This window comes from Nuphar pumila, chromosome 5, assembly GCF_984573655.1.
Source record: "Nuphar pumila chromosome 5, dmNupPumi1.hap1.1, whole genome shotgun sequence".
NCBI classification, from domain to species: Eukaryota; Viridiplantae; Streptophyta; class Magnoliopsida; order Nymphaeales; family Nymphaeaceae; genus Nuphar; species Nuphar pumila.
Window position 1 is genome coordinate 115,013,436 of NC_143253.1, and position 144,179 is coordinate 115,157,614.

The window sequence follows — 144,179 nt, forward strand, 5'->3', positions numbered from 1 at the left end:
AGTTGTTGGACCCAACGATCACTGAGTGCTTCATGATGTAGTCCCTACAAGTACAACGACCAAAATACAAGAAAGAAATAAAGCAAGAGAGAGACCAAATGAAATATTCAAAACCCTAGAGCCCCTCTCAGAAATACGCTTACTTAAACATCCCAGCTTGTAATTTTATTACATATGTACGCATGGGAGCGTAAAGTAAACCAGCTGGACATACAATACAATAATACCATCCACAAATCCAAAATGACCATTATATCTTTCCATCAAAACAGGTCATTCTTAGAAAAATGTTCTAAAACACTTATTAAAAAAAAGAAAGAAATGTTCTAAAAAACGTTTTGCTTTTAACATTACCATCACACCCACGTCCCACCCCTGAAAACCTATAAAAAAAAAAACATCAAGAAATCTCCAAATGACCGAACGACCTAACATAAGCATCACGTCATTTTGAAATAGATTGTAAAGGACCAAATTTTGTCCCACGACTGCCCTCCGTCTTTTCTTAAGAAGTATAGGGATATATTCTCCTTGTTATATCCGGAGAAAAAAATGGTTGCTGGTGTTTTTTGTGTAATTTGTAGATGTGTTGGCTATTGTTTACTTACTAAGTTATATATTTTGGATCAAATTAAATTACCAAAAAAAAAAAAAATCTTTTTGTTGTTAAGTTTTAGCACAATATCATTTTCGCTCTTCTGATTGTTAACTATTGAGTAAACGGTGATAAATGCATTTAGTAGTTCGGATCAAGCAAAAATCACCTACAACTATCGCTACAAATGGATTGGATATAGTCCATATCCAATCCAAGTTCAACAAGTTTATTTCCGGATATGAATCCTTTAAGTAAAATCAGAATGCACATTCGGATCAGACCCGGATGTATTCAATCAGATTACTTTTGGATTTGGGTTGGATCCAAATAAGCATTTTATGGCAGATCTAGAATTGATCCGAATAAAAAAATGACCCAATTGCATTTTTTACATGTAAATGACTTGTTTTTGTTACATTTTTTTCGATCAAGTATTACCACATATATTTCAGATTCCAATTCAATCTTACCTTCTCATATCTGATTTGGATCCAGATCCAAATCCATTATTTAAATTTTAGATTTAGATTGGGATCTAACAAGATTCAATAACATGAACTTGATCAGTTTGCACCCCTACCTACAGGGCTACAACCTATGTCACAGGGCTAAGGGTGAAGGTACAGCAAGTTAAAAAATTGTGGGTATGGGATCACGGCTATATATACCAAACGTATATTTTAAATGTAAAAAAAGAAAAGAAAAATATAAAATTTTAAATCATAAAAATGTGTAAAAGAGGAAAAAAAGCCTAGCATGAAAATTTTAAAACATAAAACAGTTTTTTCTTTTATTATAAAAAAGGTGTTCTTTGTAACCCATTCCCACCGCCTCTTTCTATATGTATATATATACATATATATTCTCTCTCCCTGTGTGAATACTAAGTAGAAGACGAAGAAAGAAGGAGGAGGTAGGTTCTCTCGTTTCCCGCCCCCTCTCTCTCTCCTTTCCCCTCTGTATGCCCCCTCTCTCGCTCTCTCATTTTCCCACTCTTCTGGTTTGGAGACCAAAATGGTCCCACGGTCTCCGTGTGACATAGGCTAAAACCATGGTTTTTGCAGGGCTCACTAGCGACCTAACGAAACCTCATTGGTCGTCACCCCAAATCCCCTTTCTTTTAATAGAAGGAGAGAAGGGCCGGTGACTCGCCATCCTTTTCTTTATTTTAAAAGAAAAACACTTTATACAAAATAATACATGATTATAATTATAGACATCCTTAAGATGATTAAATGGGATTTTCAACTCATTAGTATCTTACTAGTTCGTAATAGCAAATTTTCCAAGAAAGTTTTTTAATTGCATTGAATTGGTTATTTATGAGTTAATTGGGAACTGCAAAACAATGATAACCAATATGGTTGAGTAAAATTCAAGTGCAATTCTCGTTATCTTTTCTTCTAACTTCATAGTGGTTTTTATGTAGGACTGTCACTTGCTAAAATATTGAATTTAATGTCATCTTTATATTTTAAATTGATGTTCATTAGTTTTCTCCTTTTCTCTTTTCCTTCTAGACAGTGGTAAAGGAAGGATATGTCAAAAACATTGGTCCAGCCAATTGGCCAGAAAAGATTAACAAACATTGCAGTTGTTCGTCTAAAGAAGCGTGGGATCCGTTTTGAAATTGCTTGTTACAAGAATAAAGTCCTCTCTTGGCGCTCTGGAGTGTATGCTATCCTTTTCCTTTTCTTCTTGTGATGCACCATCATCTATATTGAATTAGTTTTATTGACTGTAAAACTTGTCAATGATCTGTGCTTTTGTTAGGAATGTTGAACCCGTGGTTCCCTATATTGGCATTTTTTGATGTTTATCCTTTTTCTTTTGTCGACATTTTTTTTAATCTGCATAGTCCACTTTTTTCTGTTTTATGAATATTCTGTAACCAATTTGCTATTCTGTCTTCATGTGAGTTGTTTTTTCTCCTATTTCGGCATTCTATGTTGCCTATTGATGCTTATTGTCCTTTTAGTCCTTTTGTTCCTTTCCTATCCTGTTAAGTTTGTTGCATTGTGTTTTTCAATCAACATATTCTCAACATGTTAATAAGATGCTTAGTAAGCTGTTCATAGAAAAATCATTGTTTCTCTTAAAGGATATTGTGGATGGGAAAGGCTAATTCATAACATGTCCCTTTCTTGGGTGGATGCCTTTGTGTGTGTGTGTGTGTGTGTGTGTGTGTGTGTGTGTGTGTGTGTGTGTGTGTGAAGTATTCTTGCATGCAGTATTGATCTTTCCTAATCTTAAGCTTGACTAAATATTCCATCCAATAAACAAAATTAAGGTTGTGTTAGCCCATTAATTGATTTATTCCATCATCATATTCTCAACCAGTCAATAAGAGTAGTTAATGTCTGTTGTATGTTTAATAGGAATAAGTTGGATGTGTGTGGTGTCATAGATTTCTAATACTGACTACCGAGTGGGTCTAATTGTCCATTCCATGAATGTTTTCAGGTTGTCTTGTCTCATAATTCATGCAAGCATCATATTCTCAATCTTTCTTATGGGTGCACAAATAGTTTCATTAACAATTTGCCAATAACCCCTTCCATGGAAGGATTGATAAGATTAGTTTTTTGCAGTCACAATTCCAATGGGAGCAACTCTAAATAGGCTAATTTACTTTGTTTAAGGCATGCACACCTTTGTCCATGCATGCATGCATGCATGTGCTTCTGAAGCAAAGGAGCATATGAAAATGGATAAAAGTGGGAAGAGTGCTTTTATTTGCAGTCAACATCCTAATTGGACAATGATCTTTGCCTGAAGGCCATGAATCCAGCGTGAGAAAGCTGTGGAATTTCCAAATTGGAGGATGAAACAGTGAACCTCTTCAAAATTTCTAAAGAACCTACTTCATGTGCTTTGCATTCATGGCTATAAGATGGAGAAGTAGATGGTGCCCTAATGTGGTTGAAAAGGCATTTGGATGATTCCCACATGCCCAGAAAATGACCAAAAGCTCTGATAGTAGACCCACTATACTGGAAGAAAAGGATTAAGAAAAAAAGAAAGGCTCTGACACATTGCAAATCATGGATCAGAAAGTCAGTGCAGCATTCTCACTTCTCAAGTATTAAAAGGAAACTAGTCAGACTCTTTTATGTGGAAGGAAATAGAACCCCATACGGAACTTCAAAAAGCTCACAAAAGATCTTTCTCAATGAACACAAAGGTTCATTCAACACACTCACAAGAACCGAAATATTCAAAAGAGTGCACACACCAAGAGAGAAAAAATATATCTCATTAAAGTGGGATAAACCCACACAAAAAGTAGTTATAAACAAGAAATAAAAGCCCATATTTATAGGGCTGAAAAGGAGCTTAGAGAGGGGGAGTCGTTGGGCTCCCAACGTCTCTAATTAGAGCCGTTGGGAGTCCAACAACTCCAATCAATGCTTTATGCTTTATTGACTGAAAAGTCGATAAAGGCATAAGCCTATTTGAATGTCCTAAAACAAACAATGCTTTATGCTTTATTGACTGAAAAGTCAATAAAGGCATAAGCCTATTTCAGTGTCCTAAAACAAAAAAATAAAAGTTATTCTAACTAGCCTAATTCTAACTAAACTAAGAAGCTAAACTAAAGGATAAGATTACATATGATAGAGTTAATCTCACATATGCGATTAACTATGAGATTACAATTTTAACATTATGCAATTCAGGTGACACCTGACTCTTGATTCATAAAAAATGTGACATTGTCCTTTTTTGTTTCGCTTTTCTCGAGTATATTCATCACTGCTGGGAAAGATGACATTAGCATCTGTGACTATTGCTAATCTTAGCAATTCTATGCATCATGTCTAGATATCAAATGTACCTTGGTTCTACCACAAAAGTCTTCAGACAAAACTATTGATACAAAACCCAAGCAGTTTGGCTCTTTATTTTTTTGGGATAATGGAAGAGCTGCCTTGCCCACCAAGTTCATTGGTATAATAGGTCCCCCCTTGCTCACCGGGGAGTACACCCAAGCTTCAGCCTCACGGTAAAGCATTGCAACCATGGGTTTGAAACTCGTGAAGTCTTGTCTGCTTGGTGAAGTTCACGAGTCACACCTACCAGATGAGCGAAGACTTCATGGGCTCTTAATGCCACACACGTTTGCACTGGAAGTTTCTTCCCTTGCCGTGTACGGTGGGTGTATCCCCTATGGCCATGCATTATTAATAGACAAGCGCTACCGACGTCGGCTCCATACTTTGTCAATGAAATTGTGGGGTTTTCATTTTTCATTTCATGAGGAAAAAGGTAACAATCCGAATAGGCTGGTCGGACCAGAGTCCTATGGATTGTAGGAATTGGTACTTTCCAATTGGGTTGAGTCAAGGTGGATGTGGGTAGCTCGATCGATCACATGGCTTCGATTGGTTTCAGAGTGAATAATGTATCATGATAAGGACAAACTCTTGAGAATCCCTGCTGACTTTTGGTAGAGTGGTGAGGATTACTTGGTAAGATCGGACGGAGTATGGGAGCTATCAAGTAATTTAAACTATCTATGTGAAAATGAGAAATGTCATCACCTTGCTAGAGTATGTAAATGTTAAATTATGTATCAATATTTGTAATCTCATATATATTTATATTCATATATATCTATATAATCTCATATATATATATATATATATATATATATATATATATATTCTTATTCACCCAAAAGGGTATTTCTGTAAATTCCTGTTTTACGCATATTCCATTTTGGAATATGCTTGTAACTTTGCTTTTTCCTTTTCTTTTTTTCTTTTTTCTTTTTTTCCTTTTTCTTTTTGCTTTTTTGTTTTTTTGTGCCACATAGGGAGGCTCCCCAAAGAGTCGTTGGGGAGCCTCCAACGGTCACATATGTGACCGTTGGGGGCTCCCAACGACTCTCTTGGGAGCCCCCTATGTTGCTCCTTTGCTTCCTTATAAATAGGGGCTTCCCCCTCTTGTATTTCTTATGGCTTTGAGTCAAAGTCCAAGTGCTCAATAAAGTGATTCCAATATTTTTTATGCCTTTGTGCATTTGTGAGTTGTGCTTTTGTGCACAAGTGTTCTAAAGTGTTCTTATTGTGCATGTGTGCCGGGTTTATTATCAAGAATATTAAGGTCTTGATCTTAGTATCTTGTTTGGCGATACTTTTACATGGTATCAAAGCCTTGTTGAAGAAGGAGGATCGTGCATCTCTTCATTTTTGAAGTGCCTCGAAAAACGTGCCTTCAAGTTATTGAAGTTTTAAAGTGGATCATCTCCTTCGGGCAATATTTTAGAAGCATCTTTTGTCAAGAAAGATTTGAAAATCATTTGAGGTACGCGTTATTTTCTATCTTCTTCCCTCTCTAATGGTTGAAAAAGACTCCCACTTCTCCCTTGGTTTTAAACTTAGTGGTTCGAACTATCATGTTTGGGCCGGCAATATGGAAGCCTATATCAAAGGGAAAGGTCTTTGGGGGTACGTTCAAGGTTCAATATCGGAACCCGAACCCAAACTTACAATCATAGAAAAATGGGATATTAAGATTCTTGAAGGTGAAGATAGACAAAAAGCCCTAGAAGATTATTCCAAAAGGCATGATGAGTGGGAGATGAAGAACTTCAAAATCTTGTCTTGGATTTTTTCATCCGTAGAAACCAAGATCAACGCCAACATCATTAAGTTTAAAAAGGCCTCTGAAGCTTGGTTGTACCTTGAAAAAATGTATACTTCAAGGGACTTATCTCACAAATATTACCTCCAAAAGAAGGCATTGACCCTTCAACAAAACGATTTGTCTATTCGGGAATATTTTGCCGAACTATCATCTATTCTCCAAATTTCGGCCCCAAAAAGCCAAATTCTTCTCAAAAAAATCTAACACAAACTGTCGGAAAATCACGTTGGTGTCAACCAGAGCGATCTTGTACAACTGGAGCAACTCATGGTTGGAAGGTTCTAGAAGGACGTTCCTCCACTCCCTGACTACTTTGTCGCTGCAGCACGCCCCGCTGCCCTTCCTCACGAAAGCCCAAACCTTGAGCGCCGATCCCTCCACTGCGAAGCCCAACACGTCGATGTCGACCGTCAGGCAGTCACTGGCCTTCCCCCACCACTTGATCTGGCCGCTAGCCGAGAGAGTGACCGTGGATGGCCTGCCGTCCACCATAGCTTCCTCGCCGATCAACGAAGCACCGTCCGCCATCACTCGGAGGCTGCTCCGGTTTTCTTCCGGAGCACGCTAGCTCCCGTCCAACGAGTCACAGGGAGAGAACGTCGGGCAAGAGAGGCGCACCCATTAGGCACAAAAAGAATTGTAGAAGTCCTTAATTGATGCTTCATCTTGTTTGGTACCCTAAAGGGTATGTTTGATGCGTCGTTCCCAGCGTGATTTGGACGGAAATCTCGCTAGGAATGACAATTTCTAACAAATGTTGGATGAGGCGGACAGCATTCCGCGCGTGCGCCGCATCCTTATACATGTGATCTTTTCGTTCCACCCTCCCCCCTGTTACAAAAGTAATAGGGATGAGGTGAACAACTAATGCATGGCGACATGCAATTGTACTTGACTCTTTGATTTCCAATTTGAAATATGATATGACTTTATGATGATTAAAACATAAATCAGATGTTCTTGGTGTGTCCAAAATTTCAAGTCCTACATGGAAAGCCAATTTGGTATATGTATCAAGGATTTTAAAAGTGATGGAGGTGAACATGCCTTCTTTGCCTTCCAAATTTTTTCTTAGTGAAATCAAGCAACGGATTTTCTACCCATATGCACCTCATTAGAGTGGTATGTCCAAAAGGAAACACAGACATATTGTGTTGACAACCTTGCTTTTCTTTATCCTAGTGAGTCAAGCAAAGATCTATTGTTATAAGCCTTTCATACAACTGTATTTATAATAATCCCATGCCATAAAAAACTGTATCATGTTAAGAACATGGTTTGATTATACTCTGTTGCTTAAATAATCCAAACTATAGTATAAATTCAAGATCAATAACCAAACAAGCTGAACTTGAGTTAGCAAGTGGGCTTGTTGAAAGTGCAATTCAGTTCATTAAGATGGTAGATGGTAGATATACAAGGTTTTTTGTCCATTTTTTATTAAAAAATGCATTGTTGTCTAGAGGAGTTAATAGCACTAGTTTTGAAGAGGCAGCTCATGGATTCAAGTGCTGCCTTCCATTGGGCTTTTGTGTTTTTAATGACCAAATTAAAGGTCTGATCTCCACCTTGTGATTTTTTTTCATGATTGTGTCTAGTATCCTTGCCATGATTGTGTACCATAGTCAATCTCCATGGATATGATGCAGAAAAAGTAAATTCATCAAGCTGATTCTTATCCATACATGGCAATCTACAACCATCCCTACCATCTTGTTGATGGCATTTTTTAAGCAAGAACTTGCTACATTGCTGTACAGCTATGTCACATGGGTGCGTGTGCGGGTGCGGGGATTCGGCACTTCCAAAAAACCCGGGTGCAGCAGGGGCAAAACTGTAATATATATATATATATATATATATATATATATATATATATATATATATATATATAAGGGGGGTCCGGGGGTTCCCCCGGCGCGGGTCCAGGTATGGTGATAAATAATAAGATCAGATTAAGACCCGGGTCCGGACCTGAAGGCCCGATTAATACATTGCCCCATGTATAGTTTGTGAAATTTTATACCAGACCCGAGTTCTAATTAAGACCCACAAATTTTCAATCTAAAAATTATAAAAGATATGGTTTTACTGGGTATATAGTCCGGTTCTGATTCATGTAGTTCTTATCAGGTTCAAGTATGATTTTTCTTATAATGGACCTGATTAGACCCGGGTCTGGACCCGATACCATACCCAAAAAGCAGTTCCAAGTCTAGTACAACCAAGGTTCGGACCAAACCCGACCCGTTGACACCCCTAATGGTAAAATCATAATCGAAAAGTATTATGTAAATTATCAGGTCATTTTGTCCGTCTAAAACTGTTAGGGCTGTCAATGGATTGAGTTTGACCCGGACCCAACCCGTAAAAGACCCCATTGGGTTTGGGTTTGGGTTTGGTAATAAAGAAAGAAGTCCAACTAAAATCTGGGTCAGACCAAAGAGTCCGATTAGTATATGACACCAGGTATGGTTTGCAACATTTCTTACCAGACACAAGTCTGACTCGAGCTCCAATTAAAACTCGTGGTTTTTTCAATGCAAAAAAGATTAAAAAATATTATTTTATCGAGTATGGACCGAGTCTGGTTCACATAATTCTTATAAGACACATGCATGGTTTTCCTTGTAACAAACCTGTTCGGACCCAATATTAGTACCTCAAAGTCAAGTATGGGTTTGGACCGACCTGGGTCCGAACCAGGTTCCAAATGGTTGACACTCCTAAAAACGACAGATAATTTTCATGAAAGTTTCAACAATATCGTGATAATTTTCACACTGTCTAATAATAAACAATTTAAAATCCTGAAAATTGGGACATTACTCCAAAGTTCCAAACATGTATCGATGGGAATCTTTTGACAAAATGTTCGAAACTTAAAAACGGCCATATGGCGCGATTTTTTGAAATAGCGTAATAAAAGCGTCTATATCATTATATCGCGATATTTCCCTTTAATGAGAAACGTTGCAAAAAATGCATGCAGCTAACCGTTTTTCGGAATCAGAATTAATTAGTAAAGATCCATTAAATATCACACATCTTTCTAGGCGAATTAATTGTTGCTTTAGGATGATTGGTTTGTTGCTTTAGGAAAAAGTGTTCCAAAAATGAAGCTTTGGAAAGTGGAACTTAATTAATTTTAATTAGAGTTTTGAACTAAAACCTTTAATGATATTTACTTATTTTTTCAAATTCTCCTTTTATATTTAAAAATTTGACTTAATTAATGTTAGCCAAAATTTTCCCGAAAAAAATGCAACAATAATAAAACTCTATAAAATCTCACGAAAAAAATATTTGCGATATTTTCCCGTTTTAAACATGTCAATACGGTCGAAAACTGGAAATCTCTCTCTCTCTCTCTCTCTCTCTCTCTCTCTCTCCGTGTGTGTGTGTCGCTGAGAACAATGGGCTGCAGCGAGGAATCAGAAGCAAGACCAACCAGAGAGCTTCCCCACGAGATCATCGTGGACATCTTGAGGAGGTTGCCCGCCAAATCACTGATGAGTTTGAGGTGCATCTTCAAGCAATGGAACGCCCTCACCCGCGACCCTTCCTTCATCGATTCCCACCTTCAGTTCGCCCTCCTCTGACGGCCCCCTGATCTCATGGTCACCCCCAAGTTTTTTTTTAAATTCTGCAGCCCATTTCATAGGGCAATTTTTTTTTTAAAAAAAGGACCAAAATGACCCTGGGTGCGGTCAACACACCCAGGGTCGGGTTGACCGCACCCGGTGCCGCACCCGCACCCGCGTCGAGTCGCGTCGACGCGGGTGCGACACCCTTTTAGCCGAATCCCTGTGACATAACTGTACAGGCAACGTTTTAGCAATTTATCATACTTTTATTTGTTTCTTTTTCTCTTGCTCATGCAGTGAGAAAGACTTGGATGAAGTATTGCAGTCTCAGACGGTTTATTCTAATGTTTCCAAAGGGATTTTGGCAAAATCAAAGGATTTGGTAATGGCATTTGGAGCTGATGATCAATCAAAAATATGCTTGGAGGTGAGTTTGTAGTCAACTTTAATATATTGAATTGCAGATTTATTTATTTATTCAGTGTTACTGTCGCAGAATTCATTAACATCCTATTAGAGGTCATATTTTGTCTGCATTTAGTCCAAAATGCTGTCATCGTGGCAGTGGTATATGGTGCAATGACTGACAACCAATAATTTTGTTACAAATGATTTACATAATTATAATTTATGATGATTTATATGTTAATTGACTTGCTCAGGTATGTTGAATGCAATGACTTAGCCACTTGATAATGGCAAATATTGTGTTTGCCAGATTCTGTGCTTCATGTACATGTACAATTTCTCTCTCTCTCTCTCTCTCTTTATATATAGGGAAAATATAAGATGGTTTTGTACCGTGATACAGTGGTACACTATATATATAAGGAAAATATAAAGATGGTTCTGTACATTGATACCATATAGTGGTACACACTCTTGTTTGTATGGATTCTAAGTGTACATAGTTTATTTACCATGTTATAAGGTTTTATCATGTCTAATACATCATAATATCCTATTTTTGAGACTGAAAATCAATGACTGCCAATTCATAAAAATAAGGGTGGTCTAGAAATGGTATAAAACATCATATTTCAGTCAACTTTAACACATGAAAATAGTAAATATAACATGTTAAACATGATCCAAAGGTTAGATTTTGCATTTGGAGCTTAGATCTATGTAAATCAAGTGTGCCGCTATGTAATCGGGTCTCGCCGAATTGGTCGGCGTACCCGTGTCGACATACATTGACATGGGGGCGGGTACCGGATGCGGTGCGGGTATGTCATGGTCTGGTCCCGCACTGCGCCGAGTCGGGTCCAACGCAGACCCGTGCCCTCTCCCTCTCGAAACCCTTTCCTCTTCTCTCTCTCTAGTCTCGCTCTCTTCCCCTTCTCTCTATCTAGGTTCGACTTCCCCCACTCTCTCTCTTGCTCTCGTCTTTCTCCCCTCTCTCGATTCCCCTCTTCCCCCTTTCTATGGTTTGGGAAAACTCGAGAGAGAGGAGAAGAGAGAGAGAGAGAGAGAGAGAGAGAGAGAGAGAGAGAGAGAGAGAGAGAGAGAGAGAGAGATCCCTCCCCTCCACCACCCACTTCCCCACCCAAACCATGCCTCTCCTGCTCCTCTTTCACTGGCAGCGACAACCTTGTATACCCAGGTGGGCCGGGCCAGGACAGATCTCTCTCTCTCATGTTTTTTACCTTTTTCTTTTTTCTAATGTCTTTCATAAGTGTTATGATAAGGCCTGAGTCAGAATCAGGTCTGAATGATCCAAGTCTTATTCAGACTTGGGCTAGACCAAATCTGGATCTGTTTCAACCATAGTCACAGATATCGACGATATTTTGAAAATATCATGATATTATGGAAAAACGATATTAAAGGTAAAATATCACACTATTTTCATAATATCAGAAATTTATATATATCGTGATGTTATCGCGATATTATCAATTAGTTTTACTTTTTATTTATTTTTTTACATTCTAAATATGTTTTTCTTCTTTCTTTTGCATATTTTACTATTACTTATTTCTTTTATTATTTATGTACTTTTTTGTCTAGACATAAAAATTTCTTACTTATTTTTTTTATTTTTAAGTCCCGATATTTTCTCAAGATTTATCACCAAACCGATAATATCGCGAGAAATAGCCTCGCCCAGATAAGATATAGCCGATACCGATATTTGTGACTATGGTTTCAACCTAGGTCTGAATCAGACCTGTGTCAAAGCTGAGCCAGATCAGAACTGGACCTGTGTCAAAGTCCTAACCCAAGTCTTATTCATACATGGGTCAAACCAGATCCGGATCTGTTTCAACCTAGGTCTGAATCAGACCTGTGTCAAAGCTGACCCAGATCGGAACTAGACCTGTGTCAAAGTCCAAACAATATATATATATATATATATATATATAGAGAGAGAGAGAGAGAGAGAGAGAGAGAGAGTAATGAGTAGGTGCTAAATGATAAGTTCTAAATGGGTTTTTCAAAATTTTTAGTTTTATTTTAAAATTCTGACCATGTACTTGATTTTATAGGGATCAACTCTTGAAGTGTTTGATTCTGACACATGGGTGAGTTTTTATAAGGTTCAAAAAATCAACGGTCCAAAATCTCTATAAATTTTCGAGGCTCCAAATATCATTTTTTTCATCAAAAACACATAATCCAGGCGTGGATTCCTCATAAATCGACCATGCCCAACACATTTATGGGGTTTGAACTGCGAAAATAGAAAAACCCATTTGGCACATATCATTTAGCATCTACTCATTACTATATATATACATATTTGTGTTTTTGTACCCACATGTTTTGGGATTACCGTATCATACCCTCCGGAGCCGTACCCAGGTGACATAGGTGGTGGTGGTTACCCATATATATCAATGTTGTGAAAAGCATTAAGGCATAGCGAAGCGATTCACAAAAAATGAAGCGAGGCATAATGTAACGATCCCAACTCATACCCCTAAAAAATGCGGTTTTTTTTTAAAACCATTGTGAAAATATTCCAAGAGACCCGGGCCCTTTACAGTTTCACTCCCAATTGGATAAAACAACCAACCACAAGAGACCTTACATTTATCATCCATACCAAACCAAAGCAAACCAAACTTTTATTGAATAATTAATGATAGTTTCGAGACAATCGCATAAGGAAATTCAGAGTGCAATAACAATTAAAAGTAAATGAAAAGTAAAGAAAAGCAGAGCCATGCTGTCCTTCTGTGAAGTTGTCTAGCAAACGTGTAGCACTCGTAGCTTTTTCAGAAGCGAGACGCTTTACTGATCCTCTGCGGCTGCGAAAAACCACAAAAGTAGGGTGTCAGAAATCCAAGGAATTCTGCGTACGAATCATTCTAATGAAATAAATGAGCATAAAGAATACAAATAAGAATTCGTGCAATAACTTACAGGAATGCAATTATGATATAACAAATATATAATTCAATTTAACATTCATGCAATAGAGAATAATTATTAAGCATGAGGGAACATTTAATAAATAACAGGGAGCACCATCTACGCAATACAACCATTTAACATGTATTAGAGAACAAGATCATGCATCCACCAACACGTAACAATTAAGGGAACATGTAAATATGTATGATCTAATGCATAACAGAAATATGCATTACTTCAGTGCAATGCATGAGTAAATTATTATCTTTCATTATAGTTTTTCTTTCATATGCATGTCCCTATTAAATGTACACAATTTAAGTTCATCTTTTTAATTACCGTTGCCCGCAGATACATCAAACGGGTAAATTTTTTCGAGGTTAAGCAGGGTTCCCAAGGTAACTTAGCACACAGGTTGTATTTTATTACTGGGTTCCAAACTTAGCCCTCGACCAAATTACCTTCGAAACATTAGACCTCCACATCTAATGTCGGGACACCAATGACCTTCAGATCTAATAGTTTCCTTTTTTGGTATACCAAAACAATAGCTGTGTCTACACGCCACTCCCATTTAAAGTGGCAGACTCTCTGTAAAATCGTGGTTAGGAGAAAAAACCTCAATATCGGGTTCAGGGTAATAAATAAAGCACACGAAATTTTTGTATCCTCGTGGTTCCCTAAAATCGAAACTCTAAGATTTTCATTTTTTCGATGGGAGATCTCATAACGTATATTACACTATTCTTTTATTCTTATTTAATTATTATTATCTCATTTCTTTAATTTACAATTCAACATGCAAACAAGGGCAAAAACTCGCATATTCCCTTGCGAGAACCATCATGGGACCACCGCTCGCAGAAAAGCATAGAACAATGCAATACAGTGCAAAATATTAATGTGATTTTTTGTGATGCATTTAAAATAGATAAAGAGGGAGCAAACCATAGCTCGAGGCCCACAATGATTCATTTTGATCATCGATGCACCGTATGCAAAGACCATAACAACATGTCATGTATGAAATAAATCATATGCTTTCTAAATGCGCATTCATATATGCAAATTTCAACTATGCGCATGAAACACAAGTATTAATAAGCATGCTTTCTTTATGTGTGCATATTCATGTTGACACATGTTTTCACTTATTAGTCACACATGCAAACATCCTTGCAGCTACATACATAGGTACCCATATCCATTTAAGTTGGTACCTGCACATAAGACAGCTATGCAACAATTCATAACTGCACGTGCCTTAAATATATACACAAACTGTAGCTCATGTGAATACCCAACCAACCTTATTTACGTGAAAATCTTAACTTTTTGAATATACCCGTCCCATACAATTCAAACGCAACACCTGGAATTTTTTAAACTGTGTAGGTAACCCATATGTGGAAACCCCTCTTTTTTTATAAGACACTATACCCAGCTGGGCCTGGCAACAGGCTGCCGATCCCAGCTGGCCAAACCAGCCCTACCAGACCCAGTTGGCTGAGACTCCAACATATCACATATTTTTTTTCTCTGAAAACACTCAACCCAGCCAACAGCAGATCAGCTGTTTTTTTTTTAAAGGTTTATACCCAGCCGACTAGGTCGGCTGGGGTCCCAAACAGGCTCAGTCGACCAAGATCGTCTGGGTCTGGTCCGGGTAGACCTTGGCCGGACCTGGCAGTGGACTGCCAGGCCTATCCCAGCCCGGCCCAAGGGCTGGACTGTGTCTGGCCAGTCCCTGCCAGCCCGGGTTAGCCGAGCCAGCCTAGCCGAACCCATCGGCTGGGCCTGACAGCTCATGCACAGGCGCAGCCCGGGCCTGTGCTAACCCACCAACACAAAAATAAATAAATAAATATATTTAAAACAAACCAGCCCACTAGCATAATCTGGATTTTTTTTTTCAAAAACAAACTATACATGTATCATGCAAGGTTCCATAATGAAACACACTGTAAACATTCCCAAGATTGCACATACATGTGTTTACATATTTAAGGCTCAAATATGCACAGCTAAACATGGTTACATTCACATATGACTGTAAACAAATCAAATCATATTCACATTCATTAGTCTAACAGGAACATTAAGCCACTTGTGTATGCTTATTCAACAATGCATATGTATCCAATGTTTTCAACAAGCACATCATTACACACATTTTTCTAAAAAAATTTATGCATACAACATGATTCTAGCATATATTTTCATGCATATAAACTACCCATATCAAGATCCATCCATGGGAATCAACACCCATCAAAGCGGTTTCTAAAAGAACCACTCCTACGTCAAAACATAATTTTTTTAATGAAAAAATAAAAAAAAACAAGAAATTCAGCTATGGAGGAGGACCCATAGATCATCCTCCATGCGTTTTTGAGAAATCAGCCATATAAACGATTTTTCATGGATTTCCATCCAAGATAATGCCTAAAATCGAACTGACATTCGATTTTTGACTTTAATCCAAAAGAGGAGACCCGTCTTTGCAAAAATTGAAGAAAATATGAGAAACGATGGTGGAAAAGGGGCTGGATGGCTGAAGAAGAAGAGCCTTCTTTTTCCTTCTTCCTCTCTCTCTCTCTCTCTCTGCTCTTTCCCTCTTTCTTTCTCTTCCCCTTTTTTCCTCTTTTTTTTTTTTGTTTTTAATAAAGAGAGTGAGAGGGGGCGACGTCCCCCCCTTCTCCAGCCCTCTCTAAGAGAGTTTCCAAAAAAGATGGAATTCTCTCTCCATCTTGTTTCCAATTTTTTTTGAAACTCTTTAAAAAGTTGACTTTTCCATATTTGGTATTTTTTTTAACTTTCCAATTCTTTTAAAACTCTCTCTTAAGTAAGAATAAGGACTCTTTTAAGGAGTCCTATTTAGCCCTAAAATAAAATTTGGAATTAACATAATTTAATTAATTAATTATTAAATATTAATTAATTAAAAATCATCTAAAGACTCCCAAAAATAATCAAATTAACCCAAAAGGCTGCTTAACCTTATTAAACTCTAGATTAAAGCATTTTATTGAATTAAAAGCTAGAAAAATGTTGGCTTGGATTTGGATCGGGATCCAAAATCCAAACCCATACCCAAAACGAAAATGGATCAAGATCTGGATTAAATTCAGATTTAAGTAGGTCTTAAATAAGATCCAAATCCATAATAATTCAGATCATATGCATTGGATCCAATCCGATCGAGTTTCGGATCAAGTTCGACAAACTGCTCAATTTTCAGAAAAAACGCGATTTTCGGGCCAACCAAAACTTGAATAAAGGAAAATAAAATGTTGTTGCGCTCAGAATTCTGAGACGCATCCAACGACATATTACACGGATATCAAATTTGAAATTTTGCTAGAAAATAACCTAAATTTCGCTCGAATTTAAAGGTCGAAATTAAAACTCTCTATCTCGCTTTGATTGGCTCGTTACGACCTTGTCGATGGGACCTGGGCCAAGCCCAGACTCAAAGACATCAGTCTAAAAACATAGCCTCAAACGATTTTTCTCCCAGACCAAATTTTTGACAAAATTATAAAATGACTAAGTACCAAAATACGCGATATTACACATAAGCCTCAAGACGTAAAGTGTAAGCCTAAAAATATATATATATTTTTTAAAATTTAAAAATATTTAAAAATGCAAATAAATAAAAATGCTTTATTCATGATGCAACAACCAATATAAAATATAAAATATCAAATATCAAATATCAAATAAATACCGAAAAATATGAGAATAACATGTAAAACAGAAAAAGTAACATAAACACTACAACTTGATCTATCTAAGTATCTAATAAATAAAATATGAGCATTCAATGAAAATTTAAGTAACAAAATCATTAACAACCAAATTCCTCAACATTACTATATAATGCACACAAATTCATCTAAAGTTCTAAACAAACATTAAGCTAATTTTTCACACAAGCTTGTTTGAAAAATTAGCTCTATCAAACTACTAAAATCTCAATCTCACAAACAAAAAAACAAATATTTTTATTTAACAAAAAAATAATTTTAATTTGCATGACTAACAGTCAATTACATGTAAATACACTCTCACATGCATATTTGCAAATAATTACACAGATTGAAAGTAACAATTTCACATATACGAATTTTATATAAACAAACTAAATCATAACCAAACTAGCAAAATTGACATATACAATTTTTATATACAGTCAATTAATTGTAAAAAAAATCCGGTTAAGAAGGGAAGAAGAAAAAAAAGAGGTTAGAAAAAGGATGGAAGAAGAAGAAAAAAGAGGAGGAAAACAAAAGGAGAAAGATAACAAAAGAAGAAGAAGAGGAAGAAAAGGAAGGGGGGAAGAAAAAGAAGAAAGAAGAGAGGCAGAAGAAGGGAAGAAAAAGAAGAACGAGAAAAACGAAAGAGACAGGAGAGAGAGGGGAGTGCCCTAACCCATTGGGCTTCACCTTTTCTTTTTACGTATTAGATTTGGGTCAAATGGGGGATTTGACCCCCATTTAACCCAATCAGTTTGAGGCGCACCCCCTTGAGGCGTACGCCTCAAGGCCTATGAGGTGCACACCTCGGGCCTTCTACGCTACACATGCATGCCTCAAGGCACAAAGGCCCTTACCTCGCCTTTTGTGCCGTGAGGCATGCTTTTCACAACAAAGGAAAACATGAAAAAAACCCTTCAAAAGCCCGGTTAGCACGTCAGTTAGCTAGAAATGTAGTTAGCAGCTACCACCTTCTCCCTCTCTCTATATGTATGTATATAGAGTGAAAAGGTGGTAGCCGCTAACTACTTTTCTAGCTAACCAAGATTTTGAAGGGTTTTTTTCATGTTTTCTTTAAATATAGTTGTACAGATGCGTTCTACATGCTTGATTTTATACGAATCGACTCTTGGATCATCTGATTCCAATACGCAGGTAGGTTTTTATAAGATTTAAAAATTGATGGTCTAAGATTTTCCTAAATATTTAGTGCTTAAAAAATCACTTTTTTCATAAAAAATACATGATCCAAGTGTTGTTTCCTAGTAAATCAACCGTGCCGAACACGTCTTTACGGTCAGATATAAGTAATACATGGGGAAAACCCTTCGAAAACCTGGTTAGCACACGGCGGTTAGCTAGAAAAGTGGTTAGCAGCTACCACCTTCTCTCTCTCTCTATATATATATATATATTCTATGCATTAAGAAAATCATGTCATTTCCATTGACATAAGTAATGTTGGTCTTACAACTTTGCTTTGACCTGTGTTTTTGGTAAACAATCGCCACATGACTTTGATGCCCAGTCATTTCGGAGAACACTTGCTCGCCCCCCTCTCCTGGATATCCCACTTACCTTACTGAACACCGAGCCACAAATCCTTGAATCCCTTGATATCTATATATATATATATATATATATATATATATATATATATATATATATATATATATAGAGAGAGAGAGAGAGAGAGAGAGAGAGAGAGAGAGAGAGAGAGAGAGTTTGTGTGTGTTGTAGATGGATTGAATGAGATAGCTGGATGGTAAGGTCGCAATAACATAAGAAGGTTCTCGGGTTCGAGTTAGACAAGTGTTTTTTCCCGGTATACTTGATGAAACCTGTACTCTATTAGACTTAAACAATTTTAGGCTAAAAATTACATTTGTAACTCGCCCAACCTATGTAGTTAAATGCGCTAGGCGGTGCCTAGTTATTGGACCCTTAAAAGGTGGGTCTAGGCGGATTAGTCAGTACCTTAATTAAAAAAATATAAAAATATAAAAGATATGCAAATAAAATGCTAAAATTAGTAACAAACATGTATGCAACATAAAATCAATCAACGATAATCAATAGACCAAAAAAACATGTCGAACATTACAAAACCTACCCAAATATTAAAAACAATTGAATAAGCAAAGCAAACAACTATCAACAAATGCCAAATAATTTAAAAACAATCTAAAATTTTAAAATAAAGTGCTAAAACTAATAGCAAACATGTATCCAACATAAAATTAATCAACAACAAATGCACGAGGCATAAGATATTGCTATCGTCAAGCATAGTTAACATGTTATATTACAAAACCTTCCCAAATATTATTAAGACTAACAACAAAGATGTATCCAACATAAAATTAATCAACAAATGCACAAAGTACAAAATACCACTATGATGAAGCATAGCTGTATAGTAAATCTGTTATATTACAAAACCTTTTATACACAATTTAGAGGAAAAAATCAAAGAAATATATGCATGGATACTAATAAGTAATAACAGTTCAACACAGTCACAAAATCAGAAGCAACAAAAAATAGGGACAGCAATTACAACAATTACGGAACTTATAGCAACAAAAAATATTTAGCAGCAGCAACGGGAGTAATTTGCTCAGAGCAATTACAGAACTTAACAAAATTTTAAATTCCTCTTATGATACACTCTACACAGAGAATTGCTGAAATTAAAAAAACACACAAAAACAAAATAATCTTTTTTGTTTTAGACGGAGAGAAAGAGAGAAGAAGAAGAAGAGATGGAGGAAGGGGGAGACAGAGATAGCGATAGAAAAAGAAGAAGAAGAGGTAGAGGTGGAGGAAAGGGGAGAGAAGAAGAAGAAGAAGAAAAAGAAGAGGCCGAGGAAGGGGAAGAGAAGAAGAAGAGGTAGAGGAAGGAGGGAGAAAGAGAGACAAAGAGAAGAAGAGGCAGAGGAACAGAGAGAAGAAGAAGAGGCAGGGCTGCCCAGGAAGGGGGAGAGAGAAAGAAAGACAGTGAGAGAGAATAAGAAGAAGAAGAGGCGGAGGAAGGGGGAGAGATGGAGAAGAAGAAGTAGAGGAAGTGGGAGAGAGAAAGTGTGACATAGAGAGAGAAAAAGAAGAAGAAGCGGAGGAATTGGGAGAGAAGAAGAAGAGGCATACCTGTAGGCTGGAGCGACAACGGCGAGCGAGGGCGAGGTTGAGGGTGCTCGAGTAGAGAGAGAGAGAGAGAGAGAGAGAGAGAGAGAGAGAGAGAGAGAGAGAGAGAGAGAGAGAGAGAGAGAGGAGTTTATAACCTCCCCTTTGATAAAGTCAAGAACTTTTCACACACCTCAAACAAGAGGCAAATACAATCCCACACAAAAGGGCAAAAAGCATAATAGCCACTTAGGGGCTTAGAGAAGTAAACACACACACAATAGCCACTTAAGGGCTTAGAGAATCACGACATAAAAAATGTCTTTATTGAAAACTAAATGCACACAAAATGCATTAAATTACAAGAGGCTAAGGCCCATATTTATAGACAAAGGGAGTGAGATGTAATGAAGTAATGACACAAACACAATGTGCAAAAGCACAAGTCCCCTACGGGACAATACAAAGAGCCAACAAAAGGCTAAAGAGAGCACAAAATATAAAAATAACAATTTCTTTATTGAACAAATGCTTAAGCACCAAGCGTTGAAGAATGAGGGGGGCGCACACCCCTATATATACAACTAAAGGAGTATAGGGGGGACCATTAGGAGCTCCCAATAGAGTCGTTGGGTGCTTCCAACGGTCAATTTGACCATAGAGCCTCCAATGGCATTTTATAAAAAATATAATAAAAAAATAAAAATAAAGAACAAAAAGTTGTTTATTACAATTTTATTACATATTGTGAAAAGACAAAAATACTCATATAGGGCATTTACCTATATAACTAAATATTATGTATATATAGATATATATGTACATTTATACATATATTTGAACACTCCCCCTCAAACTTACGGTGAAAGAACCGAAAGTTTCTTAAGGAGAAAGATAAAATGAGGTGCAGGAAGAGCTTTGGTGAAAAATCCACAAGTTGATACTCTAATTTGACATACAACATAATAGTTTCTCTCAAATATTCATCTCTGACATAATGACAATCCATCTCAATGTGTTTGGTACGCTCATGAAAGGCGTGGTTGCTTGCAATGTAGATTGCACTCTTATTATCACAACACAACTTCAAAGAAGTTGAGATGATTACTCCTATATCTTTGAAAAGACTTCGTAACCATACAAATTCCATTGTTGTCATGGTCATTGCCCGATATTCAGCTTCGGTTGAGGACCCATGAAAATAGAGAATCTCCTAAAAACATACAAAAACCCGTAGTTGAGATTCTATCATTGAGATTTCCTTCCTAATCAGCATCAACATAAACAAGTAAATCCAGAGAAGAAGATGAGGATAAGAAAAACCCTTTTGTTATAGTATTCTTGATATATATGATAATTCTTAACTGTGCACACTAGTTGGAGCATGCTGAAACTGACTGACAGAATGAATTGTGTGAGCTATATCTGGTTTGGTGATAGATAAGTAGGTGAGTGCCCCAATTAGTAGACGATAGGGTGTAGGATCCTCAAGAAGAGTCCTATCTTCAAGTCGTAACTTAACATTGATCACTTTTGGGGTTTCTACTTTCTTGTCAAATGATATAAAATGTGATTATCATATTTGCAACAAGCTTCATTTGAGATAAAATGTATCCCCTGGCAGAGTAGGCAACTTCAATGCTTAAAAAATATCTTAAAAAACCTAAGTTAGACTTGTTAAAATTCTCTTTTAAAATATTTTTAATATCACAAACTCTATGTGATTATCATATTATCTACATAAAGTAGAAGTATGACTATTTTAGTAACTGTACTTTTAACAAAAAGGGCAGTGTCAGTATAACAGGAATGGAAACCCAAAGATGAGATGACACTACTAAATCTGTCATACCAGGCCTTTGGGGTCTATTTAAGACTATACAAGGCCTTCTTTAGTCAGAGAATTTTACCATTTTCAATACCAAATCCTGATGGAGGCTTCATGTAGACCTCATTTAATTCCCTGTTAAGAAAAACATTTTTTACATCAAGTTGATATATGGACCATTTTTTAATGGATGCGACTGCTATAAGGGTCCTGACACTGGTCATCCTAGCTATTGATGCAAGGGTTTCCTCATAGTCAATTCCATATTCTTGTGAATATCCTTTGGTGACTAACCTAACTTTATATCTTTCTAGGGTCTTATCACTTTTGGTTTTAACCTTAAAAACCCATCTACATCCTATAGCTTTCTTTCCTATGGGTAATGAAGTCACTTTCTAAGTTTTAGCCTTTTTTATAGCATCTAATTCTATATTCATTGAAAGTTTTTTAGCATGATTGTAGTGTGATGATTCGTAGTAGGAATGTAAGGCTATTAAACATGCTCTATAAGTTGGTGTTAAAGTATCATATGATACAAACCTACTAGGTGGGATAGATACACGATTGGATCTCATAAGTGAGGGTTTTTCTATAGAAGAATCATGTGTGTATATTTTTCTAAAGCACTTGGAGGATTCCTTTGCTCACGTTGGGTAAACACTTGTATTGGTTTATCAATAATATTACCATTACTTGAGGTGATTTGACATTCTCAATATTAGAATGCCCATCATTATCACCATTATCACTTAAAGAATTATCATTCGAAGAAATATCACAAGAGGTTAATTCTTCTTGTGGTAAGAAATCAAATAAGAAGTTATATTTCACTTCCTCTTTTTCCTTAGTTTTTTCAAATCCATTTTCATTTTCTAAAAAAGTCACATCCTTAGAAATATAAGGTTTGTTATTTTTGAAGTCAAAACATCTAAAGCCTTTTTGGTTTTCTCCATGACTTATTAAGACACATTCAATGACTTTTGGAGATAATTGATCTCTTTTATGTAAGAGGATAAAACATTTGCAACCAAAAATTCTTAAACGTTTATAATCGAAGGTTCTCACAAATAGTTTTTCATAAGGAGAAACATTTTGTAGGGATGATGATTAGAACAATCACGACCCAAAAACTCTTTGAAATATTTTTAGAGATAAGTAGGGTTCTAGCGGTTTCCATAATATGTCTATGCTTTCTTTCAGCTAACCCATTTTGTTCAGGAGTTCTTGGACAAGATTTTTGGTGACAAATCCCATTTTGTTTTAAATAATTTTGAAATTTATTGAAAATGTATTCACCACCCGAGTCGGATCTAAAGATGAAAATATTACTTTGCAATTGATTTTTAATAATCATATAAAATTATTTAAAGTAAGAAAATACATCAAATTTGAGATTAAGGAAGTAAATCCACACATACCTAGTGAAATCATTAATAAATGTAACATATTATGAATATCCTCCTTTTGATATGTCCGGAGAAAGCCCTTAAACATCCGATTGCACTAATTCAAAAGGTCTTTTAGAGAAAAATGTTCTATTTGGAAATGAAATGACTTTCATTTTTTCAAAAAATGCAATCCTTGCAACTTAAACCTTTTTCATTATAAAATTTTTTCCCAAAAGGAAAAAGCTATATCTTTGAATAACTTAGATGTCCAAGTCTTTTATGCCAAGTTTCAATGTCTTTATTTTGAACATAATTACAAAATGATTTTGAGGTGAGATTTAAAAAATCCACGAAGTAGAGATCTCCTCTCTTATGGCCTTGCCCAATCTGCTTCTCGGATCGGAGATCCTACACGAAGCAATCCTTAGACGAGAAGGAGATTTTACACCCATTATAGGATATTTAAGAAATTGAAAAAATATTTAAATTTAATTTTGGAACAACTCTAACTTTTGGAACACAATTTTTGAGAGGAGTCTAAATTTCTAATACTTTAAATTTGCAAGGATGTTCCATCAACGGTGGAAACATATGGAGTTTTTGAATTAGTGCATAAGTCAGATAGACAATTTTCATGTAGAGTCATATAAAAAGAAGCTCCTGAGTCAATGATTCAAGAACACATACCGGGAGGAGATGATGATGTTATCACGAGCCCCGAAGTTGATGGAGCTTTAAGTAGTTGTTGGAGTGCCTCCGATAGTTGAGTAAGTGAAAAAGTGTCTCCTCTTCTTTTAATGAATTCTTCTATCTTTGGTGTAGTTTCTTCAACGAAAGCTATCTTGTTGGAGGTATCATTGAGTTTGGGACAATTAGGCCTTATGTGTTCCAGTTCATGACAATGGTGGCAAATAACTTTCCTATAGCCACCATTATAGTTATTTTTCTTCCCAAAGTGTGGAGGCTTATAAGATTTCACATGCTTGCTCGGTTTAGAGATGACCGACACCTCATCTCCTCTAACCATACCAAGATGGGTTTCTTCTTGGCAAATTTCGGCAACCGCATCTGTCAAAGGAGGAAGTTTAGATCTATGGAGAAGGAGGATCTAACTTGCTCAAATTTAGGCTTAAGCTCATGTAAAAATTGAAAAAAGTGTTCTTTTTCATTTGTTTTCTTCTTAGCTCCACATCCTTAGTAGCAATACTTATTTCACCTTGTTTGATGGTTCATATTTTTTTTTATGAAAAATTGTCTTGCAAGATTTTTTTGGGTATACATACCCTTTATAAAAAACCAAGCCTACAAAATCTGGCAAGGTTGACACATATCTTGTGCTCAACATTATTCCTAAACTATGCAAAAATCTTGTCCTGGTTACTTTCCTAATCCTCTACCTTAGTTAGATGATCTTGAATAGCTTTCAAACGTTCATCACCTTCTAAGGCTTTTTCTTGATATCCTTCTCTCTTGGTGAATTTAAGTTGCGGCTTTGGGATGGTGCCTATCACATATCTGCAAAGTTTTTTTCCTTTGAGGTTTTTTTCATTGTGGATACCCACACAATGTAGTTGAATCCATTTGAGCTTGAAGGATAGATCTATCTTTTGTTCATGCTCCATCTTGAGTGGTAAAAGAGAAAGAGGGAAAAAGAGAATAAAGTAACTGGAAGAAAATGTTCACTTGAGTCACCACAAACACTTGATGATGCTTTCTCAAGGTCACCAACACTTAATGGCCACTTTCCACAAGACCAAGAGTACTATGGCTATGATACTATATAATGAAGTAAGCTGAAGTACAAGAACAAAAGCCATGGAGGGCATACAATAACACAAACACAATGTGCACAAGCACAAGTCCACTGTGGGACAATACAAAGAGCCAACAAAAGGTTAAAGAGTAGTGATGGCAATGGACTGAGGCAGAGGTGGGGGACAAGGTCTCCACCCCCGCATGGGTTTTGATTTTAACCTCCATCCCCGGTCCAAATGGGGCGAGGCGGGGCCCCGTTTCTTCCTGGTCCACTGCCAACCCTAAAGGTATTTTAGTTATTTTACTAACAAGGATCGGGGGCGGGGCGGGGCAGGGGAAAGTGTAAGTCCATCCCTGCACTGGTTTTGATTTTAACCTTCATCCCCCCTCCATTCCCATTTCATGTCCTCCATCCCCAGTCCAAAGTGGGGCAGGATCCTATTTTCCCCATGTCCACTGCCATCCTTACTAAGCGAAGCACAAAATATAAAAAAATAATCTCTTTATTGAACAAATGCTTAAGCACCATGCATTGAAGAATAGAGGGGGAACACACCACTATATATACAACTAAATGAGTAGAGCGGGGACCATTGGGAGCTCCCAATAGAGTTGTTGAGAGCTCCCAACGGTCATATTTATGACCGTTGGGAGTTCCAACAACTATATGTTCAATTTGACCATAGAGCCCCCAATGGCATTTTACAAAAAAAAAAGATAATAAAAATAAAAATAAAAATAAAGAAAAAAATTTGTTTATTACAGTTTTATTATATATTGTGAAAAGACAAAATACCCTTATAGAGCATTTACCTATATAACTAAATATATGTAGATACAGATATACATGGACATGTATACATATATTTTAACATGAGATGCTCCAAAGATATGGTTGTTGGGGGCTCCTCAACGGCTAGAAATCTAACCGTTGGGAGCTCCCAACAACTATAAATATATTATATTGTCAAGGACAATATAACAATGTACAAAAATAAATAAAAAGTCCCCTAATGGGTGACACCTATTACAATGGTCAAAAGACCAAAACACCCCAGGACTGTAATATATATATATATATATATATATATATATATATATATATATATATATATATATATGGGTTAATATTGGCTACTAATGAAGGTACGAAACTAATGAGTAAAAATCATTCTTTTCTTCAAAAAAAATCTATTTTTTTTAGATCAAATGTTACGGATGTGATCTACATGGTTTGTTTATTAGGAAACTTGTTTTGAATCATGTGATTATGACAAGTAATTAGGTTTTTAAGGGGATCAAAAAATCAATGGCCCACAATGTTCCAAAATTTCATAACTCAAAAGATCACATTTTTACATAAAAAAACACGATCCAAGACTTGATCCTTAGCAAACAAAAGATGCTGAACACATCTATGTGGTTAGATTGAGTTGGTACAACTTGCACCTATGATTTCTAGCACCTTCATTAGTAGCCAATATTTACCCTATATATATATATTTTCTAACACCCACCATTATTGTAAAATGAAAAGAAAAAACGTAACTGCCCTCACGCCTAGGCGAGGGCAGGTTAAGCGTTGGCTAGGTGCCTAGTTGGCGCCTAGTCAGCGCCTTTGACTACATAGTGCCCTACTATGTTTTGAAGTAGTGTTGAAAAATAGAGCCCTAGGATTTGTATGTGCAATTTGCCCTTTTATATGTAATGATAAGTGTACAATGTTTTCCATTTCCATGGGTTAATTAACTTGCCTACCTTATTGCCAGATTCTGGAGAAAGGAGAGCTTCAAGTTGCAGGGAAGGAGAGGGAATCTCAACTATCAAGTCAATTTCGAGATATTGCAACCATTGTTATGCAGAAGACAATCAACCCAGAAACACAGCGACCTTATACAATTAGTATGATTGAGCGACTAATGCACGAAATACATTTTGCTGTAGATCCACATAGCAGCTCCAAGAAACAGGTATGTTCTATGTATAGCATTTTCTGCTTCTTAGGAGTTTCTTGTGCTTCCAGAGGTTCTTGGTTATGGTTCCAATGAAGGGAGGCAACTTTTCATCTTAGACTTGGCAATGTCATTGTTGTATTGTCCCTGTGCAAATCCTAGAAGCTTTAATTTGAAAATGCCACCTTGATATTCCATATTCTTGGTTCTGTACACCATTCCAGTTACTATAAGTGAGTCTCATAATCTAGAGTGGAGCAATCAAAATAGTTAAAGATAAAGCGGAAATGAGTTCTTTTAGACAAAGTGTTCAGATCATTTGGTGTTCTATTCCAGTAATGAAAATTGATCATTTGCAATGATATGCTCCCTTTTGAAGGCTCTGGAAGTGATCAGTCAGCTCCAGAAGCAGTTTCCTATAAAGCGTTCTCCCATGCAATTAAGACTCATTGTTCCTGAAAAGTACATGTCTCCATTGATAGAGAAACTTAAAGCTTGGAATGCTTCAATTGTTTTGAAAGAGGGATCTGGGAATCAGCTCTCTGTGGTATGCATAATGTGTAAATTTCTTCCCTTTATTTTTTTGTTCAATACAGAGCTGTGTACTTGATACTATTCCACAAGAAAACCTTGCTTTAGCTTGTTTGCTGCCTGCATGAGAGGACATGCAGGGTATTTTGTGAACATGATCAAACAAGTGTTGAGCATGGTCAAGTGCCACATCTTTGACTTTATTTATGTTTTTTTGTGATCTTTAGACCTTGATCTACTTATTTAATTTCTAAGATCCTTTTATGATTTGTCATTGTCATAGCTTTATGTGTTCCCACTGATCTTGTGTAGAGTCTTGGCTTATGGTTTATAACTTTATATCATGCTTTCATTTTTTTTGCTTAAATAATCAACGATTTTGATGCATCACACACACACATGCACATGTAATGAAGCGGATAAAATCCAATACACATGCAAGAACACACTTTCAATAAAGTAGAATACTTGATTGAATCACCGATCCACCCACACAAGGGTCTAAAGAATTGTTATTGCAGATATTTACTCATGAAAATGAGTTGAGAAACTACAAGGCCTCCAAGGCCTATTTATAATACAAAGCCACATGGGGAGCAGCCCAAAGTAGCTGTTGGGCTGCTCCCAATGGTCATAAATATGACTGTTGGGAGTAGCTCCAACAGCTACTTTGGAGCTGCTCCCAATACTTCAAAAGTTGAAAAAGTAAAAAGTGAAAAACATAAAAAGTAAAAAACAGAAAAAAGAAAAATAGATTGTCAACCCCTAATGGGCTGACAGCTATTACTGTAAAAACGTAAGTTTCCACTAACAAATTTTTGTTTATATTACAAAATATTTCAAAATATGCAAATTAGGCCTAGATCCACATTTCGGATCTAGGACCCATAAAGGGGTAATCAGGTATAAAGGATATCAACCACGATTTAATAATAATAATAATAATAATAAATAAATAAATAAATAAATAAATAAATAAATAAATAAATAAAATTTTAATTTTAAAGTTAATCCGAGGATCCACAGTTGGATCCATTTGGATCCGACTTGTGGATCCATGTCGTTTGGGGTCGGGTTACGGGTCTCGGTTTCGGACCCGAGCTGCGCCCTGTGTAACGAGTTTAAAAAAAAAAAAAGGAGGGGAAACCTGATAAGGGTTGCCCGATAAGTCTGGAGAAAAAGGGGAATAAAGGGGTTAGGGTTATGAGAGAGAACCCTAACGGAATCGCATGGGGAAAAAAGGGGAGGAGGGTTTGAAGCGCAGCTGTCGGCGGGAGGTTCGACCCCGATTTTGCCGGGCTACCCTCTTCAAAAGGAGGAGGTTCTTGAGTCGTTTCCCTCTCTCTCTCTCTCTCTCTCTCTCTCTCTCGATGTGCGCATGCCGGAGGAAGGAGCCCATTACCGGCGAATCTCCGGCCATCCGCAGGCGTGAAGGGCCCCTCGAGCATCTCCTTTCACGGCAGTTGGGAGGAGCGTCACCAGTCTGCACCCCTCTGCGACAGCCGTCTCCGGTCACCGGAAAAACCACCGTAAGAGGTACGGGTCTCCTCTTGTGAAAATGGGTGAGAAATCGAACTCAGGTTCGATTTTGTGGGTTTTGGATGGACTCCCCTGGGGTAGGAAAACCACGAACCCAGCCGACTAAGATTGACTGGGCTTGATGGATACCCCAGTCGACTGGGTCTGATTGGAACCCTAGTCGACTGGGCCTGCTGGAACCTTAGCTGACCCAGTCGGCTGGGTGTAAACAAAAAAAAAATAGAAAATAAGGGGTTAAGATAATAATTTTTGTTATTCGTTGTTATGAATTGATAATGCACACAGGCCCAAACTGGGGTCTTTACCTGGGCTGTTAGGCCCAACCGATAGGGTCAAATGTATAGTTTTTTTTATTATTTATGGTTTACTGACAGTATGGAAACCCCCCAGATGTTCTACATGGTTTTGCTTCAAATATTGTTCAAGATTTTACTTCTCTTGGTTGACATATGTCAAGATGAGATGATCATGTCATGTATCTTCCAAGCATCATATATGTAATGAAATAAGCGGAAGAAGCCAAGAATGCTAAAGCATTCACTATGTCCCACACGGACAAGTGCAACAAGCACAAGAGAGGAAATCCACTAAGGGATATACAAAGGGCTTTATTAAAAGGCTACACACATGAAAAATAATATCACTATTATTGAAGAGGAGCTCTCAAGAGCAATACCACATACATGGGGGGTTCCCCCTATTTATAAGAAAAGGAGACCAAAGGGGCTCCCAATAGAGTCGTTGGGAGCCCCCAACAGTCACATATGTGACCGTTGGGGGCCCCAACGACTCCATTGTGGGGCCCCTTTTCGGTATCCAAAAAATATATATTAAAAAATAAAAATAAAAATAAAAAACAGTAAAATAAGAGAAACAAAATAAGTACCCCTATGGGGTACTTTGTGAAATGACCATAATACCCCTATCGGGTATTATGGTATTATTACATATGTTTTAACACCCCCCCTCAAACTTTACGGGGGAATGACCGAAAGTTTGCCAAGAAGGAACAAGAAGCGAGGAGCAGGCAGGGCTTTGGTAAAGAAATCTGCAAGTTGATATTCTGAAGTGACATATGGTAGTGTAACTGTCCCACGAAGATATTCATCACGTACATAATGACAGTCCATCTCAATATGTTTAGTCCTTTCATGAAAGGTGTGGTTGCTGGCAATATAGATGACACTTTTGTTGTCGCAACAAATCTTCGAAGCACCGGTAATTTCGACTCCCATATCTTGAAGAAGACTTCGAAGCCACACAAGCTCCATTGTAGTGGTTGCCATAGCCCTGTATTCTGCTTCAGTAGAAGACAACGAGACTTTCTGCTGTTTCTTGCACCTCCAAGCAATTAGCGAATCTCCTAGAAAAACACAAAAGCCAGTAGTTGAGATTCGATCATTTGGGTTTCCTCCCCAGTCAGCATCAGTATAAGCCAGTAAGTCTAAGGAAGAGATTGAGGATAGGAATAACCCTTTAGTCAAAGTATTTTTGATGTATCGAATGATCCGGAGCACAACACTCATATGCACAGATGTAGGAGCATGCTGAAATTGACTTGCAGAGTGCACAGCATAAGCAATATCCGGCCTGGTGATAGTCAGATAGGTGAGGGAGCCTATGAGTTGCCTGTAGGGCGTAGGAACATCCAGCAGAACTCCATCCTCCAGTCGTAGTTTAGCATTGATAACCTCGGGAGTCTCCACCTTTTTGTCATCTGAAATCCCAGATTTGGAACATATGTCTGCAGCAAGCTTTATCTGTGACAGTATATACCCTCGAGGAGAGTATGCTACTTCTATACCAAGAAAGTACCTGAGAAAACCCAGATCAAACATATCAAAATTATGTTTTAACATATTTTTAACATTAAGAATACCACTTTCATCATTGCCAGTGATGATCATATCATCAACATAAAGCAAAAGGATAATGATACTATTACCTGCACGTTTAACAAAGAGAGCAGTGTCAGTATAACATGAACGAAATCCCAATTTTAACATGATAGCACTAAATCTATCATACAAAGCCTTAGGGGCTTGTTTAAGACCATATAAAGCTTTTAATAACCGAAGAGTTTGACCTTGGTTAACATTAATTCCCGGCGGAGGGTCCATATATACTTCTTCATTCAACTGACCATTAAGAAAGACATTTTTAACATCTAATTGAAATATAGGCCATTTCTTAGATGATGCTACTGCTATTAGAGTTCTAACACTTGTCATGCGAGCCACGGGGGCAAAAGTCTCCTCATAATCGATGCCATATTCTTATGAATATCCCTTAGCAACTAATCTAGCTTTATAACGTTCTAGGGAACCATCACTTTTTGTTTTGACTTTGTAGACCCATCGACATCCTATAGCTTTTTTATTTGGAGGAAAATGAACTATTTCCCAAGTTTTAGCCTTATTTAAAGCATCTAGTTCAACTTTCATTGCTTCAACCCAATGAGGAATATTTTTTGCTTGATTATAGTGGGAAGGTTCATAGTAGGAATGCAAGGCAATTAGACAAGCTCTATATTTAGGTGAGAGAGTTTCATATGAGACAAACCTATTTGGTGGAATGGATTCTCTAGAAGAACGCCTAAGAGAGGTTTCTTCTAGGGGTTCATTAAGCCGCAAGAATTTTTTTAAAGCACTAATAGGTTGTGCTTCCTCACGCCGAGTGTATACTTGGAGATTGTCACCATTAGTTGGTGATACATCATTATCATGAGTATTTTCTAAAGATTCCGGATGACTCAAAAGATCATCATTTGAGTCTTCTAAAAGATCATTGATAAACATATAATCAATTTCATTTGGTTTTTCCAAAATTTCAAATCCATTTTCATCTTCTAAAAACGTCACATCTTTGGAAACAAATAATTTATTGTTCTTATAGTCAAAGCATCTATAGCCCTTTTGATTTTCACCATATCCTAAAAATACACATTCTATTGCTTTAGGTGACAATTTATCTCTTTTATGCAAAAGAACAAAGCATTTACACCCGAAAATACGAAGACGATTGTAGTCGGGTGTCATATTGAAAAGTTTTTCATAAGGAGAGATATTATTCAATTTTGAAGATGACATCCTATTGATTAAATAGGTGGAGGTCAACACGGCTTCGGCCCAAAAATTTTTAGGAATATTTTTAGAAATGAGTAAGGATCTAGTGGTTTCTAAAATATGTCTATGTTTTCTCTCCGCTAAACCGTTTTGTTGAGGAGTCCTTGGGCAAGATTTTTGATGACAAATGCCATGTTGTTTTAGATATGATTGAAAATCATTTGATAAGTACTCTCCACCCGAATCGGATCTAAGAATGAATATTTGACTTTGAAATTGATTTTGAACTTTTGCATGAAATTCTTTGAAGAAGTTAAAAACTTCCGATTTAGCATTAAGAAAATAAATCCATACGTATCTAGTATAATCATCAATAAACGTAACATAATACGAATAACCACCTTTGGATAAAACCGGAGATGGCCCCCATACATCGGAATGCACCAATTCAAAAGGTCTTGTCACAAAAGTTCTAATAGGAAAAGGAGTAGACTTCATTTTTCCAAAAATGCAATCTTTGCAATTGATATCTTTTTTTTTTACAAAACTTGTTTCCAAAAGGAAAAAGATACATTTTAGAGTAACTTGGATGTCCAAGTCTTTTATGCCAAGTTTCAATATTTTTGTCTTGGACATAAGTACAAAATGAGGTATTTGGAAGTGTTAAGTTATCCATAAAATAAAGGTCTCCCTTCCTATGGCCTTGCCCAATCCGCTTCCCGGACCGGAGATCCTGCACAAAGCACCCTTGGGATGAGAAAGATATTTCACATCCATGGTCGGCTATTTGAGAAACGGAAAAGAGGTTAAGATTTAATTTAGGAACTATTCTAACTTTTGGAACAAAAAAATTTTGAATATTTTTAGAATCAAGAGTTCCAATACCATTTATTTTGAGAAAAGTTCCATCGGCCGTAGAGACACAAGATAATTTTGAATTGGCGTGCACATTGGTTAATGCATTTTCATGAGGAGTCATGTGAAAAGAGGCTCCGGAATCTAAAATCCAAGAGTACGTATCGGGAGGTGATGATGAGGCAATGGCGGCACCGGAGGTGGAAGAAGTGACCTTTAGAATTTGTTGAAGAGCCAAGGAGATTTGCCCAAGAGTATCTTTGAGATCCCCGTTCTTGCCGTCATCTTCTTTGGTGGTGGATTCTTCAACGGAAGCCACCTTTGGCTTGAATGCCCCATTTAGCTTTGGGCAAACGGGTTTAATATGTCCCAGCTCATAACAATGGTGACATATAATCATTTTTCTTCCACCACTCCCTTGTTTGTATGTTTTAACATGATTGCCGGGTTTAGATACGACAAGAACTTCCTCTATGCTTTTACCCATGCTATGCCTAGTCTCTTCTTGAGTAATCTCGGCAATAGCCTCTTCTAAGGGAGGAAACGTGGATCTATGGAGAAGTGAGGATCTCACTTGTTCAAATTCGGGACGAAGCCCAAATAAAAATTGAAACAATCTATCTTGTTCCATTTGTTTTTGTCTTAGAACCACATCCTCCATAGATACCCATTTAGGCTCTAAAAGAGCCAATTCATCCCACAAAGGATTTAGAGCACTATAGTAATCTTGTATGCTCATGTCACCTTGTTTTGTGGTTCTTACTTTTTCTTGCAAGAAATAAGCTCTTGCAAGATCCTTTTGGGTAAACATACCCTTCATAAAAAACCAAGCTTCATTTGCTCGGCGGAATTTTGCAATATTTGCACATACCTTGAGTTCGACATTATTCATAAACCATGCTAGGATTTTTGCATGGTTGCTCTCCCAATCTTCCATTTGATGATTATAATCTTTAATGGCCTTGAGACGAGCATCGCCTTCAAGTGCTTTCTCTTGATCTCCTTCCATCTTTGTGAGCTTAAGTTGGGGTTCCGGAACGGTTCCCATTACATAACCCCAAAGCTTCTTGCCTTTGAGATTATTCTCCATTGCGGATGCCCACATCATGTAATTTTTTCCATTGAGTTTGAATGATAGATCGATCTTGACTTCCATTGCTACATAATGAAGATGTGAGAAAGAAAGGAAGTAGAGAGAGACAAGATTTTACCTTTAGAAGATCGTATGGCTCTGATACCATGTAATGAAATAAGCGGAAGAAGCCAAGAATGCTAAAGCATTCACTATGTCCCACACGGACAAGTGCAACAAGCACAAGAGAGGAAATCCACTAAGGGATATACAAAGGGCCTTATTAAAAGGCTACACACATGAAAAATAATATCACTATTATTGAAGAGGAGCTCTCAAGAGCAATACCACATACATGGGGGGTTCCCCCTATTTATAAGAAAAGGAGACCAAAGGGGCTCTCAATAGAGTCGTTGGGAGCCCCCAACGGTCACATATGTGACCGTTGGGGGCCCCAACGACTCCATTGTGGGGCCCCAACGACTCCATTGTGGGGCCCCTTTTCGGTATCCAAAAAATACATATTAAAAAATAAAAAGAAAAATAAAAAACAGTAAAATAAGAGAAACAAAATAAGTACCCCTATGGGGTACTTTGTGAAATGACCATAATACCTCTATCGGGTATTATGGTATTATTACATATGTTTTAACAATATCGTGCTTCCTGTAATAAGTATGATATTCCTTAAATGCATCCCTGGGGGGGGTGTGACCAAAGGTCTTTGTGATGCTGGTTACCTTTACAAAACGCATTGTCTGTTTTGGGATATAAGATTTCTTGAATGACCATTTGAATCCTCTGTTGTCTGAACACTCTATGTGCCAAACCCTTATAAGAGACCCGTGTCATCTGCAGGGAATTTAAAGCAATGGAATAGCCAATACAAAGCTAGAGTTGACAGTCTTACCATTGACCATTAGCTTAGGTTAAATGTCTGTTAATTTGAATTAAGTGACTACTGCTTTCAAATGATAAAGTTACATACCCTTCTCATTTCCTCCGTGGATGTAAGTAGTTTTTTTTTTACTCCAAAGGCAATATAGAAAATTTAAAGAGGAGCCTACAGACCCACTCGGCTGGACTGGGTAGTAGGCCTAGTCGACTGGGCTGAGCTGTATAAAATATATATATATATATATATATATATTCTCATCTACTTATGCCTTGTAATGATGTTCAATTTTGACAGCTTACGCAGGCCCAGATCGGGCCTGAGCATAGGCTGACAGGCCCAGCCGGGTGGTCAGTTGGGTATAGAGAAAAAAAAAATATATCTGTTCAAAGATTGTGGGATGATATAAATTTAACTGCCAACATTAATGCATGTGAGTATGTTTTGACATGGATACGTGTGTATGGATGTACGAAATGCACATGACAAAAATGCATGGGAGGTGGGAAATTACATGCTTATGATTGACCTTGTTTTGTATGGGTACACATGCATTTGGCACAATAGTTTGATGTTATATAACACATCACTTTGGTTTTGTTGTGTGATGCATCGATGGCCTAATGGATCATCACCGGCCTGGAGAGCCGTGAACTTGGTTGTGTTCTTATGTGTTTAATTGCATCACTTTAACCACACAAGTTGGTAGGACACACTACTACACTGTTCCCGTTGTCCTCACGGGCTGGATTCCCGTAAGGGAGGATGCGAGTTTTCACTTTACTTTTGCATATGGTGTTGCAAACTTAAAGAATCGACTTCAATAAAAATATAAGAAATAAGAACCGTGTAACTTATGTTCTGGGATCTTCCATCTGGAGAATGAAGATCTTAGAAATCCGGTTTTGGGGAGACTGTGAGGATACAAAAAACTCTGTGTGCTTCAATTTGGTCCTCTGAACCCGATATTGAGGTTCCTTCTCCTGGCCACGGTTTTAGGGAGAGTCCGCCACTTTACCTGGGGGTGGTGTGTTTGTCACAACTGTGATTGTTATGGTACCAAGGAAGTGACACTTGTGGGCGTTGGGTGTCCCTTGTGTCCCCGACATTAGATGTGGAGGTCTAATGTTCCAAAGGTGATTCGGTCGAGGGCTAAGTTGGAACCCAGTAATAAAATACAAATTGTGTGCTAAGCTACCCTGTGAACCTAACTTGACCTCGGGGATTTTACCTGTTTGGTGTATCCGCGGGCGATGCAAATTAAAAAGAGGAACTTAAATTGTATGCATTTAATAAGGCATGCATATGAAAACATGAACTTAAATGAAAGAAAATAAGGTGTTCATACATTACACATATATCATGCATAACCTTGCTATGCATTAGATCATGCATAATTTGCTTCTCTTCACTAATATATGTTGTTGGATGGGTGATGGTTACTCTTTAATGTATGTGGAATACCCTGCTTACTCAAAGTGAATACCTGTTATTGATTAAAGTTTTTGCATACTTAAAAGATGTTGCATGAATGCTTAAGTTGGATTGAGTAAATGTAATAATTACTTTTTCTCAAGGAGAATTGCATAAAATTGTACTTGTGTTCTTTATGCTCATTTATTTTCATTAGAGGGATCTGTACACAGAATCCTTCAGATTTCTGACCCCTCCTTTTTATGGTTTTTCACAAGAGCAGGAACTCAGTGAAGCGACTGTTGTCTTGGGCAAGTCACGGGTGTCACGCACTTGCTGGATAAATCACAGAGGGACATCATGACTCTATTTTTGTTTCCCTTTTGGTTCATTTAATTATTATTGCACTCTGAATAATTCATTTATGCAAGTGTCTCTAGACATATTTATCAGTATTTCAATAAATGAATAATGGTTTGTTTTGGTATGGAAGATAAGTGTAAGCTCTATTGTGGTGTGTGGTTATCCAGCGGTGAGTGAAACTGTAAAGACCCCAGGTCTCTGGGAATATTTTCACATCTAGAAAATTTTTTTGTCCGCATTTTCGAGGGGCATGAGTTGGGGTCGTTACAATTACAGTGAAAATATCGAAATACCCTTGATGGGTATTTTGGTTTATATATATATATATATATATATATATATATATATATATATATATATATCTTAACCCCCCCCTCAAACTCATGGTAGAAGCGCCGAGAGCAGTGTTGTGAAAAGCGTTGAGGCGTAGCGAGGCGCTCCACCAAAAACCGAGGCGAGGCGTAAAGCGTAATCCTCAATTTTTTTTTGAAAACTTAAAAAATATTATAAAAAATATCTAAAAATATAAATAAATAAATGCTTTATTGATTAAATAACAATCAATAAGAAATAGAAAATCTCAAATAAGTACTAAAAATATGAGATTAACATATAAAAGTAACTAAAAACTGATTACATAACTGAAAAATATGAGATTATTCTAAAAGATATGAGATTAACATATAAAAGTAACTAAAAAAATGATTACATAACTGGAAAACATATGAGATTAACCAACAAAAGATAAAACATACTAAGAAACCGATTATATAACTGGAAAATATATGAGATTAACCAACAAAAGTTAAAATATATGAGATTATTCTAAAAAATGAGATTAACATATAAAAGTAACTAAAAAACTTATTACATAACTAGAAAATATATGAGATTAACAAAAAAAAGTTAAAATATACTAAGAAACTGATTACATAATTGAAATAACTGGAAAATATATGAGATTAACCTATAAAAGTTAAAATATATGAGATTATTCTAAAAACTATGAGATTAACATATAAAAGTAACTAAAAACTGATTACATAACTGGAAAATATATGAGATTAACCAACAAAAGTTAAAATATACTAAGAAACTGATTACATAACTAAAATAACTGGAAAATATATGAGATTAACCTACAAAAGTTAAAATATATGAGATTATTCTAAAAAACATGAGATTAACATATAAAAGTAACTAAAAATCTGATTACATAACTGAAAAATATATGAGATTAACCAATAAAAGTTAAAATATATTAAGAAACTAATTACATAACTGAAATAACTGAAAAATATATGAGATTAACCAACAAAAGTTAAAATATACTAAAAAACTGATTACATAACTGAAATAACTAGAAAATATATGAGATTAACCTACAAAACTCTTATTGATTATCTCGGAAGTATTGTTGTAAAAAAAAAATTCTTTTTTGCGCCTCGGGCTTGCGCCTTGAGGCACAAAGGGCCGCGCCTCAAGGCGAGGTGCGCCTTTTGCGCCTCAAGGCGCGTTTTTGATAACACTGGCCGAGAGTTTGCCAAGTAGGAAGTGGAATTTGGATGACGGTAGCGCTTTGGTGAAGAAATCCGCGAGTTGGTATTCTGATGGAACATAAGGCAATGTCATAGTCTTCCGCAAGAACTCTTCACGAACGTAGTGGTAATCCATCTTAATGTGTTTCGTTCTTTCATAAAATGTATGATTGCTTGCAATGTATACAACGCTCTTGTTGTCACAACATAATTTTGAAGCTATGTCACAGGGATTCGGCTAGCAGGGTGCCACACTTGCCTCGACGCAACTCGACGTGTGTGCGGCACCGGGTGCGGTCAACCCGACCTTGGGTGCGTTGACCGCACCCATGGTCATTTTGGTCCATTTTTTTTTAAAATTTTGTCCTATGAAATGGGTTGTGGAATTTTAAAAAAAAATTCTTGGGGGGTGACCATGAGATCAGGGGGCCGTCGGAGGAGGGCGAATTGAAGGTGGGAATCGATGAAGGAAGGGTCGCAGGTGAGGGCGTCCCATTGCTTGCAGACGCACCTCAAACTCATTAGTGATTTGGCGGGCAACCTCTTCAAGATGTCCACGATGATCTCGTGGGGAAGCTCTCTGGTTGGTCTTGCTTCCAATTCCTCGCTGCAGCCCATTGTTCTTAGCGACACACACGGAGAGAGAGAGAGAGAGAGAGAGAGAGAGAGAGAGAGAGAGAGAGAGAGAGAGAGAGAGAGAGAGAGATTTCCAGTTTTCGACCATATTGACATGTTTAAAACGGGAAAATATCGCAAATATTTTTTTCGTGAGATTTTATAGAGTTTTATTATTGTTGCATTTTTTTCGGGAAAATTTTGGCTAACATTAATTAAGTCAAATTTTAAAATATAAAAGGAGAAATTGAAAAAAATAAGTAAATACCATTAAAGGTTTTAGTTCAAAACTCTAATTAAAATTAATTAAGTTCCACTTTCCAAAGCTTCATTTTTGGAACACTTTTTCCTAAAGCAACAAACCAATCATCCTAAAGCAACAATTAATTCGCCTAGAAAGATGTGTGATATTTAATGGATCTTTACTAATTAATTATGATTTCGAAAAACGGTTAGCTGCATGCATTTTTTGCAACGTTTCTCATTAAAGGGAAATATCACGATATAATGATATAGACGCTTTTATTACGATATTTCAAAAAATCGTGCCATATGGCCATTTTTAAGTTTCGAACATTTTGTTAAAAGATTCCCATCGGTACATGTTTGGAACTTTGGAGTAATGTCCCAATTTTCAGGATTTTAAATTGTTTATTATTAGACAGTGTGAAAATTATCACGATATTGTTGAAACTGTCGTGAAAATTATCTGCCATTTTTAGGAGTGTCAACCATTTGGAACCTGGTTCGGACCCAGGTCGGTCCAAACCCATACCTGACTTTGAGGTACTAATACTGGGTCCGAACAGGTTTGTTACAAGGAAAACCATGCATGTGTCTTATAAGAATTATGTGAACCAAACTTGGTCCATACTCGATAAAATAATATTTTTTAATCTTTTTTGCATTGAAAAAACCGCGGGTTTTAATTGGAGCTCGAGTCAGACTTGCGTCTGGTAAGAAATGTTGCAAACCATACCTGGTGTCATATACTAATCAGACTCTTTGGTCTGACCCAAATTTTAGTTGGACCTCTTTCTTTATTACCAAACCCAAACCCAATGGGGTCTTTTACGGGTAGGGTCCGGGTCAAACTCAATCCATTGACAGCCCTAACAGTTTTAGACGTACAAAATGACCTGATATTTTACATAATACTTTTCAACTATGATTTTACCATTAGGGGTGTCAATGGGTTGGGTTTGGTTCGAACCTTGGTTGTACTAGACTTGGAACTGCTTTTTGGGTATGGTATCGGGTCCAGACCCGGGTCTAATCAGGTCCATTATAAGAAAAATCATACTTGGACCCGATAAGAACTACATGAATCAGAACCGGACTATATACCCAGTAAAACCATATTTTTTATAATTTTTAGATTGAAAAATTGTGGGTCTTAATTAGAACTCGGGTCTGGTATAAAATTTCACAAACTATACATGGGACAATGTATTAATCGGGCCTTCGGGTCCGGACCCAGGTCTTAATCTGATCTTATTATTTACCACCATACCTGGACCCACGCTGGGGGGAACCCCCGGACCCCCCTTATATATATATATTTTACATTTTTGCCCCTGCCGCACCCCCGCACCCGGGTTTTTTGGAAGTGCCGAATCCCCTCACCTGCACCCACACCCATGTGACATAGTTTTGAAGGTTATGCATTTTGAACCCCCAAGTCTTCGAGAAGTTGTCTCAGCCAAACTAACTCAGACGTAGTGTATGTTAAATCATATGTATTAATATATATATATATATATATTAACACTATAATACCTGATAGGGATATTATAATCTTTTCACAGTTGTTTTATTCTTTTCTTTATTTTCTGTTTTTCCTTTTTTTTTATTTCATGCCAAATAGGGGCCCCACAATAGAGTCGTTGGGCCCCTCGACGGTCACAAATGTGACTGTTGGGGGCTCCCAACGACTCTTTGGGAGCCCCCCTTTTGGTCTCCTTTTTTGAACCCTTAGTGTGTGTATAAATAGGGGTGAAACCCCTTGTATTTTTTAGTGAAGCCTTTGTGCTCTCTTTCAATAAAAGAGATTTTATATTTTTAGTTTGTGATTCTCTTAAGGCTTGCGTATGTATTGTCCCATAGTGGACTTGGCTATTATTTCCTTCATGTATTTGTCCATTGTTGGACATTGTGAATGCTTGTAGCATTCTTTATCTTTCCACATACTTCATTACATGGTATCAAAGCCATTCGGTTCATAGAAGCAAAGGCGTGATATTCAGCTTTTTACTCATTGTCTTTATTTCTCACACACTTTGGTGGCATCATGGAATCCAAAATCGATCTATCCTTCAAGCTCAATGGAAAGAACTACATGATGTGGGCATAGACAATGGAAAACAACCTCAAAGGTAAGAAACTTTGGGGTTATGTAATGGGTTCTATTCCAGAACCTCAATTAGAGCTCACCAAGATTGAAGGAGACCAAAAAAAGGCTCTTGAGGGAGATGCTCGCCTCAAAGACATTGAAGGCCATCAAGGGAAAGTTGAAGATTGGGAAAACAATCACGCCAAGATTCTTGCTTGGTTCATGAACAATGTTGAACTTAAGGTATGTGCAAATATGGCTAAATTCCGCCGAGCCAACGAGGCTTGGTTCTTATACTAAAAAAGACCTTGCAAGAGCATATTTTTTGCAAGAAAAGATTAGAACCACCAAACAAGGTGATTCGAGTATACAAGATTACTATAGTGCATTAAATCCACTATGGGATGAGTTGGCTCTTTTAGAGCCCAAATGGGTTGCTATATAAGATGTTAAACTAAGACAAAAACAAATGGAACAAGATCGATTATTTCAATTTTTGTTTGGGATACGCTCCGAATTTGAGCAAGTGAGGTCATCACTTCTCCATAAGTTTATTTTTTCTCCAATAGGAGATGCCATGGCCGAAATCACACAAGAGGAAACTAGGCTTAGCATGAGTAAGAATATTGATGAAGTGCTTGCCGTATCCAAACCTGGCAACAATGTCAAAACCTATAAACCACTCCACTTTGGAAAACAAGGAAACTATAGTGGAAGAAAAAAGATGATTGTATGTCATCATTGTTATGAGCCAGTTCACATTAAACCCGCTTGCCCAAAGCTAAATGGAACATTCAAGCCTAAGGTGGCTTCCCTTGAAGAATCCACCATCAAAGAAGATGAAGGCAAGAGCGGCGACCTCAAAGAAACTCTTGGTCAAATCTCTATGGCTCTACAAAAATTCTTAAAGCCAATTCCTCCACATCGGGTGTGACCATTGTATCTACTTCGTCTCCCGGTACGTATTCTTGGATCTTAGACTTCGGAGCATCTTTTCATATGACCCCACATGAGAATGCATTAACCGATGTATTTACCAATTTAAAAAGTTCATGTATTTCCACGACCGATGGGACCTTTTTAAAAATCACAAGTATTGGAACACTTAACTCTAAAAATTCTCAAAATCTTTTTGTTCCAAAAGTTAGAGTTCCAAAACTAAATTTAAATCTTTTTTCAGTTTCTCAAATCGCCGACCATGGATGTGAAATATCTTTCTCATCTAATGGATGCTTTGTGCAGGATCTCCAGTCCGGGAAGCGGATTGGGCAAGACCATAGGAAGGGAGACCTCTACTATATGGATCATCTAAACCTTCTTATAAAATCTTTTTGTACTTATGTCCAAGATAAAAGCATTGAAACTTGGCATAAAATACTTAACATCCAAGTTATTCAAAAATGTATTTTTTTCATTTGTAAACCAATTTTGTAAGGAAAAAGACATTAATTGCAAAGATTGCATTTTTTGAAAAATGAAGTCTATTCTATTTTCAACTAGAGCATTTCTTTCTACAAGACCTTTTGAATTGGTGCACTCGGATGTTTGGGGTCCATCTCCGGTCATGTCTAAAGGTGGTTACTCTTAATATGTCACTTTCATAGATGACTTCACTAGATATATTTGGATTTATTTTCTTAGTCATAAATCAGAAGTATTTTCCTTCTTTAAAGAGTTTCATATGAAAATTCAAAATCAATTTCAAAGCAATATATCCATTCTTAAATCCGATTTCGGTGGAGAATATTTATCTACCAAATTTCAAAATTATTTAAAACTAAATGAAATTTGTCATAAAAAATTATGCCCTAGAACTCCACAGCAAAATGGACTAGCAGAAAGAAAATATAAGCATATTATTGAAACCGCTAAAACATTGCTTATCTCTAAAAATATTTCAATTTTTTTTTTGGCCGAAGTTATCCTAACCTCAGCATATTTAATCAATAGAATGCCTTCTTCTAAACTAAAGAATGTCTCTCCATATGAAAAGCTTTTCAATTTTTCTCCAGACTTTAATCGCCTTCACATCTTTGGTTGTAAATTGTAAATGCTTTGTCCTCTTACATAAGAGAGATAAGTTACCCCCAAAGGCAATTGAATGTGTCTTTTTAGGCTACAGTGAAAATAAAAAAGGCTATAGGTGTTTTGATTTAAAAAATAACAAACTATATGTTTCAAAAGATGTAACCTTTTTGGAAGATGAGAATGGATTTGAAAAACTAGATAAACAAAATGAGATTGACATGTTTTTGCATGACCTTATAGATGATATATGTGATGATTCTATGAATCATCTTGAAAATATAGAAGATACTTGTGATTTATCCAATATTGATATATCACCATATAATAGTGATATCAGTTATGAAAATATTAATGTTTATACCCGAAGAGAACAAGAAAGGCCTATTAGTGCCTTGAAGAAGTTTTCTCAACTTACCGAATCTTTGGAAGAAACCCCTGTTAGGAGATCTTCTAGAGAATCAATTCCACCCAATAGGTTTGTGTCATATGATTCCCTTACACCTAATTATCGGGCTTGTCTGATAACACTACATTCATATTATGAACCTGCTCATTATAATTAAGCCAAAACTATACCACATTGGATTGAAGCCATAAAGATAGAATTAGATGTCTTGAAAAAGGCTAATACTTGAGAAATAGTCAAACTACCTTCACATAAAAAACTATTGGATGCCAATGGGTCTTTAAGGTTAAAATCAAAAGCGATGGATCCTTAGAAAGATATAAAGCTAGATTAGTGACTAATGGATATTCACAAGAATATGAAATTGACTACGAAGAAACATTCACTTCTGTAGCAAGAATGACAAGTGTTAGAACCTTAATAGTTGTCGCATCAACCAAAAAATGGTCTATATATCAACTAAATGTGAAAAATGTTTTTTTAAATGAGAATCTAAATGAAAAAGTTTATATGGATCCCTCACCCGGAGTTAACATTAGAGAAGGTCAAACCCTTAAACTTTTAAAAGCTTTATATGGTCTTAAGCAAGCCCCCAAGGCTTGGTATGATCGATTTAGTGATATCATGATTAAATTGGGATTTCGTTCCTGTAATACTGACACTGCTCTTTTTGTGAAAAGTGTAGGTACAAATATTGTTATCTTATTACTTTATGTTGATGACATGATTATCACAAAAAATGATCAAAATAGAATTGTTACAACAACAACAACAACTACGCCTTCATCCCAAAACAATTGGGGTCAGCGATATGAACCAAAAAAGAAATTCATTTTGGGTCTTCCACATGAATCCTTTTCCTCCAATCATTTCTATCCAACGCCATGTCCTCGGTGAGGTTCAAAGCATTCATATCCTTTCCTATCATCTCCATCCAAGTCTTCCTAGGCCTACCCCGACCTCTTTTAACTAATATATTTTCCCATTTCTCCAACCTTCTAACTGGAGCATCATTAGGCCTTCGCCGAATATGTCCAAACCACCGTAAACGATTCTCTCGCATCTTATTTTCAATGGGTGCAACACCTACCTTCTTACGTATCTCTTTGTTCCGAATCTTATCTTTTATTGTATTTCCACACATCCATCTAAGCATCCGCATCTCAGCTACACTCATTTTTTGAATATGATGTCTCTTGGCAGCCCAACATTCCGTACCATATAGTAAAGCGGGTCTAATAGTCGTCCTATAAAATTTTCCCTTCAACCGCAATGGCATTCTACGATCGCACAGCACTCCAGTAGCACTTTTCCATTTCATCCACCCAACCTTTATCCTATGATTTACATCTCCATCAATTTCTCCATACTTTTGAATGATGGATCCCAAATATTTGAAATAATCATTCACCGGTATATCTTGCTCACCAAGCTTCACTACACTCCCATCACTACTTCGTTGCTTACTAAACCGACATTCCATATATTTAGTCTTACTCTTACTCAACTTAAAACCTCTAGCTTCCAATGTCTGTCTCCATAATTCTAACTTAGCATTAACCCCAGCTCTAGACTCATCAATCAAAACAATATCATCAGCAAACAACATACACCACGGTACATTATCTTGAATTGATCTCGTAAGCTCATCCATCACTATCGCAAATAGGAAAGGGCTTAAAGCAGATCCTTGATGTAACCCAACCGTTATCGGAAAATTGGTTGTCACCCCTCCACAAGTGCGGACATTGGTTACTACTCCTTCATACATATCTTTAATTATACTAATGTACTTGAGAGAAACACCTTTCTTCATCATTGTCCACCAGAGAACGTCCCTAGGTACTCTATCGTATGCCTTCTCTAAATCAATAAAAACCATATGCAAATCTTTGTTCCTCTCTCTATATCTTTCAATAAGTTGTCTAAGAAGATGTATAGCTTCCATAGTTGATCTTCCAGGCATAAAACCAAATTGATTCTCCGATATCATGACAACCTTCCTCAACCTAGACTCAATCACCCTCTCCCAAAGTTTCATAGTATGACTCATGAGTTTTATACCACGATAGTTTGTGCAATCTTGTATATCACCCTTATTCTTATATAAAGGCACCAAAGTACTCTTCCTCCACTCATTAGGCATCTTATTTGTTCGCCAAATCAAGTTAAAAAGATTTGTCAACCATTCTAAACCTTTCTCTCCCAAGCATTTCCAAGCCTCGATAGGTATACCATCTGGGCCAACTGCCCTTCTTGATTTCATTTTCTTCAAAGCCTCTGCAATTTCTTTCTTTTGAATCTTGCGCATGAAGTCACGATTTATCTCATGAAAAGGAATGGAGAAGTCTCCAAGATCTTGAGCATGACTATCATTAAATAGCTTATCAAAATAATCTTTCCATCTCTCCTTAATCTCCTCATCTTTGACTAAAACCCTTTGCGTTTCATCTTTGATACATCTAACCATACCCAAATCCTTCGATTTCCTATCTCTCATCTTTGCAAGCCTATAAATATCCTTCTCGCCTTCTTTGGTATCCAACTTGTCATAAACCTTATATACCTTAGCCCTCGCGTTTCGAACAACTTTTTTAGCTTCCTTCTTTGCTATCATATACTTCTCCAAATTCTCATTATCACGACTCTTACTTAGATTTCTATAACACTCTCTTTTAACCTTAATAGCTAATTTGACATCCTCGTTCCACCATGATGTATCCTTACCTAGTGGTGCACCGCCTTTAGACTCACCCAATACCTCCTTAGCTACTTTTCTCATACCACCCGCTATCTTATTCCACATTGATTCTGAATCCTCCTCGAGACACCAATCAACTTCCTTAACTACCTGCTCTACAAACATTCCTTGTTTAGCTTCTTTCAGTGCCCACCACTTAATTCTAGGATCTATCCTATGTCTATCCCTTTTGCGGCATTGTCTAATTCTAAGATCTAAAATTAAGACTCTATGTTGTGTAGCTACACTTTCTCCTGGTATAACCTTACAATCGATGCAACAACCCCTATCTCTCTTTCTAAGTAGGAAAAAATCTATCTGACTCGTATTAACCCCACTTTTAAATGTTACTAGGTGAGACTCCCTCTTCCTAAACCAAGTGTTTGCTAAGATCATATCATAGGACAAACAAAAATCTAAAATCCTTTCTCCACTTTCATTTCTTTCTCCTATACCATAGCCTCATTGGATATTCTCAAATCCATCCCTACTAATGCCTACATGTCCATTAAGGTCACCGCCGATGAAAAGCTTTTCTCCATAAGATGTCTCTTGTACTACTCCATACTACTCCATAAGATGTCTCTTTCTCCTACACATAACATCTACTAACTCTACCAACTTACCAGTTAAAGACCCTATGTTCCAAGTGGCTAACCTAATTTTATGGTCTTGGACTAACTTCTTTACCCCCACCCGTCCAACAAAGTGATGGAACCCTTGCCTATTTGACACCACACCCGGGCGCCGGTGTGACGCGTCGCTTCTGGGCGACGACCTAGCAACCCTTGCACATTTATCACTGCCTCCGGGCCTAGAGAGTACAGCGCGTCGCTTAGTAGGGAACGCCCCAACGAAATTCTCATATTGGTTCATTTTCATAGGATATGACAGTTTTTATGCTGGCTGTCACAGGCCTACCGCAACCCTCCTCCTTTATCCGGGCTTGGGACCGGCAGTGTATAACTACACAGGCGGAGTTGATCAAAATAGAATTGTTAATGTTAAAAATATGCTAAAAGATAGTTTTGACATATTTGATTTAGGTTTTCTTAGATATTTCCTTGGTATTGAAGTTGCGTAGTCTTCCCGAGGATATATTTTGTTACAGATGAAGCTTACTGTAGATATATGTACTAAGTTTGACATTTTAGATGATAAAAAGGTGGAGACTGCAGAAGTAATAAATGCAAAATTAAGGTTGGAGGATGTGGTTCTTCTAGAAGATCCCACACCCTACAGACAACTCATTGGATCTCTCACATATCTGACTATCATCAGACCTGACATCGCTCACGCTGTTCACTCTGCTAGTCAATTTCAACATGCTCCTACAACTGTGCATATGAGTGTCGTGCTTCGGGTCATCCGATACCTCAACACCATAACTAAAGGGCTATTTCTATCCTCATCTTCTTCATTAAATTTACTTGCCTATACTGATGCAGATTAGGGAGGTAATCCTAATAATAGGATCTCAACTACTGGCTTTTGTGTCTTTTTAGGTGATTCTTTAATTGCTTGGAGATGCAAGAAGCAACAGAAAGTCTCACTATCCTCTACTGAAGCAGAATACCGGGCTATGACAACCACTACAATGAAACTTGTTTGGCTTTGAAGTCTTCTCAAATATATGGGGGTTGAAATTAATGGAGCTTCAAAGCTTTGCTGTGACAACAAAAGTGCCATTTATATTGCCCGCAATCACCCCTTCCATGAACGGACTAAACATATCAAAATGGACTGCCATTATGCTCGTGATGAGTATCTACGTGAAACAGTTACACTGCCACATGTCACATCAAAATATTAGTTAGCAGATTTTTTCACTAAAGCTCTTCCTGCTCTACGCCTCATGTTTCTCCTTGGCAAACTTTCGGTCATCTCCCCGTAAAGTTTGAGGGGGGGGGTGTTAAATCATATGTATTAATACATATATATATATAACACTATAATACCCGATAAGGGTATTATAGTCTTTTCACAGTTTTATTAAATACCTATTTTTTTCTTTATTGTCTGTTTTTCCTTTTTTTTGTTTTGTTTTATTTCACACCAAATAGGGGCCCCACAATAGAGTCGTTGGGCCCCCCAACGGTCACAAATGTGACCGTTGGGGGCTCCCAACGACTCCTTGGGAGCCCCCTTTTGGCCTCCTTTTTTGAACCCTTAGTATGTGTATAAATAGGGGTGAAACCCCTTGTATTTTTTAGTGAAGCCTTTGTGCTCTCTTTCAATAAAAGAGATTTTATATTTTTAGTTTGTGATTCTTTAAGGCTTGTGTATGTATTGTCCCATAGTGGACTTGGCTATTATTTTCTTTGTGTATTTGTCCATTGTTGGACATTGTGAATCCTTGTAGCATTCTTTATCTTTTCGCATACTTCATTACAGTGGTCGCCATGACACGATACTCAGTTTCAGTGAAGGAGAGTGACACCTCTTGCTTTTTGCATCGCCATGAAATTAGAGAGTTACTTATAAATACACATAAACTAGTGGTTGAGTGTCTATCATTGACATCCCCTCCCCAATTAAAATCAGAATATGCAATGACTTCTAATGAGGAAGAGGATGATAAAAACAAGCCAAGATTAATAGATTTTTTAATATATCTAACCATTCTCATTACAACGCTCATATGCACTGTAGTGGTAGCATGCTGAAATTGACTAGCAGAATGAATAGCATGAGATATATCAAGGCGGGTAATAGAAAGATAAGATAAAGCCCCAATCATCTGTCTGTAGGGCGTTGGATCTTACAAGAGCTCTCCATCATCTTTTTTCATTTTGGCGTTTATGACTTCTGGAATGTCGATCAATTTCTCATCCGAGAGTCCTAATCTTTCAATGATCTCTGCTGCGTATTTAGTCTGTGACAAAAAATAACCACGATGTGAGTAAACAACTTCTATTCCAAGAAAGTATCGTAAAAAACCAAGATCTGTCATATCAAAGTTGGCTTTAAGCACATATTTAATATGATTAACTCTCTGCTTATCATCTCCTGTGATTATCATATCATCTACATACAGTAGTAAAATCACCATCCCTGTATTAGAAGACTTAACAAACAATGCAGTATCAGTAAAACAAGATTTATAATGAAGTCATCACATCACTGAACCTATCATACCAAGCCTTTGAAGCTTGTTTTAGGCCATACAAGGCCTTACGCAATCGGAGAGTCTCCCCATGTGCTAAAGTCAGGTCAGGTGGAGGATCCATGTACACTTCTTCATCTAGATTACCATTTAAAAATGCATTTTTGACATCTATTTTGAAATATAGGTCATTTCCTAATTGATGTTATATCAATGAGAGTTCTGACAGTAGTCATGCGAGCAACTGGAGCAAATGTCTCATTATAGTCAATCCCATATTCTTGACTATATCCCTTTGCCACTAACTTAGCCTTATATCTTTCTAATGTTCCATCGTACTTAGTTTTTACCTTGTACACCCCTCTGCATCCTATAGTTTTTCTTCCTTTAGGTAATGTTTGAATCTCTCAAGTTTTTGCTCTTTCTAATGCTTCTAACTCATCATTCATGACCTTAACCCATTCTTGACGAAATTTAGCCTCGTGATATGATTGAGGTTCAACATACGAGTGAATAGCCATTAGGCAAGATCTATACCTTGGTTCAAAGGAATCGTACGAAACAAATCTACTAGGAGTTTTTGAAATTCTTATGGATTTTCTAAGGCTAGAAGGGTCTTCTTGGCTTTGAGAGTATCTTTCTAAATCACATGGTGGATGACCTTCGGTACGTCGAGCATATGTTTGTAAATTATTGTGAGATAGGTCTATATTGTCAAGATTTCTACTCACATTCTCATTTGCCTCGTGTATGATTTGGCTTTCATGAATATTTTCACATTTATCATTGACTAGATAAAAAAGGAACGAATAGTCAAAACTCTCTTGGATATTATCCTTGAAAAAACCTTTTTCATTTTGGAGAAACGTAACATTTTGAGAAACATACAATTTGTTTCTTTCAATGTCATAACATCTATATCTTTTTTGGTTTTCGGCATAACCCCAAAACACACAAGGAATTGCTTTAGGAGAGAGTTTATCATTCTTGTTGGTAAGAACAAAACATTTGCACCTGAATACCCTCAACCTTTTGTAATCGGGAGACGTTTTATAAAGCTTTTCAATAGGAGAAACATTTTCAATATTTTTTAGGGCATTCTATTTATCAAATAGACCGCCGTAAGAGCGGCTTCGACCCAAAAAACTTTGGGAACATTTCTAGATACTAGAAGTGTTCTAGTGGTTTCAATAATGTGTATATGCTTTCTTTCGGCAAGACTATTTTGTTGAGGGGTGTACAGACGATTTTTTTATGTATAATTTCATTTAAGTTAAGATAATTTTCAAATTCTTTTGACATAAATTCTCCTCCGTAATCAGTTTTAAAGATTTGAATATTGGTTTTAAATTGATTTTGTATATGACTATGAAATTTTTTAAAACAATTAAATACTTTCGATTTGTGTTTTAAAAAGAATATCCAAGAGTGTCTACTATAATCGTCCACAAACACAACATAATAAGAAACGCCTCTTTTGGATACGATCGGTGTGGGTCCCTATACATCCAAATGCACTAATTCAAATGGATTCTTAGTTATAAGATGTCTTGTTCCAAAAGGTAAAGACTTCATTTTGCCAAGAATGCAATCTTCACGTACAAAATTTTTCCTTTTACAATTTGAAAACAATGAAAACAATTGTAATTTGGTCACACTAGAATGTCCTAGCCTTTTGTGTCAAATTTCTATATATTTCTTTTCTACAAAATTACAAAAAAGTTGTTTTGGCAATTCAAGATTGTCTATAACATAGAGGTCTCCTCTTCTATGACCTTGCCCAATCGGCTTCCCAGACTGAAGATCCTGTATTAGACAATCATTAGATGAGAAAACTATTTTGCAACCATAGTATGCAATTTGAGAAACAAATAAGAGGTTTAAGTTCAATTTTGGTACTACTCTAATATTTTGTAGGTGAAAGATAACTGTTTTTTGATAAATACCATTTTTTTTTTTATTTTCAAAGATGTGCCATCGGCAGTAGAAACACAAGAATCATTTGAGTTAAACTTGCATTCGGTCAATATGGACTCATTAGGGGTCATATGAAATGAAGCACTGGAGTTTAGGATCCAAGAGGTCTTACCATGGTTGTCACTTGTCGATATGGCCGCTCCCGAATAAGGAGATTGAGATTTAAGCATAGGTTGCAATGCCTCCATTAATTAAGCTAAGGAGAGCGAACCAATGCATTTGGAGACATCAACTTCACTCCTTTCAACCCAAGCCACTTTTTTGTCTTCTTTATAATCCTCCTTTCTTTTGGGACAAAAATGTTTGATATATCCCGGTTCATAGTAATGATAACAAATAATTTTTTCACATTTTTTTTTGAATCATGATCACCCCTCTTTTCATAGTTGGGGTTTCTACCATTCTCATTTTTTACAAAATGAGGTGGTTTATAACTCTTAGTATGTTTTTCGGGTTTCGACATAGCAAGCACGGATTCTTCATCCTTAGAAGCGGACGGTCTTTTCAATCTATTTTCTTCCATAGTTAATTCTTCAAGTGTCTCAACTATGAAAGAAACCCCTTCTCTATGAAGAAGAGCGGATTTAGTTTCTTCAAATTTGGGCCTAAGCCCATTTATGAATTGATAAAAATGCTTCACTTTGATTTGATTTTCGCGGAACTCAACATCTTGTGGGCAATACTACTTTGGCTCAAGAAGAGCCAATTCATCTCAAAGGAGAGAGAGTGCATTGTAGTACTCTCTTGTGCTCATGCTCTCTTGAATCATTGTCCTTACTTTATTTTGGACATTACAAATATGCGCAATATCCTTAAGACTATGTCTTTAAGGTATTTTCATGCATCACTAGCGAAGTCAAACTTTGCCAAACTAGAGCATTTGTGAATGCCCACACTATTGATGAGCCATCCAATAATTTTGGAATGACCCATCCTCCATTCCTTCCATCTTTTCTTATATTTGGAAACGGCTTTAGCCATTTCATCTCCTTGAAGCGCAACTTCTTTTTCATTCTCCAATTTTGTAAGGATAAGTTTAGGTTCCTTTTCGGTGCCGTCAACCAACCCTCAAAGCTCATTTTCCCATATTTTATGTTTTACTATGGATGCCCACATCACATAGGGTGTGTCGTTTAGGCGTACGAGAATGGAGACTATCATTTCTCTCTCATTCTCCATTTGCAACAAGAGAAAGCAAAATAGAAGAAAAGGAAAATGAGAGAAAGAGAGAAAAGGAATGCAATACAAGACTTTTTGGAGATGGTCCGCTTACCGATGCAATAATCAGAATTTTGATGTATTTTGCCAAGTCCACTATCCTTCTCTTGATCACGATCCTTCTTCTAACAAACGTCCTTTGGAATACCAAAGCTCTGATACCATGTAATGAAACGGATAAAATTCAATACACATGCAAGAACACACTTTCAATCAAGTAGAATACTTGATTGAATCACCGATCCACCTACACAGGGGTCTAAAGAATTGTTATTGCATATATTTACTCATGAAAATGAGTTGAGAAACTACAAGGCCTATTTATAATACAAAGCCACATGGGGAGCAGCCCAAAGTAGCTGTTGGGCTGTATGACTGTTGGGAGCAGCTCCAACAGCTACTTTGGATCTGCTCCCAATACTTCAAAAGTTGAAAAAGTAAAAAGTAAAAAACAGAAAAAAGAAAAATAGATTGTCAGCCCCTAATGGGCTGACGCCTATTACAGTGAAAATACTAAAATACCCTTATGGGTATTTCGGTTTACAGTTAAGTACATATACATATATGTATATATATATATATATACATATACATATGTATATGTATTAATTATATGCTTCTATGAGCATGCCCATTTCACAAAATTGTCGTGTTCCTGTCCCATGTCTGTTGCATCTGCATGCCTTATATGTGACAGCTTATAAGCAAGCACTGCAATTACTCTGATATTCTAGGTGCAGATTTATCCATGGGATTAGATAATTTCAGAGGTTCATATATCAAACATTGATGTTTCTGCTTCTCAAAAATATAAATTTTGTGACCTTAGTCCTTATCTGTATTATCTAAGAGAGTGAATAGTTGTGAAATAATGAGAAAGCGGGAAATAAGAAAGAGATGAAAGGCATTTTTGCTGCAGTAGTCGTCCCACTCTAATTGTTGTTTGAGGCCTACCTTGTAAATTATACCACTACACTCTTGGCAAGGATGTGGCTAGAAATGCATCCTTTCACATCATTTTATCTCTTGATATACTAAAACATTCACATGTCACAATAAAATCACTAACGCATTCTAATGATCAGATTATGGTGTTGCATGTTCTATTTGGGGCATGTATGTTTTAGACCACATAAAAACTGTATTTTATGTTGCACGTGATGAGACTGTCCTTTGCTTTTATGGTGCAATATCTTATATATCCACATTGATACTTGCAAATGTGAATGGGGTTTGGTTTGGATCTAGGCATAAATGAACATCTATACACCATAAAACACACCTATTGCCCCTAAAAGCTGAAAAATACCCATCTGTGTGCCTACAAATCACAGAGATAAAAAACTTTCAACATGGGAAGCCCGAACCGGTTATTTTATGGGGAAGACCTATTTACTTCCCTGCATTTCCATGAAGAACTGGGCCCGTAATGAATCACACATGGGATAAATAATTCCATTGCTTTTCTCCTCCCAGATGTTTCAAGAATCAAGGCTATAATCCAATAATTGATGATTGAATTCTTCTTTTTCAAAGGTTTGTGAAATGGAACCTGTTTTTTTCCGTGAATGTGATTCTATGGTGAGGAATTGGCAAGGGAGGCTGGAAATTCTAGCTGTTTCTATGCATGTCGATGGGGATGCACATGTTGATGAGTATGAAGATCACGAGACTGCTCCATCAAGCTTAGAGAGACAACCTGCGGATTCTGCTTCTCAATTGAGTAAGGTGATACAGAAGCAACTTACCATCTCAACCGAAAATGTGAATGCTGGAGAACAGGTGAAACAGCACAAATGTAGCACATGTAACGCCCTCGTGGGAGATGCCAAGCAGTACCGTGATCACTTCAAGAGTGATTGGCACAAGCACAACCTTAAGCGCAAGACGAGGCAGCTCCTGCCTCTCACACTGGAAGAGTGCATGGCTGATACGGAGGTGGGTGACTCTAAGAATGATCTAAAGGATTATTCCTTCTGAGATGAGAAAGGAAATGGTATTACAAAATATGGTATAATGTCACTATTCCATCTCGAGATGGCATATTTGGCAGAATATAAACTGTACTATCAGAAAACTAAGCTTCAAACTAGAGGCTGTGAAAAGATGCTGACCTTAAATTGCAGTCTTTTAGTTTTTATTTTTTCTGTTTAATTTTTTGATTAGTGCTTAACTCTCTCTCTCTCTTTGTGTTTGTTTTTTTTGCCATGGCTTCTTCAGTATGTTGGTAATCGTCCGTATAAAGCCATGCCAGCTAATTTTTTATAACGCCATGCCTGAAAAACATGATGGCCTAAAAATGATTGAGGCAGTGCCATTTGCATTAAACGCACTGCCTAAATTTAGAAGAGGGAAAGAGAAACAGAGTTAATCCCTGTAAAAGTACAGTTGGATTTTTCATATCCAAGAGTTTGGGTTCTTGGGTTCTTGGGTTGAGGTATTATCCAAACAACACTATAACTCTGCTGCATCTAGAATGAATTAATGTGGTTAACATGCATCACCTAAATGAAGTAGAGTTTCTTGTGTGTTGTGGGCTGGCCGAAGGGAAAATCCTCCAATCACTGACCATACATTGACAAGTCTCTGGTTGGTAAAACCGGTGAGCTCCCTCCTGTCCACTGTGTCTAAACATGGTTGCTACCAGATGTGCAGAGCCCTTGTGGGCAAGCATAGGAGTTTCTATTAGTTTATTTAGAATTATATTGCAATGTGACGCTAAACCATGGTCAACACACTCGCTTGTGCACGCCAACTGTGTCTAAACATGGTTAACACACCATCCAAACAGGGAAAGAGTTCTCCATCTAGCTTGCTTAGAATTAAACTGATCTGCAAACTCATAAACTCGTTTGTCTACTAATGGCCTATTTGGAACTTCAGTTAACGTTATAGAATTACAAAGGATTATAGCACAATAAAAAATATTTACACTTTAAATGGTAGAGATCACGTCCTAATAGATACAAGAATTGATACACATTTTCTTATTCGAATGCCAGAATAATCAAATTAGGCAAGTTGCTAACGCGGGGAAAGAAATCAGAACTCAGTGGCTATCAAACAGCGATCTGCAAGTTCCAAGCAATAAATCAGAAATCAATAATTATCAAACCGTGATCCAAAAGATCATGCTGATTAGCAACCACCTCAGCAATCATGAAATGGAGACAATTTGCAAAAGTAGTTTCACCCTTCATCTCTTGCCTGCACAAACCTTGGCTCGTTTTGCAACATCTATAAGCTCCACAAGAGATGGCAGTGGTCGAGGCACTGGAACGTTCATTGATCTGTACAGCTTTCTTAGGTTCAAATCAAGGCTCCTTGATGGTCCAACACAAGAAGCGTCTTCCTCTAGACCACTATTGAGTGCAAGGCTTTGTGCTTCTTTGCTTGTATCACTACCACCATTATATTTCTCTTTACATGTATCAGTAGAACCATCTCCTCCAATCCCTCCAACCTTTGACAGTTGTTCAGCTACATCAGTAATCTTTTGTGCAGTTGAAGCTTTATGTGGTTCAGGAAGTGTCAATGAGTGATGAATACCTAACCATGCTCTTCCAAACAATGTAAGGGAACCAGCCTTGGCTGGGGAAGATAAAATCCCATTTTGTTTCATAATGGCTGGACCCATACTTGGAGGTTGTAGATCATTAGCCTCTGCTTCAGTGGCACAAGCTTGTGTTATTTGGAGCCCTTCTGTTCTAATATCCAGTAATTTCCACAAGGGATCATCTGATGCTACAGAACCAATGCTACAGTTGCTTCTTACATAGTCCAATTCCATAGCTCTGCAACTGGGAGTTGTTGAAATCACTCGCTTTGGTTGGAGATACTGCAAAGCTAATTCCAGTTCTTCCCTGGATGAATGCATAGAATAACATATATGCCAAACACCAAACTCATCCCTTTCAGCTTGCTTCCATCTTCTAGTACATTTCTTATCATCTGCACTGTCCTCCCTGCACGCATACCATTGTGCAGAAGCACGGATAAAGAGAGGCTCTGGTTGAAGATTAACCCTAGCTGCAGCAAGTTTTGCCTCAGCTCTTTCATATAATCTGGGGAATCCCTCACAAACCTAAAAATAGGACCGAGTGAGCAGGCACTTTCTCCAGTTATCATCTGGCGATTACTGTTATTACTACCATAGCCAAAAAATTTACCTGAAAGCGAGAGGATGAATCATCAGTGATAACATCTGGAGCTATTATTTTAAGTGCTTCATAACATTCAGCACTTGCAGACTTGTCAATGTATATCTTGGAACCAAATGTTCTAGAAACATTCACCAGGATTTCTTCCTGCCCAAGAAGATCACAAGCCAGATACACAACAGGTGTATTTGGATGCTCCCATATGCACTTGATCACCTACATGAACACGAAAAACATTTAAGGACATCAAGCAGCTATAGCTTTTTAAAGGACCTATACAGCATAGGAACCATTTTCCATCCATATGGACAGACTGGAATAAGCCATCCTTACTTTGATCCCCCTAACTGAGCTATGCAATGAGCTAGATGCAAAGCTTTATAATAGATTAACAAACTTACAGCCACATAACTCTGTGTTAGAGACTAGAAAAAGGATGACTGTTGAAGTTGATGGCAAAATAATAAGCATCAAATTCTACAACTAAATAATAAACAACTACCCCCTCCTCTGCAAACTATCAAGACATGGCTGGCGAGATTTAAACAAGAGAAGAGAAAAGGTACACAGAAAACCCATTTCTAAGAAACCACTGGGGACAGGTGATGTCCAAGAACTGTTAAGCATAAGCCTCATGTAATAATAGTCAAATAATTTAATTCATATTGAAAAAATGAATGACAAAAATTTAAATTTAAGAAAAAAAAGCAAACATAAAAAGAATTTTAAAAACACCCAAATTCATAAAATCATAAAAGTAGCAGCTGGTATATATAATATGCACAACATTAACTGCAGAACTTGAACAATTTGATTTATCTGAAAATGATGAATCTAGTTCTTTATTTGGAATTCTCAGAAGTTACACAAACAAAAAAAGAAGCTTTACAATGAAGATTAAGATGTCATCTAGCTTTAGGAATACTTTTCCTTTTTCAATTTAAGATTTTTAAGAGCTTCCCTTGCTTATGGAAAAAGCAAAGTTTGGTGTATATAATTAAAAAGGTTTGGTAAGACCATAGTTACTGGAAGCTTCATAGATAGGTGGGAAGCTCTCTTCTTGAAAACTCGCTTACTCCTCGCTTCCGAAACTTGATGAGAATCTCGATTCTCCCACGTTTCTCCTATGTGTTGCACACGCTTCATCTATTCTTCAAACGCTTTCTCTCACTGTACTTTCATTTTTTTATATGTTTCCTCCCACGCTTCTCACTCACTTTCATGTGCTTTCTCAAAATTGACAGTCATCATTTTAATTCTTACACTAAAAAATCATGAAATTAAAGAATAATCACTTTTATTTTAGTTTTTATTTGTGTTCCATTTCGATTCTCATTCAATTCTTATATTGTTTTTTTTTATTACTCGTTTCCCGCTTTCTATATATTTTAAAATGCATCACTTCTCACTTTCACTTTCAGTATTGTTTCCCGCTTCCGCTTCCTAGTTTGGCAACTTTGGGTAAGACTAACAAGCTAAATAAGTTTTCAATATCTCACCAGCATTGATTTTGATGGATAAGCCTCAAAACATGAAGATGTAAGGCCTGAAGGTAAATCTTATCTCAAGCTTTAGATACAAGGCAGAATGAACCTACCCTTAAAATCTAAGGCTCAAGCCTTACAGATTTTCATAATGATAAGGAATACCAAGGCGAGAGACACTGTCGACAGGCTCACTAACAGAACTGTCAGAACTTGTATCATTTACTACACATGCATCTACAGCATATATTTCATATGTTTCTGGATGCATCCAAGCTTCTTCAGCTTTCTATCATATAGTGTTGCCTAAGAAGGAAAACTAGCAGATTAAAAAGGCTGATAAAAACATACATTTTTAACAGAGAAAAAAATAAAAGCAGACCAAGTCATGTAAATCAGTTGTCCGATTTACGAGAAAATCTACCCAACTACAAGATTATCTAGGAAAAGCAGAAAAAATGAAGGAAAATGCAGGAAAGTAGAAAGAAAATAGAAATAAACTGAAAATTAAAAATAACTAATTTAAATATCTCCATGAACTGTCTAACTACATGGATCTCCTTTTATAGATGAAGAGATTGCAATCCTATAAGATTGAGTTTTCTATTTTGATAAAGATAAACTAAGAAGCATTTTAATCTAATTAAACTATCAAATTCGGATTTGGACCCATTACATAAATCCAATACCTATTACAAATTATCCAAAACAAAAAAATCTAAAATGATCCAATGACCCGGTTTGTGATTCGTTCCTGTTTGCGTTTTTTCCAATTTCATTCCACCCTGTGGGTTATGGGCCCACAATGTGGGACCGGGTCTCTCTGCTGCTCCAGAAAAAGAAGGGGGCTTGCTGAATTTGGCCAAATGTGCATACCAAGGCCATGAATATTCTTTCCAAACCATTCATTGTCTTCTATTAGACCTCTATGTAGATCTGGATCAAGTGGGTCAAACATATCTAGTACTGGTATGCTCCAATCTGAAGTTGTCGTAGATACAGATTGGATGTGTTGCACTAAAATATTCATCTCTCCATGCTCCACATGTTGTTGAAGGTCCCTAATCAAATCCATCACTTGGATTAGGTCTGGATTAGGGAAAACAGGTATGACAGACTCTTGGATCTGAACACAAGGTTTGGTTTGAGAGGATTCACTAGAAGGTATATCTAATTGGTTTTGGGTAATGGTTCAGACATGAGAAGGTTTACTTTGGTTTGGATATGATTGACTTAGGTTTAGATCCACATGAGATTTATTTACGGATTCGGTAATGGATTCTAAGGTGGATTTGGGTAGATCCAATAAGTTAGATTTGGATCCACTAATTGGTTTTGGATACTTCTTTAATTGGATCGGGTTTTAGAATAGGCTCTGGGAGAGGTTTTAGAGTAGGCTCCTTTGAACAGGGCTTTACATGAGTCTCTCCTAGTTGGGTCTAGGTAGTTTTGGGGACATGTAGGGGTTTCCCTTCTTGTTTGAGCTTTGCTTCAAGATGCAATGCACTTTGAATAGTTTGCTCTAAAGACATGAATGTGACATGCCTCAATTTATGGAATATGCGAAATTCAAGCCCATCAATATATCTAGCAATTTGCTTATCACCGGTCTCCTGAATCTGGGCTTGTAATGTTACGCGTTGAAACTTCTCTGTATCTGTCACTTGGGTATGGGTATGGAGGGTACGACGCAACAATTCCCAAAAATGTGGGTACGGGGACACAACTATATATATATATATTAAATATCACATAAATACAAAATAAATTGAATATAATATATTATATACCAAAAATATATATTATATACTGAAAATATACTGAAAACATAATAATATAATATAATATAGGACACGTAAAATGGCATATCTGGTACCTATACCCATGTCGACACATGTACGCCATCTAAAGTGGCATGTCCTAGTAACATAGCGCTGTATACTCTTGTACTGATCTGGAGCATTGATAGAGACGGAGGCAATCCCAACGAGCGAGAATCACTTTTAATTTTGGCATTGGATCTTCACGTGCCTTATGTGGATCTGGATATATTGAATCATTTCTATGCTTATGATGGACCCTAGTGGGATTGGATCTTAGGACATGTAGGTTCTTTTGGGTTTGGATCAATTGTGGTTCCTAGGCTAGGTTAAGGCTTGAACAAGAGAATTTTGGGTTTTGGGGTGGTATTGGGTCAAATTTGGCTCCAAATAGGAGTTAGGATGAGTCAATGTGGGTTTCAAATAAGGGTTTGGGAGATTTTGGACTGGACCCGAATTCAAAACCATGGGAAACCTGCTCTTGATCTGAGAACCGGTTTGAGAAAGCTGTGAACTGGTCTGGAGTGCCTGCAAACCAGCTTGACTGACTGAAACATGTTCGAACTGAGTCGAGTAGGAACCAGTTTGCCTGGTTTGCTCCAAAGGCCCATTGTATGGGCTTCCACCTGTGGGTTTCGGGCTCAACGTTGCCCCACCCCACCATCTGTGTCATCGGGCGGAAAGGGGGGCTCCCTGCCGGCAAGAGTGGCTCCCGTCAGCCTATCCTGTCCAACGGTCGGTCTACGGGGATGATCCTGCTGGCGGTCTACCCCCCGCCAGCCTGGATGGTCATTTTCAACAAGGAGTGGTTGGCAGCGGACTGCAACCAAGGAGAGGCTGAAGGAGGGGCTTCGGTTGGGCTACCAACGGGCAACCAAGGAGGATGGTGACCACTGTTGGAAGGCCGGGAGAGGGAAGATGTTAGGGAGATGGAGGAAACAGGAAAGCAGAAGCCACAGGCCCGCAGGAGGGTTCGCTGCTGGGCGGGGCTGTATCCCGCAGCCATGTCCTGTTGGCAGATGATCGCCGGACAAGGTTTAGCCAGCGGCCAGGCCCTTGACAACTTGGTTGATCGAGTGGTTGATAGTGGAGTTGGGTGAAGAGGGGGAAGATGATGGTGAGCAGGGAGCACGGCAGGCATTGAGCAGGGATGCTGCCAACCAAGAAAGGCCACCGAACACCCACCAGGCGTGGCCCCTGAATCATCTGGTTGTTTGAGGAAAAGGGCAGCAGACCACCGCCGGTTGGTGGTGGTTGTCCATGCTCCAGCCTAGTATGGCTGGCTGTCGCACTACGATGCTACCTATAATTTATGAAGACATTTAATCGTGGAGCCTCTGTTAAATTATGTAATCCAATATATATATTATATATATATATATATATATATATATATATATATATATATATATATATATTAGCCGTAAGGGTATTTCAGTCTTTTTCTCTTTTTACGCATATTCATATTCTTGAATATGTTTGTATTTTGTAGTTTTTTATTTCTTTTATTTTTTCTTTTTTAAAATATGTACTGTGTACCTTGGGGGCCCCACATATAGTCGTTGGGCCCCTCCAACGGTCACATTTGTGACTGTTGGAGGGGCTCCAACGACTACATGTGGAGCCCCTCCAAGGCCCACTATGAGCTCTATAAATTGGCCCCTCTCCTTTGTATTTTTCTCATGGCTTTGGGTTAAAGCCCAAACATTCAATAAAGATTTTATTCTTTTTCGTAGTGCTTTTGTGAGATTGATTGGTTTGTGCTTTTGTGCACAAGTGTTCTTTGTGTTCTTATTGTGCATGTGCACTTGTCTTTCATCAAGAACATTGAGTCTTGATTATAGTATCTTGTTGAAGATATTTTTAGATGGTATCAAAGCTTGGTTTAAGGAAGAAAGATCGTGCATTCTCCACATTCTTGGGTGCCTCAAAAAATGTGCCTTCAAGCCATTGAAGATTGAAATGGATTATTTTCTTCGGGCAATAATTTAGAAGTCTTTTTTGTCAAGAGAGACTTCAAAATCCATTGAGGTACGTATTCCTTCTTATTTCTATCCTCTCTAATGGGCGAAAAGACTCCCACTTCTCCCTCAAGTTTAAACTCAATGGTTCAAATTATTATGTTTGGGCCGGCAATATGGAAGCCCATATTAAGGGAAAGGGGCTTTGTGGGTATGTTCAAGGTTCGATATCGGAACCCGAACAAAAAATTACCATTATGGAAAAATGAGATATAAAGATTCTTGAAGGAGAAGAAAGGCAAAGAGCGCTTGAAGATTATTCAAAGAAACATGACGAATGGGAAATGAAAAACTTCAAGATCCTATCATTGTTCTTCGCATCCGTCGAAACTAAGATCAATGCCAACATCATCAAATTCAAGAAAGCTTCTGAAGCTTGGCTATATCTTGAAAAAATGTATACTTTAAGAGATTTATCACACAAGTACTACCTTCAAAAGAGGGCATTAACCCTACAACAAAATGATATGACTATTCGAGAATACTTTGTTGAATTGTCTTCCATTTGGGACGAGTTTGCTATGCTTGAACCCAAATGGAGTGGTGAAGCTATCGATCTTAGACTAAAGCAACTTGAGGAAGATCGATTTTTTAACTTCCTAAATGGCCTTAGACCCGAATTTAAACAAATTCAGTCCTCTTCTTTCTTCTTTCACGTCTCCCTCCATTGAAGATGTTATCACTAAATTGAGTGGGGGAAGAAACCCGTATGAGTATTAGTAAGAACAAACCTAGCATCCTTGCTACTTCTTCTATTCAAGAAGAAAGTGGAGTGAATGTCGTTTCAAGACCGGGTAACAATGTGAGAACTTACAAACCTCCTCACTTCAAGAATCAAAATCAAGGAGACAATGGTCAAAATGGAAAAAGAGACTATAGCAAACTAACTTATCATTTTTGTAAAGAACCAGGGCATATCAAACCTATTTATCCAAAATGGAAAAAATTGCTTGCAATGGCTACCACATCTCAACCGGAAGAACGACCATCCTCTTCCAATGGGGCTCTCTCTTTACAACAAATTATGGAAGCTCTTCAACCACTTCTCAAAGGAGGAACTTCCGAAGCCGCTATGACAACCTCTTCACCCCCCGGTAAGATATCTTGGATTTTAGATTCCGGGGCATCATTTCACATGACCCTAAATGCTTGTTCTCTTTCCGAATACTCTAAAAACTCTTTTTCATCTTTTGTCTCAACGGCGGATGAAACATCTCTTAAAATTAAAGGAATGGGCAATTTGGAAAAACAAGATTTTTTATTTCAAAAATTAGATTTATACCAAAACTAAATTTGAATTTGCTTTCGGTTTCTCGACTCTCGGACCATGGTTGCGATTCTCTTTTGATAAATGTTGGATACAAGATCACTGGTTCGGGAGGTTGATTGGGGAAGGCTCTAGGAGAGGAGATCTCTACTATGCTGACTCTCTCCAAGTTCCCAAGAATCAATTTTGTAATGTTGTCCAAAACAAGGATATTCATGTATGACATAAGAGACTTGGACATCCCAACATTATTAAAATTTCATATTTACCTTTTGTTAAACACCTCTGTAAAGGAGACTTTGTATGTAATGAATGTATTCTTGGGAAAATGAAAAGTTTACCCTTTTATCAAAGATCCATGTTTACAACAAAACCTTTTGAAATTGTTCATTCCGATGTATGGGGTCCGGCTCCTGTGATATCTAAAGGATGATTCTCATATTATGTGATTTTTGTTGATGATTACACTAGGTATTGTTGGATATACTTTCTCAAACATAAACATGAAGTTTTTTCAACCTTTAAAACTTTTCATATGATGATTTTAAATCAATTCAATGAAAACTTAAAAATTCTTAGATCCGACTCCAAAGGAGAATACCTCTCAAATGAATTCAAGAGTTATCTTGAAAGTTGTGGTATTCTCCATACAAAATCTTGCCTCCTCAACAAAACGGATTAGCCGAATGAAAGCATAGGCATATTATTGAAACAACTCGAACTCTGCTTATTTCACAAAACATTCCAAAAAACCTCTGGGCTGAGGCAGCCCTTACTTCAGTCTATCTTATAAATAAACTTCCATCAAAGAATTTAAACAAAATTTTCCCTTTTGAAAAATTATACGAGAAGGAATCTGACTATAGCAGGTTAAGGGTTTTTGGTTGCAAATGTTTTGTCCTTATAGATAAAAATGATAAGCTTTCTCCAAAGGCAATTCCTTGTGCCTTTCTTGGTTATTCGAAAACCCAAAAGGGTTTTAGGTGTTATGATGTTAAGAATGACAAATTGTATGTATCCAGAAATGTGAGTTTTTTGGAAAATCTTAGTGGTTTTGAAAGTCTTAAAACTCATAATGAGAATGTGGATTATTCCTTTCTGTTTGAATTGTTGGCTAAAGACGATGATACAAGTGATGATGAGTCAACTCAAAATGATTCAAGTGATAATGAAATCGAAGAAACTATCACCCCTCTGCTTTCCCCGCCACATCAACATATCGATGAAGGATCATCTAGAGATCCCATCACCTATGTTCATAGAGATAAAAACACCTTCAAAAGTGCTCTTGAAAGATATGATGACACCAGTAGGTATGTTCCTCCTAAAGAAGAGAACCTACGAAGAACCAAAAGACCTAGGAAAGCTCCCTCTAGGTTTATCTCATATGACTCTTTTTCACCTAAATATAGGGTCTGTCTTAGTGCCATTCATTCTTACGTAGAACCTAAAAATTTTGAGGAAGCACGAAAATGTTCTGAATGAGAAAAAGCTATAGAGAATGAACTTGGTGCTCTAAGAAGAGACAAAACTTGGGTGTTCCAAGATCTCCCTAAGGGTAAGAAAGCAATAGGATGTAGATGGGTATTTAAAGTAAAAACTAAGAGCGATGGCTCCTTTGAGAGATATAAGGCTCGTTTGGTTGCAAAGAGATATAGTTAAGAATATGTGATTGACTATGAAGAAACTTTTGCTCTTGTAGCCCGAATGGTCACTGTTCGATGTCTCATCACCGTTGCTTCCATTAACAAGTGAAATATCTACCAAATGAATGTTAAAAACACATTCCTAAATGACGATCTAAATGAAGAGGTATATATGGATGCTCTACATGGAATGGAGACTCCCAAAGGGAAAGTACTTCGCCTTCGAAAATCACTTTATGGTTTAAAACAAGCCCCCAAGGCTTGGTATGATAGATTTAACTCCGTAATGTTAGAAAATGGTTTTTCTTCCTGACACAACCTTATTTGTTAGAAAAACCAATGCAGGGATTGTAATCTTGCTTTTATATGTGGATGATATGCTTATAACCGGTAGTGATTCTAAAGGGGTTAAAAGCATAAAATCAATTTTGAAAGATAAATTTGAAATGTTTGATTTGGGTTTTCTAACTTATTTTTTCGATATTGAAGTATCATACTCTCACAGAGGGTATTTTTTTATCTCAAACTAAACTTGCCTCTGAGATTATTGACAGGTCTGGTATTACAGATGATAAGGTTTGTGAAACTCCTGCTATAGTGGGAGTTAAGATGAAGGTTGGTGATGGTATTCCTCTCTCCGATCCCACCCCTTACAGACAGCTTGTGAGATCATTGATGTATCTATGTATTACTAGACCAGATATTTCTCATGCAGTTCACACTGCAAGTCAGTTTCAACATGCACCAACATCGGTTCACATGAGTGTCATCTTGCGGGTCGTAAGATACATAAATGGTACACTAAATAAGGGAGTATTCTTATCCTCTTCTTCTGAATTAAAATTAATTGCTTATACTGACTTTGACTGGGGAGGTGACCCAAATAACCGTCACTCCACTACTGATTTTTGTGTTTTTAGGAGACTCGTTGATCTCATGGAGATGTAAGAAGCAACAAAAGGTGTCTATATCCTCAACAAAAGCTGAATATCGTGCCATGGCGACTACTACCATGAAAATTGTATGGATTCATCAGCTATTAGAAGACATGGGGATCACAATAGAAGAACCCACTAAGCTATGCTGTGATAACAAGAGTGCAATATATATTGCCAAAAATCATACTTTTCATGAGCGGACTAAACACATTGAGATGGACTGTCACTATGTTCGGGAAGCGTATCTGAAAGGAGTAATAGATCTTCCATATGTAATTTCAGAATATCAGTTGGCAGATTTCTTCACCAAAGCTTTGTGTGCTCCGCGGTTCAATTTCCTCCTTGGCAAACTTTCGGTCATCTTGCCCTAAGTTTGAGGGGGGGGGGGTGTTAAATGATGTAATCAAATAGTGTAATCCAATATATATTATATATATATATAAGGTAATACATATACATATATATATATATATATATATAATATATGTATATGTAGCTACCGATTTTATATATATATTAGTTGTAAGGGTATTTCAGTCTTTTTCTCCTTTAACACATATTCATATTCTTGAATATGTTTGTATTTTGTAGTTTTTTTATTTCTTTTATTTTTTCTTTTTTAAAATATATACTTTGTGTACCTTGGGGGGCCCACATATAGTCGTTGGGCCCCTCCAATGGTCACATTTGTGATCGTTGGAGGGGCTCCAACGATTACATGTGGAGCCCCTCCAAGGCCCACTATGAGCTCTATAAATTGGCCCCTCTCCTTTGTATTTTTCTCATGGCTTTGGGTCAAAGCCCAAGCATTCAATAAAGATTTCATTCTTTTTCGTAGTGCTTTTGTGAGATTGATTGGTTTGTGCTTTTGTGCACAAGTGTTCTTCGTGTTCTTATTGTGCATATGTGTACTTGTCTTTCATCAAGAACATTGAGTCTTGATTATAGTATCTTGTTGAAGATATTTTTACAGCCTCATCACAAAGTAGGGTACAATGCAAATGATATCTTGGTGGTGGCAATAGGTGGCTACGCTGAAGAATTTATCAACCACACATGTTGATCGGTAACCAAGCTTGTCATCGTTTTGAGAAGATCTCTAGGTAGCAGTAGGTTTTGATCGCTCGGAACCGCTCCCTGGGTTGAATGCCTTGTAACTGATGAAACTGACAGGATCATCCTTCGAATGGAATTGATGCGATGATCTTGCTCTGATATCAACTGATTGCTTTGATACCAACTGCTGTAAATCGGTTGCCCAAGAAAGTCTACCCAACTACAAGATTATCTAGGAAAAACATGAAAAATAAAGGAAATGCAGAAAAGTAGAAAGAAAATAGAAATAAACTGGAAATTAAAAATAACTGGAAATAACTAATTTCAATATCTCCATGAAGTGTCTAACTACATGCAGAAAAGTAGAAAGAAAATAGAAATAAACTGGAAATTAAAAATAACTGGAAATGACTAATTTCAATATCTCCATGAAGTGTCTAACTACATGGATCTCTCATCTATTTATAGATGAAGAGATTGCAATCCTATAAGATTGAGTTTCCTATTTTGATAAAGATAAACTAAGAAGCATCTTAATCTAATTAAACTACCAAATATGTTTTGGACCCATTACATAAATCTAACACCCGTTACAAATGATGTAAAAAAAATCCAAAATAAAGTATGTGAATCTAAAATGATCCAATGACCCGGTTCGCGATCCATTCCTGCTCCTGCATCACCAAGTTAGTATTTGTTCATTTTTTAATCGACATCACCTATGGCAAATTGGACTAAATTAAAAAACAATTGCAGTAATTCACACAAGCAAAGGATTGACTGCAATAATTGCAGTTGTTCATGCAATCAACGCATTGACTACTACACACAAATAATTGTGGTTATTTGACCAGAAAAGATACATTTGGTCTTGTAAGGTCAACCAATAGGACATATTTGCAGTAGAATTGTCTTATCAAAAGCTACAAAAAAGGGAAACTCTATGTTCTAAAGGATTGGAAATATAGTGGTGAATTATGCTACAATTACACATTACAAGACCAGCATCTCATGTCACATTTCATCTTGGCGTCCTGAAGAGACTAAGGAAGCATTGCCAGCCAAATCTGGACATAAAACAATTAAGGAATTTACAAATGCAATCCCAGTGACCTGAATAAATCCTGTTTTCTTTCCAAAAATTGATAAAATTAACCATAGATTTTTCTTTTCAAAGATTTAACTGATAAAACTTTCCCTACAAGAAAAGAAAAATAGGAGAAGAGAATAATATCAGACTAATTGACAGAAACACGCAAACACAATGGCTTGGCACACAAAATGGAATGTGAAGCTACATAAGAATACAAATGCTTAACCAAACACTGAAACCTGCTATATGCCAAGCAAGAACAGCTGTAATAGAAAAAACATACCTGCTGAATAGCAGAGTTCTTGCTCGGAATCTTCATAGGATGCCCGCCAAATGTGCAGTCCAAGAACAGGTAATCCAGACAGGTCTTAGGCTTTCTTCCCTTTGTATTTATGTATTGCAAGGGCAAGCACTGTATACAATCAACAGTAAGTCTGCAATCTCCAGTGTGAAGTATATTACCAAAGTCACCCTCGAACAGAAGCATGATAGCTCCTAAGTTTTACAAATCAAAATACCAGACATACCATCAGTTTCCACAATACAAAGGATGATGACAACAAGCGACTGCTAGTTAATAAACAATTTGAATATTCAAATAAAGGAAGTTACTACGATGAGCGTGAAGCCCATAAACCACACAAAATTAAATGAATAATAACGGGACCACACTAGAATTTGGAAATCATTGGATGGCCTACTTGCAGGTTTGCAAGATCAATGTCCTATTTTGATTAGCTGCTACAGTTTGTACAGTTCAGGAGATATGGCGCCGCGGTGCAGCATATACAAGTGGTGGCATATAATGTTTACATTCATGTAGACTAGGTAGAAAGGATTTAGAGCTACACATAGGACACAATTACAAAAAAAACTAAACTAAACACAGAAAATTTTGAAAAAAGCTATTCGATTGATCTGAATTACGGAAACCCTAATGCCCAACAGAGAATCTAAAAACACCCAATATAAAAACACACACAAAAAGGCTGGATTCCTAGAGAGAGAATACCTGGGCAATGGTTGGCATCAAATGCCGTAACGGTGAACCGGCAATCAAGATCATCAACAACCATCGGCTCGCCGATCCTCATTTCGACAAAGAACGACTCATCCACCTTCACATGCGAAAACCGAACAAATCAAAAGCCAAACACAAAGAAGCCGCTGCGCGAGAGGTGGAGGGGAGGAGAGGAGAAGGGATCGGAAGAAAGGAAAAAATCAGACAACAACGAGAAGGGCAACCAATCGAATCGAGAAGAGGAAACCTGAGGAAATTGCCGGAGGATCAGGCGCTTCGTGATCTGGGTCGCGTAGATCGGGAACGAAGCGTAGAGCGCGATCGAGGACGCGTGATCCTTGTGCGCATGGGTGAGGAAATGGTATCGCTTCGATCTCGATTGCCGGCTCCATGTGTCGACGGAGAAGGGGAGCCCTCTCGGCATCTCGATCGGCATCGCCACGAGGAGAAGGACGACGACCGCGATGGGAACGAGATCAAAGGAAGGAGGAAGACAGTTTAGGGCTGGTCTCCTCTTCGTATCCTCTTCTTGGCTGCTGTTTCAGTGGATGAAAGGCGTCTTGAGGGATCAGAGGGAAGAAGTGAAGGAAATTAGGGTTTGTTTCTCCCCCTCCTCCGTCGTGGCTTCTGAGAGAAGAAAGAGCGCGAGATATCCTCCAACGTTCGAATTACTTTATATACACGCGGCGGGAAATAATATCTCATCGGGACTAAATCTTTAAAATAAGGCACCAGTGTATTTTTCTGCCACCTTTAAAGAAGCAATCTTTTTTGCCAAATTGAATGTGGACTCGTACAACCTTGCAGCACTTAAAACATTGTACTTGATTTTTGGATGTTTTTTGCTATCATACCGCCATAGCAACTCAAACGTGACCGCCTCTTGGAGCAGGTCTACGTAACGTTGTGTTTGTGAATAAACAAAGGCATTATTTAAATTTTGGAATTTCTGTCAAATTTTTTCTGGAAAAGGTACTGGATGTATGTTGGAGAACGACCCATCAACCTACCGATGGATTGAAGAAACAAGAAAAAGGAAAAGGAAAAAAATTACACACGGAAACAAGGAATTTAGGTGGTTCCGCAAAAACTATCTAAGCTTGCTTTGAGCCTCATATAGAGTACATTATAAGGATGACTCCTTATAAATAGGAGGATTCTACTAATTTTACAAAGAGACTACCAGTGTTGCTAGATATAACAAGGATTCTACGAGTATAGTTGAATCCACGGATATTTAGGATTTATATTAAGGTAGAAAACATGCTCCACACTCCTCCAACGCTGAAAATACAAGCAAAAGAAAAAACTGAGTTTAAGTTGGGGACGTTGGTTTAACTCCAGTGAGAATCTTTCTCCCACCAAAATGGAAGAATGAATCACATTGTCTCCATTCCATCACTTCAAAGGCAAACGCTAACCTGAAAGAATGGAGCATGAGAAAACGAGTCATTTTTTCATTTGTATGTGACCTTACTGTGATTCCGAGTCATACGATTCCAAATCAGATTTGATTTGGAATTGCATGGTAGGCGGCAAAAGCAAACACACCTGTAACTTACTGCCATCATAGGGATTGTTCTTTACCCATATACATCAAGTATAGAGCAAGACATTCTAGCGTATAGGCATTCCCATCTAAATTGAGTTGGTCTAAAAGGCAAAAAGAAATGGGCTTAATATGATGCATGTGAATCATGTTCAATCTCTCTGTAAAATGTTTGGCTGAAAATGTGGTTGAACTTGGTCAAACACATCTGATTTCCATCATACAATTAACAAGTACATTCATTTTGCTTGGGCTAATGCTAGATTCAAATGCAACTATTTGAGGGCTCTATATCATACATAAGATGTCATTGATATGAGTTTGAAATGGGTAACAAGAATCAGATCCATCTTATGCATGTGGAAAGACTCTACGTTATTGGCCTGATATTTAGTGATGCACCACAAAGTCCCTGGGCATATGAAATGTCAGCATATACATACAGGAACATCTGAGCTGCTGGTTTTTTGAGGTTGGGGGTTCCAAGCTGTCGTTTCCCTTTTGTATACTATTTTCACTGCAAAATTAAACAACAATCTCGTGCCCCATGTCCTTTTTGTCCTGTCCATGTCACAGCAGCTCATTGATCAAAGAAAAACTAACCAGCCTTCATAGAAAGAAACCAAAGTAATAGCTTTTATAAACCTTTCTCAACTTCATACAGCATTACTCCGAATAAGATATTTACAAACTGGGCGTAAGCATGTTGGCATTTGCTTATTCAAAATATGGGGGTTGAGAGTAATACATTTTGAGCACTTTCGAATATGAGACAGAAATCACAACCCCCAAAAAGGTCGGTGCCCTTTTCTCTTTTGAAAAAGGTGAAAGAGAAATTCATGGCAAGTTAGATATGGCTTTGATCAGAAAGAGATATAATGCAAAACCCATTAAAGTGGCACCTCTAGTCTGTCCACCCATTACCTTCAAACCGCTTCAACATCATTTATCTATACATGGTTCTGGCTCTTGGGGATCCATCTGATGTTATCATCATCTGGTAGACTTCTGGATCAATGTGGATCAAGTTAGGTTGCACACGGGGGAGTACTGAATACTCTGCCGGGTAACTTTCACCCCTACTTGTCATGGAAGTCAAATGAGATGGAGATACCCAACCAGTCGTCATTGTGGGTCTGAACTGCCTTAGTGGGCTTGATGAAGGAGAGACAGGCAAAGACATATTCCTTCTTGACAACAACTCTTCACTGCAAGAAAATAACAAAGTATCAAAATAGTTTCTCATGTTTTTGAAACACAGTCTTGCCACAAGCCATACTTAGGTCCACTACCAGAAAGACAGTTCACCAATCAATATTGACCCAGATGACTGACCTAGAGTTACCGAAGGGGGCGTTTGAATCACTCAGATCTGAAAATCTGAGTGAGATCAGCTGATGACAGATCCAAGGATAATATGTCCAAAACCCACCCACCCAACAATCACAGTCGAGATCCTCAGTTCTCTCCTCCATTCCCTTTATATCAGGGATTTCAAATCCCTGATATACAATCAGCTGTCCGAATGGTGGTTCTTGGCATGGGGCCCACACCACATCTGGTGCCCCATGCCAGCTCAGATCCTCCCACAAGTCTCAAGAGAGTTTGGGACTTCGGTGTCTCAGATAAGTCTTGGGTCTTCAAACACTTGAGCCTAGACAAAGGATACTGAACAACAAAAATATTATTAGAACATACCTCGAGGCCATATGTGTGATTGGGATTCCAACTGAATGGTATGGTTTGTAACCTCCGTCATGGATTGGAGAATTCCTTGTGCTGCTAGTTGGCTGCATTGTTGTTTGCTTAGGAGATATAGACTGAAGAGTAGAGCAAAGATCAATTAGTGACAAATAACTAGCTAACAACAACAATGCTAAACATCTATATTGAGTGGAACATTAAAAACAAGATGCACAAAGGAGTTGAAAGATCTTCCCAAATATGTTCCCATGCAATTGAGTGCACCACAATTGGCATATGGGCAAAAGAAATGATATTGGGAATAGCTTCCTAATCTAAAATTTTATTTCATATAAAACAATTTCATTTTCCATTTCTTTTGAAACAACCAAAGTTACCATTACATAAAAATAGTAGAAAAGGTGACAGCTGCGACAAGTGGTCACCTGACCAAAAAGAAAATAGCCAATGCTGCAAAATAAATCTCGTAAAGAAAATTACATAGAATATTTTGAGCAAACACATGTTGATGAGATTGACCCAATTCACTCAAGACTAGATGCTGGCCATTTTAGTGTCACCAAGTCAACATCTCTTTATCAGATATGGACAAGAAAGAGGTGAAGCCAGACGTGCAATGGAAAAACTCTGGCCACTTGAATTAAGAACCTCAATTAAATGCAACATATCATAATGACACGATCATGCTAGAAGTATGCCAAAACATAAACAAATCCCAAGAAAACACAGCCAAATAATTCCAAAACCATGTAATAAATGACATAATTTCCACTATAATGATCAATCCAGTAGTTTGTTAAATGAGCAGATCAGAGAAGTTTTTGTGAAGAAGCAGGTAGTCGATTAATTTCCAAGAAGATTATATTGTTTCATTGTTATAGGTCTCCCATGGATATTTGAAGTTTTGAACTTATAATCAGTGCTGTTACAAAAAGCGATATGCTAAAAAAGTATTATTTAGGAACTGTTTGGCCTTATAATGCTCTCTAGGTAGATCAGGTCTTAGACCAGGATCCATGTTCTACTTATAGCATAATGGATTTGGTTTTTCCATTGCTCTATCTTTGCTCATTACCTGCAATGGTAGGATGAACTGCAACTTGATATAGATCATTTCTAAGGTGCTTCTCTGGTCTGTGGACGTGTGAAGAAGTTATTGCTCAATAGTGTGTAGTATATTAGTACATAATGGCGTGGACTGATAAGCAGGGAGGTCATGTCAATAGCCATGTTGAGCAGTGTGCATCATGTTTTTGCACTTGCCAAAAGGCCATTCCACTGACCCACTAGGTGTAAGAAAGTTGGCAAGAACTTTTCTTGATTAAGGGTCTCAATCATAATTGAATCAAGCTAACTTTGTGGTTCCTAGGAGTACCTTTCACTCTTTTTCTGGAACACCAATATTTCCTAGCAAAATGACAAATAAAAAGGTATCCCTGATATCTTGTCTGCAATTCCAATCTAAGTTCCCCTTATCAATAAAATTATGCCATTTCTTTACTCAAACAAAGAAACAAATCCAGATTTTCGTATGTTACCACTGATGGCAGTCATTTAAATTGCAAACTTTAGACACGTTTATGTGCTCCCCCCATCAGGTTGAAACTTGAAACCATTAGCTCATACCATTAGTATGCAGCTTCACCGCCAATAAGACACACATTTAAGACTATATAACAACACTTTGACTTTTCCTGATAGTTTAACACCTATATATTTCCAATTATGAAATAAACATTTCTTTCAGAAGAAGAAACAAAGAAAAAGGGTTTAAAATCTTCAATATAATACCAGTGAATGGATGCCATAAGAAGAAGACGACCCAGGATCCGAATTTGAATTGATCTTCAGAACTTTTGTTGCAACTTGGTCTCTTACAAAAGGGTGGTCCAGAAGCTGTGCTGCAGTAGGACGTGAAAATGGATCACGTTGTAGACATAGCTTTAGAAAGTTCTTCCCATCATCAGACATATAATCAGGGATTGTTGGGATTTCTTTGCTGTTTCCAATTTTAAATATCGCAGCCACCTGGTAAATTCAAACAAAATTGCTTGATGAATTCCAAGAACAGCAAATAAGGTATCACTGACCTAATTCATCAATGAAAATGAACTCATAAATTTAAAAAGGAAAAGGCCAAAGACATGGAAAAGAGAAGGCCCAACCCCTTCATATTGGATCCATGGTGGTTTTGATGTAGCCATCTCAAGAATTGTACAACCAAGACTCCATATGTCCACTGCCCAGTTATAGCCATTAGTGTTCATTATAACCTGTTCGAGAAGAAAGCACGTGCAACTCATAAATGAAATAAGGGACAGATAAGAAAGGAATAATTCCAATTCCCAATATGCAATGAAGCTTAGATCACATACTTCAGGAGCCATCCAGTATGGGCTTCCTTTAAAGGATAATGGACAAGAACAAGAACTGACCTGGAGACAAGAAGGAAAACAATTAAAATGTAATAAAAAAGACTAAAACTAGTAACCTATTTATTTTGTCATTGCTTGGATTCTCCAGAAGAAAACAATCTTGTTTGTAGATTAACTACATCTCATCTGGCAGATAAGCTTTAGATTTCTACAGGTGAGCAATGCAAAGAACGACATGACAAAGAATGTGACTAAAGTCTGAATAAACTGTTGCCTGTAATTTGCAAAGATAATTACCAACATCACCTAAGAGCAATTATCTGGTGACCTATGTCACATAGGTGCAGGTGCGGATGCACGGGTACAGGTGCGGATGCGGCGATGCAGCACTTTAAAAAAACTTGGGTGCGGGGAGGATATATATATATATATAAAATTTTTAACAGTTTTAAGTTAACACTATGTGTATTTGTGTGCATTTATGTATTTATATAATATAATATAGATAAAAATGGACTTGATTAGGGTTAACTTAATCTACTTTTGGATAGAAATGTACCTCAGTGTGGTTGACTTCACCTAACACAAAGGAAGCTGTGTCCAAGTGTCGCACCCACCTGGGTGCGGGTGCGGTGCCCTGTTAGAAGAGTCCGTGTGACACAGCTGGTGACATGGTATAATGGATAACAAGGGTTGGTTAAGGTTCAAAATGCAGTTGACCTGTACTCCAAAGTACCCAGTGATAGCCCCATGTTGACATGGTACGACATGAGTATGGGGGCCTGGTAAAAGTATCCAATGTTATATATAGATAGAAATTGGTTACCATTTACATTCTTTTGTTTTTCTTTTTGGGTGAAATTATAGCTTGCATATATACTCTTCTAGTTGTTTGATTAACACTCCAATAGATATCATGAACAAATTTCTTGATGAAGCAAATCTCATTAGGAGGTAAGCATAGTTATCATAGAACTTAAGTTGCAAAAGAAAAACAAAATCAGAATAAACAAAAATTAGGCATCTAGACTTTAATGTCAACCATAGCCACCTGTATCGTTCAAGGTAATTTCTTGGTGAGTGTTTTTCTCGGAGATAATTTCAAAAAGTGATTTTTCTTGGAAATTCTTGGAATTAAAAATAGAAAAATATAAATAATGATAAGAAACATAGGAAAATAATAGGTTTTCTATTATTTTTCTTGGAAAAAATATGAAGAAACAAGTTTTTAAAATACAAAAGGAACCAAAGAACAGAAAAACTAAACTTAAATGATATAAAAATAAAATTTAAAAAATATCACAAAAATAGCATAATAATATATTGCGATAAAAAATATCACAAAATTAGCATATGATATTATTGCGATATTTTCATTTTGGTGATATTTTGAAAATATCGTGATATTTTTCCAATAATTCAGCCTAGCTGAAAATGAAGATAATATTGTGATATTTTCAAAAATATTGGTGATATCGGTGACTATGATGTCAACCAAGCAAGACCATTCGCTCAACCTCTATGTTGGGATAAAGGAGATCATGCACTCAGGCACCTGCCCCTTGAAGGCAATTTCGTAAAAGATGTTCAAGTTCTTGATGATTCTCAAGGCATGCTATGATTAATAGTACAGGAAAAGATAAATCTTTTTCAATATTGATTTCAACCGCATCTGAAAAATGATCACCTTGTTGGCTTAATGACGTAAAGTCCATTTTTTTATACACATTTATTACTTGATCATGGGCTCAAACTCGGGCTTGCTAAAGATGAATTTTAGCATATAAAAGATATTCATCGTTGATCTTCATTAAGACCACAAATATGCGAAGCAACTGGATTTTGCTTAGGCATTTGTAGAAATACGAGCTACATCAATCGTTTACAAACAGACAATTAGTTGACAAAAATAATTTTACTTTTGAGTATGAACTGACATACATGTTTCGCCATGCCAAAATCTGCCAGTTTGACTTCACCATTAGGATCAACTAGTATATTTGCTCCTTTGATATCCCTGCAAAATTTACAAAAATATTTCAATAAAATAGATTAAATAAGAGCATCCACAGTTTCTTATATATAAAAAACCTTTTAAGAGCCATAAGGCCAATAGCAAACCTGTGCACAGTGTTTCTTTTATGCAAGTAAGCAAGCCCAGAAAGAATTTGTGCAGTGTAGTTCCGGATGACTGCCTCCTTAAATTGGCCATACTCCTGAAGTAATTTATGAATTGATCCTCCAGAGACATACTCCAGAAAAACCGATAGTGTGGAATCATCCTGTTGAATGAGTTAGTCAATGTTAGGTTTCACATTATCATCCCATCATCTGCAAAAAAGAACAATAATCTCTGGGAACAATGAAACATTTTATTCCCAACATATAATTCTGTAGGTTAAGATATGTAAATCTGTACATACTAGAAAGTAATAATGAAGAAAATATAAACATTAATTTAAGAGAGAAACTCAAATTTAAAGCAAACTGTGTTGGATGAACCAGCCCTAAAGGCTTCCAATCATTATGGTATGGACTAGAATGGTTACCCACATGTCCAACATATTGTGGTACCCACATGTCCAACATACTGTGGTCGAAGACCCATGGCTTGTGGCTCAACATGACCTAGCACATAGGGGTTCTCTACAGCTTGAATGATCCTAGCCCCACATGTAAGATCTTCTAGGCACCTGGAAAACTGCGACCTGCAACTAATGAGACCTACCAATGATGCCCCGATCCTATGGTAGGTGAAGAAGAGATCATGAGTAGGTGAAGCTGATTTCAGAAGCAGCATTACCAAAAGTAAAGCAAAACAAAAATCAAATCAAATCAAATATGAGGAATGACAAGATCGAAGAACATAATGGGAAGGGAAAATTATACACATACACACATGGGCTTAACTTTGGTCCCCCAAAAACGACTCTCTAAGATTCTCATTCTTCCGATGGGAGATCTCAGAACGTATATTACATTATTCTTATTCATTATCTTTTTATTAAAAACCAATTATTGAGTTTTGCAATTCAGCATGCAAAAGCAAAGGCAAAAGCTCGCATCTACCCCTGCGAAAACCATCACGGGACTCCCACTCTTGGAAACACATAAAATAGTGCAATATAATGCAATAAAAATAAATGTGATTTTTGCGATGCATTTAAAAGTAATTAAAGAGTAAACCAAAGCTCAAGGCTCTTCAGGCCTACGATGATTCATTTCGATAATCGATGCACCATATGCAAAAACTATAACTTGAAATATATGCAATGATGTCAACATGCTTCAAAATGCATATTTATATATGTCAATTTAACCATGTGCATGATATGTCATATTCATATGCATGTGTTCACTATTCATGTGCATGTACTTTTATGAAATTATTCCACATACATGCATTCACCAATGAATCATTTCAATTTGAACAAGTGAACAACTCATGCATTTATGTATATGCGAAACACACAACAAGTCATGTATGCACATGCATTTGAAACAAACTTCATATAGTATGATGCTTAAGCACGTCACATCAAGTCAAAGCATATAAATAATTCTAAATCTTGACATGTCTCGAGAACCAAAATACATGCACACAACACATTCTGGTAATTTATATGCACATTCAATTTGCATTCCAGATTTAAGCAACAATTAGGTGTTAAGATGTATTATAATTTATTTCTCTATTTTTTTGAAGCAGATCAATAACCTTGCCAACCCCGCCAACTGGGGGGCTCACAAACCCAACCCAGTTGAACCCGATCAACTGGATGTGACAGGCCACCCACCTATCACCACCCTAAAAGGTTCTTAAAACGCTTTCCTTTTTATTTTCAGTCTTTTTTTTTAACCAGGTGCAACCCCAACCGAGCCCACTCGGCTGGGCCTCGTAGGCCCAAGTCAGATTTACCTGTTTTAACAGTGACTAAAGGAAATCAGATTTATTAAACTCCAAAGCTTACCATATATATATATAACCAAGAGTTGATATGCTGGCCAACATGGTTAAGCGTCAGCCCCCATGCATAGGCATGACAGAACACAAAACCAAGGAATTGCATAACCTCAAAGCATGGTACAGTCTGTAATGTTTAGTCATACAAGGTTTAATATGAATCCAAGTAAAGAAGGCCGATTACAGGAAAAACTAAATTTGTACATGGTCAACCTGCACATCTACTTATTTCTCTAAACAACACATGCTAAACTTGGTTTCCTGAGCACATGATAGGCTGAAATTGGAAAAGGTTTAAGACGTGATAAATCATGGTATATATGTTAATCTAGGCACACGAAAAGCAATCTGTCTATGATCAGATCAACATCAGACTGATTCAAACCCAAACACAGGAAAAATTCCAGATTGAACAATATGATCCGATCATGCTCGAATAAGAGAGTATAAACGTGACAGCAAAAGTCTGTACAGAAATTTCTGATTCAACATAAACCAAGCAGTAAATATATTTGTTCTTACTGAAACGTCAGATACAAAATTTTCAAGGTAAAATACCCACCGTGAATTCCGTCCCAAGCGATATACAGGTCAGGATATCCAATCCCAACGAATCTAACACTGACAAGATCAATTCCAATCACAGCCCAGCGTGTACCCAGCTCAAGCACAGATCCACATATAACCCAATAAGTCCCATCCCACTAGAGTTAAATTTCAGCAAAGGACCTTACGATTAGATCTTTTAGGTTCAACAAAACCCAAATTCGGAAACCGATATCCAAATCAACAGAGACAGCCATGGTGAAAAGAATCGGAAAGTTGTAAATCTTTTCTCAGATTCACAGGTGTCCACTTTGTTGTTAAACCCATACTAATCTGATTTAATCTAAACCCTTAACACTAGATTAAGAGGGATACTCATACACAGATTTTTTTTTGTGAAAAGAATAAAAAACAACCATATAAAAGAGGATCTATAGATCCTCATCCATGTAATCTAGAGTGAATACATAGATTCACTCTTTAACCATGGATTTGCACTAAATATTACATGAAAATCGAATCGGTATTCGATTTCTCACATGATTCAAAAGAAAGAACCCATACCTCAGAATCGACGCGGAGGCGAGTGTGCTCTGTTGCGCCAGCTGTGAAAAAGATAATCAATTAACCATTTGAAAGGAAACTGGAGGGGCGGGCACTCATCTGCGAGCCTGACCCAACCTGGCATTCATTAAGGGAGGCAGAGGTAGAGGCAGGGGTGAAGCCCCTGCTGACTTGCAGAAGCTACAAAGGGTAGTGAAGAACGACAAGGGACCCAGTCCTTGCCGATCTGCAGGGAAGACAGAAGGCAATAGGGGCTAAGTCCCCTGCCGACCTTCTGTTATCGCAAACAGGGGCAGGGGTTAGTAGCTAAAGGATATGCTCAAGAATATGGTATAGATTATGAAGAAACCTTCGCACCTGTTGCTAGAATGACTAGTGTTAGGACTCTTATTGCCATTGCGTCAGTGAAAAAATGGTCTATCTATCAACTAGATGTTAAGAATGCATTTCTAAATGGGGAATTAAATGCAGAAGTTTACATGGATCCCCCACCAGGAGTATGTATTGGTAAAAATAAAATTCTCAAACTTAAAAAGGCATTATATGGTTTAAAACAAGCCCCAAAGGCTTGGCATGATAGATTTAGTAATGTAATGACAAGTTTGAATTTTCGTTCATGTTATACTGACACTGCTTTGTTTGTGAAAAGTGCAGGGTCTTCAGTAGTTATTTTACTACTTTATGTTGATGATATGATCATCACTGGAAGTGATGAGCAAGGAATTTATGATATTAAGAAAGTTTTAAAAAAACATTTTGACATGTCCGATCTTGGGTTCTTAAGATACTTTTTAGGGATTGAAGTGGCGTACTCTCCTCGAGGGTACATTCTCTCTCAGATAAAACTGGCTGCTGACATTTGTTCTAAATCCTATATCTCCGATGATAAGAAGACAGAAACCCCTGAAGTCATCAATGCAAAGTTAAGGTTGGAAGATGAAACACCTCTCGAGGATCCTACTCCCTACCGGCAACTTGTTGGGTCTCTAACCTACTTATCCATTACTCGGCCAGACATAGCTCATGCTGTCCACTCTGTCAGTCAGTTTCAACATGCACCTACAACCGTGCACATGAGTGCAGTCTTAAGGATAGTCAGATATATCAAAAACACCATAACTAAGGGAGTTTTTCTTTCCTCCTCCTCATCACTTGATTTAATTGCTTATACTGATGCGGATTGGGGAGGAAATCCCAATGACCGAGTCTCAACTACGGGTTTTTGTGTTTTCTTAGGTGACTCTATGATTTCTTGGAGGTGCAAGAAGCAGCACAAAGTATCTTTGTCCTCAACAGAAGCGGAATATCGTGCTATGGCCACTACAACCATGGAACTTGTATGGCTAAGAAGTCTCCTCAGTGATATGGCCATTGTCATCTCTACTCCTTCGAAGATGTGTTGTGACAACAAAAGTGCAATTTATATTGCAAGCAATCACACCTTACATGAGCGTACTAAGCATATTGAGATGGACTGCCATTACGTTCGTGATGAATACCTGAGAGGAACCATAGCACTACCTTACGTCACATCTGAGTACCAGTTGGCGGACTTCTTCACTAAGGCCCTTGCTGCTCCTCGTTTTTTGTTTCTCCTTAACAAGCTTTCGGTTATATCCCCGTAAAGCTTGAGGGAGGGTGTTAAAATATATGTAATTCATATATATGTATATATTTATATACATATATATTTGTATAATCTAAAATACCTGATAGGGGTATTTTAGTCATTTCACAAGTACCCGATAAGGGTACTTGTTTCTTTTCTTTCTTTTTTATAAATTCTTTTTTTATTTTTTTACTTTTTATTTTTTGGTTTTTTGCCCACCTAAAAGGGGCCCCACCATGGAGTCGATGGGGCCCCCAACGGTCACATTTGTGACCGTTGGGGGCTCCCAACGACTCCATGGGAGCCCCTAGGTGGCTCTTCTTTTAAGGCCATAAGGCCACTCCTCCTCTCCTTCTTTTATATATAAATAGGGGTGAACCCCTCTTGTATTTTTCACACTTGAGAGCTCTCTCTCTTTTCAATAAGAGGTATTTATATTTTTATGTTGTGTTGTCTCTTGTGGGTTTGGGTGTTAGCCCTTTTGTTTGTTCATTAGTGAATGTTGTAAGTGCTTAATGCACTCTTTGCTTTTCCGCATATTTCATTACATTATGAACTTGAACTGATTCATTCCTGTCCTGACTCCAACACAAAATGTTATGAACCTAATCTGATTTACATCCAAAGCGAGCCCAGAGGAACACATTAAAGGCTTGACCAATATGTACCAACCTGTTTATACCTGACACTGTACAAACCCAAATCTGATTATCCATATGGGTACCTGGACCCAGACCCAAATGCAATTGATATCGGTTTGGCTTTGGGGCCAGTAAATTTAGGTTTTTTTTTCTTTCATTATTCTTATTTTTTCTCTGTTTAAAAAAATGTTTTCTACTTTTTTGAACACTTCGAAAAAAAGTAGATTAGTGAGTATATGCATTGTATCTTTATTCTTCAGAATCCTGAGATTATTCTGACAGCCACTGACTATGATCGACACACGCATGAGTGCACGCACACACAAAACAACAACAACAACAACTACGCCTTCATCCCAAAACAATTGGGGTCAGCGATATGAACCAAAAAAGAAATTCATTTTGGGTCTTCCACATGAATCCTTTTCCTCCAATCATTTCTATCCAACGCCATGTCCTCGGTGAGGTTCAAAGCATTCATATCCTTTCCTATCATCTCCATCCAAGTCTTCCTAGGCCTACCCCGACCTCTTTTAACTAATATATTTTCCCATTTCTCCAACCTTCTAACTGGAGCATCATTAGGCCTTCGCCGAATATGTCCAAACCACCGTAAACGATTCTCTCGCATCTTATTTTCAATGGGTGCAACACCTACCTTCTTACGTATCTCTTTGTTCCGAATCTTATCTTTTATTGTATTTCCACACATCCATCTAAGCATCCGCATCTCAGCTACACTCATTTTTTGAATATGATGTCTCTTGGCAGCCCAACATTCCGTACCATATAGTAAAGCGGGTCTAATAGTCGTCCTATAAAATTTTCCCTTCAACCGCAATGGCATTCTACGATCGCACAGCACTCCAGTAGCACTTTTCCATTTCATCCACCCAACCTTTATCCTATGATTTACATCTCCATCAATTTCTCCATACTTTTGAATGATGGATCCCAAATATTTGAAATAATCATTCACCGGTATATCTTGCTCACCAAGCTTCACTACACTCCCATCACTACTTCGTTGCTTACTAAACCGACATTCCATATATTCAGTCTTACTCTTACTCAACTTAAAACCTCTAGCTTCCAATGTCTGTCTCCATAATTCTAACTTAGCATTAACCCCAGCTCTAGACTCATCAATCAAAACAATATCATCAGCAAACAACATACACCACGGTACATTATCTTGAATTGATCTCGTAAGCTCATCCATCACTATCGCAAATAGGAAAGGGCTTAAAGCAGATCCTTGATGTAACCCAACCGTTATCGGAAAATTGGTTGTCACCCCTCCACAAGTGCGGACATTGGTTACTACTCCTTCATACATATCTTTAATTATACTAATGTACTTGAGAGAAACACCTTTCTTCATCATTGTCCACCAGAGAACGTCCCTAGGTACTCTATCGTATGCCTTCTCTAAATCAATAAAAACCATATGCAAATCTTTGTTCCTCTCTCTATATCTTTCAATAAGTTGTCTAAGAAGATGTATAGCTTCCATAGTTGATCTTCCAGGCATAAAACCAAATTGATTCCCCGATATCATGACAACCTTCCTCAACCTAGACTCAATCACCCTCTCCCAAAGTTTCATAGTATGACTCATGAGTTTTATACCACGATAGTTTGTGCAATCTTGTATATCACCCTTATTCTTATATAAAGGCACCAAAGTACTCTTCCTCCACTCATTAGGCATCTTATTTGTTCGCCAAATCAAGTTAAAAAGATTTGTCAACCATTCTAAACCTTTCTCTCCCAAGCATTTCCAAGCCTCGATAGGTATACCATCTGGGCCAACTGCCCTTCTTGATTTCATTTTCTTCAAAGCCTCTGCAATTTCTTTCTTTTGAATCTTGCGCATGAAGTCACGATTTATCTCATGAAAAGGAATGGAGAAGTCTCCAAGATCTTGAGCATGACTATCATTAAATAGCTTATCAAAATAATCTTTCCATCTCTCCTTAATCTCCTCATCTTTGACTAAAACCCTTTGCGTTTCATCTTTGATACATCTAACCATACCCAAATCCTTCGATTTCCTATCTCTCATCTTTGCAAGCCTATAAATATCCTTCTCGCCTTCTTTGGTATCCAACTTGTCATAAACCTCCTTATATACCTTAGCCCTCGCGTTTCGAACAACTTTTTTAGCTTCCTTCTTTGCTATCATATACTTCTCCAAATTCTCATTATCACGACTCTTACTTAGATTTCTATAACACTCTCTTTTAACCTTAATAGCTAATTTGACATCCTCGTCCCACCATGATGTATCCTTACCTAGTGGTGCACCGCCTTTAGACTCACCCAATACCTCCTTAGCTACTTTTCTCATACCACCCGCTATCTTATTCCACATTGATTCTGAATCCTCCTCGAGACACCAATCAACTTCCTTAACTACCTGCTCTACAAACATTCCTTGTTTAGCTCCTTTCAGTGCACGCACACACACATTCTCTAATTAATCAATGACTTGTATGTTTGAACAAACTAAAAGCATACAATATTGTACTTCAGGAGCACAATAACATGCTGAAAGACTCTAAACAAAGTACCAAATATGGGGAAACAACAATCAATAAGAAGAAATTAGAGATGAATATTTTCATTATTATTAGCTAACCAATGCCTCATTTGCCACAGGAAACACAGTAACAATCTTAAAAAACTAATATTATATAAAACTAACAAACGAACCATCGAATGAACAACGCAAACCTCATTCAGTAACAAGAATGGACAAAAATGCAAGAAAGACATCGAGTAAAGTACTGAAAGGTATCTCCAAACTATGAACCTTCTATTCCATGTAAAGATGCCAATAAAAAGTGCAGGTTGATGGCCTTCCTTTTTTCGCACAATTGTATAACATGTATTATAGATAATGAACTAGAGGAAGTCCGGGATCAGTTTATCAAGGCTCACATCCCAAACAAGTTCCGATATAACATATTAGGAATCCTAAAATAAACTTTAATAAACAAGAAAAAAATTGAAATTCCAATTTCAGCCATTCAGGATGTCATGTTAAGTATGAAGCCATTAAAAAATAATTTGCAAAAATGAGTAAAGATTCATCTTTAGTACCATTTCACTGCCATAATACTGCACGATATTTGGATGTGAGAGTTGACTAAGCAATGATATCTCCTGCAAGACAACCAGAGCAAATTAAAATCCCTGCGCTGAAATATCTTTAAAATAAAATTATAATTTAAAAATACCAATGAATCCACAACCATCTGAATGTTTAGATGTGGAGTGAGAGATACCTGGCCCAATTGCTTGAGACTTTCCTTGGAATTCAGATCATCTGAAATCACTTTAACTTCTTTTATCGCACACATTTGGCCACTTTCACTGACAAATAGTGATATCGTCAAAAAAGAAGCCTAAAGAAATGCACAATCAACAACAAGATCTACCTTGTCAAGCTTTCGAAGCAAAATTTTCTTATAAAAACACAAGCTCAGGTTTTAGGGATACTTTTTAAGATTTATTCTAGAATATTCGTATGAACTCATGAATAAATATATCCAAAGTAAACAGTTTATGAGTTAGGAATTTATTCAACATGTAAAATATCAACAGTTTAAAATAATATAGGTCATGCAAAAGTTACACAATTTTGACTTAAGAATACCTTTTTTTTTGGATTTATAACCCAAACAAACCACACCCGGCACGAAGACCTGGTCACGCTGGCTCAGCCTGCCATACCTATGTTCGTCGTGCCAGCAGCATAAAACTCTGAGGCTAGGACCCCTGCCCCCGGGGCCTATGCTATGTGTTAGCTTGTGCAGAGGGGTGACGCCCATGGTAAATCGAACCTTGACTACCCGTCAAGCAGCGAAGGCCCCACCCACTACGCCAACCCCACTTGGGGCAACTTAAAAATACCTTGTAAAAGGACTTTATGCACACAGTGATGAGAAAAATGAAAATTTGCATACCCTTACAATTTTGTAGGAACACAACAACAACCCAACCAACAATGCATAAAAGCAGTAAGGTAGGAGGGATCTCCTCCACAGTTCACCTTCTTGGATGTGAACCAATAACAAACCTCTATAGGGTAGGTTCAGTTATTATTTGGTTTTATTCATCTTACTAATAAAAGTGTGCAGGTTTTATGCATCTTCTAAATATAAAATGTGCTGGTATTCTGATTACCTTGATTTACATTTTCCAAGATAAGCAAATGAGCACCACTGTTCTATTTGTAGTGAGTTATTTTTTACTTTCGAAGCCAGAAAACAAGAGTAGTCATATTGAAAACTGCATAAAAATGGCTGTATCCTTGTATCTGCAGCCATGTCAATGCAACATAGATCTGGTATCATCCTCAATCATCATAAGAATATTAGATACTTTTATAAATCACTTATCACCCCAAAATCTCTGAAAAAACAATGTTTTTTTTTCAAATAAATAATCATGAAAAAATGGTAATGCCTTAATTTTCTACACTATCAACGAATCTGATACCAATATGACATTTGCAATTTACCTTTTCATATTCAAATTACGATTACGAAACATAGCCAACTCCCATATGCTAGTATTTTATATACAAATTACAAACACAGTCAACTTCCATATGCTAGTTTTTATATACAATTTAGAAACATAGCTAACTCCCATATGCTTGTCCAGTAATTTAGGATTTTACTCCACTTCTCAAGTCAAGTATCAGGAGATCTGAACTAGGGGACAATAGTAAGCATGTCTTTCCTACATTTGAAAGTTGTGCTTGTTAAAACATATGTATAAGACTATAATACCCGATAGGGGTATTGTAAAACCCACGTGAAAAAAAAAATCGGACCCGGGTTGGGCCGGGACTGGACCCGACCTGGGCCCGTTCTCGTTAGGGCTTTAAAACCCGACACAGGGGGAGGATTTGTTAAAAACAAACCCTCTCCCTTGTGCGCCGCACCCCCCACCCGTGCCGCTCCACCCACTCAACGGGATAAGGGGAAACCCTTGAGCGTTTCCCCGATTTTCGGCCCTCCTCGAGCTCTTTATGAGCATCGCAGAAGGGGAGAATAGACGCATCTCCCTCTCGAGTCTCCTCCTCCTCGTTCTCCTTGCGCCGGCGCCCCTTCTCGCGAACCCCGTCGCCTCCTCTCGTCCCCCACGATCGCTGTCTCCGGCGACCACTCACCGCCGGTCTTCACACCCTTCCACCTTCTTCTTCCTTCTACTGCGGAGGTGCCAGCGACCTGCCGACCACCACCTTCTCCCTCCTCTTTGCTGCGAGCAGCGACCTCCGGCTACCGCGCTGACGGCCGCCACCCGCCTTTCTTCTCCTCAGGTAAACCCGACCTCCGGCTACCGTTCATTGTGTCGACAAAAGGCTCCGCTCCCCCTGTCACTTTTTCCTTGCCGGCAGGATGGCGAAGCCCCTGTCGTTCGTGGTGTCGTCAGGGGGCTCCGTTCCCCCTGTCCCTCTTGTCTTACCGACAGGGGGCTCATCCCCCCCTGCCGTTTGTTTTGTCAACAGGGGGGCTCCGTTCCCCCCTGTCCTTCTTGTCTTGTCGGCAGGAGGCCCCTGCCGTTTGCCTTGTTGACAAGGGGCTCCGCTCCCCCTGTCTCTCTTGTTTTGCCAGCAGGGGGCTTCGCCCCTCTGCCATTTGCTTTGTTGATAGGGGGCTCTACTCCTTCTGTTCCTCTACCCTTTATTGTTCCAGCAAGTAGGGAACCTCAGGCTCCCTGCCTTGTTGCCTCTGTCCCTCTTCTGAAGGGAGTTGAGCTCCTTGCCTACCCTTGTATTTGGAGTCCGGTACCACAGTAGGTCTTACCAGACCCGCTTCTCATTCATATTAGGGCATATTGCTAACGTTCTAAGCATCGCATGTTGAACAGTGGACCTTGCTCGCCCTTCGTGGCTCGAGTTCGTGCTTACCTACGCTCAAAGACTATCGCAACCTCGCAACTTTCAGAGGTAGGGTAAAGTCGCAAAAAGGACAATAGATGAACCTAATTAAGTTGAAATAATTAAGATGCCCATGCTAGACATGCTTAGAGTTATATTGTTTCTGCATTGCGCATTTTCTTGTTTGCATGCTGAAGGGTCGAGTTACAATTTCATTCTTCGATTATTATTTTGAGTAGTGGTTTATGAGTTTGAGGTGTGGTTTCGTACTTCTTGAAATACATATGCCCTTATTTGCTTGCATACATTTTTGCCTGCACGTTTCCTTTGAGTGAGGTACGACTTCGTGTCTCATGTATCACTTATGACCTTATGTGTTTACCTATCTAAGTGGCCAATGTATGGTTTTGGTACCTCGTGTATTACTTATGTGCTTTTCCCTCGATGTGCGGCATCGCAAGTCGAGAGTTGCTTGTTGTCAAGCTATAATCTGCATATGCTCATATTTATGGTAAATATATACTTACAAAAATGTAGTCTTGTGCCTATCCTGATTTCACTTGTTTTCAAAACACTAGAAGTTGTGTTTGTGCATTTCAATTCTTTAAAAGCGAGTTTCCTTCTGCGAACCCAGTGCTCTTCAAATTGCACAACTTTTGCAAAGTTAAGTTTTAAGTCTCGCAGGATTGCGAAGTCACATTTGGGCCCTCCTAAGTCCACAAACTTGGGAGAAATGTTTTATAACCCCGATTCGAGTTGCGACGTAATTCGAATAACCCCGATCAGGGGCATGAGCCTATGAGTGAGTGGGGTTCTGTTAAAGGACCCATTCTTCATTTATTAAACCTAGTGTCGCGTGTCATGCGAATCATGTTGATACTAAGATAAAATTTGAATGCAAGATTGATAGTAACATGCCTTTTTTGAATGACTCAATATGGCATTGTGGCTTTTAAGGATGAATCGTGCCAAATGAGCACTCCTATATTCTTTGGATCGTTATGAAGTTGTGTGTTGGGGGTTCCTTTTGAGAAGCCCACACACCTTCCTTTTTCAGTATAGTGTACTCTTAGACATACACAGCATGTTAAATACTTTGTTGATCGGACGAGAGATCCGAGACGACCTTGCATCATAAAATATGCAAAATATTGTTGAAATGAATTCAAGACTTATCTTGCCAAACTCTGATGTATTAATTCTTTTGCAGATAATATCTGTTGGGGTTTCTTTTGTGAAACCATTTCTCTTTCATCGTAGTTGTACTTTTGACAAGTCCGACCATACTTTTTGACAGGTACGTCTTCTTACGTTGCGATGATTGGATGAGTAGGTTGTGGCAACCTCGAAGAGTGCAAATAACAATATGCTGAGAACACCTAAATAGGTGATGATTCCGCCTTCACCGGCAAGATACTCGAGTTGGGTCGAAAGACCAGAGTATGTAGAATGGGTCTTCAGTTAACTACCCCTGATGTACTCATTCGAACCGCTGACTCCTGTGAGGAGAGAAGACGGAAAGGTACAAAAACTTCGATGGACAAGCCATCAATGGCAGTTACGAGCAAAAGACTCGGCTTCACCAGTCATCGGAGTTAGGAGAAGAGGACTACCATAATTATCCTAGGTGGTAGCCCTCCATGTTCAGGATGCATCCATTGTTTATTGCTGCTTTGAGGATTTCTCTCTTGGTCATCGACCGTCCCCTTAGGTGCAGACTCAGTCAGCTATCCAGGTTATCATAAAATACAGTATAATAAACCCCCAGATCAGTCTAGGCTGTTTCTAGAGTCGTGCCTTGTGCGTACCCACTTGGCCTGTTAATATCGAAACATAATTTAAATCTGATCACACAATTTGTTGAGTTATGCACGTATGAAGGTTATAGTGTGCAACGGGTTCAATACTTATGGAATTGTGTGTGTAGTTGATGTAGCATTGTATTTTGCTAGTTAAATTTCTTATGCAGTTCTTTGTTTGTAATAGTTAGCTTACTCGTGCCATTGAAATGCTTGTAATAATTTTAGCATTGTGCTCATGATAGTTTGCTCCATGACTCTGTTGAAAGCAAATTGCTATTTAATTGCCTATCTATTTGACATATTAAATTATTCTGCTTAATTATGTTCTATATTGTCTTGTCTGTGCCCTACCAGTTTTTAGTGAAACTGATCTATTTTATGGGCATGTGATGGATAGGTAATACAGTCTGCGATGACACGACGGCGTGATGAGATCAAGATAGAGCTCTTTCTCTGACGTTTCACTCATGAGGACACGCTGGTAAATTTAGTATGAAGTGTATTTCAAAAATTCTCTTTTAATTAAACCTTGAGTTACTAAAACTGTTTTAGTAAACTTCTTTCTGGTTTCAACAAATATAATGAGTTGTAAAATCCCATGAACAAATTCTCAATTATCGAAACTGCATTTTGAAACCATTTTATTTCAATAGTTGTGCGGAATTCGACAAAGGAAAGTTTACGCTATAATGCGCTCAAGGTCCATTGACTTGTGGTTTTAAAAATATCATTTTCCACTGAAGTACTATTTAAACTCTGATAATCGAATGATTTCAAAGCTTTCTAAACTATTCTAAAAGTTAAAGTCCTGAATTTTTGTTGCGTTACAACTTGGTATCAGAGCAACAGGGAAAATAGTGATTCTTGACCATCCGACATCTGCATCGCAGAGTAAGTATTGTTTATTTTATTGATTTGTACTTAATTTGATTAAAATATTTTGCTTCTATTTAGATGTCATATAATGAGATGAGCGAGGCAATAAATGTCTTGATCAGAGTCGTTATTCATCTCCAATCTATGGTCCAGAACCTGAGTCATAGTGTGTCTTGCGAAAATACCTTTCAGGGTCAGTGCGATAAACAGATAGATAACCATCAAGTTCTCCCAAATCTATTATACCCCCGAGATTCTATTGTTTGCTCTTTCTGTGGAAAGGTGGACCATTCAGTGAAAGAATGCCGCCATAAGCGAAAGTACGATAGGTGGCAACTGGTCACACAAGGCTTGGAGCAAGGGAAGCAAGTTAAAGATATTCAGAACAAAAAGTCAGTGGGTAGTAAGGAAGTTAGCAAATGCCGATTTGCCAATGATAGAATGCAGGGACCCCCATCTAAGAAACAAAAGCAAGGCAAAGGAATCAAGCTACATTGATCTTCTAGTCGAAATTGCTCGAAGTGTAATTATGGTCATCCTGGACAACCATGCCCTCGAGACACTGGAGGTTGTTTCTATTGCGGAAAGATGGGGCATTTCACCAGAGTTTGTCGCAAGAAGAAAGCAGATCTGAAGAAGCGAACTGCGAAGGAAAGTCAGCAACAACCCATGCTGCCTCACTAGTAGCAATGAAAGTAGTGAACCCTGTTTATTTCCATCATGACGGGTTAGGTAGAGAATTAGCGAATAGACACTTTAATAAGTTTTGGGTCAAGACCTTTTATTTTCCAGTACGGATCTTATCAAGAAAAAGTTTATCAATGAAATTACGTATGAATTTTATTCAACCTAGACCCTTATGATTGTGATGCGTATGTTAGCGTATAGGTGAACGACATATCATGCCTAGAAATGCTTAGTTCTGATTCTTAGGTGAATGACACCTTTCGACTACAAACATTAAACCTTTTTTTTTTTGAACGATACATCACACCTACGTAGTTGTACTGCAGAGGATTGCATTGTGATTGTCTGAGTAAGTATATTGAAGAGTCATGAATGTCTAACTAAATTACTTAGGAGGTATGTGCGTGTGTTTCATGCTGAATATAGTCGAATGTGATTTGATGTAAAAATTGTGAATGCTTATGAAGATGATGCAATGATTTGAATGTCTTAGATGTATATATGACTTGAATCCTGTGTGCATAAATGCGTAAAAATTACGTATCTTGAGGTTCAATTGATTCTTGATATATACCGGATCACATTGTATAGAACTCATGCTTTGAGGCTAGATTTGGATAATGCAATGCTCCTGGTGGCAATGATATGATGCATAGGATAATATGCTTTTATACGATATGATTGAAATGCCATGTGATCTGAGATTTTGAAAGCATGTGATAAATGTTTAAGTTCAATAGTGAACTATGGTTCATGGAACCGTATTGGTGAAATGGGAGATTTTATAATTTGAATACCATATAAAGCGATGTGATGCTTATTCATGATATCTCTCTCTCTCTCTCTCTCTCTCTATATATATATATATATATATATATATATATATATATATATATATTGGTGCCCATTATTGGTGGCTATCGACCCTGAAAGCGGTCGTTTGTTTTGATGCATGCATCACTGATTATGGTACCTGTTAAGGACCTTGTCCGCAAAGGATTCTCTGTGAGGGTATGTATGATCAAGATCAGGTAATCCGACTAAAGTGGTGAATCTTTGTGAGGAAGTACACTGTCCAAGATCCAGTAGCCGCAAAGACAGTAAATTCTTGTGAGGAAGTATATTGTCTAAGACCAGGTAAACCATTTAGGGCGGTAATTCCTTGTGAGGTCGTACATTTCCCAGACTAGGTGATCCAACGTGGAACTTGTAGATTTTGATTTCGTAGAGAATTATGGTGTGTTAGGATGCTCTTCTGAGAGCATTTGATATAGACAGTTATGAACATTTAAATTTGGCTTTCTATTGTAGCATGATTATACTGGTTTTAGATTAGAAAATCGGATCCTTACTGATTCTAGATCTTGATACGAGAATATGTTTTTGTCTTCTATGAAAGTTGGGGTCATTCTAAGAAAGATAACTTAAGCGAAGATAGGACAACTGGTCGCGCAAGGCCTTGAGATATGAGGATAGGTTGAGGTATATTCCGGACAAAGACTCTGTTAGAAATAGCAGGGACAACGAACGACAACCTGATTATGATAAAGTACAGAAACCCCTGTTCAAGGAACATAAACAAACTAGAGCAATGTCTCGTTTTGTCTATTCATTTGTATCGAATCTAGTAGAAGGTGACGAATAAACATTTTTATAGTCTTCTGCCAAACCCTTTTTGTAGCTCCATATAAACCCTTGCGAAGACATAAATTATTAACAAAATCACCCACATTTTGTTCAATCGAGTTGTTGGCTTCGAACCTTGCTCAAGAACTCATTATGAGTTGTCTTGATTACTTTAAAAGCATACGTTTTTGGGATCACTCACACATACGATGCATCCTCATTAACAGCGATTACCTACGAACAGGATCCTTGCGGATAATCCTTAAATGAAATTTCGCGGACAAAATTCCTTTAAGAGGGGGTAGGATGTAAAACCCACGTGAAAAAAAATTGGACCCGGGACGGCCCGGGTCTGGACTCGACCTGGACCCGCTCTCGTTAGGGCTTTAAAACCCGACGCAGGGGGAGGATTTGTTAAAAACAAACCCTCTCCCCTGTGCGCCGCAACCCCCACTCGTGCCGCTCCACCCACTCAACGGGATAAGGGGAAACCCTTGAGGGTTACCCCGACTTTCGGCCATCCTCGAGCTCTTTATGAGCATCGCAGGAGGGGAGGATAGATGCACCTCCATCTTGAGTCTCCTCCTCCTCGCTCTCCTTGCGTCGACGCCCCTTCTCGCGAACCCCGTCACCTGCTCTCGTCCCCCGCGATCGCTGTCTCTGGCGACCACTCGCCGCCGGTCTTCACCCCCTTCCACCTTCTTCTTCCCTCTACTGCGGAGGTGCCAACGACCCGCCGACCACCACCTTCTCCCTCCTCTTTGCTGTGGGCAGCGACCTCCGGCTACCTCGCTGACGGCCGCCACCCACCTTTCTTCTCCTCAGGTAACCCCCCCCCCTGTTGCTTATTGTGTCGACAGGGGGCTCCGCTCCCCCTGTCCCTCTTTTCTTGCCGATAGGGGGTGGAGCCCCTGCCGTTCATTGTGTCGACAGGGGGCTCCGCTCCCCCTGTCCCTTTTTCCTTGCCGGCAGGAGGGCAGAGCCCCTGCCGTTCATTGTGTCGACAGAGGGGCTCCGCTCCCCCTGTCCCTCTTTTCTTGCCGGCAGGGGGGCGGAGCCCCTGCCATTCATTGTATCGACAAGGGGCTCTGCTCCCCCTGTCCCTTTTTCCTTGCCAGCAGGGGAGCGGAGCGGAGCCCTGCCGTTCATTGTGTCGACAGGGGGCTCAGTTCCCCTTGTCCCTCATTCCTTGTCGGCAGGGGGGCAGAGCCCCCTGCCGTTCGTGGTGTCGACAGGGGGCTCCGTTCCCCTTGTCGCTCTTGTCTTACCGACAGGGGGCTCGGCCCCCCCTTGCCGTTAGTTTTGTCAACAAGGGGGCTCCGTTCCCCCCTGTCCTTCTTGTCTTGTCGGCAGGAGGCCCCTGCCGTTTGCCTTGTTGACAGGGGGCTCCGCTCCTCCTATCTCTCTTGTTTTGCCAGCAGGGGGCTTCGCCCCGCCTTGTTGCCTCTGTCCCTCTTCTGCAGGGAGCTGAGCTCCTTGCCTACTCTCGTATTTGGAATATGGTACCACAACAGGTCTTACCAGACCCGCTTCTTATTCATATTAGGGCATATTGCTAACGTTTTAAGCATCGCAGGTTGAAGGGTGGACCTTGCTCGCCCTCCGTGGCTTGAGTTCGTGCTTACCTACGCTCAGAGACTATCGCAACCTCGCAACTTTCCAAGGTAGGGTAAAGTCGCACAAAGGGCAATAGATGAACCTAATTAAGTTGAAATAATTAAGATGCTCATGCTAGACATGCTTAGAGTTATATTGCTTCTGCATTGCGTATTTTCTTGTCTGCATGCTCATGGGTCGAAGTACAATTTCATTTTTCGATTATTATTTTGAATAGTGGTTTATGAGTTTGAGGTGTGGTTTCGTACTTCTTGAAATACATATGCCCTTGTTTGCTTGCATACATTTTTGCCTGCACGTTTCCTTTGAGTGAGGTACGACTTTGTGTCTCATATATTACTTATGACCTTATGTGTTTGCCTATCTAAGTGGCCAAGGTATGGTTTTGGTACCTCGTGTATTACTTATGTGCTTTTCCCTCGATGTGCGACATCGCAAGTCGAGAGTTGCTTGTTGTCATGTTATAACCTGCATATGCTCATATTTATGGTAAATATGTACTTACATAAATGTAGTCTTGTGCCTATCCGGATTTCACTTGTTTTCAAAACACTAGAAGTTGTGCTTGTGCATTTCAGTTCTTTAAAAGCGAGTTTCCTTCTGCGAACCCAGTGCTCTTCAAATTGCACAACTTTTGCAAAGTTAAGTTTTAAGTCTCGCAGGATTGCGAAGTCACATTTGGGCCCTCCTAAGTCAACACACTTGGGAGAAATGTTTTATAACCCTAATTTGAGTTACGACCCAATTCGAATAACCCCGATCAGGGGCATGAGCCTATGAGTGAGTGGGGTTCTTTTAAAGGACCCATTCTTCATTTATTAAATCTAGTGTCACGCGTCGTGCGAATCATGTCGATATTAAGATAAAATTTGGATGCAAGATTGATAGTGATGTGCCTTATGTGAATGACTCAATGTGGCATTGTGGCTTTTAAGGATGAATCGTGCCAAATGAGCACTCCTATATTCTTTGGATCGTTATGAAGTTGTGTGTTGGGGGTTCCTTATGAGAAGCCCAAGCACCTCCCTTTTTCAGTGTAGCGTACTCTTAGACATGCACAACATGTTAAATACTTTGTTGATCGGACGAGAGATCCGAGACGACCTTGCATCATGAAATATGCAAAATATTGTTGAAATGAATTCAAGACTTATCTTGCCAAATTGTGTTGTATTAATTCTTTTTGCAGATAATATCTGTTGGTTTTTTTTTGTGAAACCATTTCTCTTTCATCGTAGTCGTACTTTTGACAAGTTCGACCGTACTTTTTGACAGGTACGTCTTCTTACGTTGCGATGATTGAATGAGTAGGTTGTGGCAACCTCGAAGAGTGCAAATAACAATATGCTGAGATCACCTAAATAGGTGATGATTCCGCCTTCACTGACAAGATACTCGAGTTGGGTCGAAAGACCAGAGTACGTAGAATGAGTCTTCAGTTAACTACCCTTGATGTACTCATTCGAACCGCTGACTCCTGTCAGGAGTAGGGATGGCAGTGGACCGGGGGAAAGCGGGGCCCTGCCCCGCCTCGCCCCGTCCCCGCCCCGACCACTTTTCCCCGCAATATCTCTGCCCTGCCTCATCCTCGTTTGAACCGGGGATGGAGGACATGAAACGGGGATGAAGGCAGGGGTGGAGGATAAAATCTTGAGGCGAGGCGGGGGTGGAGACCTTGTCCCCCGCCCCATTGCCATCCTTGGTCAGGAGAGATGACATGAATGTACAAAAACTTCGATGGACAAGCCATTAATGACAGTTACGAGCAAAAGACTCGGCTTCCCCAGTCATCGGAGTTAGGGGAAGAGGATTACCGTAATTATCCTAGGTGGTAGCCCTTCATGTTCATGATGCATCCATTGTTTATTGCTGCTTTGGGGATTTCTCTCTTGGTCATCGACCGTCCCCTTAGGTGCGGACTCAGTCAGCTATATCCGGGTTATCATAAAATACATAGTATAATAAACCCCCAAATCAGTCTAGGTTGTTTCTAGAGTCGTGCCTTGTGCGTACCCACTTGGCCAGTTAATATCGAAACATAATTTAAATCTGATCACACAATTTGTTGAGTTATGCACGTATGAAGGTTATAGTGTGCGACGGGTTCAATACTTATGGAATTGTGTGTGTGGTTGATGTAACATTGTATTTTGCTAGTTAAATTTCTTATGCAGTTCTTTGTTTGTAATAGTTAGCCTACTCGTGCCAGTGAAATGCTTGTAATAATTTTAGCATCGTGCTCATGATAGTTTGTTCCATGACTCTGTTGAAAGCAAATTGCTATTTAATTGCCTATCTATTTGACATATTAAATTATTCTGCTTAATTATGTTCTATATTATCCTGTCTGTGCACCTACCAGTTTTTAGTGAAACTGACCCATTTTATGGGCATGTGATGGATAGGTAATGCAGTCTACGATGACAAGATGGCGTGATGTGATCAAGATAGAGCTCTTTCTCTAACGTTTCGCTCCTAAGGACACGGTAAATTTATGAAGTGTATTTCAAAAATTCTCTTTTAATTAAACCTTGAGTTGCTAAAACTGTTTTAGTAAACTTCTTTCTGGTTTCAACAAAAATAATGAGTTGTAAAATCCCATGAACAAATTCTCAATTATCGAAATTGCATTTTGAAACCATTTGATTTCAATAATTGTGCGGAATTCGACAAAGGAAAGTTTACACTATAATGCGCTCAAGGTCCATTGACTTGTGGTTTTAAAAATATCATTTTCCGCTGAAGTACTATTTAAACTCTGATAATCGTATGATTTCAAAGCTTTCTAAACTATTCTAAAAGTTAAAGTCCTGGATTTTTGGGGCGTTACAGGTATTATAGTCTTTGCACATTGTTTTAATAAACAATGTATTTTTTCCTTTTTCCTTTTTTCTTTTTTTTTATCTTTTTTATTTTGAATTCACGCCAAAAGGGAGCCCCACAATAGAGTCGGCCCCCCCCTGTTAAAACATATGTAATAATACCATAATACCCGATAGGGGTATTATGGTCATTTCACAAAGTACCCCATAGGGGTACTTATTTTGTTTCTCGTATTTCACTATTTTTTATTTTTCTTTTTAATTTTATTTTTGTATTTTTTGGATACCAAAAAGGGGCCCCACAATGGAGTCGTTGGGGCCCCCAACGGTCACATATGTGACCGTTGGGGGCTCCCAACGACTCTATTGGGAGCCCCTTTGGTCTCCTCTTCTTATAAATAGGGGGAACCCCCCATGTATGTTGTATTGCTCTTGAGAGCTCCTCTTCAATAATAGTGATATTATTTTTCATGTGTGTAGCCTTTTTTATAAGGCCCTTTGTATATCCCTTAGTGGATTTTCTCTCTTGTGCTTGTTGCACTTGTCCGTGTGGGACATAGTGAATGCTTTAGCATTCTTGGTTACTTCCGCTTATTTCATTACATGGTATCAGAGCCATAAGATCTTCTAAAGGTAAAATCTTGTCTCTCTCTACTTCCTTTCTTTCTCACATCTTCCTTGTGTAGCAATGGAAGTCAAGATCGATCTATCATTCAAACTCAATGGAAAAAATTACATGATGTGGGCATCCGCAATGGAGAATAATCTCAAAGGCAAGAAGCTTTGGGGTTATGTAATGGGAACCGTTCCGGAACCCCAACTTAAGCTCACAAAGATGGAAGGAGATCAAGAGAAAGCACTTGAAGGCGATGCTCGTCTCAAGGCCATTGAAGATTATAATCATCAAATGGAAGATTGGGAGAGCAACCATGCAAAAATCCTAGCATGGTTTATGAATAATGTCGAACTTAAGGTATGTGCAAATATTGCAAAATTCCGCCGAGCAAATGAAGCTTGGTTTTTTATGAAGGGTATGTTTACCCAAAAGGATCTTGCAAGAGCTTATTTCTTGCAAGAAAAAGTAAGAACCACAAAACAAGAAGACATGAGCATACAAGATTACTATAGTGTTCTAAATCCTTTGTGGGATGAATTGGCTCTTTTAGAGCCTAAATGGGTATCTATGGAGGATGTGGTTCTAAGACAAAAACAAATGGAACAAGATAGATTGTTTCAATTTTTATTTGGGCTTCGTCCCGAATTTGAACAAGTGAGATCCTCACTTCTCCATAGATCCACGTTTCCTCCCTTAGAAGAAGCTATTGCCGAGATTACTCAAGAAGAGACTAGGCATAGCATGGGTAAAAGCATAGAGGAAGTTCTTGCCGTATCTAAACCTGGCAATCATGTTAAAACATACAAACCACCTCATTTTGGTAAGCAAGGGAGTGGTGGAAGAAAAATGATTATATGTCACCATTGTTATGAGCCGGGACATATTAAACCCGTTTGCCCAAAGCTAAATGGAGCATTCAAGCCAAAGGTGGCTTTCGTTGAAGAATCCACCACCAAAGAAGATGACGGCAAGAACGGGGATCTCAAAGATACTCTTGGACAAATCTCCTTGGCTCTTCAACAAATTTTAAAGGTCACTTCTTCCACCTCCGGTGCCGCCATTGCCTCATCATCACCTCCCGGTACGTACTCTTGGATTTTAGATTCCGGAGCTTCTTTTCACATGACCCCTCATGAAAATGCATTAACCAATGTGCACACCAATTCAAAAATGTCTTGTGTCTCTACGGCCGATGGAACTTTTCTCAAAATAAATGGTGTTGGAACTCTTGATTCTAAAAATGTTCAAAATTTCCTTGTTCCAAAAGTTAGAATAGTTCCAAAATTAAATCTTAACCTCTTTTCCGTTTCTCAAATAGCCGACCATGGATGTGAAATATCTTTCTCATCCCAAGGGTGCTTTATGCAGGATCTCCGGTCCGGGAAGCGGATTGGGCAAGGCCATAGGAAGGGCGACCTTTATTTTATGGATAATTTAATACTTCCAAATACCTCATTTTGTACTTATGTCCAAGACAAAAATATTGAAACTTGGCATAAAAGGCTTGGACATCCAAGTTACTCTAAAATGTATCTTTTTCCTTTTGGACACAAGTTTTGTAAAGAAAAAGATATCAATTGCAAAGATTGCATTTTTGGCAAAATGAAGTCTACTCCTTTTCCTATTAGATCCTTTGTGACAACAAGACCTTTTGAATTGGTGCATTCCGATGTTTGGGGGTCATCTCCGGTTCTATCTAAAGGTGGTTATTCATATTATGTTACTTTTATTGATGATTATACTAGATATGTATGGATTTATTTTCTTAACTTTAAATCGGAAGTTTTTAACTTCTTTAAAGAATTCCATGCAAAAATTCAAAATCAATTTCAAAGTCAAATATCCATTCTTAGATCCGATTCGGGTGGAGAGTACTTATCAAATGATTTTCAAGCATATCTAAAACAACATGGCATTTGTCATCAAAAATCTTGCCCAAGAACTCCTCAACAAAACGGTCTAGCGGAAAGAAAACATAGGCATATTTTGGAAACCACTAGATCCTTACTCATTTCTAAAAATATTCCTAAAAATTTTTGGGCCGAAGCCGTGTTAACCTCCACCTACTTAATCAATAGGATGCCATCTTCAAAATTGAATAATATCTCTCCTTATGAAAAACTTTTTAATATGACACCCGACTACAATCGTCTTCGGATTTTTTGGTGTAAATGCTTTGTTCTTTTACATAAAAGAGATAAATTGTCACCTAAAGCAATAGAATGTGTATTTTTAGGATATGGTGAAAATCAAAAAGGCTATAGATGCTTTGATCATAAAAACAATAAGTTATTTGTCTCCAAAGATGTAACCTTTTTAGAAGATGAAAATGGATTTGACATATTGGAAAAATCAAATGAAATTGATTATATGTTTATCAATGATCTTTTAGAAGATTCAAATGATGACTCTTTGAGTCATCCGGAAATTTTAGAAAATACTCATGATTCTCATGATGATGATGTATCACCAACTAATGGTGACAATCTCCAAGTATACACTCGGCGTGAGGAAGCCCAATCTATTAGTGCTTTAGAAAAATTCTTGCGGCTTAATGAACCCCTAGAAGAAACCTCCCTTAGGCGTTCTTCTAGAGAATCAATTCCACCTAATAGGTTTGTCTCATATGAAACTCTTTCACCTAAATATAGAGCTTGTCTAATAGCCTTGCATTCTTACTATGAACCCTCCCATTATAATCAAGCAAAAAGTATACCTCATTGGGTTGAAGCAATGAAAGTTGAACTAGATGCTTTAAATAAAGCTAAAACTTGGGAAATAGTTCACCTTCCTCCAAATAAGAAAGCTATAGGATGTCGATGGGTCTACAAAGTCAAAACAAAAAGTGATGGTTCCCTAGAGCGCTATAAAGCTAGATTAGTTGCTAAGGGATACTCACAAGAATATGGCATCGATTATGAGGAGACTTTTGCTCCCGTGGCTCGCATGACAAGCGTTAGAACTTTAATTGCGGTAGCATCATCTAAGAAATGGCCTATATTCCAATTAGATGTTAAAAACGCCTTTCTTAATGGTCAGTTGAATGAAGAAGTATATATGGACCCTCCGCCGGGAATCAGTGTTAATCAAGGTCAAACCCTTCGGTTATTAAAAGCCTTATATGGTCTTAAACAAGCCCCTAAGGCTTGGTATGATAGATTTAGTGCTATCATGTTACAATTGGGATTTCGCTCATGTTATACTGACACTGCTCTTTTTGTTAAAAATGCAGGTAATAGTATCATCATCCTTCTACTTTATGTTGATGATATGATCATCACTGGCAATGATGAAAGCGGTATTCTTAAAGTTAAAAATATGTTAAAACATAATTTTGATATGTCTGATCTGGGTTTTCTCAAGTACTTTCTTGGTATAGAAGTTGCATACTCTCCTCGAGGGTATATACTGTCACAGATGAAGCTTGCTGCCGACATATGTTCCAAATCTGGGATTTCAGATGATAAAAAGGTGGAGACTCCCGAGGTTATCAATGCTAAACTACGACTGGAGGATGGAGTTATGCTGGACGATCCTACGCCCTACAGGCAACTCATAGGCTCCCTCACCTATCTGACTATCACCAGGCCCGATATTGCTCATGCTGTGCACTCTGCAAGCCAATTTCAGCATGCTCCTACATCTGTGCATATGAGTGCTGTGCTCCGGATCATTCGATATATTAAAAATACTTTGACTAAAGGGCTATTCCTATCCTCAATCTCTTCCTTAGATTTACTAGCTTATACTGATGCTGACTGGGGAGGAAACCCAAATGATCGAATCTCAACTACTGGCTTTTGTGTGTTCCTAGGAGATTCGCTAATTGCTTGGAGGTGCAAGAAACAGCAGAAAGTCTCATTGTCTTCTACTGAAGCAGAATACAGGGCTATGGCAACCACTACAATGGAGCTGGTGTGGCTTCGAAGTCTTCTTCAAGATATGGGAGTCGAAATTACCGGGGCTTCGAAGCTTTGTTGCGACAACAAAAGTGCTATCTACATTGCCAGCAACCACACTTTCCATGAGAGGACGAAACATATTGAAATGGACTGTCATTATGTACGTGATGAATATCTTCGTGGGACAGTAACACTGCCATATGTCACTTCAGAATATCAACTTGCCGATTTCTTCACCAAAGCCCTGCCTGCTCCTCGCTTCTTGTTCCTCCTTGGCAAACTTTCGGTCATTCCCCCGTAAAGTTTGAGGGGGGGTGTTAAAACATATGTAATAATACCATAATACCCGATAGGGGTATTATGGTCATTTCACAAAGTACCCCATAGGGGTACTTATTTTGTTTCTCGTATTTCACTATTTTTTATTTTTCTTTTTAATTTTATTTTTGTATTTTTTGGATACCGAAAAGGGGCCCCACAATGGAGTCGTTGTGTGACCGTTGGGGGCTCCCAACGACTCTATTGGGAGCCCCTTTGGTCTCCTCTTCTTATAAATAGGGGGAACCCCCCATGTATGTTGTATTGCTCTTGAGAGCTCCTCTTCAATAATAGTGATATTATTTTTTATGTGTGTAGCCTTTTTTATAAGGCCCTTTGTATATCCCTTAGTGGATTTTCTCTCTTGTGCTTGTTGCACTTGTCCGTGTGGGACATAGTGAATGCTTTAGCATTCTTGGTTACTTCCGCTTATTTCATTACACCCCCCCCCCCCCCCAACGACTCTTTGGGAGCCCCCCTTTTGGCTCCTTTTTCAACCCTCTCTCTTTGTATAAATAGGGGTGTGACCCCTTGTATTCCTTAAGCATTTTTCATGCTCACTCCTTCAATAAAATAGTCTTTTTATTTTAGTTGTGCTTGTGTATATATTGTCCCGTAGTGGACTTGTGCATTGCTCTCTTTTGATATTTCTCGGTTGTTGGAGATTGTGAATGCATTTAGCATTTTTTATATTTCCACATACTTCATTACATGGTATCAGAGCCACTCGACTCTTATAAGGTAAAGTTGTGACTCTCTCTCTCTTTTATTCTCATACTTCCTTATTGAAGCAATGGAGGCTAAGATCGATCTATCATTCAAGCTAAATGGCAAAAATTACATAATGTTGACATCCGCAATGGAGAATAACCTCAAAAGGAAAAAACTTTTGGGCTATGTAATGGGGTCCATTCCGGAACCTCAACTTGAGCTCACCAAGATTGAAGGAGGTTAAAAAAAAACTCTTGAGAGAGATGCTCGCGTCAAAGCTATTGAAGATCATCAAAGAAAAGTAGAAGATTGGGGGACCAACCATGCAAAAATCCTAGCATGGTTTATGAACAATGTAGAACTCAAGGTATGTGCAAATATTGTCAAATTTCGCCAAGACAACGAGGTTTGGTTTTTTATGAAGGGTATGTATATCCAAAAAAGATCTTGCAAGAGCCCATTTCTTACAAGAAAAAGGTTAGAACTAGGATATGAGCATTCAAGATTACTATAGTGCTCTAAACCCTTTATGGGATGAGTTGACTCTTTTAGAGCCAAAATGGGTTTCTATAGAGGATATTGAACTAAGACAAAAACAAATGTAACAAGATCGATTGTTCCAATTTTTGTTTGGTCCACGTCCCGAATTTGAGCAAGTTAGGTTTTCATTCCTCCATAGATCTATTTTTTCTCCTATTGAAGATGTCATAGCCGAAATTACTCAAGAAGAAACTAGGCTTGGCATGAGTAAAAGCATTGATGAAGTGCTTGTCGTATCCAAACCCGACAACAATGTCAAAACATACAAACCACCTCACTTTAAAAAGCAAGGCAACTATGGTGGAGAAAGAAAAATTATTGTATGTCATCATTGCCATGAGTCAGGATACATTAAACCCGTTTGCCCGAAACTAAATGGGACATTCAAGCCTAAGGTGGCTTCTCTTAAAGAATCTACTACCAAAGAAGATGAAAGCAAGAGCGGAAACCTCAAAGAAACGCTTGGTCAAATTTCTATGGCTCTTCAATAAATTCTCAAAGTCACTTCCTCTACATCAGGTGCGGCCATTACATCTACTTCACCTCTCGGTACGTATTCTTGGATCTTAGACTCCGGAGCCTCATTTCATATGACCCCACATGAGAATGCATTAACCGATGTATGCACCAATTCAAGAGGTTCATGTGTTTCCACGGTTAATGAAACTTTTTTAAAAATCACAAGTATTGAAACTCTTGATTCTAAAAATTCTCAAAATCTTTTTGTTCTAAAAGTTAGAGTTGTTCCAAAATTAAATCTAAATCTTTTTTTAGTTTCCCAAATTGCCGACCATGTATGTGAAATATCTTTCTCATCTAATGGATGCTATGTGCAGGATCTCCAGTCCGGGAAGCGAATTGGACAAGGCCATAGGAAATGAGACTTCTACTATGTGGATCATCTAAACCTTCCTATAAACTCTTTTTGCACTTATGTCCAAGATAAAAACATTGAAACTTGGCATAAAAGACTTGGACATCCAAGTTATTTGAAAATGTATCTTTTTCCATTTAGAAACAAATTTTGTAAGGAAAAAGACATCTATTGCAAAGATTGCATTTTTGGGAAAATGAAATCTATTCCATTTCCAACTAGAATTTTTCTCTCTTCAAGACCTTTTGAATTGGTGCACTCGGATGTTTGGGGTCCATCTCCGGTTATGTCTAAAGGTGGTTACTCTTATTATGTCACTTTCATCGATGACTTCACGAGATATGTTTGGATTTACCTCCTTAGTCATAAATCAGAAGTGTTTTCCTTTTTTAAAGAATTTCATATAAAAATATAAAATCAATTTCAAAGTAATATATCCATTCTCAGATCTGATTCTGGTGGAAAATACTTGTCTATTGAATTTTAAAATTATTTAAAACAAAATAGAATTTGTCATCAGAAGTTGTGTCCTAGGACTTCACAACAAAATGGACTAGCGGAAAGAAAACATAGGCATATTATCGAAACTGCTAGAACTTTACTTGTATCTAAAAATATTCCAAAAAGCTTTTGGGCCGAACCAGTCTTAACGTCAACATATTTGATTAATAGAATGTCTTCTTCTAAACTAAAGAATGCCTCTCCATATGAAAACTTTTTAAATTCCCTCCTGACTTCAATCGTCTTCGCATCTTTGGTTGTAAATGTTTTGTTCTCTTGCATAAGAGAGACAAGTTATCTCCAAAAGCAATTGAATGTGTTTTTCTAGGTTATGAAAAAAATAAAAAAGGCTATAGATGTTTTGATTTAAAAATAACAAATTATGTTTCAAAAGATGTAACATTTTTGAAAGATAAGAATGAATTTGAAAAGTTAGATAACCAAAATAAAGTTGATTACATGTTTCTACATGACCTTATTGATGATGAATATGATGATTCCATGAATCATCTTGAAGATATAGAGGATATATGTGATGTATCCAATATTGATATATCACCATCTAATGGTGATATCAGTAATGAAAACATTAATGTTTATACCAGAAGAGATCAAGAAAGGCCTGTCAGTGCCCTGGAGAAATTTTCTCATCTCACTGAATCTTCAGAAGAAAATCCTATTAGAAGATCTTCTAGAGAATCAATCCCACCTAATAGGTTTGTGTCATATGAGTCTCTTACTCCTAGCTATCAAACATGTTTGTTAACACTACATTCATATTATGAACTGACTCATTATAATCAAGCCAAAACTATACCACATTGGGTTGAAGCCATAGAAATTGAGTTAGATGCCTTAAAAAAGGCCAATACTTGGAAAATTGTAACCCTACCTCCTCATAAAAAATCTATTGGATGTCGATGGGTCTTTAAGGTTAAAACAAAAAACGATGGATCCTTAGAAAGATATAAAGCTAGATTAGTGGCTAAAGGATATGCGCAGGAATATGGAATTGACTACGAGAAAACATTTGCACCTGTAGCCAGAATGACAAGTGTTAGAACTTTAATAGCTGTCGCATCAACCAAGAAATAGCCTATATATCAACTTGATATGAATAATGCATTTTTAAATAAAAATCTAATTGAAGAAGTCTATATGGATCCGCCACCTGGAGTTTACATTGGATAAGGTCAAACTCTTAAACTTTTAAAAGCCTTATATGGTCTTAAGCAAACCCCCAAGGCTTGGTATGATTGATTTAGTGATATCATGAACAAATCGAGTTTTCGTTCGTGTTATATTGACACTGCTCTCTTTGTGAAAAGTGTAGGTACGAATATTGTTATCTTGTTGCTTTATGTTGATGACATGATTATCACAAAAAATGATCAACATAATATTGTTAATGTTAAAAATATGCTAAAAAGATAGTTTTGACATGTCTGCTTTAGGTTTTCTTCGATATTTTCTTGGCATTGAGGTTGCATATTCTCTCCGAGGATATATATTGTCACAAATGAAACTTGTTGCAGATATATGTGTCAAGTCTGGTATTTCAGATGATAAAAAGGTGGAGACTCAAGAAGTAATCAATGCAAAATTAAGGTTGGAGAATGAGGTTCTTCTAGAAGATCCCACACCATACAGACAACTCATTGGATCTCTCACATATCTTATTATCACCAGACCTGACATCGCTCATGTTGTTCACTCTGCTAGCCAATTTCAGCATGCCCCTACAACTGTGCATATGAGTGTTGTGTTCCGGATCATCCGATACATCAAAAATACTAAAACTAAAGGGCTATTTCTATTCTCCTCTTCTTCGTTAAAGTTACTTGCTTATACTGATGCAGATTGGGGAGGTAATGCTAATGATAGAATCTCAACTACTGACTTTTGTGTCTTTTTTAGGAGATTCTTTAATTGCTTGGAGATGCAAGAAGCAATAGAAACTCTCAATATCCTCTACTAAAGTTGAGTACCGGGCTATAGCAACTACTACAATGGAACTTGTGTGGCTTCGAAGTCTTCTCAAAGATATGGGAATAGACATTACTGGCGCCTCAAAACTGTGTTGCGATAATAAAAGTGTCATTTATATTGTCAGCAATCACACCTTCCATGAACGGACCAAACATATTGAAATGGATTGCCACTATATTCGAGATGAGTATCTACGTAGAACAGTTGCATTGCCATATGTCACATCAGAATATCAGTTAGCGAATTTTTTCACTAAAGCACTTCCTACGTCTCGCTTTATGTTTCTCCTTGACAAACTTTCCGTCATCACCTTGTAAAGTTTGAGGGGGGGGGTGTTAAATCATATGTATAAGACTATAATACCCGATAGGGGTATTATAGTCTTTTCACATTGTTTTAATAGCAATGTATTTTTTTCTTTTTTTTTCCTTTTTCTTTTTTTTATCTTTTTTATTTTGAATTCAAGCCAAAAGGGGGGCCCACAATAGAATCATTGGGGCCCCCAACGGTCACAAATGTGATCGTTGGGGGCTCCCAACGACTCTTTGGGAGCCCCCCTTTTGGCTCCTTTTTCAGCCATCTCTCTTTGTATAAATAGGGGTGTGACCCCTTGTATTCCTTAAGCATTTTTCATGCTCACCCTTTCAATAAAAGAGTCTTTTTATTTTAGTTGTGCTTGTGTATGTATTGTCCCATAGTGGACTTGTGTATTGCTCTCTTTTGATATTTCTCGGTTGTTGGAAATTGTGAATGCATTTAGCATTCTTTATATTTTTGCATACTTCATTACAGTGCTATGTAGTAGAAAGTGGTAGTTGAAAAAAAGAAAAAGGTACACTTTCTTTAAAATAACATAAATCAACATAAACCATCTTCTTATGAAGGCAACACTTTTTAAGAGAAAAGAAAAAGATCTTAGTTGTCAAAAGCGGCGCCTAGGCGTCCTAGGCACAACCCCACCGCTTGGGCTTATGGGTTGGGGGGGGGGGGGGCTTTTTTCTTGACTAGGGGCTGCCTAGGCTGAAGGGACACATATGTACAACAACAACTACGCCTTCATCCCAAAACAATTGGGGTCGGCAATATGAACCAAAAAAGAAAATCATTCTGGGTCTTCCACATGAATCCTTCTCCTCCAATCATTTTTATCCAATGCCATGTCCTCGGTGAGGTTCAAAGCATTCATATCCTTTCCTATCACCTCCATCCATGTCTTCAAGGGCCTACCTCGACCTCTTTTAACTAATATATTTTTCCATTTCTCCATCCTTCTAACTGGAGCATCATTAGGCCTTCGCCGAATATGTCCAAACCACCGTAAACGATTCTCTCTCATCTTATTTTCAATAGGTGCAACGCCTACCTTCTTACGTATCTCCTCGTTCCGAATCTTATCTTTTATTGTATTTTCACACATCCATCTCAGCTACACTCATTTTTTGAATATGATGTCTCTTGGCAGCCCAACATTCCGTACCATATAGTAAAGCGGGCCTAATAGTCGTCTTATAAAACTTTCCCTTCAACCGCAATGGCATTCTACAATCGCACAACACTCCAGTTGCACTCTTCCATTTCATCTACCCAACCTTTATCCTATGATTTACATCTCCATCAATTTCTCCATACTTTTGAATGATAGATCCCAAATATTTGAAACAATCATCCACCGGTATTTCTTGCTCACCAAGCTTCAATAGACTCCCATCACTACTTCGTTGGGAGTGTAGTGAAGGGACACATATGTAATTTTTTTATTTTGTTGGGTTGAAAATGGATCTGATATTCGATCTACATTTAAATCCATGTTTTATTTCAGATTCAGATTTAGATCTGGCCCGTGTTTGACCCGTTTTCACCCCTATTAAGGCAAATATAAAGGGGGAAGGGCCTAGCCTCTCTCTCTCTCTTGTGCACGCGCGGGGGTCATGGCTGCAAGAAGAAGAACCCTTCCCCTTTTTTGTTCTCTCTCTCTCTCTCTCAGATCATGGTTGCGAGAAGAAGAAGACCTGATATTCTTTTTTTCTTTCTTCCTTTTTTTCTCCTCTTCTTCGTTTCTTCTTCCTCCTGCTCTTCTTTTCTTATTCTTCTTTTCCTATTTTTCCACCATCTTCTTCTTTCCTTTTTCCTTTCCTTTTTTTTTCTTGGTTTTGTTTTCTCCTCTTCTTTTTCTTCCTCCACTGACCTCACGCCCTGTACCCTCTTTTTTTCATTTTCTTCTTTTTCCCTTCTTCTTCCCTTTTCTTTTTTTCTTGTTGTTTTTTTCTTCTCCGCTTCTTTTTCTTCCTCCTCTGACCTCACACCCTCTTTTCCTTCTTTTCTCCCCTTTCCTTTTTTCCACTTTTTCCTTCTTCCCTTTTTTTTCCTTCTCCTTTTCTTCTTCTTCCTCCTCTCACCCCTCCACTAGATTGTCTTTTTCACAAATATATATTATATAATTTATATGCAATCTGTTTTTTAGTTATATATATATATATATATATATATTCTGTGTTTTCACATATATAATAGATAATTTATATATAATATAAACTGTTTCTCAGTTATATAATCAGTGTTTATATATATATATTCAAATTGTTTATGTTTATGTTCAATGTTATGCAATTATATTATGCTGAAGTGCACACTTATACTTCATTCATAGTCACAATCATGTGTTTGTTACCTAAATTTAACAATTTATTGTGATACTTTTTACTTTTTCAACATTTTTTTCTTTTGGTCCCGACTAGGCCTTTTAGGGGTCTTTCGCCTAGGCTCCGCCTACTGCTTTCGACAACTAAGGAAAAGATGCATACAGCTTTCTTTGTTTTAGAGAAATCATACACATAAAATTTCAAGACCAACTTATCTGGTCAATGATCACAAAGAAAATCACATCTTATTCAAAGAATATATTTAGAGTTGGAATTAGCATAAATCCATGCATGGGGAGATGAGTGCATTCCTGGTCAAGGCAGGACTACATTAAGGATCTACCTGCATTAGTCATAGATGAGGTAACATGTTCTATACAAGAGAAGTCCTTGCTGTGTGATCTACATATGATATAGTACTCATTAAGCATACAGAACTTGCAAATCTCTAGCAAATACAACAAACAGAAGCAAAGAATAGCAGCAAAAACATTAAAGGAATTCAATTTTTTTAAGAGTTGATCACAAGGAAACACAATTACCTATTGAATCCAACATAAACATGCCCAAATGTTCCTCTTCCCAGAAGTCTTCCTTTCTTCCACATCGACTTGAGATCACTGTTTGTGCAACTATTCTTTGAAAGTCCGGACCTTGTAGAACTATGTGATGTAGGTGAAGTAGAAGAACTAGCGGAACAATGCTGCGTTGGTGAAGTAGGAGAGCAAGGAAAACTTGGAGGAAGTGGTAAAGGATGACACTGAAACCTGCTGTCCTCTTGTTTTGATCTCGGAGATTCTGAACGTGAATGCAAAGGAGGCGTGGAAGCACCATGTGCCCGTAGGCCTGGGCCTGGACTTCTGTCTCTTGGAAAACAAATTTAATTTGTTAGAAAAAAATTGTAAAAGAACAAGCAAAGTAAGAAAACTTACAAAATGTATTATTTCACTGCAAATACAATGAGCTACTATTTGATAAAGAAACTTAGTGCAAAATATCCAGCTGCTTATGAAGTGCCATGAAGTTCATGTCACATTATGAACTGCTATAGTTACGTCATCCTTTTTGTTCAAAAAGAAAATAAAAGAAACAGCCATGTTACTGTTAAAAAATGCAATATAATCATATGTTGCAACCTCAAAATTCAATGGACAACAAAATATTCATATAACTTGTGTAAAAGTACAAACCAGATAATGTTAAAGAATGAATGGTTTGCTAATTCCCACAATCTCAAAAATAGACGGTAAACAAGCATCATCCAACTCTCAAGTAGCACAAAAAGTTAAGTATGTGCCAACATCACAGAATAGTATGTGACATTCATACTTTAGCGATTGCAAAAAAAAAAAAACACTCCATGTTATCATGGTAAATTAAAAGCTATGCAACAAGAAATAAAGTATAAAAAAAACACTCCATGTTATCATGGTAAATTAAAAGCTATGCAACAAGAAATAAAGTATATGCAAAATATATAGAGTTCACATAATGTAAAAATTCAAAAAGATTAAAAAACCAAAATTTCTCATGAATTGGAGAAAAAATTATAAAAATAAAAAAGTAAACTTAACTGATAATATGCATACTGGCAGCTTTCTTTGAGGATCATCAAATAACAAAAAAAAGCATTACCTCAAAGAGAGAAAAATAAACCATTTTATCAGAAAAGGAGATAAAAAAACTACCCGACTCGTTACCACTAAAATGCTTTTACAGTTCACCATTTCTTGAGTAAAGCAATTGGAAATCAAAAAAGTAATTTCTGAAAGGATCATAAATCTGATCAAATCTATCCTCAAAAGCCAAAAATGACTTGAAAAATATACTTGTCACGGTTCTAGTAAAGATTAGATCAACCAAGGAAAATTAGGCCAATTTGAATTTTCCAAAACTCATCTAATTCAAACATATGATAATAAAAAAACTGATAAATCTCATGTTTCCACCACAGCACACCAAAATTAACTGCAAACACGACCAACTTCAACGCAATTTATGGAAAATTCAGCCAATTAATTAAAACAATAAATTTCACCAACATTTTAACATGAAACATTTAAAAAGCAGAAGATATGTAAAAGGAAACGTTGAGCTATTATGGAAATGACACTTACTGTAGACAATTTAACAACATAAAAATCTCACTTGGGTGCTAAAGGAATACAATAACCACAAGAAACACAAAAATAATCAATTTCTAAAAAAAAATCAACGATGTAACTCCTCAAAACAATTAATAGGCACAAAATTCATATGTACTCTAACAAAAAACCTAGTTAATCATAGGAAATTTAAATTCCATGAAAGCCAAAATAAACTAAAACCTGAAAATTAATCTGATTCCCATGATCCTTATAAAAATTATGAGTAATTATGGAGAGATTAGAATCGATCTCTGAACTCCAAACGCCTAAAGAAAGCAAACTGCATGCCTTCTGTTTGAACTGACAAAAAGATTCACTCAAAATCAACCATAGAACAATTCAATACTGATAATTCCCGTAAATCTCATAATTATACCCGAAGAAAAAAAAATTCAAATTGAACTCGCACGAATTCAACAGCCAAAAGTTTCCAAATTCTAGTAAATAAACTCAAAAATCACGAGAAAACACTCAGAAAATCACGTTCTGTCAGTTTACCTGAAAAATGGAAGCCCTAGATCCGAGCACGAGCCCGACGAGCTCTCGCTCGAGACCGAGGAGACCAGATCCGCGGAAGAGAACACGGACGGCCTAGGGAGTGGGTGCGTCCGGCTCGCCGGATGTTCCGATTCCGATGCGAAGCCCGACGCAGGGCCGGAACTCGAGCTGAGATCGCTCTGCCTCGCGGAATTGAAGCCGACGGAGAAAGGGACGGTGGCGGCTGCGGGAGGGGAGCTAGGATTGGGATTTTCGGAGTTGGGGCTGTGCCTCGTCCTGGAGGAATCGGCGCCCTTCTTCTTCTTCTTCGCCTCCTTCGGTGAAGAAGACCTCGTCCACCATGCCGGCATGATCCCCTAACTACCTGTGACGCGCTTCAGATCCCTCCATTTCTCTAGAGAGAGAGAGAGTTGCAGAAAGAGAGAGGGAGTTGCATAGAGAGGGAGAGAGGTTGCAGAGATAGAGAGAGTTGCAGAGAGAGAGGGAGAGGGAGTTGCAGAGAAAGAGATCGAGAGAGAGACTTGTATGGTTTGGGACAGAGGCGACAGACAAGAGAGTGAAGGACAGCGAGGGTGGGTCCTCTTGTACATGGCGAAATGATCCTTTTACCCTCGTCTTCATCCTTTTTTTCAGCCTTATGGCTCAGTGATCATCTGGATAAGTGACCGGATTACGCGTTAGGGGTAAGATATTCGGGAATTCTTTTTGGGTAGTTTTGTCTTTTGCCGTGGTGACAGTTACTTTAGCGGAGGTGCGGGTGGTGACTATTTGCCAAGGGCTTAACGTTAAGACGGAGGAGATTTGTGGAAGGATTTGCGTGTGAGATACCACTTTACCCTTCGGGTGATTAGGAAAATAGAGTGAACGGGGTGTTTCGGTCATTTAATGCGTGATGGTTGATTGTGAGAGATGAACGTTATGACAGGAGTTTGGCTGTCTATTGTAAGGTAAATTCATGTCGTGAAGACAAAATTCGGGTCGGATTTGGATTGGACGTACTCGAACGTAAAGCCGGAGACTCCACCCGGTCTTCCCATTTGGTACGGAACCACTTATTGCAGTGGGTTCCGCTCAACTGAATTGGGTCATAGGGTCGACCCATTGGTAACCACGATCCGATCACTTGGTACTTATAACAAGCAGTAAAGGACAAATTTGTCATTGTTGGCATTGTAGAGGTTATTTTGAACCTTTTTGCTTCACGCTATAAAACCATGAGTCACAACCGCGCCATAACCAGCTTCACGGGCAGCCAAAATTTCAGACCAAAATGCCCTTATGCAAGCACGTCCGTCCTGAAAAACCTGCGAGAAAACTAAGGATTGTATGGTTATTTCATATAGGACGATAGGGGTGGTCGTGGGATGAACATAAGCCGGGGAGAGGATAAACGTATCCTTTTCTAAATGATTACGTGTAGAATGGTAATTTGCCACCTCTAAAAAGGATGACGTCGTGGGGATTGCGTGTGGCACAGGTAAGACACCGTGGCCGGCGGGCAGTAGTTGGATCTATCTGATGCTGACGTGGAGGAGAGAGAGGGAAAGTTCGAACCCCACGCGTGCCCCGTTTTCGTTAGATAGAATCTCCTTCGGTGGTCGCGCTCCTGCTTGTGTGGGGCCCGATCTGGTATGCGGTTCGACCGTGCCCCAGCCTGGATCCAAGATCCTGATTTTGGGCAGCCGAGTCTTGAACTAGGTTAGGAAAATGGTTTGGATTTAGTTTGGTTGTAGGCCTTACTGAATCCTATCTTATCGGATCCTAGCCACAGTGACAGACCATTTTTTTGGTAAGTATCGGCAGCCAAAATCTCGCGATATTTTGAAAATTTTAAATACTGCATTCTGGCAAAAATTAATGGCAAATTTTTGAATTAAAAAAACATTGAATTAAATTTTCAAAGGAAAGTTTTAAAAGATAAATTTAAATAAAAAAAACTGAAAGTTAATCTCTGGTATTTTCAAAGAAATATCAGCCACTCAATTTCTTGCATTTTTTCACATTTTCTGAAAAAACTGCCGATATTTGTTGCTAATCAAATTGGCATTCAATTCAAATAAAAAAAGGGTAGTATTGAATTCGGATCCGACTAGCATAGAATAAGCCATTTTGCATGGAACATTAAACAACTCTTTTTTGGCAAATCTCATAAAACAAAAAAAGGTTGATATTGTTATGATAGATTTCTTAACCAAATTTGGCTTAAACAATGTTTACGGTCCAACTACATCTACATTGAAGCATAGTATGAAGCGATTTGCTGATTTTATCAATGAATGAAATTTGGTGGATCTCCACATCTCGAGTGGCCTGTTCACATGTTCGAATAGGAGAAGAGATCCTTGTATGAAGGGGATGGTGGGAGGGTCAACATGATGGATGGGCCACCATATATAGGGCCTATCTGTATATCGGATCATGCATCAATCATGTTCGAATTTGGGGTTAGATGGACAAACAGTCAAAGATTTAGGTATGAACTATGGTGGTTGAGGGATCCAAAGGTAGTGGAAAGCATCAAAGGATGGTGGGCTCACCCGCAAGAAGCTGCATTATAAGCCGCTAGCTCTTATGTTGGTCAAGAAATTAAATGGATTATATACGAGCTCAATTAATTGAATGGTCCAAAGGGAAAAGGGTTGCACAATTTCAACATATAGAAGCTTGGAAGGAAGAACTATGCCGAATGCAAAGGAAAATGATATATAACGAGTGGACATCACTTTCGAGGTGGATAAAGAAAGTGCATGGCAAAAACATCTGATTGTGAAAGAGCTAAGGCAGAAAATTAAATGGAGGCAAAGATCCAAAGTACATTGAATGCATTGTGGTGATAAGAATACCAAGTTCTTCCATCTCTACACATCCTCTCCTCTCGAAGGAGGTTGAACTTTCATCACTTAGCCCTGTCAATAAGGGTTATGTTTGTGAGAATGATGAAATCATGGCAGAGACAACAAGGTATTTTAGTGACATCTTCACCTCTTCAGTGATTGAAGACTCCCTCAACTCAACATAAGTGATTGTTTCAATCATAGGGCAGAATAATTTTTTTAGTGGAGCCTTTTTGATAGATGAAATCAAGCAAGCATTATAAGAACTCCCCAATAATAAAACCCTGAGGGTGGATGGGTTCCCTATTGAGTTTTTTAGAGGGGCATGACCAACAGGACAAGGCGAGTTTATAGAGGTTTTTAATTATTTTTTATAGAAATTCTTGTTTGCCTGAAAGGGGGAGAATCTCTCTCGGTGCTCATACCCAAAGATCTGGGAGTGAATGCTAGTAGAAATTTAGGCCGATTTCACTATTTGGCACCCTGCTCAAAATTATTACAAGGGTATTAGTTGTTCGCCTTAAGCTCACAATTTGCATTTGTCCCCTGGTGATGTATACATGAGGAGTGTCTCATTGATCATGAAGTTGTTCACAAGATGCACTCTTCAATTTCTTTTTTTGCTTAAGTTGGATACTCGCAAGGCTTTTGATTTTATAGGCTGGGACTTTCCTCTTGTGAGTTCTGCAAAAACTTGGTGTGCAAGCGATTCTTGAATCCTCCGCTATTTCAGTATGTTTCAATGGTCAGTAAGGGGCTTTTTTTCAAACCCAAAAAGGGGCAAGGCAGGTGGATTCGATATTCCCGTTACTGTTTATCATTGCCGCGAAATCCTTTAGCTACCTCCTACGATGGGATGTACAAAGGGGAGGATGTTCCAAATCATGGCGAACTTTACACATTTTTTTTTATGATGTGGTCATAATGATACCATGACCCAACAAATGTTACTCATAGAAAACAATGATAAGCTTAACTGCTTAAGTGGGTGCAAGGTATGTATTCGATAGCATTATGTTATGAGGTGCACCTTCTTAATTATAGAAACAAAAAAAAACATTCTAAGGCTAACAAGGAGGAAACTTTGCGATGATTTATGGTTTAGAAAGGAAACTCCTTAAGGTTGGACGTCCCATCCTAGTGAATCCTTTGGGATGAATTATTTCAAAAATAAATACATAAGTCAAAAGTTACTAAATAAATTAATATAGGCTTTTTTATTAAAATGCAAGGTTTTTAAATTGTATTTTTTTGAAAAGTATGGGAACAAGAGAGGACGTCCACTACAAGAAAATACGTTGTTAGCGACGGACTGTAGCGACGAAATATTTCCGTCGCTAGTTAGCAACGGATTAACGAGCAACAAACATCCGTCGCTATAATCAATGAAGTATACGAAAATAGCGACGGAATATAGTTTGTCGCCCAATCCGTCGCTATTTAGCGACGGATTTTGCGACATACTATTTTGTCGTTACGACCGCACCATTTGCCGATGACTCTTGCGACAAACTCTAGTCCGTCGCTACTTAGCGACGGACTTGGCGACGGAAGATAGTCCGTCGCTGGTTTCATAAATTTGATTTACGTGGGCTTAGCGACGGATTAATTCCGTCGCTAAGTTTCGAATAACCCTAATCCCAGACAGCTTTTCCTTTTCTTCTTTCGCTGCTCCTGCGCTCCCGTCGTTCGCCGGTCCCACTCCTGTCGTTCGCCGGTCCCACCGTCCGCAAGCCCCGCCGCCCGGAGAAAGGTAAAGGACTCCCCCCCCCCCACACACACACACATTTTTCGGCAAGGGGTCGACCCCCTGCCGGAAACGCAGGGGGTCGACCCCCTGCCGGAAACGCAGGGGGTTAACCCCTTGCCGGAAAACGCGGGGGTTAACCCCCTGCCGGAAACGTAGGGGGTCGACCCCCTGCATTTTTCGGCAGGGGGTCGACCCCGGCAGGGGGTTTAACCACCTGCCGGAACAGGCAAAGGGTCGACCCTCTGCCTGCTCAGGCAGGGGGGCGACCCCCTGCTATTCCGGCAGGGGGTCGACTCACTGGCGGAAAGGCTGGGGGTCGACCCCCTGCCCGAACAGGGGGTCAGTTAATCCCCTATGTTCCGTAAGGGGGTTAACCCCCTATGTTCTGTAAGGGGGTCGACCCCCTACCGGAACAGCAGGGGAGTCGACCCCTTGCCGGAACAACCTTTTTTTTTTCGTGGTGACTTCATTTTAAAACAATGTTATTTATGCCTAAGTTTGTGGAGTGGTTGAAACAGTTGGTAAAGAAGCTAACATAAATTTTGTACTTATAAACAACACTAAGTTACTTAATTGATCGTGATCACAATCATTGTTTATGTCTGTGCGTAGGTCCGCCATGGTGATGTTAAAGATCAAGGAATATATGATTTAGAAAATGGTCCGACCAAAGTTGTGCAATGCTACAACGGGTACATCGTAAATGGTTATCGATTCCATACAAAAGATTACGGTATAAACAAATCAACGATGAATAGTGGCGTGTGTGTCAAGGGTAGCAGCTACGGTGAAAATGAACATGATTACTATGGTGTTATAGATAAAATAATGAAGTTGACTTACTTAGGCATAAATAACAGGGTAACTTTATTCAAGTGTCATTGGTTTGATCCAACTGCAACAAGACTCGACAAAGCTTCAGGCATTGTGGAGGTGAATCATAAATCCAGGTTTGGAACATATGAACCATTCATATTAGCCTCGCAAGCTCAACAAGTTTATTATACTTCATATCCGAGTATAAAAAAGTCAGATAGAAATGAATGGTGAGCAGTTTGCAAGGTGAAGTCCAAACTATACCCTGAGTATGATCAGTTACAAGAAGATGAGTTAGCTGAAGACAGCGATTACTATCAATCATATGATGTCTATGACTTTGCTTATGGTCACGATGTTGCGCATGATATGCATGTCATATCTCCATTGGCCGATGAAACATTCATAGAGGAATGTGATCCAAATGATGTACCAAGTGGATGTGCAAACAATGAAGAAGAAGAAGAAGAAAGTCAAACTAGTGACGAGGAAGAATTCTCAAGCTAGTCAGCAAAATCTTGTACTACAAACCTCTATTTAAATGCATTGCAGTACTTGATGTGAATGATTTGAATTATTTGAATGTATTGTAATACTTGATGCAAATGAATGAGTTGTATTGCAATACTTGATGTGAATGATTAAAAATTTTATTTGAATGTATTGTAATACTTGATACGAATGATTCGAATGCATTGTAATACTTGATGTTAATGATTTGAATTATTTGAATGTATTGTAATACTTGATGCGAATGAATGAGTTGCATTGCAATACTTGGTGTAAATGATTAAAAAATTTATTTGAATGTATTGTAATACTTGATACGAATGATTTAAATGCATTGCAATACTTGATGTGAATGATTTAAATTATTTGAATGTATTGTAATACTTGATGCGAATGCATGAGTTGTATTGCAACACTTGATGTGAATGATTAAAAATTTTATTTGAATGTATTGTAATACTTGATACAAATTATTTGAATGCATTATAATATTTGATGTGAATGATTTGAATTATTTGAATGTATTGTAATACTTGATACGAATGATTCGAATGCATTGCAATACTTGATGTGAATGATTTAAATTATTTGAATGTATTATAATTTATGCAATGAATGATTTGAATTATTGCAATACTTGATGTGAATGATTTGAATTATTCGAATGCATTGTAATACTTGATGTGAATGATTTGAATGCATTGCAATGCTTGATGTGAATGACTTGAATGCATTGCAGTACCTGATATGAATGATTTGAATGTATTGTAATACTTGTTGAGAATCATTTGAATGTATTGCAATACTTGATGCGAATGATTTGAATTATTGTAATACTTGATGCGAATGACTTGAATGTATTGTAATACTTGATGTGAATTATTTGAATGTATTGTATGACATATGTTATTTGTTAAAATATGGTTTGTGGAGGTTACAGTGGTCGCTCATCCAGTAGTAGCCAGGCCCAACCTTCATCTTCACGGGCTCCTGTGATAGGTATATTATTTAACTAATTGGATGCTTGATTAGTTTAAATGCGCATTCTGAGAATTTCTAACGTATTTTTTTACAGATGATGTTTTGCCTATACACGACCCACCTACACCAGTTGATCACACAAGTCAGGAGCCAACACAGGAAGCAGGGTCTTCTCAGTCTGGCACAAGAAGACTCATTCAAATAGTGTATATCGATAATCGACTGTAAGTATTTCGTTTTCAATTATTGCATATCTTATAAATATTTTATATTGATATTTACTGTGTAACAATTCATGTGCAACAGTAGGTTTGAGCCACAAGAAGTAGTACGAGAGATTAGGAATTCACTTCTTCAACATCTACCAGGACCGGTTGCTCAATGGAAAGAGTACCCAAAGGAGGTGTTAGACAGATTGTGGTCCTCATTCACGGTATACAGTTGTTCCTCATAGTTAATGTGTTTCATATTTAATTTATTTAAGTAATATCTACTAACTTTCTGAAAATATTTGTAGGCTTCGAATCACTTCGCAACTATGATGGAAGAAAATGATGCAAGGAAGGTGTGGCAGAAGGTGGCTGTCAATCGATTTGCAGACATGCTGCACAATATGAAGACTGCAGCAAAAAAAACATCTGGCGTAATAGATGATTCACTACAGTGGAAGGGCCATGACCCTATTACTATCAGGAGAGATTATTGGGATGAAATATGCGATAAGTGGGCGGGAGATGCATTTCAAAATCGTTCTGCGAAGGTTGCACAAAATCGAGCGAAAATGCCCGAAGCCCATCTACACACAGGTGGATCTAAGACATTTAGGAGTCACCTGAAGAAAATGATAACTCATCAATATATAATATTAATTTTATAAGTATTGTTGCAAACTTGTAAACTAAATCTTTTGTCCTTTAACTTCGCAGGAAGCAAAAAAATGAGGCACTGTACCATATAAGGATATGTTTGTTGAAACACATAAATGGAAGACTACGGGAGTCTTCGTATCAGAGAAGGCGAGAACGACAACAATATGTATTTATTCTATTAATAATCATTGCAATATGCAAGTTATCATAATGTTATCATTAATTATTATTGCATACTTTAAACATTATTTTGTAGGAGGCATATGAGCAACATATGGTAGAGCGATATGGCGATGACGCTACTCAGCATCCATCATTTGATCCTGCAGCATGGGTGACTGCAGCAGGTGAACCCAAAAAAGGTCGCGTGTTCAGGTTTGGGAGTAATCTGAACACTTCACCAGTTATTGCTTCTTCCAGTTACGGCTCACAGACTTCTTTCACCGACATAAGCTCCAAGCAGCAGCCTATTCTTTTTTGTGATGATGTACGCCAGATCATTAAGAACAGAATGAATGACTACTTCCATGACACCGTCGCCCCCTTTCTCCAAGATGAGATCAACAATCTTGTGCTGAACAGAGGATCTTCGATTGCAGGTCCCTCTTAGATATAATCACATATTCAGTTTTTTGTCTGCCTTAGAATACATATGAGCATAATCGAATCACATATATAACTTTTTGCCTACCTTAGAGCACATATGAGCATGATAAAATCACATATAGAGTTTTTTGCCTGCCTTAGAGCACATATGAGCATGATAGAATCACATATAAAGTTTTTTTGACTGCCTTAGAACACATATGAGCATGCTATAATCACATATTCAGTTTTTTGACTGCCTGAGAACACATATGAGCATGCTATAATCACATATTCAATTTTTTGACTGCCTGAGAACACATATGAGCATATTATAATCACATATTCAGTTTTTTGACTGCCTGAGAACACATATGAGCATGCCATAATCACATATAGAGTTTTTTTACTACCTTAGAACATATATCATTCATGATATATTCACATATAAAGTTTTTTGCTTTGCCTGCCTTAGAGCACATATGAGCATGATAGAATCACATATAGAGTTTTTCTGTCTGCCTTAGAACACATATGAGCATGCTATAATCACATATTCAATTTTTTGACTGCCTTAGCACACATATGAGCATGATCAAATCACATATATAGCTTTTTGCCTGCCTTAAAGCACATATGAGCATAGTAGAATCACATATAGAGTTTTTCTAGCTGCCTTAAAACTCATCTCAGCATGATATAATCGCATATAAAAATTTTGTAATGCCTTAAAACACATATAATTCATGATAGAATCATATATAGAGTTTTTTGCCTGCCTTAGAGCGCATATGAGCATGATAGAATCACATATAAAGTTTTTTTATTGCCTTAGAACACATATGTGCACATGATAGAATCACATATAGTGTGTAATTTATTTCATTATATTTTGTTTATCAATACTGATTGTTCTTTTCTTGTGTAGGCTGATAGCGATAATTGGCGTAGCGGAGCTGAAGGGACAGATAAAGGCAATGAAGAAGAAAACGCATAAAATCTTAGCAATGATTAGAGAACTGTGTTGAAGAAGTTCTATTTTTTTTGTTTCTTAAATGTAATTGTTGATAATTAAACTTGTTAATTTTAAGGTGGAACGATTAATTGTTGTAGATTCCTTTTATATGGAATTTTTTGTGTGGTTTGTTTTTTATTTACAGGAAATATAAATTGTATAGGAAATATAAATTGTACTGTTCTCGGTATTTAATTTTTAAATAATTTTTTTTTATTTTTTTTTATGTTTGCGACGAATTAGCGACGAAAACATTCATCGCTATGCATATAAATCTAGCGACGACTTAGCGACAGACATAAATCCATCGCGAAGCCGAGGTCGCCGTTTAGTACCAGCGGATTGGCGACGGAATACAGCGCTCGTTAGTCCGTCGCAATTAGCGACAGACCTGGCGACAAATTTATTCCGTCGCCAGTTAGCGTCAAAAAATTCGCGACGTAAGCATACCGTCGCCTAGTCGTCGCTAATCCGTCGCTAAGCCGGTTAGCGACAGAATGTGGTCGTCGCTAATCCACTGCTTTGTTGTGGTGGTCCCATATTAGGGCGCCTTCTTATGCATGGCTGAAACCTCTCTAAGAGGTGAGCCAAGTTATATTAGTAGGTATGTTACATAATTGTATTATATAGTTTACATAAAATAAGTTTTAAAACTTAGATTAAAATATAGCTAGTGGAAAGAATAGGAGACTTACAAAGAATTTAATTTTGGAGTTTACAAAATGGCTTTTATAAACATTGTGCTGGAATTTACAAAGGTTTTGGAAGGTTAAGCAGTTGAAAAAAAAATGCCTAAGGAGGAGCTCACCCCCCCCCCCTCCTATTCTAATATCTTCTCTCTTCCTCTCTTTCTTTTCTCTCTCTCTCTCTTTACTTTTTCTCTCAAGTTTTTGTTTAAGTGTCTTCTCTCTTCCTTCCTCCTCGCTCACGTCTCTTGGGAGAGGACCAGATTTGGTGGTGTGACAGCCATTATAGCCACAACATGAAGGTAGAAGATAAACAACCCGAAACTCGACATTTTTTTTAAAATTTTCTCATAATTTTTTGAGGTAGGGGGTTCTATCCAATACTCATAGATCAGAGCTCATATGCATGAGCATACTCCACGAACGAATAGGGTTGAATCTATGCATCATTTATGAGATGCATGAAAATTAATGTCGGTTCAGACCTATTTGAGCATCTATCGGTTTAAAAAAAAATGTTGATCATAGGGACCGATCCATACTTGGATCGGTCATGCATACGTGAAATATATATATATATATATATATATATATATATATATATATATATATATATATATATATATATATATATATATATATATATAGTGTATAGATGAGTTGGGATTGATTGATGGATGTTCTTCAATACAGAAAAAAAAACACGAACATATATATATATATATATATATATATATATATATATATATATATATATATATATATATATATATATATATATATGATGAGGGTGGGCATGTATGCATAGGGACTGCACGATTGGACTTGGGTTTGTGCCGGTCAGGTATGAACTGATCCATCAGAGTTGGCCAAATCATGAGAGACTTCGATCAGTCCCTGCTAGGGCTGGCATTGATCGATCTCAATAGAACTAAAAAAAATGTGTATATGGGGGACGTGAGTTCATTTATCTCCTTCATAGGCTAACACAAACTAACAAATTGGATAGCTATGTATTGCACTCGTGTATTATGAATGAATCATTACAATAATCGATTTTTGCTCAATAGAAGAAGGTTCTGAAATCTTTGTTGGACGTCTGATCATATTTGGAGGATTAGGGGCACATTTATTTGGTGAAGGCTATTATAGTTGTTGTCATGCATGAATCTTTTGAATTTATTTTTTTATATACTTTTGAGATCGATCGTATTTCTGGCCCAATATGTGCAGCGGTATGTTAGATGCATTTTCAGGTATATGCATTCGATTTAGCACATACATGATGTTGTGGTTAGATAATCAACTTATGAAAATGGTCCCTATGTCTTATTTTTGACATCTCTATTAAGTACAAGTATTTATTCTTTAAAAAGTATGGCTATGGAAAAGAATTTAGGAATAACCATTCATCCCTAAACGGGCTGGGTCCGTTATGATTTGTAAAAAATTGAGGAAACCATTGGGTCAGATCCGTTTATGGATCAAACCTGAACCAAGCTTTTGAAATGGGTCAGACTGATCCCCATTAGGGAATGGGTCAGATAGATTTTTTTTTGTCGAGTAGGTGTCCTACGTCAGCTTATCGAGCACATGTGGCTATTTTTAGAGTCTTCGAATCTGAAGGTATTAATTCTAGTCAAATACTTAACATTGTTTAGAAAATGAGTTTGTTAATATAATTTACAAACTTTTCACCTTCTTACTGGGCGTAGAAAAAAAAATTTATATATATATATATATATATATATATATATATATATATATATATATATATATATATATATATATATATATATATATATATATAAAATCAGTTTTTGAAACACAAAAGAAAAACACATAAGTATATAAATTCAAACGGTTTGAGTATGGTTTGATGAAATGACCTACTTATGGGCCAATACCAAATTTCCTTGGAAATGGGCTATGTCAGTCCTTTAATGGACTGGGTCTGCTCAGTTTCGATAAAGTCATTAAGAAAACCAAGTTTTAGTGAATGTAAATATATATGTGCAAATTTTAGATAAAAAAAAGATATCATGTGTTCATTAGCTCTTACACGTTTAGGTATTCCTGTCTATGCACACTACAAGAAAAATGCGTATTAGCGACAGACACTATTCGTCGCTAAGTACGTTAGTGACGGATTTTGCGACGGATAGCGTCCGTCGCATAACCCTAGTCGCTAAATTGCGATAGAATTTATTTGTCGCCAATTCGTCGCTAAGTAATGACGGATTAGCGATGGATCATGTCCGGCGCTAATTAGAGACTAATTTGGTTATGCAGTGAAATTTAATTTGATGCTACTATTTAACGAGGGATACATATCCGTCGTTAATTTCTGTCGCCAATTTGGCGACGACCATTAGCGATAGCTTAAATTCTGTCGCAAACCAACGACTGCTTCAAATTGGCGATGGATTAACGTCGCTAATTTTTAATAAAAAATTTCAATTTTTTTTATTGAAATATTTTGAAACTCGAGAAAAATTTCTCGTTATACAATTCATATAGCCTGCTTATAAAAAAAAAGTACACATAAAAATACATATACAGGTTGAACAAATTTAACACAAGTTCTAAGTTACGCAAAATTTAACAACCAAATACAGTTCTTGCCAAGTTATAATTAGTTACAAGTACGTCAAACAAATTAAACAAACGAATCTAATCATCGCCAAGATTTTGGGCATCATCCTCTTCATTTTCTTGATTTGCCCCTCCCTCCATGCCTCCATCAACTCCTCTACGCTGATCATCTCCAACATCCTACAAGATAACCAAAATATTAGTATTTATAAATAAAATATAATGAAATAAATTATATGCAATGCACCTAATCTAATGCAACAAAGTAAATGACTGAATGACACATACACTAGCAATAAACTAAAAGACATTAACAGAATTCAAATATGTGTTCTAAGACTGAAAAAAATTTATAGTGATTCAATCATGCAAATATGTGTTCTAAGGTTGTCAAAGAATGTCACAGTGATTCACACATGCATATATGGTTTATAAAGCTGTCAAATAAATGTGTTATGTATCACAATCATGCATATATGTGTTCTAATGTTGTCAAAAAACTTTCATAGTGATTCAATCATGCTCATATGTGTTCTAAAGCAATAAAAAAACTTGCATATTGATTCAATCATGGATAAATGTATTCTAAGGAAAATTTTTATAGTAATTCAATCATGCATATGTGTGTTCTAAGGCAGTAAAACAATTTCATAGTGATGAAAGCATGCTTGTATGTGTTCTAAGGTTGTAAAAAACCTTTCATAGTGATTCAATCATACATATATGTGTTCTAAGGTTGTCAAAAAACTTGCATATTGATTCAATCATGCATATATGTGTTCTAAGGTTGTCAAACAACTTTCATATTGATTCAATCTAAAAAAATTTGTATCCTCTATGCAGTACGAACATGCCAACCTCTCATGTGTGCTCCAACCAGATAACATACCATATGCAGAGAAATCACTGATTGTTCATAAAACAACGACCTTCATATTGAAGTTTTATTTTTTGTGGGCATCGTACGTGAGAAAACCGTCACCCCACATTATTTTTGATTCATCAATCAATGGCCTTAAATATACATCAAGATTTTAGCCCGGAGAAGTCGGATCAGGGATCAATAGAGACAAGAACAAATTTTGATGCTTCATACACAAACTTAGAGGAAGGTTGTATGGGGTGACAAATACCAGCCAACACGAGTATGAGGTTGATCTACCCCTAAATGGATTAAATTCATCTATACATAGACCTAGCCTAACATTTCTCACTTTCATTGTGAAGTTCTGATGAGTACGATCAAAGTGCCTTCAAGCTTCCATGTCAACATGATGTGTGATCTTGTCTTCATCATGTTGAACTTTATTTGCATGTCATATCATTTGTTTAGCTGTCCTCGAAGACAAATACAATCGTTGCAATCTAGGGGTGAGAGAAAAGTAGCGAAGTGACTTATATGACACTTCTTTTGACCTTGTGCTACCATTTCTCCTTGTCTTTGGCTTGAACCGAGAATGTTCACATGATGGACATGATTTGCTATTTTCTTGATCTTTGAAATACAACATGCAGTGATTTGGACAAACATCTATCTTTTGATACCTCATACCTAGAGTATTGACCATAACCTTCGCACGGTAGAGATTTTGTGGCAATTTCTCATCTTTGGGTAACATACTCTTCACAATAGAGCACAAACGATCAAAACATGATTGACCCAAATTATACTCTAACTTCAAATTCAGTAGTTGAAGAACTGCGGACAAGATAGTGTGACTCTCGCAACCATTCCACAGTGGCTCATCAACATCTCTAAGTAAGTCATAAAATCTACTAGCTGCATCATTTGTTGCTTCTTCCTCTACCCCAGTTAGTGCATCACTAAGTCCCATAGCAGAACCCATTTCTGATCCTGTGGTATTAAATATCAAATCCACATATGGATTATCGTGCACCATATCCACCCGTGCGTCAAAATTATTCTAAAATTCTTCACCATGAAGCATCCAATTCTGATAACCACTAACAAAACCCTTCCTATATAGGTGATGTCTAACGTCATGAGGTTCTACAAATCGATTATTGTTACACATCATGCAGGGGCATCTGATCCAACTGGTGGGATCCACTATACTGACACTTGTCGTTGTGAATTCAATAAAACTGTCAACACCATCCATATATTCATGTGACACCTCATTGTCAACTATCCTGTGGTACATTCATTCATGGTTTGCAGCCATTTTGTCCTATAATATTACAGATATTATCATCACCAGTTAAAAGAAAATCTTAATAATGCTATGATGAAAAAAATATCTAATTTATCTATTAATTCTTAACTGGTGATTGTTTGTGAGTAATTTTTTGTTTCAATTAATGCATAAATTTTTGTGTGTAACACCATTACATTATATTTATACACATCATGATGATATTTAGAAATATAAAATCACATTCCATAAAATGATACATTCCTGTGAAGCATATTTTTATGATACAATTTCACATGGAAGGCATAATCAAATAGAAAATAACTTCATGCAAGCATGGATACAAACATATCAAATATTGCAATACAATAAAATCATTCATATCAAAACAATGTCAAACATGTACCTGCAACAAACACACTCAAATATCCTGCTAACTACCATCATGCGTAGCATGGAATCCGTACTCCGAAAATAAGAACACTTCTATTCTCATACATTAAAATCATGCTCAACATGATCTCCAAACTCCATCAAAGCAGTCCTAGATATCCACAACTAAGTGAGTGTGTGAACAGAAAAGTGTTGCATCCAATAAATTAAATAACATGTGATGTGCTTGCATCACTTACCACTGGTATTTACTCGATTTGAATTACTTTTGCCTTTACATTTTTTTCCTATTTCTTTTTGCATTGCATTTTTAGCCACATGCGATGCTTAGCACTAAGCATCGCACAATTAACTCAGCAACGTACCTGCAAAGCACAAATATACAAAATAATACAGGGAGGAGGCTCGACCCCTAACTGGCGAAAAAAGAAACAGGGAGGGGTCAGAGTCCCTCCCTCGCATTCCGTAAGATAGAGAGGGGGCTCGGCCCCTCCCTGGTGAAAAAAAAGGAGGGGGCTCGGCCCCTCCCTGGCGAAAAAAAGGGAGGGCGCTCAACCCCTCCCTTTCATCCCGTAAGACAGAGAGACAGGGAGGGCCTCCCTGGCAAAAAAAAAGGGAGGGGGCTCAGCCCTTCCCTCTCATCCCGTAAGACAGGGAGGGGCTCGGCCCCTCCCTGGCGAAAAAAAAACAAGGGAGGGGGCCAAGCCCCTCCCTCGCATCCCGTAAGTCAGGGAGAGGGCTCGGCCTCTCCCTGGCGAAAAAAAAGGGGAGGGGGCCGAGCCCCTCACGGGCATCCCGTAAGACAGGGAGGGGGCTCGACCCCTCCCTGGCGAAAAAAAAGGAGGAGGCTGGACCTCTCCCTGGCAAAAAAAAAAAGGGAGGGGGTCGAGCCCCTTCCGGGCATTCCGTAAGATAGGGACGGGGCTCGACCCCTCCCTGGCGAAAAAAAAATGAGGGGGCTCGACAAAAAGGGAGGGAGGGAGTCGAGCCCCTCCCTCGCATCCCGTAATACAGGGAGAGGGAGGCTCGGCCCCTCCTTGGTGAAAAAGGAAATGGCTGGCGAAAAAGGAAAGAGACAAAGGAGTCGGGGGGTTATCTGAGCCGAAGGGGGAGGTCGGCGGGCATCGAGTGATTGGTGTCGCGCGAAGGGCGCCAGGCGATGGCAGAGGGGCAGCGGGCTGGGGGGCGACGGGCGGCAGAGATGAAACGCGACGGGCGACAGAGACGAAATGAAAAAGAGAAAGAAATGGTTTCAAATTAAAGATTTATGGAAAAATTAGCGACGTATTCGCGATAGACAAATTATGTCGCTAGGTCATCACTATTTGGCGATGGCGTAGCGACGGAAAAGTTCTGTCGCTGATCCATTACTAAGTTGTGATGGATATTGAGACAAAATAAATTCCATCGCTAATTTGTTGCTAATTAGCGATAGATTACCGACAGAATATTTTTCATCGCGAATTTCGCAAATAAGCAAAATTTTAGCGATGAATATTTCTCTTGCTAATCCATCGCAAATTCACGATGGATATTTTTTGTCGTAAATTTCCGTCGCTAATTAGTGTTTTTCTTATAGTGGCATATGAACTTAGACCATTACCCGATAAAGCATTCACATCTTTCTCATCCGGAGGAGTTTTTATGAATGATTTATGACGTTTGAAAGCTGACAGAATTGTGCACATTCTGTAGAAGCTTGAGTGTTGTTCTCAGTCTATGCACAAAGAAGTGACTGTTCAAACAACATAACAGTTATATGTCTAAACGGATCCCGAACCAGTTATGGACCGATTAATAAATGTATAGAATGAATGTTTAATATGAACCTGTGATTTTAAATATAAATTAGCATGCATATGTGACATGTGATGTTGTGTATATACAAGTTCTAAGATCCTAATGAGCATAACATCGAAAAAGATTATTAATGCATGCTTATGATTGAATGCACACTACTATTGAATTTTATGTGTTGTGCATTATATTGATTCATGTGATTATGTATGGATGCATATAGTTAATCATAAGCAATGCCTATAAACTAATGCATAAATGAATTTAATGTGTTACAAATTGCATATGTGTCATTGAAGCATCATTGGCATTGAATCCTGTATCTATGAACCCAAACAGAAGGCCCAAATCTTAAATTAGATTCATTGTTTATGTGCATCTAATAGAATTAATGTATTAAAAGAGTAATAATGTGAACACTAATTCTATTGGGTTTACAATGAGGGCAAGCGATACTCTAGGCTTCTAGGCTTCGTGGAATAAGTTTTTGAGCATGAAAGATTGCTCCTCCCCAACTACGAAGATAAGAGAAAGCCTTCACATTAGTCATGGGGTGGTAGGTCACAAAACTCATGAGTAAAGTTTGATACATTAGGATAGTGTTGTTGTAAGCTCTATCTCAATTAGGTCATTCCTCACTCGGTACTGGTAAAAGGTATTAGATTAGGGTTAAGCCATAAATTGTTTAAAATTACCCACACAAGTCATGGTCCTGATCCAAGTTAAGTCTATGTAGTACTCATAGGGCTAAGAAGTGAAAAACATTACCGTATGTACATTTATTTAAGCATGATATGCATCACGTAAAAAGAAAAGTAAATAAAAGAAATCGCAAGTCACTCATGCATGAAAAAGTTATCTCTTTTGCATCGATGAGTGTAATTACATGTTCATGCATAAAATTATAATTATTCATGAATGATATTTTTGTTATGCATTGTGATGTTATGCATACTTGAAATGAATAATTTCTTGAATAATTATTTGAATTTATTAGATTATGTTTATATATACTAGTTTTGATTTACCCATGTTGAATAATATCTCTTACTGGGAACTTGGTGAGTTTGACCCCAATATATCATACAGGTATTGAGTAGAGAAACCTTATGGTGGCGGGACGTTATGATAGGACCAGAGCCAAGTCTTTTCTTTTCTATGAATTTTTGGATTTTAACATTTATTGTTATTTGAATATTTAAGACCCCGAAGTTATTTGCAAACTGTGAGAATGAGTTAAATTAATTATGTGATTGTTAAATTCAATTTAATACGGTGAATGGTTTGATAGATCTGTAATCAACTCAATCTCTTTATCCGATTTTGTTCGTAAATGATTTTTGTTGTGCTTTTCAAACCATTTAAAAAAAAAACCTGATTTTCGGGTAAAAAATTAAGGGCATTATATGGAAGCACAAAGTTGAGCGTCCTGCATTGCAGGTGGTCTGATGTTTTTTTACTGAATATCCAAAAGACAATTTGCCTCCCTGGTGTAATTTTTTGTAACATCAATATAAGAGCATTGCATGTTTGTAACATTATAATGTAAGATGATATTGAAATGAATAAATATTTGCCGTTTCTCTCAAAAAAAGATATTGTTGTACACATATTTTGATTTGGATATTCATCACATTTAGGTTTGGTTTAATCTTGAATTCGAATTATGATGTAAAACATCAACGAATCTGATTATTAATCATATACTTATCATTTTACCAAAATTGACGGAATGTGCTTTTATTTAGTCAAATACCATTGGCATCAATGGATTTGGATACAAACATGCATACAATATGGATATAGCAGATTGCAACTACATGATTTTTATGAGAATTAAGGCATGAACGTATCATGTGTGTGTGTGAGAGAGAGAGAGAGAGAGAACTGAACATATTAGGGCCTCTTTTTTTGTTAGGTCTCGTTAGGGCTCATAGTTTTTAGTGTTTTATAATAGATCTGAACCACTAGATGTGTTTATCATGCTCTATTTAGTAGGAATTAACTCTTGGATCATGTTTTTTCGATGAAAAAAATGTATTTTTATGAGCCAAAAAAATTTGATGCCTTCATGGCGATTGATTTTTAGAACACTGAAAAACCTGCATACAGGTCGGATTCTAGTGATCCAAAAGCCAATTCTCACTAAACAAAACCTATAGATCACATCTATAGTGTCAGACGTGAGAAAAAATACTTAAAACTAGTATTTTTGAATGAGCCTAACGAGACCTAACGAAAAAGGGGGCCTAAGGAACACATTATGTCTCTCTTTCTCATATATATATATATATATATATATATATATATATATATATATATATATATATATATATATATATATATATATATATATATATATATATATATATATATATATACTCGCTAAGTCTTGTTAGGCCCATTCAAAAACCATAGTTTTAAGTATTTTTTCTCACGTCTAACACCATAGATGTAATCTATATGTTTTGCTTAGTGGGAACCGGCTTTTGGATCGCCGAAATCTAACCTGTATACAAGTTTTTCCAGTGATCCAAAATCAATGGCTATGAAGGTACCAATTTTTCTTGGCTGATAAAAATATGTTTTTTTGTCTAAAAAATATGATCAAAGAGTCAATTCTGACTAAATCAAGCATGTTGAACACATCTAACTGTTCAGATCTATCATAAAACACTTAAAATCTATGGGGGCAGAATGGGAAATGAGGCCTAATTAATATGTTCAGTTATTATATATATATACCCCCAAAACATATTTGTTACTGCTTAAGCTTATATGAGCTGAACACCTGTTGTCCTTGTTCGGCTTCACGAGCTTATTCTATTAGTTCAAATGAGCTCTTTACGAGCTGAGCCACGAGCAGCTAATCTCATTTTGCAGCCCTAGTTGAGAGTGGTTGCCGATGGTACCTAATCAAACATGACCAAGTTCCTCATAATGTGACTGTTCTCGTTAACAGAGCTGGTCAGATCCAGTACCAGATCCAAGAAATGCGTAACGTGTAAAACTCATCGACGTCCTCGGCGTGTTGGATATCAGAGAGTCACAGAAATATATTGAGACAAACCCTAACATATCAAGTGGGTCCAATTGGAGTATCAGTTTGTTTTTGGTGTGTAACCAACTTTGGACGAGTCTGGTTAGTATATTTCCGGTTCAGGTCCCACAGATCCTATCAGTGCTTCCACCCTCCCCTCCCCCAACCCCAAAAGGCCTGACCCTTTGATGCTTGGTTGGATCCGCATCTGGAACATAGGTTCACCCAGATCCAAATAATGAACAATTTAGAGGACAATAATTGGATTTGGACCCACTTAGGTCCAACCCTTTTTCTAAACCCTAGGCTTTCTTGTTTTGACATGTCTATGATGAGATTGTACACCATGACTAACTCATGCTTAATATACAATTGGGTATTTTATAATTTGCAACACCTTATTTTTGTCACGTGATTGGTAGGAGCTGTCTATGCTGAGATTGAACTTTTGAGATCATTCAACACTTTTTCTTAGCCTTTTTTGATAGGCAAGCTCGGGTCAGGCAGACCCCAACCAGTTAAATAACTATACCATTGGGTTTTGAACCTGCAACGTCCCATGACAAGGCGATGTTTACTACCAGCTCCTATCAGACAAGGGGAGCCCTGTTATGATTTCTACTTTATATGCCCATAAAGGTAGGGTTGCAAATGTGCAGGATTCAGGAAGAAGAAATTTGCAAAATTTGGCTGTGCTGGATCCAGAATGACCCGATTTTCTAATGTATTTTGGGATCCGAAACCCCACCTACATCCCCACGTAAAAGTGCAAGATTCAGAAAAAAAAATTGAGCCATCGTTAGCATATCTAGTGCATTTGATTCCCAAAAAGTTCAGAATTTACCACACACACACACATATATATATATAGAGAGAGAGAGGGGGGGGGGGGAGAGAGAAAACATTTATCATTCAACCTTACCAAAATACATCCAACCTAGATGAGCAAGGAACATAAGAGTAAGACAGCCACCATCTAGATGGTGACGGTGCACACCTCTCAGAGTACAAGTAGATCCAACCCCCTGTCTCTACTATGTAATTTAAGAGCCAGATACACATCAGACATAACCTGCTGACATAGCCTTCCAAAATTGAATTTGATGCCCCTGAAAAAGATATTGTTTCTTTCAGTCCATATCACCCACCATGCTGAAAACAACCATACCCGCCCGCCTTACATCAGTCTCTCTGATTTTGCATAATTGACAATTCTCTCTGTTTATCTCATTATGGTTAGGCAAATCCACTTTGGTTTATGAATTTTTTCTTATGTTTAATTATGGTTAAAGGATTTTTTTTTATGACAAAAAAAAACCTTATCGAAAACTAGGTCATTTAACGGATCCACCTCCCTGCACGGTAAAAAATCGAGTTGAGGACAGGACCACCCAGCCTTAGGTTCCCCAACCGTGGTGAATCAACAACATCTGGTTAGAGGATTTGACTCTATTAATTAACATGCTCTCTCAAAAAAGACTACTAATTAACTAAGGCCTTCACAAAATATCATCCAATATGATTATCTTTATAATATTCGGTGGCATGCTACTCAAATGCTGCTGCTTTTGTCGCGCGACTCGTGACTCAACAATTTTCATTAATTTATTTATTTATGTTTTTGATAGGCAACCTTATACATGAACATTTTCCCGGCACACAAACCTGATCGCGTTAGGCTTGTCATACCTACAGTCGTTGTGCCAACAACCTAAAACTTTGAGGTTAGAACCCTTGCCCCCGAAGCCTATGCTATGCATTAGCTTGCGCAGAGGGGCAACGCCAATGAAAATTGAACATTGATTGCTCGTCTAGCAATCAAGGCTCCACCCCACTATGCCAACCCCTTGGGGGCAAAAAGTGCAACACGAGGACTTTTTAAGAGGTCACCTATCTTAATACTACTCTCGCCCAAACATGATTAGTTTTGATGAGATCCGATGCATTAGTGCTGATACGATGACACTCTTGTATGGAATAACATGCCTTAATATTTTCATGGCTCCACATTAATCTCTTCCGATGAGGTCAAGTCAATTTTGATTGGGTCTCTTGTGCTGCACATAGCTGACTATACCCACTTGATCATACAAGGACTAATAATAAGTTTAGGTCAAGGTCCCATTCACATAGGTAGGCTTGAAGCCCCTTGAAAGACTTCACCAAGTCTTCTAAGTTCAATCCATTTGAGCGAAGAAAAAACATGAAAAAAACAAAATCAAAGAAAAGAAAAGACTTCATCGAGTCTTCCAAGTTCCTAGCTGATCCATTCGAGCAAAGAAAAAGCAAAAGAAAAGAAAAGAAAAGAAAAAGACTGAACGTTGACTCAAGTGGCTTAAAGTTGACCTTTGACTTGGTGGTGAACTTTGATGAAGTAGCACAAGCAATTCATCGATAGTGTATAGCACCCAGACCTACCTTTGACCGGCCAAGTTTGACTGTGTTTCTTGTCAAACACGGCCAAAGTCATGCAACTTATAGACCAATGAGACCTTTGGTAGATGATGAATGGAATTATTCATCAACTTAATAGGGCCACATGATGACTTGTGAGATGTGACTATTTCTTTGCTTGGAGTAGAAATTATCCTAATGTTGCCATTGTGATCATGTAAATAACAAAACAAATAAATAAAGCTCATAGTGCTATTATAAGAATTTACGTAAACCACATAAATGGATAAATATTTAATGTAAAAAGTCAGTGTTGGTTTGACTTACAAGATAATGGACAGGTTACTTGTCACTGGCCCCGCGACGTAACTTAGTGTAATCACAAACACGAAAGCAGCGGCCAGGAACACTATGCATGATTATCCAAGAAGCATGCGCAAGAAAATTTGGACAACAGGTAAGACCCTAAACGGTTCAGATCTAGGTCTACCCGATACGATCTTTACCCATTTGGATCCTGATCCAATGAGATCTGATGGATCGCCAATGGACCAGACTAGGGACGAAAACGGGTAGCTAGAATATGGGTCGTGGGCCAATGCTTGGTCTCACAGACTCTGGATTTTGAAGGCATGGGTCCGTTCTGAATCCAGTTATGATATGAATTTGTGGCACTGGATCTGTTCAAATGAGTAACATCTATTAATTTTCATGTAGAAAAGATAAAACAAGGCCGAGTAGACCTGGATCCGGTCTCATTTATTTATCCAATTCGGACCTGGACCTGACTAGAGGAACCCATACTTTGTTCCGGACGCAACCTGGTCTTGGATATATACTATGTGGATCTGACAATATGGGTTGGATAACGTTCAGAAATGACTCATGCCAACCAATTCGCAGCCTTTTTGTCCCACGGGCACTTGAAATATTCATAAATAAAATCTCGGGTCAAGACTTTTCATGTGAAGCCCCGCCATGATCCAGGTAATGTAGCATGGCTCCAATGGCTTGGTTGGATTTTACTAGCTTTATCCATTTAAGATCCTACAAAGTAGATCCAACCCATTTTCTTCGGTTTTCTTCAAACAAATAGATTAAACCGAGGGTCCGGGTCTGGTAGAATATGGAGTCAAGATGGTCAGGATACGACTACACCTAGATCCAACCCATATCCGCTAATAGCTGTGATTAAGCAGCCAAATCCCATACTTCTCTAAAAAGGGTAGGGATGCCAGTGGACTGGTGCGGGGGTGGGGGACAAGGTCTCCACTCCTACTCCCATCTCAAAATCCTGCCCTCTATCCCTGCCCCACACGGGTTTTGATTTTAACCTCCATCCCTGCTTCAAACAGGGCGAGGCAGGGTGAGGCCCTGTTTTCCCTTGGTCTATTGCCACGCAGGGGCGTAGCTAGGGGGGGGCAGGACTGGGCTGTAGCCCAGTCCTGCCTCCCCAAACAGTTAATTTTTTCTTTTTTAAAAGCCCAGTCCTAGCCCTGCCCTGATTCCATATGAAATAGATTTTTATCCATTTTTTAGCCCAGCCCAGTCCTAGCCCAGCCTGACTGAAGCAAATAGTTTGATTTGTCCATATGAAATAGATTTTTATTAATAATTGTAGCCATTTTTTATTTTATCTAAAAAAAAAAAAATTTCGGGGGCGCTGCCCCCCAACCCCCGACTATCACACAAATAATTTTTTTTCTACAACCCTGTTTGCCCCCCCCCCCCCCCCCCCTCACATGAATCCTAGCTACGCCCCTGTTGCCATGCCTCAAGAAGGATTGGGGACGGGGCAGGGTGGGGCAAGGCGAGGATCGGGATGGGCACGGAGTGGGGCAGGAGAAAGCGTACGTCCATATCCAAACGGGTTTTGATTTTAACCTCCATACCGGCCTTGATCCCCCGTTTCATGTCCTCCATCCTCGGTCCAAACAGAGAGGTGGGGCAGGGCCCCGTTTCCCCCTGGTCCACTGCCATCCTTTAAAAAAGGGCCTCATACTTAGGTTGGATAATAGTCAGAAACATTGGTCCAGATGAAAACGTGTTACACATTCCTACCATGGACGTAAGATTTGGGCGAATCAACAAGCAAATCTGATCTGCTTGGATGTAGCTTAAAAAATCTAGATATCACACTCAGACTTGGGTTTGAGGGACCCAACCAGATCCCATACTTCTTTAAGGACTTGGCAAACTTGATTAAATATTTTTTGGCATATTTGGATATCCAACCCAAACGTGTACCACGGGCATCCTTATCCAAACGTACTCCTCAACATATGGACCCACTAGACTGCTCCGGGACAAATGCTAATTTGGATTCTTGTTTGTATCTAGCCCCTCATACTTAGTCTATTAATTGAATCGACAGGACCTAACAAATAGTTTCAATTTTACCCAAGAGGGCTCCGGTCTGCTGGTAGTGGCGACTCATGAATGTCGTCAAGTTGATGGGGGCATCATAAGTTTAATGCTCATGAGCGTGTGTCCTTTGCATGAGGTCTAAGCTCCCTGGTGGGTAAAGGAGACTTAGGGTTTTATGCCACTGAACTCGGTTCCCATTTTAGAATTTAATTTTATGTCCTACTTGAATTCGCAGCCAGCTAAAGTAATATGTTTGTTAGTTCCCTCCTTATTCTAAGTTTTCGGATTATTCTCATTTACCATGTTGATTGATATCAACTACTTTAGACAGTAATGAAAAGTTGGTGAACTGTCTGAGGGTCTGTAGAACTATCCTGTTGGCACCACCTCTTTGCAGAGGCGGGCGCCAAGCATAAGCCCTGAGATTAAGGGTCCTAGCCATGGAGTTTTTTTTCAACTTGGGGATGATGATTAGTAGATTATAGAGGAGGGATTTGATGGCTTGTTTATATATGTCACCAGAGCCGTACCTGTGTTTTATGGGACCTGATGCATAGGGAAAAAATGGGCCCCCTATTAATAGTAGGAGTTCGGGGCAGCGCCTCCGATTTTTTTTTTAAAGAATCAAAATAACAATAAAATTTGCATTCACATTAAACAAATATAATATTCCAAATATTTATAGTATAGTAAATAAAAATATCTAAAATATCTAAAATATTTATATAAACTACCTAAACAATACTCGTCTGATTGTTTTGGAGGCAAAAATAGTTATCAAATCAGTTTTATCAAGTTGTTCAACATTAATTAACAGAGATTAACTAATACAAATATTTATATTATTTTTAGATTTAACTAGCAATAACATTAATTAACAAAAATTAACTAACAATAATTAATAGTAATTAACTAACAAAATTAACTGCTAACACAAATTAGAAATTAGAAATCAGAAATTACAGTGAAACAAGAAAGTCAAGAGAATAAGACACAACCTGATAGTATCATCATTCAAATAACGATAAGATTTATATTTTTACTAAACAAATATGATATTCTAAATATTTATATTATATCAAATAACAATGTCTAAAATATTTATATACACTACTACTTAAACACTACTCGTCTAGCTGTTTTAGATGCAAAAATATTCATCAAATCAGTATAATCAAGTTGTTCCACCATTTCTTTCTCAATTGACAACATAGCCAATCCATTCAATCTATCTTGAGACATAGTTGATCTAAGATTAACAGACAAAGAACATTCTCCCCATTTCCTAAAGAAGATGTGTCAAAAAGCTTTTAGATTTGGTAGGAAAGGTTAACCATTTAAAACAGTCTTGATGACAAACTTTGTTTATAAGATTCAAGAATCAAAACAGTGTTGGTTACAAACTTGAATATCCAAAGAATAGCATTAATACGTGCACATGACAAGTATTATGACCTTTGACAAAAAAAAATCACTTTCAAAAAGAAAAAGGCACACCAAACTAATATTAAAGGAATATTTTTCATATACAGTAACAATTTTCTAAACTTTCCTTTAAAAAAATTCTAAAAAAAAAAAGAACTTACAATTAGTGCCTATTCATCTAAACGAAAATAACATCCTATGTAGTTTGTATGAAATTCAATGTACTCACTGTTTATCTCCAGCAAAGATGATGAAAAAAAACACTCTTTTGGGTTTAGATGCAATTCGTGAAGATGAAAATGGCCTCAACACCTCTTACCGCATCAGATTTTTGAACCTCATCTATGATCTATCTCACATCGAAAACAATAGTTTTTGGATAAGCTTGTATCTGCCTCTCAAAAAACTTTTAGGTGCCTGCAATAAAGATTGAAAACCATGATTTCAAGACATGAAATTTGAAAACCTGAAGGAACTGACACGCTCATTCAGCAAGAAGTTTTTTTTTTTTTTTGCTTTTGCCTATTGGGCATGATAATAACAGCCACAATTAGATGCACATACCTCAGTAACCCAATTGAGATAGACCTCATTGGACCTCCTGCAGATGACAACACAAAAACAAAATATTCACCTCCATCTACTTATCTGCCTCAATCAAATATGCCAGCATTTCCTTTGGAGCTTTCTGAATTAGATTGAAGAAGAAGAGAGGCTAGCACAAGAGAATTAGATTGAAGAAGAGAGGCTAGGGCAAGGGTTTTAGATTGAAAAAGACGAGAGGGCGTAGGGGTTTTAGATTGAAGAAGATGAGGGGGCGCATGGATTTTTAATGTTTAATCGGATCCGAGCCAGGTAAAATATCTAAGTCGGATCCTTTACCCAAACCTTTTCTAAATAAATGGGGAGCTCAGGCCTTAAAAATGGGCCCCTAAATTTTTTTGGGGCCCAAGCCTTGTTGGCCTCTTTACAGGCCCGGCTCTGTATGTCACACACATCTCTGATAGAGACCTTGGGCTCCTAGTTATTATAAAGGTTGACACCTGTTTTGCGTTCAACCTAGATAACTGACTCATGATTCTCAAGGTGTATCTCAAAATTATAAAGATAAATTCAAAGAAAAATATTTGGGTTGGATAAAGATGACCGTAAAATTATCATATCCGTGAATTTGGAGTGAGTGAGTGAGCCCTATTCACCTCAAACGCATGAGCTCGACTGAGAGGCACTATGGCTATGACCAACAGAGGCTGATCTATGCTTTACCTGCAATCGGGCTTTGGGTTTGTCGATGTAACTAAATAAAAAAAAGGAGTTGTAGAACTATAGTGTCCACATAGGTTTTCATTCACAAATGGCATGGTTGGTGGATTGTGATTGGATAATCTTGATAATGGTAGCAAGATATTTTTATTAGATTAATTAGTGATAAAAATGCATTATTAAAAAGAGAATTGCATATGCATATGGGGGTTCGAATATGAAAACTAGGAAATTAGAGTTGCACTTAGCCAAGGTTTTTTTTATTTATTTTTCAAATCTCACCAACTGCTATCTACCTATTTGTGTAGAACCAGAAAGTAACTCTGTAATAAAAAAAAAAAAAATTAGTGTGCGGAGTTCTTTAACAATATAACCTATGTGGGTGGGCATTCATCAAAATAAATGAATAATTGGACAATGAAAAAATATACACACTTATTGAGTAAAACAACACACACATGCTTGACTCGAATCCGAGTCCAAAATGTAAGTAGTATATACAAATCTAAATCAGGTCTGATGAGGTAATATTAAATATAGATCCAAAATATATGTTGCAATAAGGGATCCAGTAAAAACTAACAAAAACAAGCTATTTACATGTAAAAAATGCAGTAGGGCTGAATTTTGGTTTGAATCTGACATAGATATCTGACTTAAAGTACCTATTTGAATCTGAAAATAATTTGATTTAACAGCTAAATGAATGTTCAGGTCACATTTTAGGGCACGCTTGATGCACCGTCCCCCACCTGAAATGGGACGTTTCAGCCACGGGGGATGCTAAAATCATCAAACAATGGACATGCAGACACACGAAACAACATCTGCCAGGTCGATTTTCAGGCATTCTTTTTGTTTGACCCCCTTACAAAAATAACAGTGACGGGAGGAACAAGAAAAAAAAAACTTAACTCAACGGGAGCTCCTGACAGGGGTCTCTCGATAGGTCTCTCTCTTCTATGCAGCGGCCAGCTGGTGGGAGAACTCAAAACCAGACGCAAAGATGGTGGTGGCTCCTCAAGCTAAGGCTCTTCCCACCCAAAGATGACCACCTGAATTCAACACTCCATCACCAAGCTGAAGGGAGACTCCCACGATGCTCACCCAGTATGCCCATGGTTGCTTTGTTCCCAATTAGAGATGGTCTCCTCCTCCACCATCCACCCCATGTTATGACGAGACCCACCTCCCTTCTCTCCATTGCTCCCTTTGTCTTGAGGCACATAAAAACCCAATACTTTCATTCATCATCCGCTCACCAGAGAAGCAAGGATAGATGATATATTGCATCGATGGATGGATGAAATGCCCACCAAACGCCCATTACATGAAACAGTTCTTTGAAACGCTTGTTGGTGTATTCACATAAATTAAAATCGGAATACAAAATATGCATGTACCAATAGATGCCATGGTCGATGTGACGTACGGGTGCTCAGCGTTTTCCTCAGCCTATCGACGCCCATGATGAGCCCAGACCTTGAAGTCGATGGTGAGCAGGACCCTAAACCCAATGACAGTTATGAGCAATAAGTTAGAGGCTATCGTTTATGACTGTTCTCATCATATAGTTCAACCCTCCATTTATAATGGAAGATAGGGGGTGGTTACAAAATGTGAGCTCTTCACATTCACGTAACATCCACCCCACTAACACCCATTTAGTGCCCACTAACAGCCCCACTAACCCACTCATAGTATCAAACTGGGTCACACAATGGGTTGAACCCAAACCCAAATGTTCAATATTCTCCTACTTGACCCATTGACACTAAAAGGGTACTAAATCGAGGTTTATACCGTTATCTAGACTTAATTCTTTATATGAGTTCACATGCTATCCTGTATCACAAGAATGAATCATATAAGTCATGGAGATGATCATCTCTTTATGAAATGTCATATTTCTATGTACTATAATACAATTCATTTTTAGTGCTTTAACATGTTAAAATTATCTTTATTAATAGATTGGTCTCTTATCTATTCTATTGGTCCTTTAATATTGTTATTCTGTTATTTTTTCTAACCAAATGAGAGATCCTTTATGCAAAATTAGCAATACACAAAGCCATAGAGAATCAATTCATTTTCACAAATGTGATCACATAACGTATTGTCATACATCAGAAGGAATAAAAAAGACACATCTCCTTTACATGTTGTGAATACAATCCCGGTGCTAGCCCTTTAGTAAGGAGATTCACAGTCATTTCTTTCATATCAATTGTATCAATACATACCAGATGATTCTCAGTCATTTCTTTAACAACAAAGTACTTTAACTTTATGTGTCGACATGAGGTTAAGCTCTTGTTGTTATTTAAAAATGACACGACTGCTTCATTATCACAAAAGATCTTTAGTGGTCTCTCAATAGAGTCCACAATCTCAAGACCCATAATAAGTTTTTTATCCAAATGGCCTGAGATGAAGTCCCGTATAGAGCAATAAATTTTACTTCTATGGTATAATACGACTGCTTTCCACTTTTCCATGAGACGACACCACCTGTTAATAGGAGAATGTATCCAGTAGTAGACTTTCTACTGTCGAGACATCCTCCTAAGTCTTCATCAGAGTATCCAATGACCTCTAGGTGGTCAACTTTTTTGTAGGTCAACATGTATTCCTTCATTTCTTATAAATAGCGCATGACCTTTTTCGCTACCTTCTAGTGCGCAATACCTGGATTTGACTGATATCTACCAATCATTCCCATAACAAATGTTATATCAGGTCATGTGCAAGTATGTGTATACTGTAAACAACCAGCCGCTAAAGCATATGAGACAGTTGCTATTTGAGCTTTTTCATTATCATCCTGAGGATAGTCCTTTGGGCTCAATTTATTCTCTTTCACTATGGGTGTCAAACCAAAAGAACAATTCTAAATCTCATATCTTTTAAGAACCTTAAGGATATAAGATTTTTGAGAGAGGCCACAAACACCCTTAGTTCTATCATGACGGATCTTGATTTCAAGAACATATGTGACATAACCCATGTCCTTCATATCGAAATAAGAGGGAAAAAAATCCTTTGTCTCATGTTGTAGACTCAAATCATTAGTTACGAGAAGAATGCCATTAATATATAAAACCAAAATTACGAACTTACTTCCACTAGTCTTAATGTATATGTACTGATCGACAATATTTTTAGTGAATCCAAAGTTCATAATTACCTAATTGAACTTATTATACCACTGGCGGGAGGCTTGTTTAAGTCCATAAATTGACTTCTTCAATTTATAAACTAAATGATTTCGAGTCATCTACACTGAAACCAAGAGGTTGTTGCATATATACCTTCTCTTCCAGATCCCCATTCAGGAAGACAATTTTCCTATTTATTTGATGTAGCTCTAAATCAAAATGAGCTACGATGGTCATGATTATCCTCAACGATTCCTTAGTTGAGACAAGAGAAAAAGTCTCATTATAATAAATATCCTCTATCTGTGTGAAACCTTTTACAATAAGCCTAGCCTTATACCTCTCTATTTGACCTTTAGAGTTGTTTTGGTCTTAAAGACCCACTTACAACTAACTGATTTAATTTCATCAGATCGAGGTACATAATCCCACACTTGATTTTTTGTCATAGAGTCAGGCTCTTCCTTCATGACATTAATCTAATGTGTTGATCTTTTACTTTCGATGGCTTCTGCAAAGGTGAAGGGATCATCATCAATATCTATAAAATTATTAGACTCTTGTAAATACACCACATAGTCTGAATGAATAACAAATTTTATGGCCCTTGTAGACCTCCATACAGGTGTTACAGGTAGTTTAAAATGAATTTTTGTATCCTGTTGTTATTATATATCCTCATCAACAACTTACTCTATTTGGGATTGATGTTCATCGACCAGACTTTTCCTGACATTATCTGAAGAGACACTGACAGGAAAAACTAGGTCTTTGTCCTTTGCAGGTATGAAACCTGAATCTTGCATTTCCTCAAATTTAAATAATTTGATATGCATCTGTCCCAATATAACTATTTTCAAGAAATCTTGCTTTATCTATTTTTACTATCTATGGTATATGAGATGGATAATAAAACCTAAAGTCCTTTGATCTTTCTGGATAACCAATAAAAAATCCACTAGTCGTCCTATGATCAAAGGTTGTTATATGTGGGTTATACAGTTTAGCTTCTATTGGACATCTTTATATGCACATATATAACAAAGAAGGTTTCCTACTAGTCCATAACTCGTAAGGAGTCTTTTGAATAACCTTCATAAGAACCTTATTCAAAATATGCATTGCTGTCCTAAGAGCTTCACCCCACAAAGTTAAAGGAGTGTTTGAGTGATTCAACATCGCTCAAATCATTTCTTTAAGCACAAGGTTTCTTCTTTCAGCTATACCATTCTGGTAAGCACTACCAGACATGGTATACTGAGGTACAATGCCTTTTTCTTTTAGAAACCACACTAATGACCCTTTTTTTATCCTATCTTA

General features: G+C 37.7%; 3 protein-coding genes across 6 annotated transcripts; 1 reads left to right on the top strand and 2 right to left on the bottom strand.

Annotated features, from left to right (window-relative positions):
- Positions 1-2,100: 2,100 nt before the first annotated feature.
- Positions 2,101-54,873, top strand: LOC149838250 (uncharacterized). The gene is made up of 5 exons (XM_090006471.1): positions 2,101-2,271; positions 10,135-10,264; positions 26,825-27,025; positions 27,387-27,554; positions 54,237-54,873. Exons 1-5 carry the CDS (start codon positions 2,138-2,140, stop codon positions 54,678-54,680), a joined length of 1,077 nt encoding a protein of 358 aa, XP_089862597.1. The 5' UTR covers positions 2,101-2,137; the 3' UTR covers positions 54,681-54,873.
- Positions 54,874-55,551: 678 nt separating this feature from the next.
- On the bottom strand, positions 55,552-69,849 carry LOC149838251 (DNA repair metallo-beta-lactamase family protein). Of its 3 annotated transcripts, XR_016431945.1 has the most exons (7): positions 69,454-69,849; positions 69,198-69,303; positions 68,469-68,680; positions 56,870-57,076; positions 56,250-56,784; positions 55,918-56,163; positions 55,552-55,771 (listed from the first exon to the last, which is right to left on the bottom strand). XR_016431945.1 is itself a non-coding variant. In XM_090006473.1 (6 exons), the coding sequence occupies exons 1-6, from the start codon at positions 69,640-69,642 to the stop codon at positions 55,760-55,762; spliced, it is 1,593 nt and encodes a 530-aa protein (XP_089862599.1). In that variant the 5' UTR covers positions 69,643-69,849; the 3' UTR covers positions 55,552-55,759. The 3 variants fall into 3 exon arrangements, 2 of the variants coding, with proteins under 2 accessions (XP_089862599.1, XP_089862598.1); XM_090006473.1 differs by having other exon boundaries at positions 55,918-56,784; XM_090006472.1 differs by having other exon boundaries at positions 55,552-56,784.
- Positions 69,850-71,369: 1,520 nt separating this feature from the next.
- LOC149838252 (mitogen-activated protein kinase kinase kinase 3-like) lies at positions 71,370-112,747 on the bottom strand. 2 transcript variants are annotated; one of them, XM_090006475.1, is made up of 11 exons: positions 112,223-112,747; positions 110,120-110,437; positions 85,452-85,539; positions 85,267-85,329; positions 76,956-77,116; positions 76,776-76,851; positions 74,835-74,894; positions 74,625-74,732; positions 74,251-74,487; positions 72,454-72,575; positions 71,370-71,963 (listed from the first exon to the last, which is right to left on the bottom strand). In XM_090006475.1, the coding sequence occupies exons 1-11, from the start codon at positions 112,570-112,572 to the stop codon at positions 71,702-71,704; spliced, it is 1,845 nt and encodes a 614-aa protein (XP_089862601.1). In that variant the 5' UTR covers positions 112,573-112,747; the 3' UTR covers positions 71,370-71,701. The 2 variants fall into 2 exon arrangements, with proteins under 2 accessions (XP_089862601.1, XP_089862600.1); XM_090006474.1 differs by having other exon boundaries at positions 110,120-110,443; positions 112,223-112,707.
- Positions 112,748-144,179: the final 31,432 nt, after the last annotated feature.

Bases quoted from the DNA above. Each gene is read 5' to 3' on its own strand.
- LOC149838251 (XM_090006472.1), bottom strand. From the start codon at position 69,642: ATGCCGATCGAGATGCCGAGAGGGCTCCCCTTCTCCGTCGACACATGG. The intron at 68,681-69,197 runs GTATTCTCTCTC...TGTAAAACTTAG, and splicing joins TGATGCCAACCATTGCCCAG to GAGCTATCATGCTTCTGTTC. The intron at 57,077-68,468 runs GTATGTTTTTTC...GTGTTCATGTAG, and splicing joins AGAACTCTGCTATTCAGCAG to GTGATCAAGTGCATATGGGA.
- LOC149838250 (XM_090006471.1), top strand. From the start codon at position 2,138: ATGTCAAAAACATTGGTCCAGCCAATTGGCCAGAAAAGATTAACAAAC. The intron at 10,265-26,824 runs GTGAGTTTGTAG...CCTTATTGCCAG, and splicing joins AATCAAAAATATGCTTGGAG to ATTCTGGAGAAAGGAGAGCT. The intron at 27,026-27,386 runs GTATGTTCTATG...TCCCTTTTGAAG, and splicing joins ATAGCAGCTCCAAGAAACAG to GCTCTGGAAGTGATCAGTCA.
- LOC149838252 (XM_090006474.1), bottom strand. From the start codon at position 112,572: ATGCCGGCATGGTGGACGAGGTCTTCTTCACCGAAGGAGGCGAAGAAG. The intron at 74,895-76,775 runs GTATGTCAGTTC...TCTTGTCTCCAG, and splicing joins ATTTTGGCATGGCGAAACAT to GTCAGTTCTTGTTCTTGTCC. The intron at 74,488-74,624 runs GTTGGGCCTTCT...TGAATTTACCAG, and splicing joins CATGGATCCAATATGAAGGG to GTGGCTGCGATATTTAAAAT.